Here is a 144,179-nt window from a genome sequence, read left to right as displayed (position 1 = left end):
GCTTGTACCAAAGAAAAAGCCCTATATGTGATATTCCTTCCTCCAAACTCACCAGGCACCAGTCATAACCCACTACTTCTCCATTTAAGTCCCTCCACGGGAATGCATGAAACCTGGGATAAGGAAGTTCCTTCCTCAGTAATCCCTGTGATGCATTGCCCTCATCCTCATACAGAGTCCATAACTCTTGTGGACTCCCACTTTATAAACACTTCTGTAAGAAGATGGAAAAAACATTACTCAGCAGAATTCCTGGAGGACTGGGAAAGGAAATATTGAAACTGCTCTCCATCAGGGAAGCAGCAGGGTATAGGATGCCAGGAAAGTGGGCTTTTAGAAGGTGGTGGACTATCAGAGATAGTTTTCAGAGACAGCTGAAAGTTGCATCTTGTGTGATATCATCCCACCTCCATTTACTCTATGATAATAAGCATAACCGGATTTTTACACATGTGAGAAAATGCTGTTGGGCCAGAGATCCAAGATCAAATTTGATGAGGAGCAGAAGAGAGGCAATGCACCAGTGCTGAGAGAACCACAAATTTAGACATCCAAAGGTTTTTCCAGGGGGCATTGTGGTAACCAGCCTCCAAGGTGGCCTCAAATGATTCTCCTCTCCTGGCATTCACTCCCTTCCACAATGAACAGAGTGGCTTGTGTAACATACAGGATGTTTTGGTAGTGATGAGGGAGTGACTTCCAAGATGAGGTCATAAAAGACAGTGTGACTTCTGCCTTGCTCTTTCTTGGATCACTCACTCTGGGGGAAGCCAGCTGTCATGCTGTGAGGACACTCAAGCAGCACTATGGAGAGGTCCACATGGCAAGAAACTAAAGTCTTCTGAGCAGTTACATGAGTGAGTCCAGCCTCCAGCCTCCAGCCTCCAAGCCAACATCTTGACAGCCAGCTCACAAGAGATTCTTTACCATTGACCTTATCTCATGCTTTGCAAGCTGTCTGGTTACTCAGCTGCCTCCCAGATGGACTCTGAGCTCCTAGAATCCTGAGCCTTTGACTTAGTCATTTTATTAGTCATTTAACTCTGTCCCTAACATAGTAGACAAACTAAAGACTCAAAGAAATTGCATGGAATGCATGATAGCTGTCCTCTAACCAAATGAATAAATGAATGAGTGAGGAAGAGATTCCTAGGGATCTTTAAGTCAAAAGTCACAGACTTCATCTAAGGGTCTTTCTAAAAAAACCAGACCTAGATCTCACAATAGCAACATCCAAGGGAGAGACTACTTTCAGACAGATTGTGAAAGACTGCCAAACCCCCAAAATAATGGGTAGGGGGAGGAGTCTTCAAGTATCCCTGCAAGGAAAGGTATTACCTTGGGTAACTGTGGGTGGCAATGCAGGGTTAGAGCAAGGAGACGGTAATTTCTCTGTGAATTCCTCACTTTATAGCTTATGTTTTCCAACAGTTTTGTGAAGCATTCAGAGATAGACTTATAGCTCCATTTTTTTTTTTTGAAGAGAAAATTGAGAATCAGAGAGGGAAAGCAACTAGCCCAAAGTTACACAGAAAAGAAGTTATCTTTGGATTCCAAACCAGAGAGTTTTTACAAGACTCTCCAATGTTCTTCTCAAAAGACTCTTGTATTCCTCCTGAGATTTGGCCCAAACCTGCACCCACCAAAGACTCCTAGGCAGAGGAAAGGAAGTAAAAAGAATAGTTGCTTTCCTGATGAGAGCACTTTCAGCCTATTTGCAAAGGGATCTCAGCAAACTAGGTATGAAGGGGATGGAGAGGGCAAGGGTGCAGGACTTGTGAAAGGAAAGGGAAAGGATTGAAGCTTCTGGATGGCAGGATTTTGCTGTAGATCATTTGGGCCTCTCCCTCCTCTCAGAAGCCAGCTTGGTATAATGTTCTGAGCCTGAAACTCCTACTCCTTATTGCTCAGCTCAGTATGAATGTTGGGGAGTGATATATTGGGGGAGCAGAGTAGTGGGAGGGAGAAGGGCATTGTCTGGATTTCACCAATTTACATCATTTGTGCCCCCATCTCTACTCTTAATGCGCTCTATACAGGCTTCTATTATGGGTCTTAACAAGCCACCTCTGTCTAAATTTTATGAACTCTTTTCTGGGATATTTGACAAAGAATGAATGATTTCTGCAGTTTCTCAGGAATCACCTGATAAATATTAATAATTGAGATAAGAATAAAAGAGGAGATGTTAAATGTAAGTATTTACAGATACTTCTGCCTTCTCTTTTTACCCTCTCAGCAATAGAATAACAGAAGCTGAGAGTAAATCAGACTCCTTTTCAAGAGGAAGAATGGGAGCAGGGAAGGAGGAGAAGGGGAATCGGTAGAAGTTGGGAATGGGAAGAGATGGAGGCCATCAAATGAGCTGTCACCCTAAAGAGTGGAACTCTGGGGACAGAGTTTCGTAATAATGATTTTCATGAAATAATTTTGTGTTTTGTGATACAATTCCCCTCTTGTTTTCAAGGACATTCAGTAAAGATTTATTCTGTTGTTCAATGCCTTTTTAGAGCCACATTTTTGTTTCTCTTGGATGCATCAGTCCTAATTTTGTCCTCAGAGTGACAAGATACGTACCAGTTAAGTAATAATAATTTTAATATTACCACTACTAATAGCAACTACTTCTTATTGAGTGCTTGTAATATTCCAGGTTCAGATATTTTGTAGTCTCATTCATTGCATTTAAATTTTTTTCTAATTGAAGCAAATAATTTTGTATGATTGTTGATCCATAGACAATTGCAGTTACATTCTATTCCTGGAGGTAAACTCATTGTCTACAGGGATCAGGCTCTAGTGAAGTGGACTGTGACTAACAGTATGTAATTACTATTGACCATGAGGGTCAGGTGATAAAGGGAGGAATAGAGACTGGTCAACTGGAGAGGCCATGCTCCAGGGAGGGAACTGCTAGTTAGTCCCAACCAATTTTTGTCCTAAGGAAATGTAGTCTCATTGTTACTAGATCTTGTGTCATTTTTCCCAGAGAAGCCAGAAATGCCTTTTCATGTATTTCTAATTTTTAAGTTTTGTGTTCTTTTTGAAAAAAATTAAATATAAATCTCTAGGATCACTAGCTTGTGGTTTCTCTCTATTAAAATGGGCAAATGAGGAAAAGATAAAATTAATGTCATTTAGTTAGGAAAGCTTGAGCCACTTGACTCTTGAGGGAAAAAAAAGAGAGAGAGAGATCAGAATGAGGACAAGGTTTGTTGCAAGGTTTCTGTAGATACTTGGTTTCTTCATTACCCAGTTTGTGCACTTTTAGGTCTGTATTTTTCTAACTCAACTGCTAGATTTCCCTAAAGGAAATTGATACTGGATGGGGATGACACAGTGAAATCAATTTCTCAAATTTAAAAGATAGGCTGTGTTCCAGATCTGTCCTGGGCTTCCCCACATTTCCAGCTACAGTAATTCCTGGGACTGGGTCCTACTTGGGGTCCAGAGGAGAAATCCTTTTCTTTAAGTCCTTCCATCTGCATGGTACACTCTTGCTGTTCTGTGTTCTAAGGCCAGAGAGAGAGCAGGGGTGGAGGAAGGGAATGGGAGTAGGGGAAAGGGAGGGAGGTTCTCAGGCTCAAATAATGTCAGAGCAGGGAGGGACCTTAGATAAGATTCTAGCCAAATTTTTTTATTATCTTATTTTTTTCCTTTTTTTTATTGAGTTAATAGTCAGTTTACAATGTTGTGTTAGTCCAATTTTTTTAATCCTTTTTTTTAACATTACAAAATGAAGATATACTTGTGGTAACAGATTGCTATAAACAGAAAGTAGATATTCCTTCCTCTCCTGCCTTCATCTGCAGATGGAGAAACAGGCTCATAGTGTGAAGTGACTATGCAATGTCATTTAGTGAGAGTGCACGGGAAGTTTTCATGGAGACAGACACTGAGGCTGGGCAGGATTGTTTCCCATAGAAAAGGAAGAGGCTGGGATGTTGAAGAGAAGTTTCATTCAATTATCTCTTTTTATATCTGAAACTGAGAAGAAAAACAAGAAGAATAGGGCATTCTTTAAATATATATTATACTATGGTACTGTGCTCAGAATTTTATATGCTTTTTTACTTAAGTAGTTCCGCCCTCCTGGGAGGGAGGTGTAATTATTCCCATATTAGAAATGAGGAAACTGGAGATCAGAGGGCTAATTAATTGCCCAATGTCACACTACTAGAAATGTGGAGTAACTAGAACCTAGGTCCCTCTGACCCTCCAGTTTCAACCCTATGTCACCTGTGTGAATTAAAAACAGGTACCTCTGCCTCGGGAAGAGCTCATGGACATGGGGGAACATCTTCTGAGCACTGGTCGTGCATTCTGCTTTCAAGCTCATGGCCCTTAACCACTATGCAATAATGGTTTATCAAAAGAATGATGATATTTTCATTATGATAAGTCTGTATTAATTCTGCAATTTCTCTCTTTCAATTTTTATTCTGTACTGAGAGAATGGGAAATAGAGATTCAGTATCTGCTGGCATACTATAAGAAGCAGATACAAGAAAAGGGAAGAGAGTCATACTGCTCAGACACAGTGACACCACATCTTGGTCAGCAATGAAGAGAACCCTGGAGATCTGGGTTCTAGGGTTACCTTCCACCACAATCTAGCTATTTGACTTTGGTCTTGGTTTTCTCATCTGCACAGTGGTATAAAAAAGGGATTGAACCAAATGAATTCTGAAGTTCCTTCCAGCTCTAAGATCTATGTTCCCAAGAAAAGATGAAGGTGCCCAGTGGGGAGATGTTTTAAAATCAGCAAGAAACCTAACACAATGAAAGAGAATAGTAGAAGATAGGCAGACTACAGAGATCTGAGACATTGAAAAGTCGTATCTAGTCTCAGCTGAAATGAGCCCTTGCCCCCGTGAGATGGGCCATGGCATTGTTGGCTAGTTCTGATGGTTAGAATTCCTTATAATGAGTCAAGGTTGCTTTCTTGGTCCAAGCTGTGCCATGGGGACACAGAGCCCATTTCAAATACACTTCCCCAAGATAGTTGTATAAATATTGGAAAACAGGAGTATATCTTCCCAGAGTTATCTCTTCTCCAGGCTAAATGTCCTCTGGACTGCCATTCATCCCTCAAAGAACATGGTGTTAAGTCCCTTGACCTAGGTTCATTCATTCAACAAACATTAATTAAGCATATCACATGTGCCAGTTTCTGTGGGAGTAACTTGGAATACAGAAGGGGAATAAGACGCAGTCCCAGCACTCAAAGGGTTTAAGTATGGGCCCAGTTCGTGGCACCCCAAAACAAATACAATACTAATATCAAAGATCACTGATCACAGATCACCATAACAAATAAAATAATGACGAAAAAGTTTGAAGTACTACAAGAATTACCAAAACAGACATGAAGTGAGCTGTTGGAAAAGTGGGGCTTTTAGACTTTTTAAGACTTCCTCAATGCATAGTTGCCACAAACCTTCGATTTGTAAAAAACTCAATGTCTGTGAAGTGCAACAAAACAAGGCATGCCTGTATTATCTAATGGGGATGACAGACAGAGAAGCTCCTAAACTACTGCACCAACCCTAGTAGAAGGTGTGCAAGTATAGTGGGAGTCCAAGAGGAGATAGTCAGTTCCACCCAGGAGGTCAGGACGGCTTCATGGAGGAGGTTAGACTTCTGCCTCCGTAGGTCCATGCATAAGTCACTTTATCTTCCTCTTCATCCAAGGACTTTACCTCCTTCTGCATTCTTTTCTTGGCATTTCTCTAACACATCCTGTTGGAGTGTTATGTTTCAGGAAAATTTTTAAAAATATATTCATCTGCCACCTTAGAAATGTTTTCATAAGAAGAAAATCTAGCAGCTTGTGACAAGAATGACTATTTCAGCACAAAGTCTGAGATAATTTCACCAGCTCCCATTCTTCTGACAGTCCATCCAACCTGGCTTCCTCTCTTTTTTCTTCTCTTTTTTTCCTCTCTCTTACAGTCTTTCTCTCACTCTCCCTTTCAAGGCATTTTTATAGTCTCATGCTTATTCCTTACAACACAGCTTTTTGATAAACTCAAAGGGGTTAAGAGACTTGGCAGAGGGCCCAAGCTGGGAAGTGGCAGAAGCAGGATTTGAACCTAGGTCTTCTGATAAATATTCACATTCAATTACAGGAAAGAGGTCACCGGGTTTCTACCTGACCCTTTGCTAATCTAAGAGTGCATAGTTGAAAATATAATTGTTTCCATGACACACCAAAACTCAGGCCTAAGTCTCCCATCTAATTGTCATCTAACCTTCCTGAATAAAATATCCTCTCCTAAATGCTTTTAACCTTTTTCTGCTAAATGTACATATATTCAACCATTCAATCATCACTTTCACATTAAAAACTTGTCTTCTCACAATTTCCTGAGCAGGTAAACTTGTAAAAGTCCTTTATCTTATCTTGAAGGGATGCAGCATGATATAATAAACACACTGTTTCCTAAACTTCAGTAATTTGCATACTTCTTTCATAATTTTTATCACATTCTTGTACCAGTTGCAGTCCTTTTAAAAATATTTTAATTTTAATTCATTCACCTTTTCTACCTAAATTTTAAAAGAAACTTCAGATCAGTATATAATATCCCTATCCATAAAATCAAAGTTTGATGTGCTTTTTATGTTTCCTAAACATTAAGATAAAGGCATAATTATTCGTATCTTTAAACATTTGCCCTGCACTACTTAAAGTAATCTCAGGAGCACATCAGTGAAGCCAGGGCTGCTGCATTTAAAAGTCTAAGTGTGCCATTTGCATCAGGGTCACATTAGAGCTGTTCAGGGGCACACATGACCTGTGTAACCCAGAGTAAATCTTGGGGACTTTAAAAAAAAAAAAGAAAAATAAAGAGAGCATATAATGGGAGCCTATAAACCTGTGCTGTAGCTGAGGCACTGCCACTGATTTGCTGTGTGTCTACAGGAAAATCCTTCCACCTCTCTGGACTCCAGCTTCCAGATTTGAAAAATGAGAGTGTTGGATTCGAAGAGCTATAAAGTCCCCTTTTAATAGCCATAATCCTTCTTTTGAGTAGCCCTTGTCTTGCATATCGTTTTGAGGCTTTTCCTAACTTTTAATCCCAGAGAAAAGCCTTGTTATTATTATAATTCAGCCAGATACAATGGGTACTTACAGACTAAGGAAGAGAATTTTCTTTGCTCCTGTGTTCAGTTGGGGTTCATGTTGTGCAAGAGGGCAGCTCCAGGCAAAATTGTGGGTTTGATGTTATTGTACAGAATCAGGTGCTATCACTATGGTTAACTATATTGCTATTTATGAACTTTTCCCCCTCTTGACTAGAGAATAAACTCTTTGAAGGCAGAAGATGAAATCCTCATAGTACATTAATGCAGTAGGATCTTAGTAACTGTTCAAAATTGGGAGCAGAGGGAAAAGAGATGAAGGAGAAGGGAGGAAAGGGAGGAAAAGATGGGAAGGGAGGGAGATGGGACTGGAGGGCTTACCCTTTTATTCCTTAGAATGAACTAAATCATTTTGGTTCATCACAGGAATAACACCTAGATCTGAAGGGGGATTTTCTTCACTATTTCTATTCACTGTCTTAATTTTCAACAGTGCATTATTTCATGTAGTAGAAATCTCATGTAGGATGTTTTTCTAATCCTTTCACCACAGTTAAGCCTATTTTGAGATTTCCCTTATGTATCCTCAACTTATTATTCACAAACGCACCTTATTTAAATGACTTAAATGCATTGCTAATTATTATATATTTCCATTCATTCATTCATTTATTCCAGAAATTCTTTTGAGCCCATACTATGTGTCAGGAACCATGTCAGATATTGTCGAAACTATAATGATGATTAAGATATGGCTCATGACTTAAAAGTTTTCATAAGCTATTTTGGGAGACAGGTAATTTAGAAGTGACCCTTGACATTTGTGAATTATTATTCATTGTTTCAGCTATTCAATTTACAGCCTCAGAGACCCATGACATGAATTTAATTGTATTGAGGATAATTGTACTGATACTGTGGGCTGTTGAGAGGATTAACTGAGATAATATATTTTAAAATACTTAGCATGAATATGAATCAAGAACATTGTAAGAATCTTATACAGTTGGGACTCACATGGCTGGCCAAGACAAACACAGAGTAAGCAAATGGGATAGGTTGCAAGAAGAGGGAAATGTGGGCAGAATATCCAATGCTCCAAGTTTGGGGGAGAGATAACATTTCTTATAATCAATAGAAATATGGCAGACCATGAAAAAATATATGAAATCAGTGGTACAAATTATAAAACATAAGTCACAGTCCAGGTTCTTATGTGGCACTATTTTAAAAAATCACAAGCTACTTATCAAGACTGAAAATAAAAAGCATGAGCACACTGGTGTAAGTCCGGTGATCATTCTTCTTGCCATCTCTTCCTGGATGATGTTCTGCATCCCTGTGTACACATAGAGTTATTCATATCAATTCTTACACAGTTTTGCGTCATTTAGGACCAGATTTGTGATTCAGCTGTCAACCTTTGTTGACTCTTATTACATTATTCAAAATTGTCAAAAGAAAGAAATTTTTTCTTTTTTCATTTTTCCTCCCTGGCCTCCTTTCATTGGGAATATTCTGAGCAGCCCCTGTTCCATGTCTGTTTGTCTCTCTTTCAGCTCTTACTGTTTTGTTTTGTTTTGTTTTTCTGGCCATTGCTTCTTCCTTGCCTCATCAGAATTGTTTGGTGAGGTGGTCATATGGAATTAGTGTCTCAGAGACTGGAGAAAACAACTGTGTCCTAGTGTTTGAAGGTTCAGAACCTTGGACAGCAACACAAGTGCCCTCCCCATTTAAACACTCTCATTATCCTATGCCTATGCAGACAATAATGAACCGGAGTCACAAATGTGTGTGTCAGGGACCCGCCATAAGACTCAACTTGGTAAGTGTTATCCTAGCAGAATAAACAAAGTTCTGTAGAAGAACCAAGGAAGGAGAGATTTAAACTTCCTAAAGAACCCAGGAAAGTTTCATAAAGAGGGTGACACCATACTGGGACCCCACAGAATAATAATCATAGTATCCAGCCTTTTGAGCTAAAAGGGATCTCAATTGTCATTTTATACAATTTTAGGTTTAAAAACATTTTGCTTTAGTGTGTCAGGATTAGAATTGGCTGCTTATAACAGAAAGCCTAAATAAATAACTTTAAAAAACAAGACAGAAGTTTGTTTATTTCATATAAATGAAGTCCAGAGATAGTTTATATAGAGCTGATACAGAGACTTCACAGTCATTAAAGACCCAAGATCATTATGTATTTCTCTTCCACTATCCTTAGTGAATTCAGTTCTGTGAAGGGCAACTCATGATGCAAGACAGCAGCTCAAATGTCAGCCCTTACATCTGTATTCCAGGCAGAAATAAGGAGAGGGCAATAATGATACCTCTATTATCTAGGTGAGTCTCTTTTAAGGAGATGTCCTGGAAGTCCCTCCCTACAACTTCCATTCACACCTCTATGGTCATCCCTAGCTGCAAGAGAGGTTGGGCAAAGTAATATTTTAGCTGAACACATTACAGCCCATGACAAAGTCAGAATTTTGTCTGTAAGATAGAAGAGGAGAGTAAATATTAGATAGGCAATCTTCAGTCTCTGCCACAATGAGTAGCCTCTGTAAGGGACCTTGTGGGCCATGTTCTCTGTATTCCAGAGAGTAGCACAGTGAATGAAAATGTGTATGAATAAACTGCATTTTGGGAAAATTGCAAGGTCTCTGATTCCCCATGGAGGGTTCTCCTCACTGCACTCTATTTCCCAGAATTTCCATTCACTGGTCCTTGTTCTCCTCTGAAGTCATCAGGATCAGTTCTGTCTTTTTCTTACATGGCAAACGTTCAGATATCTGGAGACACTTCTCTTGTCCTATCCTTTTCCCCAAACCCTTAATTTCCCAGAACCATGACCTCCACCCTCTTAGCCATTTCTCGTAAGACGTGACCACTCGATACTCCCTTTCAATTTAGTTTAATGGCAGAAGCCAGGAATGAATGAATCTATTTTAACCATGGGCAGGACCTAATTTCAGGTGCTGTCTGGGCTCCAAACTGACTAAAATAAGGCCTTATAAATTATTTTATTAAGTTTCCCTGCAATTAAACCTATTACAAAATGGATGGGGGAAAAAAGACATGTGAAAATTAAAACAACATCCCCAAAGCTGTTACTTGATATTCACAAAATATTACCTCCCTTGTGTTTTATATTAAAGCCCCTGGCATAGTGGAGTTTTGCCTTTTGGTTGCAGTCCCAGGTGCTGCTTCCCTGCTTCCCTTGGGAGTTGAACAACCAGCTCTCATGCCCTTATTTTTCTTCTCTTCAAAGCCTTGGGTCTCTCTTATTGAGACACTATTCACACACTGTAGCGTGGGGCTTGTATGCAGTATCCTGCATGATCAGTGGGAGCTTTTCTAGAAGATGCAGCCTCCAGCCCAAGGCCTCAAATTTGCCTGATCTCCCATTAATCATCCCACGCACCCCTGGGCCCAGCCTACCTTTCTGCTCTGGATTCCCTGATTAACTCTGCCTCCACATATTTTATGAATATATACACCCACTCATGTAACCACAACATAGATTAAGATACAGAATATTTATAGCTCCTAGAAGTCTCTTTTGTACCGCCTTCCAGTCAATACTCACCCCTCAACAATAGCCACTGTTCTGGTTAGTTTTGCCTGCCTTTGGACTTCAAATAAGTGAAATTAGCCTGTACATACTCTTTTGTGTCTGCTTCTCTCCTTCATCATTATGTCAGAGAGGTTCATCCATGTCATATATAGCAGTTTTTTGCCCTTTTCCATTGCTGTGTTCATTGTAGCAAGTGATTCAAATATCATTTCAATTTGAGTCTAGTGTATAGCCAAGATTGAGAAGCATGGCTCTAGAGTCAGAAAAAAACAGGGTTGGAATCCTATCTTCTTAACCTGGATTTGCCCCTGAGATGTCCATCATCAGGTGGTCTTTGGGCTCAGCTACACATTCAGCCTCACTTGGTTACTATAGGCCTCACTTGGTATCAGATTAACTCACAAGGGACCGAGGTAAGAAACAGGATGCCAGCAGGACAGCATCTGGTGCTTCTCTTCAGCAAGAGTTCTTTCCTTTTTAATTTAATTGAAATATAGTCAGTTTACAATGTTGTGCCAATTTCTGGTGTACAGCATAATGATTCAGTCATACATGAACATACATATATTCATTTTTATGTTCTTTTTCACCGTAAGTTACTGCAAGATATTGAATATAGTTCCCTGTGCTAGACACTATGAACTTGTTGTTTTCTTCAGTCGGAGTTCTTGTACTCATCCAGTCTTTGGCCCCACCAAGTACCAAGAGACAAAATCACATCAGCAAGTGTGGTGATAACCTTAGCTTAGAAATGCCCTGTCCCAAATAAGAATCAATACCTTGTGTCCCATAGGCATAGCTTTCAGGTTCTCTGTGGAAGATGAATCTAGTCACAAGAGTCACTGTGCTTAGGGAGGCCCAAAGCCATGGCTTCCCACCAGGTAACTTATACATCCTCGCCCAAGATGCACTTTACTAATCAGGGGTTATTTTTACCATAAGCAATGCTGCCTAATACTATAGCTGACTTCACACCTTTATTAGATTCCAGGGGGACAGAGCTATAAGGTTAGACCAAATCTGTCCTAAGAGAAGGAGAAAGGAAAACACTCTATTCATACCCGCTTCAGCTGATATGCTGACCTTTACAGAGTAGTTAACCAACAAGATTAGGTCTGAAAATGTCCCTGTTCCTTGAGTCAAAAACAGTTTTAGGCACATGAAGATGCTTCATCAATATTTGTTAATAAGCAAATTAATGATAAATAACAACAAAACTACTTGATTTTATGTTACCTTGGGCAAGTGTTAATTTCTCTAAATCCCTGCTACTTCTTTTGTAAAACGAGGATAATAATAGTTCCCTTCTCATTAGGACTGTTGTGAGGGATGTGAGATAATGTATATAAAAGATATTACAAACAGCTACACTGAAATTTTATTATTATAGATGGAGAGAGGAGGTCTAGAGAGAGAGAGGGATGTGCACCAGGTCCTATATGGTGGCAGAACAGTTCAGGTCTCCTGACTCCCCAGTGCCTGTCCGTAATGCCATGTGGGTCCTTACCCAGTTAATGTATCAAAAATCATAAATCTCAAACCAATTAGGATTTTTGTCCAGGAGAGAAAACTTTTGTGAAGATCCATTTTGCATTGTGTTCTCATCACCCATCCTTCACAGAACACAGTCCATTCAGGTACATTTCTCCAAGTGTTCAGGATGAAATCAAGATTTTTCTCAAGGGCATGAGAAAAAGTGAAAATTATGCCCTTAGCAGACAAATGGCAAACAGAACCTCTAAGCATTCATTCTTGAAAGCTCTGGTTCCTTTTTCCTTTCCAACAGCCACTGCAGGGAGGGGGATGTGAAAGTAATATGATCAGAATGTAATGAAGGAACAAATCTCACTGGGAGTCAAATACCATTGTTTAAAAAAAAAAAAAAAAGGCACCATGGGCAGAAGCCCAAAAATCAGAGGCTTCCCCCAGTGTTCTTTGAATCCATTTTTTAAGCTGTTAAAAACACCCTTAAAATAAACCTGCCATCTTGTGAGGACAGGAAGAAGGTTACCCATCTTTCCACCACCATCTGCAGGGCTAGCTCAGCTTTAGGCTTCCTTGAGCCACACTCCCCCGCCTCCAGCCTGTTCTTTACAACATGTCAGGGTGGGGTTGAGTATAGTCTTTTCCCCTAACTTAGCAAAATTCAATTACAGTTAAAATTTGAAGTGAACCAAGAAGAGACCATAGAAAATGTAGTTCATTTCACAATGCATTTTATTCTTGCGGCTTCACATTCTCGAATACAGCTGACCCCTCAACAACGCAAGGGTTATGGTGCCCACCCGCCGCGCAGTGGAAAATCCCTCTGTAACACAGACTCTGCACTGGCGGTTCCTTTATATGCGCGGTTCCACATCTGCAGGGTCAGCCAATCGTGGATTCAACAAACAGTGGATCCTGCAGTACCTGAGGAAAAAATCCTCTGTAAGTAGACCTGAGCGGTCCAAACCCGTGTTGTTCGGGGTTTAACCGTAAGTTCTACTATTGTGCTTGGCCCGCTTGTATTTATTAGTCTGGGTATGGATCGGTTAGTTTGTGAGTAGGTTCAGGGCTCAGGATATATCCAGCATTAGAGATCAGTCTGCTGCTGGGGTCATGGCTCAGACTGTAGTTGGGATCAAGGTTCACCTGGCAGCTGTGATTAGGGCCCAGTCTGTGGTGGGCTATGTGTATAGTCTGAGATTAGAGAAGAGACCTGTCTGTGATCAGCGTTCGGGCCCAGTCTATATTGGAATCAGGTCTCAGCCTGTAGCAGAAATCACATTTGTCTGTGGTGAGTGCTGCGATTCAATCCATAGCTGGGGTTATAGCAGGATAGATAGGGCTCTATTCAAGGAAAGACGGGCAGGAAGCATTGATCAGGAGTGAGTAAAGTCCACTGAAGGGCCTATAGACCAGAGGACTGAACAGATGGGAAACAGAGAACCAAGGTGGGGGTGAGAGGGTCAAAACAGAGTTGGTGACCCCCAACAAAATGGCTTAAATTAAAAGGACTGACAAAGTGTGGATGAGGCTGTGGAGCACCTGAAGCTTTCTTATATTAGTGGTAGGAGTATAAATTATACACCAACTTCGAACAACTGTTTGGCAGTATATATAAAGCTAAGTATATGTGTACTCTGTGGTTCATCACTTCCACTCCTGGGATGAATAAAAACAACTGCTACATACAACATGGATAAGTCTCACAAAATAGTATTAAGCAAAAGAAGTCAGACACCAAAAAGCAGACATCATATGACTCCATTTATGTGAAGTTCAAAAACAGGCAAAATTAACCTCTGGTGGCTAGAAGTCAGAATAGGAATTACATTTAGGGGTGGTATGGACAGGAGGGGCCTAAAGGAGCCTTCTGGAAAGATAGTATGGTCTATATTGTGAAATGGATGGTGGTTACACAGGAGACCATATATAAAAATTCACTGAGATGAACATTTAATAATCGTACACTTTACCATATGTAAGTTAAATTTCAATGTGAAAGAAAAAAGAAACAATATAGAAGTGTGGTTGGCTAAAGACTGGGGAGTTAATTCTACAGTCATGATTTTTCTGCCATGACAATTGTGATATTACTGCCAAGGCTTCTTAAGCCTGGGAGTGGGCCTGAGGGGTTTAGGGGGTGCAAGGGGGCAACCCTTGAAGCAACCACATTAGGCAATGATGTAGTATAAAAAGCTGCAGACTCGGAGTCAGAAGTCCTGAGTTTGGATCTCAGCACTCTGCTTGGTATTTAATCCAGTGGAAAGCACTGGTGTGTTATAATCGGTCATGAAGTGAGTTACAAATTATTCATTGGTAATTATAAATCACTGAAGCTTTTAGTAATTTTCTCTTAATTCATTTGAATTCATAATACATGCATTTGGTTAAAAACAAATTAAATCTTATAAAAGAGTATACAGTGACAGGTCCATTTTCCTCCTGTCCCTGACTCCAAACATCAGTCCCCCAGTCTCCCTCTTGAGAGGCAACCCCTGTCATCAGCTTCTTAAATACCCTTCCAGAGATAGCCTATGCATATTCATGAATGAGTTCCTTGAAGAAAATGAGAGCAGATTCAAGGTATTCCTATAATAATGTTGCTGGCATACTGAATACCTTATTTTCAAAATGGAATTAGATTTTTGTTATAAAAATAATACATGATTATTTAAGAATTGTATGAAATTAAAGCAAAAGCTCCCCCCATACACTCTGCCACCTCTCACTCCTCAATTCCAGAGTTAACGACTGTGAACAGTTTCCTATGTGGCCTGTCTGACAACTTTATGCATGTGTAAACATACATAGGATATTACATAAATAGCAAGTTTGCAATCTTTTTTCATCAACAATATATCAGAGATATAATTCCACATCAATTGCATGTAGCTCTTCTAAACCTTCCGCAAGCCTGTGTAACATTTAATTCTTTCTAGTGGGAGAGAAAGGAATGAAATATGGCAGAAATTACACAGGGGAGTGTGTCCACCTGAAAGCATCATCTCTCAAAATGTCCCAGAAGAAAAATGTTGAAAGCAGCTGATTTACTCCATCTGGGTCTCAGTTTCTTATCTGCAAAATGGAGACAATAATGCAAGCCCTGATTGCCTCACAAGATTGTCATGAGGATTATATAGGAGAATGGATAACAGAGTACTTTGAAAACTGAAAAGTACTGTGCAAATGTGAGACACTATTATTCCTGGAGGGGAGAAGGAAGGTGCAATTGTTGCAGGGTCTAAAGTCTAACAACCAGCACTAATAATAATTGCTTTTCCTGCCTTTCTTAGCCAAATGAATTGTTCATCTTTACATAATAATTATGAACATTTGTTGAGTTCTTACTTTGCCCAGCATTCTTCTAAGATATACATATGTGTGTGTGTGCACATATTATATATTATGAGATAGGTACTCTTACTATCCTCATTCACCTGTGAGCCAACTGAGGCTGACATAGTTAACAAGTGGCAGTCTCATTTCTGAACTGCACCAAATGCTGTGCTATTCATTTTAGAGGCTTTTGCCATACTTCAACTATGTGATTTGCCTGTAACTTAGACAGTTAGAAAGTGCATTGAAGAAAGAAGTGGCTCACTCTACTGGTACTAAAGACTAAAAAGCAACTAAGGAATCAAAACCCTGAGTCTCACAGATAGTCACACAGGTGGTCACACTGTAACCTGCTCCAAGACCCTTCATGACTCCCCTCTTGGCTAAATAAAAGCCAAGCTCCTCAGCCTGGTGTTCCAGATCTTCCTTAGTTCAGTCAAGTGCTCTTTCCAGGCCTTTGTTTTATACTAGGAACTTCTTAAACCATCTTCCCCATTATTTTGTACCTGTCTGGGAACCTGTTAGAGGTTAAATTGTATCCCCTGAGAACACATATGTTCAAGTCCTAGCCCCCAGTACCTCAGAATGTGAACTTGCTTGGAATAGAGTCGTTGCAGATGTAATTTGTTATGATGAAGTCACACTGGAATAGGGTGGACCCCAAATCTGGGATCTTATCTTGTGCTTTTGCCTGGAATATATTCCTCTGCCACCTCATTTTGTCTAAATTTCTATTTGTATTTTTATGTAGGTTAGTTACATTTCTTGACCTTGGAGAGGTGGCCCTCTGTATGAGACATCTTATATGTCTCAGCAGTGCACTCTTCTCTTGCCACCCAAGGGCCAGTGTCCAGCTGGCCCAAGGGTAGATTCTGGCCTGTGTTTGAGGACTCCTTCCACAGGCTGTGGAAGTATTGTTTTCTTACTTCTGGTGTCTGTCCCCTGGTGGGTGAAGCTGAACTAGAAGCTTATGCAGGTTTCCTAGCAGGAGGGTGAGTGCCTGCTCACTGCTGGGTGGAGCTGGGTCCTGGTCGGCAGAGCCATGTCTAGGGATGTGTCTAGAGGTGACTGTGGGCTCAGGAAGTCTGCTGATGGGTAGGGCTGGTTCCTGCCCAGGTTGTTGTTTGGCCTGAGGCGTCGCAACCCTCAAGCCTCTAGGCTGTTGGGTGGGGCCAGGTCTTGGCACTAATGGCCAGCCTCCAGGAAAAGTTCATGCAGATGAACACTCCCCTAATATCCACCACCAGCTTCTATGTCCCCAGGTTGAGCCACAGCCTCACCCCATCTTCCCAGGAGAACCTCCAAAACCAGCAGACAGGTCTGGCCCAGGTTCCTATGAAATCACTGCCTCTGCCTTTCTGGACCCCTAATCCAATATGACTGATGCCCTTACAAGAAGAAGGCCACATGAAGAGACAATCAGGGGGAATGTCATGTGACCACAAAGGCAGAGATTGGAGTTATGGAGCGGCGAGCCAAGAAAGGCCAAAACTTGTTAGTAAACGACCAGGAGCTAGGAAGAGTAAAAGAACGATGATCTTACAGGTTTTGAAGGGAGTGTGGTCCAGCCAATACTTTGATTTGGGACTTCTAGCCTCCAGAACTGTGAGACAATAGATTTCTGTTATTTTAAGCCACCCAGTATGTAATACTTTGTTACCACAGCCCCAGGAAACCAATATAGAGTCTTAGCCATTTAACCCCCTGATACTGCCTTAGGCCTTTTTTCCTCCTGTCCCATTCCTGTTCTCTTAGCCAGCCACAGCATCCTTGGCGGTTTGCTTTTACAACACAATCACACCCATGACATTCCCCAGCTCTTCTGGCAGGCAGCACACCAATGATCTATTTACTTCCCAACACACTCTGCGCAGGGCCAGTCAGGTCCCCTGCCCCCTGCCTCTTTCTGGCTCAGGGCCAGCCCAGCCCCTCTGGGGAGACAGTAGATTGAAGCCCCCTTCTGGGTTGCCTAGGCGACAGTGCCGTCTGAGTGCCCTGGAGCCAGGCAGCTGTGGCTGCAGGGAAGGGAGGGACCAGGAGAAGGGGGAGGGAGGGAGGAGGACTACAGGAAAGACCCAAGGAGAGTCTTTAAAAGTGGCTCTAGTACAAACCCAGAAGGTGAAATTAAAACTGCCTCGCCATAACCAGCATCATAAAGCAACATGCAAGACTTGAGATTGAGAGGAAGTCTCTACTCAGGGGATTTTATACAGAGATCAGCTCTGTGGGTCTTTGAGTCCAAACCCCATTTAAACATATGCTTTGAGGCCTTTTGACAGCATAAGAGATCAAAAGATAACAAAATTCAGGCAAAGAGGGACTGGCATTTTGCATACCAAAGGCAAGTCATCTATAAACTGCTTTATGGTGTACAGTAATGAAGGAAAGGGTGCTTGAGATTTTTAGTTCGAGATAAGCATTGCCTGCCGTGTGCAGGGAAACACACAAGGTGTTCGTTAGTTGGGGAGGGAGTACAAGGAAGAACAAGATGTTATACTTGCCCTCAAGTAGCCCATAATCCTTCCTTCAATCATTATTGCAGGAATGGACTTCTATCATTGCATGCTGGAACACTCCAAGACAGTTTTTCTTAGTCTTAGATCGGGCTTCAGGGGGGCGTGGGACTTAGTCCTAATCAATCAGGTTATTACATTGCCCTGGCTACAGATTGGTATGGAGGTGAGCACATACACAGTCTTAGCCAGTGAAGAGTAGTAAGTCTTTCACTAGGACTGGTGAGAGGAATACATGTTCTCTTTTCTGTGCTAGCAGCTGCCATCACCATCTTGCGACCACATGGATTCTTGCATGAAGCCAGTGTGGTGGCGAGCACAGTTGAGAGATGCAGGAGGGTTGGGGAGCTGATGACATCATTTGAGCCCACTGAATCAAGCCATGCCAGATCCACCCCAGACTTTGGGTTATAGAAGCTAATGAGTTTTATGTTTCTTTAAGTGGTTTGTGTTACTTCCAATTCAAATGGTTCAAAAAATATGTATTAGAAAATCTTTTAACTGATTAACTGGATTAACCAATGCTTTTCATTCCCTATGTAAAATATACTGATTTATGTCTCTGTATACTGAACACTCAGGGCCAAGAGGCTGCTTTCTGGTACTTTGTGCCCCAACCTATCTATGTTAGTTGTATTTATTACTGCAATTATGTTATTTAATTAAATACTAAGTAAACTGAAGAAACACAAGTGCAAAAGGAAAGAGTTCCTGGTTCTATGAAAACTAAATTAAATGCTTTTGAAAGACCTGATAAAAACCGAGGATTTCAAAACTGCCTTTGGGTTAGATATGGATACACACATAGTTAAAAATGAAACAATAAAAATATGAATGGGTTTTCCACTCAGCATTGGAAGAGTCTTTAGATTCTTTTTCTCCTTTAAAGAACCCAGTGCTGGAAATAGTGGATGACGTATATTGGATGAGAAAGTGACCATTAATTGTCTCATAAGAAGACTTTTAGTTTTGACCTGGGATACTTGGAATATTTTCTCTAGGGGAGCCAGGCACTATATAAGAAGTCTATGTAGCCTGGGACCACCATGCTGTTAGGAAGCCCAAACTAGCAACATTGAAAGAAAGAGAGATACCCTGCTAACCTCTAGCTCTTCCAGCCATCTCAGCTTAGGGACCAGACAAGTGAGTGAGGAAGCCATCTGGGATATCTGTCCCAGTCCAGCTTTCGGATGACTTGAGCCTTAGCCAGAATCTGACTGCAGTCTTATAAGAGATTCGGAGAAAGAACCACCCAACTTAGTGTATGTACAGAACCATGAGAAATAATAACAAAAATTATTGTTTTAAGCCACTTGATATTAGGTTAGTTTGTTATACAGAAACAGATAACCAGTCTTTTGTGGATGAAAGAAGAGAGTTACAAGAAAAAGGAGGTGGCCTCTAATGTCAAATATCATAAAGAGATCTTGGAAGATGAGAAAAGCCCATTGTATTTATCAGTTGAGAAGTCACCATTGTCCTTCAAGCACTGCAGTTTCAGTAGAATGAGGTGGGCAGAAGCCAAATTGGAGGTGTTCTAGGGTAAGTGAATGGTAGGAAATAGATATAATGCTAGATTGGTCTTTCTTCCTTCCTTCCTTCCTTCCTTCCTTCCTTCCTTCCTTCCTTCCTTCCTTCCTTCCTTCCTTCCTTTCTTTCTTTCTTTCTTTCTTTCTTTCTTTCTTTCTTTCTTTCTTTCTTTCTTTCTTTCTTTCTCTTTCTTTCCTTCTTTCCTTCTTTTTCTTCCTTTTTTCTTTCTTTCTTTCTTTCACAGTTTAACATTTACGAATGATCCTCACCTGAATCAATTATCTCATTGGAGATTGCAAAATGGTGATTTTTCCGATTCTATCAGTCTTTCTACATTTATTAGCTGACATTCTTCTGTAAAGAAGAGTTCTCCCTCATCAATTGGGAATGAACCTAATTTCTTCCAAAAATGGCAGGTTAAATACTTCATTCTTTCTCTTTAATTACCAATTTCCTGACAAAGGAGCTGGTGTCATAGTATTTCTATTGGTTACAAATGAGTTTTTTTCTCCCTTCTCTCTCTTCTTCTCTCTTTTGAGTATCATTATGGACTCACGTGTGGACCCATGCATCACATTTATTCAATGCGTTACAATCAATTACAGACTAAATTAGTCTTTTAAGAAGCAATGGAGGATAGGGCTAAGGATGTGGTCAGACAATTCCTGGAAGAATATATTGGTTAAAAACATACGCACCCACACATTTATCCTTATTAGTAATCAAAAAATGAAAATCGAAACTATATAAAGGAGAAAAAAGCTATAAAATATTAGTTCTAATTCTACTACTGGATATATAACCCCCCCCCCCAAATTCTCACACAGGTCCCAATAAGGGACATGTATGAAGATATTCACAGCAGTGTTGTTTTGGGTTGTGGGGAGTTGGAGACAATTTGGATGTCCATAACTGAAGAAGTCCTTAGGCAAAATGTAGTGGGTAGAGTACTAAGCAGTAGTTAGAAGCAATGGACTAGATCTTTAAAATATATTATTTTAAATAAACACCTACAAACAAAAGGATATAAGTTAAACACACTGGAATGATTTTCTATGGTGGGAAAGAGGAATGAAGTTGGAGAATATGAATAAAAGAGAATAATAAATAAATAAACCAATGTGAGTGGCTTTGTAAGTGAGGAATAGGATGAAGTCAATTCCCTCTTTTTAAGTATAAATAAATAAAGTGCTACTACAATCATTCTGCAAAGTAAAAAACTTTGACCTAGAATTCTACTTTTAGTACTCTAGCCTAAGGAAATAGAAATTAATGTTTATTAGTGTTATAACAGTGAGAAAAATGGTCAGTATGTGTTCTTTTGCCCCCACTCACACCCTGCAATATGCATCCCCACATACTTTAGGGAAATCTGAGAGATATTTCATAGGTGTTGGTGATGTGCTTGTGAACAAGTGTAGTCACATGGTATTGGTACTTAAATTCATCATTTCCCGCTTCCAGCCTCTTCCATTTGGCATTGCTATTTCCACTGCCTTTACTGGGCACGATTACAGCCGTCAATGAAGTTCCATCTCATCTGAAGTCCTTCAGTTGTTAAGGCTGCGGAGTGTTATTCTACAGCACAGCCAAGACTATCTTGCTTTTATTTTGGTTTCACATACTTTTAGAAGTCTATTGTTGTTCCAATTTTTCAGGATATAACTCTTTCAGTATTGTCTTATAACCTCCTTCCCTTACCAACACCCTGCCTACCCCTTCTTTCACAAAGCAAGCTGGAGGACAAATATAAGTAACAGATATGCTGGACTTGAAAGTGCAATGGGAAATGCAAATCAAAACCACAATGAGATACCACTTCACATCCATTAGGATGGATAATATAAAAAAGAAACAATGGAAAATAACAAGTGTTGATGAGGATGTGGAGAAATTAGAGCCCCTGTGCATTGCTGGTGGGAATGCAAAATGGTGCAGTCACTGTGGAGAACAGTTTGCTGTCTCCTCAAAAAGTAAAGCCTAGAATAAACATATGATGTGGCAACTCCACTCCAAGGTGAAATTTAAAAGCAGGGACTCAAGGAAATATTTGTACACCAATGTTCATAGCAATATTATTCATAACAGCCAAAAGATGAAAGCAACATAAATGTCCATTGATGGATGAATGGATAAACAAAATGTGGTATATACGTACAATGGACTATTATTTAGCTTAAAAAAGGAATGAAATTCTGATACATGCTAGAACATGGTTGCACCTTGAAAACATTATGCTAAGTGAAATAAGCCAGACCCCAAAGAAAAAATATTGTATTAAGTACCGACAATAGCAAATTCATAGAGACAGGAAGTAGAATAGAGGTATCAGGGGCAGCAGGGAGGGGAGAGTGGGTGTTTTTGCTTAATAGATACAGAGATTCTGTTGTGAATGATGAAAAAGTTCTGGCAATGGATGTTGGTGATGGCTAAATAATATTGTGAATGTAGTTGCTATGGACTGAATTATGCCCCCTTCCCTAATTCATATGTTGAAGTCCTAACCTCCCAATGTGATAAAATTTGTAGACAGGGTCTTTGGGAGATTTTACATTTTGAGCTTATAAGGGTGGGGCCCTCAAGATGAGATTAGTGACCTTATAAGAAGGGACACCAGACAGTTTGCTCTCTTTCTCTCCCCACCATGTGAAGATTCAGTGAGAAATTAACCATCTATAAACTAGGAAGGGAGCTCTCACCAGGAATCAACCATGTTCGCATTTTTGATCTTGGACTTCTAGCCTCTAGAACTTTGAGAAAATACATTTCTGTTGTTTAAGCCACCAGCCTATGATATTTTGTTATGGCGGCCTGAACTAAGACAGTAGCTAATGCCACTGAATTGTATACCCAAAATTGGTTAAAATGATAAAGTTATGTTATATATATTTTACCACAATAAAAAAAAGGAAACAAAAAAGCAAAAGGGGCAGTTCTGCTGTCTTGCCTCTCCTTTGCAAATCTCTGGGTCTCAACCTCAGAAGGACATTAGTAATTTTTAGGAATGACTCAAGACAACTCCCTGAGCCCTTCTGCCTTGTATGAATGAGGAGAGTGAGAGTTACAGAAATGAACTGATTGAACTAGGATTGTAGTTCTCTGTTTCTTATCCTGTATTCCCTATTTTCAGAAATGGCTCCACTATCACCTAGTTACCCAAGCCAAAAATCTTTGTCATCTTTGATTCTCTCTCACCTTCCTCAACTACTATGTCTTGGTGATTCTACCACCTTACTATCTCTCTGTTCCTACCAGTGCTGCCTCAGTTTGGGTCACTTTCATCCCTTGCCTGACATGATAGCTTTTTAGCTGATTTTACACATCTCTTCTTGTTCCCTTCCAATCCATTTCCTACATAGCAGCCAAAATCTTTCCAAAATCTAATCTGATCATGTCATTGTCACTAAACCATTCAATAGCTCCCTTTAGTTACTTAGGTTAAGTTCAAACGCCTCAAAGTGGCATTCAAGACTTCTCATGGTCTTCTGGTCTCCTCTTAACTCTTCAGTCTGATCTCTTCTCTCAACTCAACCAGGCTGTGCTCCAGTCCTATTAAACTTGTGGTTTCCTAAACACATCATGCTCAACTCTTCCTGCTTATTGCTGGAGGATGGAAATTTTCAGAGATAAAGTTCACAGCACACAAGGATGTGGTCCATTCTTTCTTTTGCATCCCTTAACTGGCAAGGTGAGGTGGCTTAGGGCCTGGTCTAGCCCTCTCCCTTATTTCTTCTTGTCCTGGAAGGCAGCCTCAATGGGCTCCTTTGGTGACTGGCTTAAACTGCTTGCCTGTCCCTTTTTTTCTAGGCATGGTAGGCAAAACATTTGACTAAATTAAATTTACTATAGCTGAAACTGGAGTTTGGGCTTTGGAGTGGAAATAGGTCTGATTTTATTTAAGACTGTTAGGGCTATCAAAGGGGAGAAAAATGTCATAGTTTATGGGCATTCTACAGTAGGCATTGGGACTAAAGCCCCAGCCAGTAATATGTTACCTGTCTCCTCTGTGACCAGAAATTCAAGGATTCAGGAACTACTAGGTCCCTTGGCCAATTATAATCTTTTTTTTTTAATTGAAGTATAGTCAGTTACAATGTGTCAGGCCAATTATAATCTTAATGTCTTCCCAGTCCACTTTCCCCCAACCTTCTCCACCTGGTGAAATCCTACTCATCCTTGAGTTCTTAACTTCTAAGACTATATCTCATCGGCCTCCAAGGAGATTGTAAACGCTTTGAAGGCCTGGACTGTATCTTTATCATTGTACCCCCAATGGCTAGCATTGCTCACGACTGTATAAATGAAAAGATCACACACCTCGTTAAGTGTCACGGTGGAATTTGAAATGTCTGTTGACAAGGGTTTATCCACGCTTCTCTCTCAAGGGGCCAGCCTATCACTGTAGCACTGTGCCTTGTCAAGTTGTAGCTCTCTCTGCTCAGTCCCCAGTTGGCAGCTGCATGTGGGGAAAGGCTAAGGATAATACTTTATTGAAATGACTTAACTGTACCCTCACAGACATGGCTGTACTTAGAGACACTCCTAGTACATGATTGAGTTTGTTTTGCTCCTCTATGGCTTTGATATGAGAGTTAGAGAAACATGAAAGGAAAATATGTTCAATAACTAACATCAATCCAAGGAGAGGAGGGTGGCCAAGGGGGTCATGAATCTGCAGAATTCTTCTCTCATAGGAAACTGTCAGCATAGCTCAATAGCATTTCCGCACCTCACAGTCTTTCCCTCTGTCGGGACTAGGCCCAGCCGGGTTGGATGGTTTCCTGTAAGTCTTTTAACAACAAGGGCGTTTAAGTAAGAAAGAGGAAGAGAAAGTCAGAGAAAGGGGCGAGGGGCCAAGGCTGAGCCAGGCTGGCTTCTGTTCATAATTCAAGATGGGTCTCTGGACTCAGAGAAGGCAGCACATCTCCATCTCTTTCGTTTCTGCTTCTGCTACCCACTCTGGGTCCGCGGGGACTGATTAACTACTGAGGTACAGCCCAAGAAGGGAAGGGAGTTTCTTTCCTAAGTGTCTGAAAAGGAAAAACTTTGAGGGAGAGGGAGGAGGAGAGGAGACTGTGGCTCCAGTGTGGGAGAGGTGGAGGAAGGAGGCCGAGGCGGCACAACCCATGGAATGGGAGCCCGTGGGCGGGCGCGCTGGCGGGCAGAGGCTACCCTGGCCAAGCCCTCCGTACATTCGCGGGCGCCAACACAGGCGCCAGAGGTAGCCGCGCAGCGGACCCCAGGCGCAGCCGGGCCTGGGTCGCACGAGGCCTCGCCCCGGAGGCCCGGGGCGGCGCCCCAGGGGCGGGCCAGGGGCGGAGCAGCCCCCAGAGCTGGGCTCTCCCGGCGGACGGCCCTCAGCCTCCACGCCTGTGCGAGCGGCAGCAGCAGAGGATGCCCCACCGCGCCGCCCGCCCAGCCCGGGAGCCACGGCTGGCCGAGGAACCCGCCGCCCATTGGCGGCGGCGGCTCAGCGTCCCCGCCCTCTCGGCGTCCCCGCCCCCTCCGCCGCCGCCGCCGCTTCCCGGCTCCGCCTCCTTCCCCTCCGGGAGCCGCCTCCGTCGCCGCCACCGCCACTGCCGCTGCCGGCCGGGGCCCAGCCAGCCCCCGCCGCGCCGGAGTCGAGTCGCAGCCGGAGCCGCTGCCCGCGGCCCCGCCATGAGCGGAAGCGCCGCCGCCGCGGTCGCCGCCGCCGCCGCTTCAGCAGCTGCGGCCGCCGCGCACTTCCAGCCTCAGTCGTCGTCTCCCAGGCCGGGCCCCGCCGAGCTCGGGCCCCCGCGCCGCCCGCGCCCCCCACCGCCGCCGCCCCGGCCCGAGTCCGCTGCCGCCGGTCGCCTCAGCCCTCAGGGCCACGGGCCTCTCCGAGCGGGCGCCCAGGGTGGCGGCGCCTGCAGCCGAACGCCGGGAGCAGGTACGGGGTCCAGGGAGCGGGCCAGGCGGGGAGGGGCGTGGGTTGGTCCCGGGGTGGGGGGGCCCGGAGGCGTGTGGTCCAGCCGCCCGGCCCCGCGGAGGGGATGGAGCGTTGTCCGGGTCAGCTTTGTCCGGCCCCGGAGCCCCTGTGAGCTCTGCGTCCCCGCCGCGCCGAGCGGCTCACAAAGCGTTTTCCCACCGGGTGGGTAACCCCCTCCCCTAGGATGGGCAGGGCAGGACCTCTCTAGGTCTCCGCTGGGCGGAGGCTTATGGGGGGAAGTGACTTGCCCAAGGTCACATAGCCGGCGAGAGTCGTAGCCTGGCTGGGACCCAGGGTCACTCTGGGCGGGCGCGAGCCCCGAGCAGGGGAGTCTGGGAGGAGGAAGCGCCCCCAGCCCGGGAGAACCGAGGGAGATTGATCGCGGAGAAGCGGGCGCTAGGCCCCGGTCCCAGGCACGCCCACCCTGCGCGTTTTGGGCTGGCTTAGGAGAAAGAATCTCCTGCAGGCTGGGACCGAGGAGCGGGGGCTGCTTTGGGGGCGCGGTGGTGTCCTTGGGAGCCGATTTGGGAAACTGCAGGGGGAGAGACTCCTGTGAGGTTGTACTCTCTAGGAAGAGGGCTTTCTTGAGTGAGTGGGTCAGAGCTTTGGAAACTTCTCATCGCGGGGACCATTTCATCTCTGCCAGGCCACCTTCCTCACCACTGCACAGACCAAACCAATCCAGCTGGAATTAGTGTAAAGGAGGCCTGTCTGCTTTTGTGGAGACGCAGCCGTAAGGTGTCTTTTTCACGAAATGGCCCGAGTTTCGTTCACGCCCCAAACAAGTGGCTCTAGTAGAGGCATTTCTGCCACAGAAGACCGAAGGAGGTTTTCCCAGGTAGTCTGGACCTGTCACACTTGAGGACCCTCCAGAGAAAGAACAGTTATCCCAGACGTGAAGGGGGAAGGAAGTAAGAGGATTGGGACCCGCCTGCTTGGCGTGTAATAGGGCCATGTACCGCATGGGGTTCCCGTTTTTCTTTTGGGTGGGTGATTGGGTGGGTTGTTTTCACTGTGGATGCATCTTGGAAAGGGACTTGCGGTTCTAGAGGCCAGGGAGAGAGAGAGCAGTGTTTTAGGCAATGAAGAGGGCCCTGTGGAGCTAGAAAACAGAAGCTGTAGAATTAGGGGAAAGGAGAGGATATTTAGTCATTTTAGGGGAAGGAAGACGAAAGGGTTGCTGAAGGGAGGGGGACAGTGTCTACTGTAGAGGAAAAAATTGGGCTGTTTCAACATGAGGGAGCCAAAGGTAATGAATTTGAAAGGAGTCTGTTAGAGGTAGATGGTATCTTACAAGGTTGAGTAAAAGGTATTTGTCTGCAATCACTTCATATTCTTTGAGTAAAGACAGTTGTAAGCACTTTGAAGATAAATATTTTTGCTCGGTACTCCCCACCCCCATTCTCTCTTCCATTCTAAGGCTGTGGGTTCGTAGTATTGTCTTGGAAGTAAGGCTTGACAAAAGAGGGAAGGGAAAGACTAATTAGCAAATGCATTAATTAGGGCCCTTTGTCCTAGATGGTTCCTTGTTTAAGCCAGCTGTTTTCTTGCTGCCCTCCCATACCTCAGCTTTCCAGCTGTGGCGGCTGTTGGCAGGGTTCTTTGGGAGGAAGTGCCTTGATTCAGACAAGATGGATTAAATTTTATTAAAAAACTGAGAAACATATATTTGAGAGATATATATCTATATATATAAAAGCATGAGAACTTACCTGTCAAAGACTTAAAATCAAGGAAATGCAAACCAAAACATCAATGAGATGCCATTTCACACTCACCAGATTAGCAAAAATTAAATGTTGTGATAACCAAGTGTTAGTAAGGTTTTGGGGAAATCACTTTTTGTATACTGCTAGTGGGAATGCAAATGGATGCCACCACTCTGGAGAGTAGTATAGTGATGTCTAGTTGAAGGAGGGCAAACTAAACCTATGTACCTAAAATGTCCATTTCTGGCCATATACTCTAAGAAATCTTTGCACACTTGTCTAAGAAAATAAGTACAAGAGTTCAAGAATATTCATTGCTGCTTAAATGTCCACCAACAGGGGAATACATAAATTGTTAGTCAGTTCCACACAATTGAATATTACAGCATTGTGAAAAATAAACTATAGCCACATGCATTAAAATGGAATCTTACAAATATAATATGGAGTAGGGGAGAAAGTAACAGAAGAGAATGTTTCTACTTGCATAAAATCATAAAAGGTGCAAAATAATATTGTCTGTATCTGTGTACGTACATAGTAATAGTATAAAAACATGCATGGTAACAACTAACACCAGATTCAGAGTAGTGGTTATCTCTGCCAAGAGTAGGTGAGGAATGGGATTGGTCAGGGGTACACAAAGGGCTTTAATTACATCTAGTATTCTATTATTTAAAAAAAACTGAATCAGATAATTGCAAATGAAGATTTGCTTATTTTGGATGTGGGGTACAGAGATATTGATTATATTATTTTAAATATTTTTCAGGTGTTTGAAATATTTCTCACATGTAAAAAAGTTTCTTGTTTACAAAGCCCAGAGTTTTTAGTCCCATAATAATGAAACTAGCTACAAGCTCCAGCCTAGCACAGCCTGTTAAGCATGCAGGCTGGTGATCCTTTTCTCACCCCTTTCTGACCTGCAAAGCCTAGTTTTGTGATGGATGACTTTTATTTTGGAACAGCTGATAGGCGTGGAGGATTTCCCAGTCTTTCTAAACTTCTAGTGGACCCAGGTCAGCAGTTTAAGCTTTGTCAAAATATAAGTGCTCCAGGACATTCTGATCTATCAGATACAGAGAGGGACCCAGAAATCTGATTCTGAGCAAGTTCCCCAATAGATTATGATGCCCACTAACTGTTTGAGAACTACTGCCTTAGGTTTCTTATAACTCTGGGCTGTATTCCTTTGCCCAGCCTAGCCCCCACGCTGCCTTCTGTTGTCCCTCCTGCATGACTGGGACTAATTTGGACCCATGTGATATTTAGCTCTTTTGTAGGGCATAAAAGAATGGTAGAGTTGGAAGCCATTGAATGTTAAGCCCTTCATAATCCAGTTTGTCTTTTCCTCTTATTTTCATGCAGGTAGCTAAGGGGCCCACCATCGACGAGGGTTGTTTATCAGGGTTTATAAACCTTAACCACTTGTCAGTATATATGGTTTTAATAGTTAGAACAGAAGCAAAGAAATGTCTGACTGAGAAGGAAAACTAGCAAATTGGAGAAAGTAAACCCCCAGAGGTAAATGCATGTGATCATACCTTTCTCTGCAGATGATAGTGATTGTTTTAGTGTTTTAGCTTAGAACATGTATTTGAAGTTCAGCTATTTGAACCTGTAGTCAAAGATTAGGGGCTTTAGAAACTACTGATTATCCCTCTAGGTGGAAGAGTTTTCTTCTCCCAAATTTGCTAGTTTTCCTTCTCTGCTAGACCTTTTTTGCTCTTGTCCTAATTGAATGAATTTATATTAACAAATGTGAGGATTTCTGATAATGAAATTTGTGAAATGCCTGTTTGTCTTTGGTGAGGTTCTTTTGGAAACCTACTTGGAGGTGCAGTGTTGCCCCAGGTACATTTTTGCAGGGCTGCTATATAGCTTGCATCCAGCACAAGGGCACTTGTTTTGGTTAGCAAGTGGGAGTGGAAATCCATTTTGTGCCCCAGTTACCAAGATGAACACCTTGTGTGAAAGAAAATGTGTCCCCTTAGAAGGGGCACCCCTTTTTAATCCTCACAAAGGTGCTCTATGAAATAGCACGGCCCTGCGTCTTTGGAACTGTTGGTCCTGCTGTAACCTGACCATACTCACCATAGGCTCTGCCAAGAGAGATGGTTTGTGCTGGGCTTGGGGCTCCCAAAGAGTTATCTCCATGTGAACTTTTCATGGGAAGGGACCTACCCCTGGCTTTTCATCACCATGCTCAGTTGAACCGAAGAGTTCAGCTCAAAATTGTAAAATTTGTTATCGAGCTAGAGAAATATGTACAGACTAAACAGTTTGAAAAAATACCGTTATTTCTGACAAGAAGAGAAAAATCATTAAAAAGATAAGCATCTGACAAGTGAAGGAGAGAAAGTAGCTGTGCACCACATTTGCTCTTGCATTTGTACAGTACTCACTTTGAGGGGGAATACGATATTATTTTTCTCTCCCTATTTCCCCTACATCAGCATTCCTGAATTTCTTAAGGCCTGAGGCTTTTTAGCCAATTTTGAAAATATTTACCCATTTGTATTTTCCATTAAGTGGTTGTTTATGCTTCCTGCTGTTTCATTTTTTTCTTGGAGGGAGGAAGGGGGAGTGCTGAACCAAGGACAAGGCTGGACTTCCTACTGCTTTTGCAAATAATGGCAGTGTGTTTTACAGAACAGTTGTCATGGAAGAGTGCTGTTCTGCGGGCTCAAGGGAGAGGTACAATTTGAAGTGGTTTCTGTTGGATTTTTTTTATTATTATTTTTAAACATGATTGAGGGTGATGGGTAGAGAGTTCCATTGTGCTATTTTGTGTTTTTGCTATTGTCTTGAAGGAATTTTTTTGAAGAAAACGTATGTAAACAAAAGCTGAGAATGTTTAATGAAAATGGTTGTGCCTACACAAGGAGAGTAAATAGTTCTTACCTATAGGCCTTACCCAAAGCAGTTTCATAGTGGGTTTTTTTTTTCCTGTTCTGTTTAAATGGATATTAGTGCTATTCTACAGACTGCTTAGAACGAACAGTTAACCAGAGTGTTGTTGGGTAAGTGGAGGAGATTGATGGGATTATACTAGGGTTTATCAGTAGCTTCCTCCAGCCGAGATACGTAGAGCTGTCACTGCATTGTCTGCTTTTGTGAGAGAGATTTGTGGAGAGATTGTGAGTTTTAATATAACCTTCTGACCTTGATGAAAGAAGGGAAGAAGTGGTAAGAGAAGAAATACCTAAGTGGAAGAGACAGCAGCAAGCAATGAAGTCCTAGGACATTTTGTAGGGCTTCCAGGATGTTCCTTGAGTTGAGAGTTACCTGTCTGTGTTCTGCTTCAGCACCTTTGATTTCAGTGTTTGTAGATGCTGCTCACTGATCTTCAGTTGAAACTTGTTTTACTGTCACAGAGCTGGAAGGTGAGCAGTTTTGAAGACAAGACTGAAGTAGCAGGGTATGGTAAACATAAAACAAGCATTCATTTCATAATCACTTTTGCAACTAGGAGGTGGGACTCTCATAATTAACAAAAAGTGTTTTTGGTGGGAGGGTATAGCTCAAGTTGTAGAGCACACGCTTAGCATGCATGAGCTCCTGGGTTCAATCCACAGTACCTCCTCTAGGAATAAATAAATAGACCTAATTACCTCCCCCCACATAAACAAACAAACAAACAAAAAGTGCTTTTCAGTTGGCTTTTAAGCTATCCTATTTTTAAAAAAATTTTAATAGATTTGTCTTCCTGTGCAGATTTTTGTTGATGTCTCAATACGTATTTGAGTGAGCACCTATTGCTGGTAATATCAGTACTAACGCTGATTCATTGGGGTGATAGCTTCACTGTCCAAGACTTCATTACCTGCAGTACTGAGCACAGTACAGAGGATGATGCTTCAGCTACTGCTTTCTCTTCTGCCTATTTTAATGCTTCCTTTTGCTCCCTGGCCTTCTGGGCTTGGTGGTGATCTGCCCATCTGTCAGGACAGGCCCTGTCCCTTCCTCTCCTTGTGGGAGGGGTGCAGAGGCTCTGCTGAACCTTTGGCCTGGGCACCCACAAGTAAAACCCCTTGAACAATATTGAGCCAGACCCGAGGGCCACCAGCGTGGCCCCATCTTCTCTTCCTTCGTTGCTGTCTGTGTTGCCACCACCCACCCTTTGCTGTGGAGCCTGGAAGGCACCCCCCTCGCCCCCAATCATACAGAGAGGCTTTGTGCTCTGAGGATGTTCTAAAGGCGAGATCACTATAATTATAATTCCCTAAGCACAACCAAGTAATGGGGGCAGGCAGGGTAAAGATGGTATCCAAGTACTTGTTGGTAGGGAGAAGTCAGGCGGGGATTAGAAATCATCTGGAGACAGTACCAAAATGGATAATGGAGCGTTGTTGGTAATGCTGACTGGAACGTGTTTAAGTGAATACATTTCAGGGTTTTAAATTCTAATACTTGCAAGATACTTGAAGCTTTAAAAAGCACAAGACAGCCGGAACTTTTTTTTCTAGTCTAAAATTGTAACTGCAAAGTACTTTAGAAGAAGGTATGTAGAAATCCAGGCCTACGTTGTTTATGTTTGTTTTGCCAGAATGATTGCCCAAGAAAGCCAAATACATAACTTGCTTACTATCTAGGAGGTATTCTTACTAATCTGTTTCTTTTTTGTTTGTTTTGTTTTGTTTTGTTTTATGTTTCTAAAAGTTAACACTGACTGACATTTTGGGAAGCTGATTTTCCCCTGCCACCACTAGGAAAAAAATCAATTTACCTGAGAATATGTGCTTAATAAACTTATGTCAACCATCCTGTCATGATGTGCTTCTAAGCTCTGTTGGCAATCAATCTTCGAGTGAACACTTTTTTTTTTAACTATGTTAACTGTTAGTATAGTGCTCTTACTAGTGTCTCAAACGAAATTTTTTCCTCTCCTCTTCTCCCCCCTCTCTCCCCTCCCCTCCCCTTCCCTTCTTTCTTTTCTTTTCAGAAATGCACCAAGCAATTGACTGCGAAGGTTATCTTTAGACTTTAGGATAGTGGACTCCAATTGTCCTCACTCAAGGTGAGGGGAAAGGAGTCCTTTTTGTTGCATTTAGCACTGATATCTGTGGTTGATGAAGCAGCCAGGTAGATAGTATATACACCACGGAAACCTACAGCTACTGTGAGCTGACCCTTCCTCTACTTGTCGGAGTCAGGTCAGGAGTTGTACCTTTATTTTTGTTGTCTAGCATGATTTTTTTTCCTGTTTGAAATCAACCTTTTTTACTGACGAGTAAAATTGTGTATATTTATAAAGTGTGCAATGTGATGGTTTGATATTTGTATACCTAGTGAAATGAAGACCACTATCAGGTTAATTAATACATGCATCACCTCACAGTTACTTTTTTTTAATGAGAATGCTTAAGATCTATTCTCAGCAAATTTTGAGAAACAGCAAGTACAATATTATTAGCTATAGTCACCATGCTGTATGTGAGAGCCTCAGAACTTATTTATCTTACAACTGAAAGCTTGTGCCCTTTGACCAACATCTAGTTTCCTCCACTCCCCAGACCCTGGTAACCACAGTTCTACTCTGTTTCTATGAGTTTGACTTTTTAAATTAAAAGAATTGTTTCTTTTTTGAGTCTGCATATAAATGAGATATACACAGTATCTGTCCTTCTCTATTTGGCTTATTTCACTTAACATTATGTTCTCCAGTTTCATCCATGTTGTCACAAATGGCAGGATTTCCTTCTAATGGTTGAATAGTATCACACTGTGTGAATATACGATGACGTCTTCGTCCATTCATTCATCAGACACTGAGGTTCTTTAGCTTAGCTCTTGTGAGTAATGCTGCAGTGAACATCGGAGTGCAGATATCTTGAGGAAATCTACCTTAAATTTATCTTCACATAAGAATACGGGGAAAGAGGGTGGGAAGGGATAAATTTCGGAGTTTGAGATTTACAGATGTTAGCCACTGTATATAAAAACAGATTTTAAAAAGTTTCTTCTGTATAGCACAGGGAACTTGTGTTCAATATCTTATAATAGCCTTTAATGAAAACAATATGAAAATGAATATATGTATGCATATGCATGACTGGGACATTGTGCTGTGCATCAGAAATTAGATACATTGTAATTGACTATAGTTAAACAAAAATAAAATAAAACAAGAGCACACTGGTAAGAATCATTAAGTATTTAAAAAGTTATTAGAACACATAAATTTATTTAACATGTTATGGTTTCACTTATTCTACTACTGTTTTGTCTCATAAACGTGAGTGCAATAAAATTCTAAAATTCAGGGGAAAAAAAATAATACTGGGGAGTCCATTACAAAGATATTGCCCAAGTAATCCTTGAAAAGACTGTACCAATTTGACAGCTAAGTTTTTAGGAGATTTTAAAATATGCAAGGATCCATTTTATCTGCTTTTAATGAAGTCAGGTTGATTCCCGCCCCCCTCCCCCCACACTGTTTTAGGCAAATGTATTGATCAGCAGTGACATACGTTTTAGCTTAATTGTAAACTGTTATTTGGCAACTTTGTTTGCTTCATTTATCATATTTCTTTTCGGGATTAACCTCTGTTTACTTCACAGCTCTCTGGAGGCCACTAAAAGTAATGATAAAACATTTTGAATGCCTACTATGTACCAGACACAGTGAAGGTTTCAGATATGATTCAGATATGCAACAGTTTAGCAGTAGACTCCTACAGTGTGTTAGCTGAATGAGTGAATTTTGGGGTCTGCTAACCCCTAATAGGAAGGCAGAGAACATCAAAATTGCACTAATGGTAGTGATATTGTATAACCATTTATAATTAACATTGCTGAAGCACAGATCTAATCAGATCAAAAGTTTAAGTGGCTGCCTTCTAAGTAAAAGAAATATTTTTTGGTCTGGCATTCAAGGCCAGCATAACTGAATCTTCATTATTCCAGTCTCTACTTTTCTTCATGAATATTCTCCAGGGAATTAGAATGCCCTGTTGTCCTATGTGCATCACTTCTTTCACCTCTGCTCCGTTGACTGTTACTTGAGCTTGGAATACCTGTCTTCCTTCAGTTTTTCCAAATCCTACTAATTTTTTAATGTCTAGATAATAATGGTCACTTATTGTGTGCTGATTATGTGCAAGGCTCTGTTCTAAGTGGATTAATTCATTTACTTTTCACTACAGCCCTCTAAGATTGATGCTATTATTATCCCTTATTGTGCAGATGAAGAAACTGGAGCATAGAGAGGTTAAGTTACTTACAAGAGATGATGCAGCTATTAAGAGTGTTATCTAGGATATGAACCCAAGTAGTCTTATTCCAGAGTCTGTATTTTTAGCCAACGTGTTTTACTGCATCTCACTTTATAGATAGCCTAAGCAAACATAGCAGTTGGTTTTGGTAACATAAGATTGAACTAAAGAGATTTCAGTGTTCAATTTTACCTTGTGTCTTCCTGAGAAATACACTTTTTTTTTTAAGTTCTGAATTTTTGTGTTAGGATTATTTAATTGATTTTCTTTTTAGTCATTCATTACTTCTTCATGTAATAAGAAGTAGGAGTACCTGCATCAGAGTGGGTTCACTTCAGATCAGATATATTTAAATTGCTTCTTGGAAAATCTCCCATGTTCTATGATTCTGAACATTGGTCTTAACTGAGTGCTTATTTGAGCACTTAAGCAGATACAAAACTTCCCCTGGAAAAATTTGGTCCCACTCAGAGGAACTTATGAATCCTACGTTTCTGTGGGTATGAAAATCCCTTTTCCCAAAATTAGCACAGGAATGGATGTTAGACTTCTTTTTAGCCTTCTTAATTTCCATAATAAACTATGATTTGTCACAAGCTAAAGCATAAACATATCCCTTTATTTAGTAGCATAGAATATGGATATTTCAGGCATCACTTTGAGAGTCTCGTGCTGTGTTGATGTTGTCTGACCCAGTAGATCATTTGAGGAAGATAATGTAACACAGAGGTTCCCAAAAGAACTACTTCAAACTTGGTTGGAATGATTGTTAAAAATTCTCTGTCTTTAGGTGGCCTAAAGTTGGAATCTGAGTTTGAGTAGATTTTTCTCAAGCACTTTTAGTATTTCTAATATTATTTTGTCCATGTTGCAGGCTTAATAGGCATTTGTGGGCCATCCATTTAGAAAATGTTCAATGGGAAAATGGGATTCTAAGGTCAAAACCAGGTACAGTAATAGACTTTTGGAACATGGTCTTTTTTTTTCAAGTTGTGCACTGCCAACTCAATCTTTTTCTTCTGCTTTGTTTACGGATACCTGTAAAGGAAAAATGAGTTTTCCGTCTTTCAAATTACTAAGCAAAATGAGAATTAATTCATAGGAGGAAGATGGTCTTTCCATTCAGGCAGGATGAAAGCTGATTAAATCCAGATAACTCAGGAATTTCCACCCATTTGCTGGTTTGCATTTCTTTGAGAACTTTAGCTTCAGAACATGTCTAAGAATTACAGTATTTTGGGGGCTCTAATTGAAGACATTATTATTACTGTCTTTACTGTGTATGAAGAATATGAATCATGAACTTTTCTGATTTAATTATCCAATGTTTCTATTAAAAACTGCATGTATTATTGAAATATATAACAGGAATTACTATTCCATGATAATTTTGAGCTTTAATTTTGAATAAAAGCTACCATTTTGTGCTTAAAAACAACAGTGGAGGGGGAGGGTATAGCTCAAGTGGTAGAGCGCATGCTTAGCACGCACAGGGTCCTGGGTTCAATCCCCAGTCCCTCCTCTAAAAATAGATAAATAAACAAGTTAAACCTAATTACCCCCCCCCGAAAAAAAAACTAAAAAAAAAGTAAAAACAACAATGGCAATAAATCCAAAACCCAACAAAGGCAACAGGTCAAAAGATTTGCTTTCTTAAAGTGAATCTGTGTGCAGTTCATGAAGTTATTTATTTCCCTGTTGAAATCAAAACTAAAGTCACAATTTGACTGTAGAATGTTTAGATAATTCTGTATATATTTTGAGTCTAACTATTGGTAGAATAAAATCTTTTAAAAAATGAACTCTGCCTCAATTGACTTAAGTGGTTTTAACATAAAATATTCTGTGGTGTGGGGGTAGAAATCAAACTAGTTTTACCATACCAAAATCTTTTTATAGCACTTTTGAGATGTAAACATGTTTCCTTTTGAAATCAAATTATTTGATAGAATAGTTATATTATTTTTCCTGATGCTATGTAATTAAAAATCCAAGACCCAAATTTAAGTCTTGATTAAAACTTTCTTTCTATAGAAGAAAAGATAGTAAATTGAAAAGGGGCTTTAGAAATTTTGATTCTGAGATTGCTTTAAGAAGGGAAAGGCAAGTCAGATTGGGTTTGGGCCTCACAGAATTGACCGTGCTAGTTCCTGGGTCAGGAAATCTCAGAATTGAGGGGGCTGTGCCGCACTGGGGCGGGGCATAAGCTTGGTAGGAGCTAGAAGTGAAACTGGAAGTGCCTTAAAAAAGCAGATCTTTGTATTAGCCCGAGTCAGGCTGCAATGAGCAGTTGAGACAGTATGATTCTCAAGCACAAACGTGAATGTAGTTACCCTGGCAGATTTCCTGAGAAAGTCAACATGTTTGCCTGTGACCCAGGACAGACCTGAAACTCAGTGGAGGAACACAGGAGAAGAGCAAAGAAAGAGGCTGAGGTAAGGGCTTTAGGGTACAAATTTTAAAATAAGATTTCTGAGCCTTAGAGGGAGGCAGTGGGAAGTTAAACATGAAATTCCGGGGACATTTTCCCTTCCCCATAAGCTATGTAGAGGTGGAGGCTGCAGCATGGAAGTGGAGGGTTGATACACTTGTAGATGTTGATAAAGGTATCCTTGTTAAAGTGGAAAAGGTGTATCTCAGTGGTTTGTTTTAAAATGGATTCCTGTTACAATATTAGTGTAACAGGTTAGCTAGTCTTATATAATTTTATTATGCCTGGGGTTAAAATTGGAGTTCACTTATTTTAAAAGAAAAATGAGAACTTATGATATAACATTGACACCTAAGAGCAATACGTTTCCAGAGTAGTTTAATGGTAGTTATGAGCTATCTGTCACACACCGAAGATGACACTGCTAACATGCTCTGCCTAACTAGGGCATGCAGTGCTGATGTTTTTCCCACAGGAGTGATAGATTTAAGTGCAGAGAGGATAAAAACCATTGCTCTTTCTGCTCCCATCCCCTCCCCCCTTCCCATCCCCAAAGCCAGTCACAGATACTCTGGGCAGGTAGGTGCAGGTAATATGTATTGGGGTTAGGTTTACAGCTCAGAGCTAGAACGGCATTTCACAGTTTACTTCTGTGTCACCCTGGGATGTAGTTAAAAAGCAGATTTCTAGCTAAGGCACAGGTGATGGAGAAGTGGCTTTCAAACTTTGAGGCTGCATAATAGGGGAGGGCTGGTTAAAAGGAAGATTACTGGGCCCCCACCTCCTGAGCTTTTGATTCACTTCACGGCAGGGGAGGGGATGCTTTTAAACAGATTCCTAGGTGATGCTAATACAGCTGGAGGGGGAGGGGATATTTTGAGAGCCACTGAGATAGAATATAAATAACCGAGAGGCAACTCAAACCATTCATCTTGGTTTCTTGAGTGTTATTTTATAACTGAACTGAAAGTGGTGAAGAAAAAAAAAGGTTACAAGAAGTAATAGAGTAATTAATATTGTTCATGTTAAACAAATAACACCTCACAATTCTATATTGTTTATTGTGGTGAGTGTGTGTCAATGACAAACCCCATCAAATGATGATAGTAAAGGTGATTACTTCTGGAGAAGGATTGAGGATTATGGAGGGTGGGATTTTAGCTTTCTATGTAAGGTTTTAGCTTTTACTGAAGATACTGTACTTCTATTTATATAATTAATTTTATAAAAAGATAGGGGAAATCTGGGCCAGATACCCTCCACTTACTTCTCCAGACCTGTCCTTGACCCCTTTTTCACCTGGCTCTTTACCCCAAAGAAAGAGTTCTCAGGTCTTCTGGCTTCTGGTTGGTTCAGCCTTAAGAGGAGAGAGAAGGGAAGGAGGAGGGTGAGTTCAGCATGTTTATCCCCTCTTCTCTCAGGGTAGCATGTGTTATCTTACCTGGATTCTGGTGCTCTCTTGTCCTGTCTTTTTTGGGGGCCAGAGCAGTAATTGTTCTGCTATTGCTAGTCCTGGTTCCCGTTCATCCCTGTGGTTTCTGTAGGCCTCACCTCCCAATTTTGTAATTATTCCTTTCCTAAATAAAGCCCCTTCAGATTATTCTGAGTTTCCCATCTCTTCACTGTGAGGACAATGACTGATGGACTCTCCATTCTTGTTCCTCTCTTTACTGTAATCCCAGAGGTAGTGACAGTACTATTTTGGTATGTGTATCTTTCCAGACATTTTCTATACATACGTGGCTCTTTAATTAATCAATCACAAGGGATCACATTGTACTTCCTATTCTCTATGATGGTGGGTTTTTTTTTTTTTAAACATACTATACTGTGACCATCTTTCTACGTTGGTATACTCTATCTCATTCTTAAAAACTGTGCAATATTCCATTTTATTTGATAATGGATTACCTCAATTTAACCAGTTCCTTATTTATTTAACATGACATTTTAAATCATACTGAATTTCCATTAATGCTTAGATCTGTTTCTGCACTCTGTTCTATTGATCTGTCTCAGAATTCTGGCACCAGTATTGCACATTTCACTTGTTGTAGTTTTGTATGGATAAATGCATGGTAGGGCAGCTCTTTGTAGTTATTTTGGAAAAAGACTTGGCTTTCATAACATGCTTTTTTTCCATTTCCAGATATATTTTTTAAAAAGTTTTTGTCAGGATTATTACAAAAATCCCAGTGATATACAGATTGGAAAAGCATTATATTTATTAAGTTGGAAATAATCAATCTTTTCACACTATTGAGTCTTTTCATCTATTAACATGATTTCTTTCCACTTGCTCTTTTTATGCGCTGTAGTATGTACCTTAGCAGAATTTTGTAATTTAATTCACCTGATGTCAGTTCCATAGTATTTTACATTTTTCTTGCTTTTGACACTGGGATGTTTTTCATCATACTTTTTGAGCTTTGCTGATGTTAGGAAAAAACTGTTGATTTTTATGTATTTAAAAACCTGCCTGTTTGCTGAGTTCTTTTAGTTATTTTAATAATTTTTTTTATAGATTTTTCCTGGGTATTTCAGTTGGACAGCTTTATTATTGGCAAATGTTGCTAATTTAGACTCCTTTTCAATATTTTCCTCTGTTATTTTTTTCTTGTTTTATCGGCTAGACTACAACATCCAGAAAAATGTCATATACTTGACTATAGTCAAATGAGGCTGCCTCAGGTGTGCATCACTGTTTTTCTTCACTGAAGTGTGCTTCATTGTGAGGTTGGCTGTGTGGGTCTGAAACGTCACAAATTAAAGAAGCAGTATTTTTATTTATAAAGTGCTTTTCTTAGAAAGGATGTTTGTCAAAAGCCTTCCAACCCAGTTATCTACCCTTAGAGATTATGTCTCTTTGACCTATTTATGTGCTGAGGTATATTAATCAATTTTTAGTACGGAATTATCCCTGAATTTTTGTAATGAATCTTACAGTACTAGATTGATTTGTTAGTATATAGGGCTTTGGTATGTCCCAAATTACAAAATTGTAGGAGAAAAGGCCTGTAATTTTCCTTCCTTGTGCCGTCCTTGATACCAGGATTTTGGTAGCATGAAAAAATAGTCTTTTTGGGAGGATGAGGCAGTAACCATTTCTGTTTTGTTTTTTAGCTTACTGCATTCAGTTTTCAGTTGGGGAGTGTGTGGGGGAAGTAGTTAATTTTGGTGAATTTTTTTTTTTAAGAAAAGTAAATCATTTTCTGGCTTTAAAAAAGTATAAGTGAGTTCATTGTGTTATGTTTAAAAATTTTCTTTGAAAATATGATTTTATGAACTTTCTTATTCTTAATAAACTGTATTTTATTCTGTTCTGATTGGATTAAAATCTCTTTTGTCCTATTATCTGTAAAATCTATAAAATAGGTATAATGAAAGTTAGCTAATGTATATGCCTATGACATAGTAAGCAATCAAATGATAGTTGCTATTATTTAAAAAGAAGATTGTCTTTTATTCTTGGATTTATTATTTCTATATTTTTGTAAAATGATTCAGGAATTTCTTTTCTTACCTAAAAGTTTTTTAATGTATGCATTTATTATCTTCTGATTACAAAAATGCACATAGCAAAAAATTCAAACATTACAGAAATATGTGTAAGAGAAAATAAAAGTCCCTTTACTTGAATTCTTCGGAGATCACTGAGAACAGGTTGGTGTGTATACTCGTGTGTGTGTGTGTGTGTTACTGTGCACACACATATATGTATATGTGTGTAAATTTATAAAAAATGGATCATACTGTATATATTGTTTTGAAACTTGCTTTATTTCCATTTTATATCTTGGATCTCTCCAAGTCAGTACTTAATAGATCTAGTTATTCTTTGCTGGAACCTTTATTGGATATATGATATACATATAAAACATGCACGTCTTGTAAGTTTTCAGCTTTAAATCATCACAGTGTGAATACACTTTTGTCAATTCGTAGGTCAAGAAGTACGATATTACAGGTACCCCAAACACCTCCCATTGTGCCCCTCACCTCATTCTTTTATAAAATTCAACAGCTTTATTGAGATATAACTCATATCAGATAGTTCACCCATACAAAGTGTACATTTCAATGGCTTTTGTTATTTTTGTATATTCACAGTTGTGCAACTCTCACCACTGTCTAATTTCAGAATCTTTTCATTGCCTGGAAAAGAAACCCTGTACCCACTGGCAGTTACTCTCCATTCCTCCCACCTTAAGCCTAGGGAATGACTATCTACTTTCTTTTTCTATAGATTTGCCTATTCTGGACCTTTTATACAAGTGGAATTATACAATATATAGTCTTTTATGATTGGTTTCTTCCACTTGGCATAGTATTTTCAGGTTCATCCATGTTGTAACATATATCAACACTTTGTTCCTTTTCATAAACAAATAATATTCAGTTTGTATATACTGCATTTTATTTATCCCTCTAGCAGTTGATGGACATTTGGGTTGCATCCTCTTTTGGACCTTTATGAATAATGCTGTGATAAACATTTGTGTACTAGATTTTGCATGGACCTATGTTTACATTTCTTTTAAATATGCACACACACACCTAAGAGTGGAATTACTAGGTTGAATTATAACTATGCCTACCCTTTTGATGAACTGCTAAACTTTCCCAAACTGTTTGCACCATTTCATTTTACGTTTCCACCAGCAATGTATCAGAGTCCTAATTTCTGCACATTCTCATCAGTACCTGTTTTTATCTGTCTTTTTGATTCTAGCCATCCTCCAGGGGGTACATCGGTAGTTCGTTGCAGTTTTGATTTGTATTTCCCTAGTGGTTAACAATATTGAGCATCTTTTCATATATTATTGGTCCATGTAGATTTTAAAAAGGCCTTTAAATTTTCTCTAATTGTCAGAGGCAGAGCTAAATAGTATCTTTTGTATCCTTGTAATTTTTAGATAAGCATTTCAGTACATCTGTACTTCTCCATTCTCTTTTTTCTTTGTAAATATTATCTATAGTTTTATTTATTTGTCATTTTTATATGTTACATATTTTCTTTTTAGAATGATTTTTTTTTTAGTGGAGGTACTGGAAATTGAACCCAGGACCCAGCACACGCTCTACCATTGAGCTATACCCATCTTCTTAGATTGATTTTTTAAAAATGTTTTCTTGCAATTATGTAGCCAAATTTACAGTAGTTATTTAGATTTATCTGTATTTTAAATTGTTTTGCCGTTGCCTTCCATTCTTAGCTATACAATAAATGTACATCAGTTCATTGGGTGAGTACTGTGAACTAATTTGTTGGATGAGTACTGTGGTTTCCAGGATCCATGTTTTCACAGATTCTGTATAGGATTACATGAGTTGATGATCTATATGACTGATAAACCTGTTTTAAACATTTAAAAGATATGATTAAGGTTTGCATTTCATTGACATAATCCAGAGCTTTGCTTGCTCTTAATTCATCTAGAGTTTCAGGGTAGTGTTTTTCACCCTTCCTGGGAGAGCAGCCTGAGTTAGGGATTTTGCAGAGAAAAATGATACAGTCTGTTTCTTCACGATCAGGGAGATGAATAGGGAAACCAGATGGACAGACTGGAGAGCGTAGTTCCATTATTTGGAAGAATAAGCTAATCTCAGAGCATCATATCTACTTGTCTTTGTTCAAGTATAATACGTACATATCTTCATATACGTGTGAGTCAGTACCATCATTCCTCCATTACCCCTTCTCTGAGTTGTTTCAAATAATTTTTGCCCAGTATAATTTGCCTTACCCCAAAGTTCATATTGAAAATAATTGATAATGAAATCTAAATGGAAATACTTCTTGAAGAGCCTCTGGGGGATGGCCCCCAGGATGTTACTGTTGTGAGTTTTCCAGGGCCTAGGGGCTAGTATTCAATTTCATGGGTCCAGAAACTGGACTTTTTTTTTCTGCATGTCTATAGGTGATCAGATTCACACTGTCTAGATAACAGGAGACTTGTATCCAAATTGAAAGTACAAGTTTATTAATTTGTAATGTGGAAAGTCTTTTCTAATCACTTAAATGCAACAAGTAAATATGTCTGCTGTGTACCAGGTCACTTACTGGATATACGGTAGTGAACAAGAACAGGTTAAAACCTCTGCTCTTATGATGAAGCTTACATTCCAGTGATGTAAGACCGACAATGACTGATAAATATATAAGATGTCATAAATATGGTAAGTACTAAGAAGAAAAATACAGCAGGGTAGGGAAAGATGAGCAAAGAATGAAAGGAGTGGGTGCTATTTAAACCCATCAGCCAAAGAATGCCTCTTTGGTGTGGTGACATGTGAGCTGAGACCTGAAGGAAGTGAGGATCAAACTGTAGGTGCAGAAGCCCTGAGGCAGAGGGGTGCTTGCTGTCTTCAAGAGGCAGGAGGGAATTCTGAGTGGCTCAAGGAGGAGAGTAGCAGGAAGTATGGTGATGACCTTCTTGGCCATTATAAAGATTTTGTTTATGACTTTTGTTCTGAATGAGATGTGATCACTGAGCAGAAGAATGATGATAGGATGTGACTTACCTTACAGTTCTCTGGCTTCCCTTTCATTTTTTCTGCACAGCAGCCAGAGAGCTTTTAAAAGAATGGATCATACGGCTCCTTAAAACCATTCATTGGCTTCCTGTTGCACTTGAACTTACCCAGTTTTTCCTTTCCCTCTCATAAGCTGTTTTTCCTGCATAGACTGTTCACTGTGCCCTTTGAGTGCTCTGTTCCTACTCCTCCATTAGCATTCAGCTTTCCTTGGCCTCCCTGTCTAGGGAGGTTCTGCTTCTCTGCTGTCTCATTACACTGTTTTTTCCTTCATAACCCTTAACTAAATTTACAATTACTCATTTATGGGTTTCCATATGTGGCCCAATACTTGTCCCACTGTGTCTGGCAGGACAGATGAGTCTGTCCTTTAGCAGAAGAGTTTGGTCTTGATTGTAACTGATCACAAAGAAAGTGAATCAGAAGAGGCTGCAGATAATTTTTCACTTTGTCTTGAGTGAGTTCCCAGAAGCCCATTCTCCTTTGACTTCCCTTCCTTTTCTATAACTTTTTTTTTTTTTTTTTGGCCAGGAGTAGGGCAGTCTTTGACAGCTTGTGTTCAAGCCTGGATTAGCTACTTCCTGGCTTCATCTAGTAAGATGGCTTTGATCATCATATTCTTCAAAACTGAACATTTATAGGACAGACCAAGACCTCTCTCTTATTTAGCCATCTCTCCTAATATAACTTTGGTATGTTATCCCAGTGAACGTTCTTCTAACCAGGAGTTTGGCATGGGAAGAATGACTCTTGTGTTCACCATCATGATGTACCCAGTGCTTATATAATGCCTGGCACTTAGTAGCTGTTCCGTATGAAATATGCACAGAATGGAATTAGAGCAAAAGCAGGTAGCTCATCTTGTGAGAATTTCATGTGGGTGATGGGGGATTTCATGAAAAAAAATCTCTTCCTCTTAGTGGTATATGCCTCTAGTATCCAGAATATTTGTGCCTGTTCCCCTCTTCTCCCATCTCTCCTCTGGGAAAGCTGGACATAACGAGTGGTCTCAGAACCTGTTTCTCATTGCTGATGGCGACCTTCTGGTGGCCCTTTGTTTCTTTATACTTGTTTATGCCTCTGATTACACTAGTTGCTTCTCCCAGTCCATTACATGTTCCTGGGCCTAGGAAAAGCCTGTTTTCTACCACTGTGTTTTGATTTCTTCACTCTCTGAATCAACCCTGTTCTTGTGGTGGGGGTGGTGTGGGGAAGGCACTTGCACCCATGTATTTTGTTGTCACTCCATTTGCATTTACTCCAGTATGTATATGTGTATGTGATAGCTTGACTAAACCAATAGAGATAAAAGTTCTTTTTTTTTCTGCCTCTAAATTTACTATTTGGTTGCTTAAATTTTGGGCTAGGTTAGTTTCTTCCTTCTTATGGTCACTTACGCTAGAGAAGTAAACCATCAGTTTTGCAAAAAGCAAAACCTATTCCTTCTCCTTCCTTCCTTCCTTCCGATATATATAATTATTTATTTTGAGGTAGCATTGGTTTATAACATTATATGTTTCATGTGTGCAACATTGTATGTCTAATAATGTATGCACTGCAGCATGCTTACCACCAAAAATTGTTTGTATCCATCATATAGTTGATCCTCTTTACCCATTCCACCCTCCACCCGCGCCTTCACCTCTGCTAATCAGTAAGAACACCCTATTTTTAATACTCTCCACTACCTTCTTTGTTTGTCAGACACCTGTATGGAGTTGTGGAGAAGGTGTACTTATATCAAATAATTGTGCTGTGCCTATAAATGGGAGAATTGGAATTTCTAATGTGTTTATTGGTCATTACTGTCTTTAATCCTCAATATTGTTTTGTAGGCAGTTTATCAGGAACTTAATAAACCACAAGAAAAGTGTTTTTTTTTTAAATACATTTGTGATCTTTAATTAGAAGCACTGATATTGGCCCTGAGTATAGTTTTCAGATATTAAGAGGTATGATTTTGGTGAATGAATTGAATTTCTCTGCCTTTTAAGTTAAAAAAAATTTTTTTTGCATCAAGATAAGAATTTTTCCTCTAAAGTATTACACAGCAATAGTCTAAAAATACATAGGTGTAAAACAGCATTTGTGCTGTGTTACCACTGTGAAGAATCTTGTGTTCACAGATTTCCTGAATAAATAATTCTTTCTCTGTTTTTCTTTTGGAAGAACACCGATACCAGTTGAAACTCATTCTTAGCATTTTACGTGGTAGTAGAAGATGAATAGGAAAATAAAAATTTCAACGATCTACATGCCTTTAAAGTGAAAAATTAATAATCATTAGTGGTGGTGGAGGGAAAGGATTTCTGTATAAGCAACATACAGTATTTAGGGTTAATGTCTTATGCATTCTGTATGTAATGGAATGTGGAGTATGTACACATACTCTCTAATACACACATATACACACTTTCTTTTTCTCTCTTTCTCTTGCATCCAAGGTGTTAAACATTAAATAATTCTTTAGTGTTGAAAACTCTAAGGGGATTGATAATCACAGCTTATAAAATCATGATAATGGATTTATTCTCAAAATATTAAATATTCAAAGTACAGATGAGGACAATATTACATCCCTGAAGTTTGACAAAAAGGTTTTATTTTTGAATGAATAAAAGGGATTAATATCTTAATACAATTAGTGAATTTAACCCTAAGAGGAGATAGTACTAACTGAGATAAAGTAATTTCAGGGTAGGTTTTTGCAAGTTTGTGGTTGCTAGAAGGTTCTTTACCTTAGGGACTCCCCCATCACGTCTCCACCCCTTCCTCCATCTTTTCAGTGTATGGCCATGGAGGGCAATCTTGCTTTCTTAAAAAATATCTTGGAGGGGAGGGTATAGCTCAGTGGTAGAGTGCATGCCTAACATGCATAAGGTCCTGGTTTCAATCCCCAGTACCTCCATTAAAAATAAATAAATAAATAAACCTAATTACCCCTCCCCCCCCCCAAAAAAACCCCAAAATATCTTGATGCTCTATGATTAAGAGACAGAATTGGTGATATGTTGGTGGGAAGATATAGTAGACTTAGTATATATAATGGACTTATCTTCCAATCTTGTGACTGGGGAACTCTAGTTTCTCAAGATTACCACTGTTTTGAAGTTCTGCATACCAGAAAAGTTGGTGTGTGAAGAGAGCAAACTTTTGTGTGTGTGTGTGTGTGTGTAGGTAATTAGGTTTATTTATTTATTTATTTGAAAGGAGATACTAGGAGTTGAACCCAGGACCTTGTGCATGGTAAGTGTGCAGTCTGCCACTGAGCTATACCACCCCACCCCTCTCTCTAATCCCCCAGAGCAAACTTGTTGTTGGGCATTCTGCAGCCAGCAGTGAGCTAGCTGTCTTGCCTCCACAGCCTGAAAATTTTGTATTACTGAAAGTAGTGATTCTAATCCTTTTGATACAGCTGTAGATCTTCTCTCTTAACACATACATGTGTTATTTTGAACAAAGACTTTTAAACTATTTAAATATTACTGTCTATGCCCATTTGCAGGCTATCAAAATTTCATGGTGTGAGCGTAATTCTGTTGAAAGGATAGATGCATGCCATTCTCTTATAACTCAGTAGAAAAAGGTTAAAAACTAAAAGATGAATTGCCAAATGAATGATTTAAATTCAGAGTCTGTTAAAGCATGTCCTACTCTAAACTGTTACCTGAATGCAGAATGTGTGGTTCTGTGAGAGAGTTATAGCTTATGTTTGGTTTAAATAGGACTGAGTCCTGAGTCAGGTGCCTCCATGTTCTGGAAGAAAGCGAGCACCTGTGATAAAGCTAGTCCTACCTTAACACAAGTTCATCTAGCAGAAATCAGATTTTTGGGTTCTGTTGTCTTATTCCTAGAAGCACTAGTGTGCTTGAACTTAAAGAATTTTGGTAAAGTTTGGTTCCCTTAGTGGTTTTGTCATCTTGTACCTTATTGTATGATAATCTTGGAGGCTGTGAGTGTTAATGTAAGTAGTGCAAAAAGCACTTGGACTAGAAACCAGCAGTTCTGAGATATTAGTATTTTTTCTGCCACTAAATAACCCTGTGACTGCAGATGAATCACTTCATCTTCCTGGAGTTTACTCATCTATAAAACAGGGAGATTGAATTCTTATCACTAAGGTTCTTATGTCGTATAATTCTAAAATACATTTGTCATTAAAGAAGTCAACACGATGATCAAAACAAGCCAGTCTGCTGGTCTTCATATCTGGTAAAACATGAATGTAGCAATTCTGGACCCACCCAGGTGTGGGGCTTTTGAGCTAGCCAGGAACAGAGGCAATGGGCACTCATAAAGAGTCTAGTGTGCTAAGAGCTGAATTGCAGGAAGAGGCCAAGAGAAACCCTCAGCCCAGGAGGGACAAGTCAGAGCTTAGATCATTGGAAAAAAAAGCCCCAAGAGCCTGGCATTCAGGAAAGCAAATGTCTGGTTCTCCTTTGAATCTACAGTAGCATATATTAGAGTTTGATAATTGATGTTAATGATGATTATGTATCTTGAAAATTTTTTAAATACTTTGGATTTAATGTTTTATAAAGCAGAGGAATGTATGTTATATTTTGGAATAGTACCAGTAAAGATGGCTGAAGTAAAAATTATTTATTAGATTAACTGATATAAAGAAAATTAATCAGGTGTAGCTTCTACTCCCTACTGATGCTAGAAAAATTAAGAATTACTGGACTGATTTTTCTGTGATCTGGTCAAATGGTGATCTATGTAAGAAAAAAAGAATCAGGGAAAAAGTGCAATTTTAGATTTGTTGGCCTCCTAGCTTCCTTCCACTGGAGATGGTTGAGAGTTGGCTCCTCTGTATATTTGTGCTTAAGAAACAAAACCTTCTTAATTGAGATAAAGTTCAGTACTGCATTTGCAGTTCCTCCTGAATTTATTTCTGTGTACATTTGAGAGTTGAATACTGGTAAGTTTTGATTTTTCACATTTGTAGCTAATGAAGTTTAGTAGGATATAACACAAAGTTTTTGTTAACTAGTATAAATATGTAACCTTGAATATCTACTGTCTAGTTACAAGATTTAAAATTAATGTGGCAAATGTTTCCCCAGGTTTTAAAAATACCTGAAGAAAACAGTATTTATGCAATATTGATGTATGAAATGCAACAGGTACATTTTTTTCTAGAGTTTAAAAATTGAAATCTGTATATTTCTCTATTAGTAATATTGTAGGCATACTTCTAACGTTTGTAATAGAAAATTTTAAACATGTGCAGTTGTAGAGAGACTAGTATAATAAACCTCTGTGTACCTATCATCCAGGCTCAGCAGTTACCAGACTATGACAGTTTTATTTCATCTACGCTTTCACTTACTTCCCTGTACCTACCTTGGATTTTTTTTCTTTTAATGAATCTTTATTATTTGCTACAGAACAGTGTCTTGAAAGGATAGAAAATTTGTTCAGAGATAAACTCCATTTACAGCTTGTCTAATTTTTTTTTATTGAAGTATAGTTGATTTATAATGTTGTGATGTTGTGTTTCTGGTGTACAGCATAGTGATTCAGTTATACGTATGTATTCTTTTTCATATTTTAAATTATAGGTTATTACAAGTTATTGAATATAGTTTCCTGGATTATTTTGAAACAGTTCCCAATCATGGACAGCCATGACACTCTCTTGCCACCTGGTGGCAGCATACCATAGTTTGAAAATTAGTAAAACCTTTGAGAATGTAATTATAAACAATAAAGGACAGGGGAAGGAGGAGTTATTGCTAAATGGTTACAGGGTTTCTGTTTAAGGTAGTGAAAAAGTTTTGAAAACAGTGGTGGTTGCACAACATTGTGAATATAATTAATGCCACTGAATTATACACTTAAAAATGGTTAAAATGGTAAATTTTATGTCTTGTATATTTTATCACAATTAAAAAATACCGGGAAAGGTGGGGATAACCTCATGACAGTGTATGATAGCATACAAATACATGAGGAGATTCAGTAGTATGGTTCTTGTGAAAAGAACTATGTTTGTCATGCTGTCTTCTTTTTGGGGAGAAAGACCTAGACTAGCTTTTTAAATCAGTGAGCTTCTAGAATTTGAACAGCAAATCCACGGTAAATTGTTAAGAGAAGTATTTGTAGAGGTGATCCAGGTATCAGATGGGTGTTTTAACTACTTTATCTTGTTTAAGTCTATTTCAACCTAAGATAATCGTATAGTCAAAACTTTTTGGTGGCGGAGGGCGTGGGTGTAGGTACTTTCTGGAGAACGTTGCAGATTACAAGAAAACATGTTTAGTGTTTTAGATGCTCTGAGTTTCAGAGCTGTGTAAGAGGTCTTAACGTTATTTAGTTCAACCTCTTTTTAAAAAAAATGTGAAACTGAATTCCAGAGAGATTGGCTTGAACAAGTACCACACAGGTAGGCAGTCAGTGGTAGGGCTGGGCTCTGTACTGTACCATCACTGCTTTATAGCATGTCTAGAGACAGGACTAGTTTACTCATTCTGCTTTATCCCTTTTCTCATGTTCTTTTTCCTGATAAATGTGAGGTTCAGTTATCAAAACTAAACTGGTAACCAGAAAACTAAATCAACTAGAATATATGGTTCCTCTGAGGAGTCTGCTTGGGAAGGTTTTGCTATATTTGATCATTTCAGCTTGCATTTTGCATAATACTTTGAAATAGTTTATCACAATAAACACAGATCTAGTAACTGCAGGGAGGTGGTTTGGATTATTAGATCACTGGCCTTGGCTTTTAAGATTTCTTCTGCCCTGGCTCTGCGATAAACTTTCTGTATGTCCTGAGACAATTATCTTCTCCTCAGTGGACCACAGTTTTATGCTAAGTGGAAGAGTAGAGGTTGATTAGATGAGCTTTAAAGGTAACTTTCAGCACTGCCATCCAGAGCTGTTAAGCTGAATGTAGGCTTCAATACCGAAGTGAAGAATCACCTTCTTCCATGCTTTTAGCTAAAAAGAATCCACAGGGTAGAAGCTGCCTCTTGGTTGCCCATGACAGTAATTATGCATGTAGTGAAAACAAACCAGTTACGAAGTTTACATGAGTGAATTTTTATTTAGGTCTCAGTACAGTTAATAAATTTTTTGAATGTTGAAATCTCAAGCTTCTTCTTGGCCTATGTCCTAAGGTTATTGGATTTGAAAAAAAAAAAAAGTAAATGGTAGTTGCAAGACCACTTCCTTTCTGTGTTTGCATTTCTGTTACTTATTCAGTAGTTATTTTGAATCCCAAGTACACTAAGAGGGCTCAAGAATTCAGTCTGTAGAATACTAGTATTTTCTTTGCTTCTCTAGGGACTTACTCCTTTCCTTGGCTATTTATTTTAGCAGGTCATTTGTTACTTAACATTTTTTAGCATCACATATTTCCAAATGCCCGCACATCTAGGGCTTGAAGTATGTAGCTATTTATTGCTAATTTGAAATCCTTCAGAGACAGCAGAATTTTGGTTAGAAATTTGTCTTCTGAGTTCATAATGAGTTTCATGTCTTTTCATTCAGAAGTGTTTATTTACCTGTTATGTGCCCAGTGCTGTGCTGGGCTTGGTATAGCAAAACAGTAAGTCTTGGCTGCTGCTCTCAAGCAGCTTTTGGTCTGGAAGGAGAAGCAAAGCGTTGTGGTGTGTTTTGACGTGTTCTGCAGAGGTCTGTGGCAGCACAGAGGAAAATCTAGATCATGCTATTTAGTCTCAGTGGTAAGACTCTGGAGTCAAAATTTCTAGCCACACTTAGTCACAAGAGCTTAATCAGTCTAACTTGATGTGTACGTATTTAAACTTAATAATTAACAATTTTTAGATTTCATTTTTATTTTAATGCAAAGAAATAAACAGTTGTTTCCAAACCATTATTCCAGATTTTCTTTCTAAGAAGCACAGCAGGAGGCAGCGGGGTGGAGCATTTCATATAAAATGTTTTACTGAATTCATATTGTCCTCAACTCTTAAGAGATTGTCAGGAAAATCCTCACTATGTATATGAGCCGTTTATATTAACTCCTTGCCCTAAACTCCAGGAATGGAAAATAACCTTCATGTGATAAAAATCAGTCTAACGTTGCCAGAGCCTACTCTTGAAGGGCAGAAGTCCTGCCTAGAGGCTGTTGACATGTTAGGACTTTGCAGGGCTAGCTCACAGAGCAGCTCTCAAAGATGAGTGAGGTCCTGTTGTGCATGTGGACCATACAGAGCAGCATGTGAGTTTCTAGTGCATCACAAAGCTTGGTAGACTTTTCTGGGCAAGGACCAAAAGTTTAGGGGAAGGGGAAGGAGGAAGACAAGGAATGGATTAGAGCAGAATGAGCCTGGGAAACTTGATAATTCAAGTCCTAAATGTACTTTGTGGGACTGGCTCATGTTATACTTCAAGGTGAAGTGTTTCAAGCTTGGATGAGAGCTGAAAGGGAAAAGAATTTCAATACATCTTTTCCTAGGCTGTCATTTCAGGTGACATGTTGAAGCTGTGAGTTGTTTTTGTAAAGAAACATGTTCGCTGCTGGTGTTTGTTATTTTGTGACACTTCTTGAGATCAGCTGACACTCAAAAGTACCGAATTGAAAACTTGGTTCAAGTAGTTGTGGCCTGGTTTTCAGAGAGCCACATGCCTCTTTGCTTAAGGAGAGTCTTTCAGTAGTTGGTTCTCTCTCTCTCTGTCTCACCTTCCTCAGGTCTTCCTGGTTTATGGTTTGACTCCCTTGTCTTAGCATGGATTGTTTTACTTACCCTGCCTCTCATCCCAACTCCATAATTTATTTGTAAGCATCTCTGTACCAATGTAGTAGGCTCCATTGCTTTGATACATATGGCAACCATTTATCCAGTCTCAAATTGTGTATGCATTTGACAGAGTATTTCTTGATTTATGAAACTATTAGTATGAAAAAGAATGGAGTAAATGATAATTAAGTCCCTTTAACTATGCAGTTAACAAATAACCATTATGGAAAAGAAAAAAATTACATGAAATCATATTCTCTCAAAATTGGGGATTCATGGCCATGATACCTACTTTGTATGTCTATTGTCTGTTTCTCTAACCATGTTCAGTTTCTCTGCCATGTTCAGATTTTCTCAGCAAGCATCTCATGTTTAATTTCTAACCACCTGGAATTTTTTTGGTTGTTGTTCTTTGTTTCTACTTGATGTTTCTTGTTGATAAGGTGCCTTTAGGTGTTCCTAAGTCACGTCATTTGTGTGTACCCTCTCTGTCATTGTAGGATGGAAGCATCTTGTCATAACATGCTGTCACATGGTAAGAAAGAGTGAGGTGGTCCACCCTTATGGATGCCAAACCTTGGTAAGGCACCATGTGTCCTGGGTCAGCTAGTGTAGTCAAAGATTGGTCTTTGAAGAATTTACTGGGGCCTGAGGAATAATGGATTAACCAGAGTATATCATAAGTGATCTCCAGAGATGGCTATGAAGAGAAAGAAGAATGATTCTTAAAGCTGCAGTATGAAGTCAGCATTTAACATTAATAGCATTTGGTGGGGGTGGGGGAAGGGAGAGCATTCCTTTATTTAAATTTTACTCTAAACTTTTTTCTTCTGAAAAACTAAACTATATAATTGTATTATTTGTAAAGCTGTTGATTTTAGTCAAGGATATGTAGAACATTTTATTAGATTAGCAAGATTTTCTGAACTACACATTCCCTGAGTTCTCAAAAATGGCAGTTTACTGAAGTATTTTGCTGCAAAGTAGCTTCCGGCTTACTGTCTCTTCCAGGCCTTTATTCCGTCAGTGAATTTCTAGTGAACTGAATTCTTTGGACACTTTTCAGTCTTGATTTTAAGTTGAACTTCCTTTTTATCACTATTTTTGAAATCCTGCTCCTTTGTTCAGTGAACTGTTCTGTCCTGATCATTCACTGTCTCTGTTTAGTATTCCTATTTAGGTGCTTTGGCTGCTTTTTCTTTGTTTGTGCCTCAAATCAGCAACGGCAAACTGGCAATCTATGGTTCAAATTTGTTTTGCTAACATGTTTATCTGGCCCTCAAAGTGTTTTGAAAATGTTTATAGTAGTTGCCAGTAATAAAAATACAGTATTTTACATTAAGAATCTGAATGTAGCCTTTGGGGGGAAGTGCCCTGGCTGCACTGGGTGGCCGTGATCCTCAGAGCTGCTTCTCTGAGAGGGGCACGTGTTTGCTCCGGTGGCCTTGGCTCCTTCCAACGATGTATGTTAATTAAGACTTTTTATCTGTAGTGATTCCTAACTCATTTGAGTCTTCTGTGTCCCAGCAGCTGAGTGGTTGTCATTATGTGCATATAAATGATATAAAGATTGAATTGCTTTGTTTTTACTTTTCAATAAAAGTGTATAGCTGCACTGTCAGTTTTCTCACTCTGGCAACTTTCATAACTTTGCTTTAACGCCTTATGTAAAACCCTGTCTTTGAGTTTTATACCATATTGCCCTTTACCCCTCTTTCTTTCATCCTGCTCCCCTCAAGTCATGAGAGATTTTGTCATCTGGTTCATAGTGTTGTTGTCCTCACTCTTAAGTATTGCCGTCTCTATGTCTGTGGACAATCCATTTAATATGCCACCCTGCCCTCTAGGAGTGTAAAATCTACTTGGAGATAATACACATAGTAAGTACGTAAAAAAGACTTAAGTAAAAATAACATTTTAAGGCATCTATAAAAGAAGTGGCCTAGGTCTACGGTTGATAAATTCCTAATCAAATTACATAAGTAGTTTTCTGAAGGGCAAAAATCTCTTTTAGCCTAGATTCATGTTTCCAGTTGAGGGACATCACTGCTTGTATTCCCTTGGCCTATCTTTGTCCCAGGGAGGAGTGGCTGATCTTACTGGAGAATTTAGGCAAAGAACTAGTCGGGGCCTAACTCTCAGTCCTTTTTCTTTTCCCTTTCCTGGGGAGCCAGCCACTGGTGTCTGTTTTTCCAGGTTCTCCAGAAACAGCTCCATGTGGGGAAACCTGTGATATTGTGACTTTGACTGTGATTAGATGGGTGAGTTGGCTCAATTCTGGGGTGAAGTTTTAGGAAGTTTTAGGAAGACATTGTTGCTATGCCTTTAAGTTACATTTTAAAAATATGGGCTTTATCTACAATAAAGTCAACAGTTCGATCTCCATCTCTTTGACTTTTCTGTCTTATTTCTCAATTATTCCAGAAGTAGGTGGGTAGATAGATGGAAGGAAGGGATTTTAGTTAATGATCCCCTAAACCCCAATAGTAATCTGCTAAAAAGTTCATAGGGAAATTATTCTTTCTAGCTTTTTTGAGGTTTGAGCTGGGTGTTGAGAGATGGCAGAATTCAGATAGGATTTTAAAAGTGTGTTGACTTGAGAAAATTCAGGCAGATAAAGGTGAGTTCAAAGAACAGGAAATTGATAGCCGGCCTAAGTAAAGGGCTTTGGTAAGATGTTGACAGTGATGAGACTAGGAAGGTTGGCCAGGGCAGATTACATAGGACTTTGAATGCCTAATTAGAGGAATGTGACTTTTTTATCTTTAAGTAGCAGCAAGCAGTTGGTGGTTTCTGTGTAGGAGGATGATAATGTTAAAGAGATGTGTTAGGAAAGAGTTTTATGAATTGATGTTTTAATATAGTATAATACATAAAAGAACATATTATCATTAGTGGCTAAGAGCAGGCTAACATTCAGTGGTAACAGATAATAGGGGACAATCTAATGTTTGCTGTAAATCATTTTGGAAGTAAAAATGATTTAATATGCCAGGAAATAATTTTCTTGAAGGTAGTCATTCCTTAAGTAGCTATGATTTCTTTGAACAGAAGGCCGCTTCACAGGTGAATTTAGATGAATTTGAAGTCATCCTTCAGCGTTAGTATTAACTTCCCAAAACAAGCCTTTTTGAAGGTGGTATACAAGTTTTTTATTGAGGAGTGTGTTTATGAATATATGTTGGACCGTTTGTAGTGTCTGGCAAAATAAAATGAGGTGAGAAAAATAGTTTTGGAATCCATCCAAGGTGATATAATTCAATATTAAGAAAGATTTGGCAAAGTAATTTAGTAACCCTGAACAAGTAAGAATCCTGCTAAATGAAATTACATAAATTACATCTTTACTTATCCGCTGACATTCGTGGAGAGGTTGGCTGTATGGCATATAAATAGCTGAATTCACAGTAGGTACCTACCAGTATGGGCAAAGACCATTTGTTGTAACCTCAGTAGTACAGAATGAAGTAGAGGAGGGTACTCCTTCCCCTGAGCTTTTTCCTTCTCATTACTCTCACTTTTTCCTCTACCCATACCAACACCCCATTCCCCACCCACTAGCCCCTATTGTGGTTAAAGAAGCCATGCCCAGCTTTGCCTTGGCTGTGTTAGGTTGGCTGGCAGATGGAGCCAAAAATAAATCTGCTTGTGGGGTTTTCAGGACTGGCAGACCATGAGCTACTTTAGGAAAAAAATGTTTTGGGTAGAAAGGTTAAATTGGTATCTGAGATTATATAAGTGTTTTGTATAAGTAGTTTTTATTTTAACTATACAAGTAATACTTTTTCTCTCTTGTTACTAGTTTTCAAGTTTGCAAGTAGTGCTTGTAATTGAAGATGGAAACAATACAAAATATGTAAATACCCCCAGTCCCATTATCCTTTTCAAGGATAATTACTGTTAATAGTTTGTGTATAACCCCAGATACACTGGACCTTTTTATATTATTGTTCTGCAGCTTGCTTTTTTTCACTTAACAATGTATCTTGGTGGCCCTTCTGTGTCAGTAACTTTCAGGAGGGCTGTATAGTAAGTATATCATAGGAAGGAACAGCAATGATTTATTTAACCTATGATGGATACGGATAAGATCTTCCCCATTGCAGACTATGCCAGACAGTTTCTGGAGGTCTAGAGAAAGGAGGTCGTTACTTTAACTTTTCCCGTATAAGATTAACCACTTGTTAACCTTTTTAAAAATGCCAGACACAGTGCTAAATTCTTTACGTACATCATATAAACTTTGCAACAACCTGTGTTGTAGGTGTTACACCCCTTCCCAAAGCAGGGAAAAAAAATTGAAGCTCACTTTTCCAAGGTCTCACAGCTTATGAATGGAAGAACAAGGATTAAAAACCAAAGCCTGTCTTATCACAAAACCTTGCTTCTTTTCCACTTCTCATTTCTTGTTTTAAATATATTATTAGCAAGTAAAATGTTTTGTTTTGTTTTGTTTTGTTTTCTGCCAGTGATGTTAGAATTAGTTTGAATATAATTTTTGTGTTCTATTTAAAATTCATTTCTTGTTTATTTGTAGTTCTGTAGTTTTACTTTCTATTGCTTTTCATGCATAGCTCTATTCTGCATAGATTTGAAATACAGCAATGTGAAGTGGCCCCTATGACTCATTTTACCTCCTATTCTAGTTTGTGGGCTAGAGAGTAGTTGATATAAATGTCCATGTAGCAGTATTCAAAACTGAGAGAAATGTCTAGTAATATTTCTTAAGCTTCTGACATCTGTGCTGTAAAACTTACCTCGTGTGTTGCTTCGCCCTCCCCCGGGCCATGGCACTCTAAGGTAGTGAGAGCAAGAGGAAGTCTCTCCCCAGGCAGGCCTCTTACCTAGCCAGCTGGGTGAGCGGGAGGTTTTCCCTCTCAGTGAGGAATGGCGTTGACACTTCCCCCGCCCCCTACCTCTTTGGCTTCTGGAAGGTAAAGAGGTAAATGCATGGGAGAATGAGTGTTGCTTTCCTACCTCCGGGCCTTCTGCTCAGGGCAGTGAAAGCGCTGCTCTGTACTGTACTCAATGTCCTGAAACTGTTCTGCTTGTAACTGTATTGGAGTGACGTGGGGAGGAAGGAATCTTGAACATTTGGTTATAGAGTAGTGAATCTTAACTTTTTGACAATCCTGGACTGCTATGAGGATTTGTTAAAAACTACTCACTGTATTGCCTTTGCACTTACAATCTGAAGTAAACCATCTTGACACGCTATTTTAGGGTCTTTCTCTGATATTTAGGCTTTCTTCCTCTTCCTCAGTTGAAAGCTGCCTGAAGGTGGGACCATCTTTTTGCTGCTTTTACCCTCCTTCCAGCACCAAACTCAGTCTGACAGGGAGTAGCACTGATTGGCTTATCACTCATCAGGTGATAAGTGAACACTTTATGTTAGAGTGTTGACTGTAGAAAGCTTTGAACTCAGGTGGAAAGGATTAGTTACACAGATCGAAGACAGACATTTTACAACCAAGGATGTGTGAATAATTTTCGGTGAGATACAACAGTAACTGACCAAGCTTAGGCAGATTTTCCTCTGAGTTGATTTTACTTATTGGTATTTGTACTTGGGTTCACTTGCATCATCACAGATAACCAAGCTTTGATATAAGAAGATATTTTAATTGTAAGATTTGTTAGGAAAAAAAAAGCAGATAGTATACATATGACCCATCTGATGCTGTGTGAAGAGTGGCATCTATGATAATAAGATTGACACATGAATTCTTACTCTTTCTGCCCTGCTCAGCTGAAATGCCAGGAGAAGGAGAGAAAGCCTGGCTTCCTGCCAGTGCAGCCTCAGTGACCTTGTTAAGTAGCCATTCCTATCCTATTTGCTTCCTCAGTGTTTCTCTGTAGGGGCAGCAAAGGGAAAAAGGAAGGGCCTGACTTTTTGCTTCTCTGGTGGTAAAAAACTGCTTTCTCTCAGAATTAGCAAGTCAAGAAACAAATGTCAAAGATTACTGGCCCAAGTTGCCATGACAAAGCTAGAAGATGGATAATTATTCATTTTTATATTATTTATTCTCATGTTCCGATTCTTTAGTGCTGATCTTATTGTGACTGTTTCCTGCTATTGATTATGCTTCTGTAAATTAGTGTATTTCCCAAACATATAGGAAGAAAAAAAATGGATGAATCTAAGATGATAATTTAGAATATGCTGTGTAAGTCTGATTACTATTTTAATATTGGGCAGTCATCTCTCAGAAAAGAAGTTGAGTGGGTTTAGCTCTTTCCCAACTGAACTGAGCTCTCTTTTCATTTAGGTTATGAGTTTAATATCAGCTTTCGCATGGAGATCATTTGTCATCCCCACATACTTTACAGGGAACTTTTCCAGTTTTTTACTCTTCTACTCACTCCTCATGTTTTTGTTACCTTCCTCATAAAAACAAAACAACATCCTGCTACTACTTAGGAATGATACAAGCCTAATTTCAGTGGAAGATTCATCTGCAAAATGTTATCACACAATTGGGAATATACATGCAGAGAGTACCCTTAGCATGAGGAGCTGACAGCTTCGAATGGAAAGCTTTATATTTAAATGAATTGCTTTGTGATTTTGATGTTTTTTAGGAAATAAAAATCTGCAAGTCCTAGTTGATAAGAAAACAGAATTGCAAAGAAATAGATTATATTTGTTGCCTAGAAAACTACTATCCTTAGAGCTTGTCTATTTCTGAAATTTTGATGACTATCATTTTGATACAAACACAGACTGTGACATAATTATGTTGGAGTACTGGACGAGATAGGAGGTGGAACGAGAGGGATGGAAGAGTTTAGTTCTCTGATAGCATGACAGAAGCTCAATAAACAGCTCATAAAATTTGATGACCAAGAAATAATCATATAAGCACATTATGCAGGAAAATTGAGGTCAGTACTGGAGAAAATATCTGTAAGATTTGAGGATACTTGCCTCTGGGAAGGGAGACTAGAGACCAGGGAAAGGGGGTTAGTGGAGTTCTTTTTTTTTTTTTTTATCATAAACCACTTCATTCTTCAGTTTATTTTATAAACTTAGGTACATGTATTACTGTTACATGCTGGTATTTCACAGAATTGACTGGGAAATGCATCTTTATGGAATTGGTTAAAATAATAAGGTAAATGAAAGGCAGAGACCTTGTCTTATATATTTATCCCCTGTCCCTAGTGTCCAGGATAGACCTGACACAGAGTGGGAGTTGGATAAATATTTATTGAATGAATGAAACAGTTGCAGAGATGAAATTTCTGGAGAATGAATGAGATTAGAATCTTCAGGATAGAAGGCAAATGGTCTTTACTGAGCTGTAAGCTCTATAGAGCAGAGTCTTGCTTGCTTTTTGCTGTGTCTTGTACATAGGTGTCTGCTACAGAGCACATACTCAATAAATGCTTTAAAATAAGCCATTCAAGCATTACAGCTCTGAGAGTGAGAAGGAAGGGGACTTCCCCCAGCTGTGTCTTGTTGCATCTATCCAGTTGTAGTGTGCTGCTTGCCTCACTTGATTGATTCCTTTACTAGGCATAAAATCAGTTATTCAGTTGCACAAAGTCTTTATATATTCGGTAAATTTTTTAGTGAGGCTTTGTATGAACAAAACTTGGCATTAGCATATTTATAACTGCTCAGGTTATAAATATGAATAAGTCTCAGTCTCTAACTCCAAAGAAAATGTAGTCCAGAGGGGAATATCAAATTTATCTATATTTAACTATTATATACAAAACATTATGAGGCCTAAGCAGCTTGTGTGGGAGAAAGGAAGGTGTAATTAAATCTCACAGGGGCAGCGGGGTTGGGGTAGTGGGAGGGTAGAGAGACTGATAGAAGTGTAGACTAGAGAAGGGAGAGGATGAATCAGGAAGGCTTCCTTTCCTTCCTTCCCCGCATCCCTTCCTTTATTGTCCATAACTCTTATTTCCTTTCTGCCTTCCTTTGTTTCTGCATTTACTTACTGCCTGCTATGAGCCAGGAAACTCCGTGCTAGAAAAGATAAATTAAGGAACTTATGGTCTGATGGTTGGAGAGACAGACATGTAACCAAAAAATTACAGTATGATGAGTGCAAGGAAAGAGTTCTGGCAAAAAATTAAGGAGTTAGGCAATGTCTCACAGGCAAATCAGCAGCCTTGGTTTGAACAGAAGTGTTAATTATAACACCATTTCTTGAATTGCTTTGTCCCAGGCAGTGTGCTGTGAGCATTTTCATACATTTAATCTCTTTTTTCCCTTTTTAAAAATTTTATTTTTATTTTATTGAAGTATAGTCAGTTTACAATGTTGTGTTAATTTCTGGTGTACCGCATAGTAATTCATTCATATATATATTCCTTTTCATATTCTTTTTCATTATAAGCCATTATAAGGTATTGAATATAGTTCCCCATGCTATACAGTATGACGTTGTGTATCTGTTTTATATATAGTAGTTAGTATCTACAAACCCCAAACTCCAGGTTTATCTCTTCTCACTCCTTTTCCCCTCTGTTAACCATAGTTTGTTTTTTAAGTCTGTGAGTCTGACTCCGTTTTGTAAGTAAGTTCCTTTGTGTCCTCTCACTTTTTTTTTTTTTAAGATTTCACATGTAAGTGATATCAAATGGTATTTTTCTTTCTCTTTCTGGCTTTCTTTACTTTTTATGACTATGTCAGATCTATTCATGTTGCTGCATGGCATTATTTTATTCTTTTTTATGGCTGAGTAATCTTCCATTGTATAAATATACCACAACTTCTTTATCCAGTCATCTGTTGATGGACGTTTAAGTTGTTTCCATGTCTTGGCTGTTATAAATAGTACTGCTATGAACATTGGGGTGCATGTGTCTTTTTGAGTTAGAATTTCCTCTGGATATATGCCCAGGAGTGGGATTGCTGGGTCATATGGTAAATCTAGTTTTGATTTTTTAAAGAATCTCCATAGTGTTTTCCAGAATGTCTGCACCAATTACATTCCCACCAACAGTGTAGGAGGCTTCCCTATTCTCCATAGCCTGTCCAGCATTTATCATTTGTGGACTTTTAAAAGATGGCCATTCTGACTGGTGTGCAGTACTCCCTCAATGTAGTTTTGATTTACATTTCTCTGATAATTAGCAATATTGAGCATTTTTTTCATGTGCCTATTGGCTATTTGTGTGTCTTCATTGGAGAAATGTTTGTCTAGGTTTTCTGCCCATTTTTTGATTGGGTTCTTTGATTTTTTTTTGTTGTATTATGTGAGCTGATTGTATATTCTGGAGATTAAGCCTTTGTCAGTCGCATCATTTGCAAATATTTTCTCCCACTCCATAGGTTGTCTTTTTGTTTTACTTATGGTTACCTTTGCTGTGCAAAAGCTTATAAGTTTAACTGGGTTCCTTTTGTTCATTTTTGCTTTTATTTCTATTACCTTGGTAGACTGCCCAAGGAGAACATTGCTAAGATTTATGTCAGAGAATGTTTTGCCTATGTTCTCTTTTTGGAAGTTTATGGTATCTTGTCTTATGTTTAAGTCTTTAAGCCATTTTGAGTTTAATTTTGTGTATGATGTGAGGTAGTGTTCTAATTTAATTGATTTACATGCGGCTGTCCAGCTTTCCCAACACCACTTGTCAAATAGACTGTCTGTTCTCCATTGTATATTCTTGCCTCTTTTGTCAAAGATTAATTGACCATAGGTGTGTGGGTTTATTTCTGGGCTCTCTATTCTGTTCCTTGATCCATATGTTTGTTTTTGTGCCAGTATCACACTGTTTTGATTACTCTAGTTCTGTGGTATTGTCTGAAGTCTGGGAGGGTTATTCCTCCAGCTTCATTCTTTTTCTTCAGTATTTGGTGATTCTGAGTCTTTTGTGATTCCATATGAATTTTAGGATTATTTGTTCTAGTTCTTTGAAAAATGTCCTGAGCATACATTTAATTTTAATAATAATCCTCAGAACAGCTCTGTGAAGTAGATGTAAGTAGATATTACTGTTCCCACTTTAGAGATGAGGAGCACATGTGATTTGTTAAATGACTTGACAAAGATCACATATTAGTAAATGACTGAACTGTATGTCTGACTCCAGGGTTCATTCTACTCAAGAAACAACCAGAGGAATCTTTATATACTGCTGGCAGAATTGTAAAATGATGCAGCCACTTTGGAAAATATTTTGGCAATTTCTTAAAAGGTTGACTAGAGGTACATATGACCCAACAGTTCTACTAAAGAAATGAAAACAAATATCTACACAAAAACGAATGCCATAACAGCATTATTCATAATAAGACTGAAATGTCCATCAGTTGATGGATAAACAAAATGTGGTTATTTATACACTGGAATATTATTTAGTCATAAAAAGGAAATGATGTATGCTATAACATGGATGAACTTGGCAAAAATAAAGCTAGGTGAAAAGAAGCAGTTACAAAGACCACATACATTATGATTCCACTTATATGAAATGTCCAGAATAGGCATATATATAAGTTAGATAAGTGGTTGTCAGGGGCTCATGGAAGGGGAAAATGAAGTAATGGCCTTTGGGTTTCTCTTTAGGGTAATAAAAATGTTCTAAAATTGATTGTGGACCCCCCCCCCCAAATTTAAAAAAAATTCCTTAATGGGGAGGTTATAGCTCAAGTGGTAGAGGGCATGCTTAGCATACAAAAGGTTCTGGGTTCAATCCCCAGTACCCTCTCTAAAAATAAATAAATAAGTAAACCTAATCCCTCCCATTTTTTTAAATTAAAAAAATTAAAAATTTATTGTGATAATGGTCACACAACTTTGTGAATGTACTTAAAAATTAATTTTACATTTTAAATTGATGAATTATATGGTGAATGAATTGTATCTCAACAAAGTTGTTTAAAACAAAACATCCCAAGACTCTGAAATTGAATTTTCTGAGTTAGAAGTATCAAAAAGACCTTACTGTAACAGTAAATAATTGGGTGGTCATCACTTACAGAGCAGGAGTGACTTTTTTCTCACATGTTTTTTTATCAACATTTATTTCAACATTAATAATGTCTTCAAGTGTGTTAGCTAATAGTGTTGTGTAAATTTTAAGTAGGATTTCTAAAAATGGTGCCATCTGTTTTTATTTTTGGTTTTTTTCTTTTTTTGAGGGGGGGAGATTTATTTATTTGTTTGTTTCTCAAGAGGATGTACTGGAGATTGAACCCAGGACCTCCTGCATGCTAAGCACGCACACTAAGTACCATTTGAGCTATATCCTCCCCTGTGCCATCTGTTTTATAAGTTCATTTGGAGAAAGCTTGAAACATTGAGGATAGATAAGTAAATAAGGTTGGATTTTTATCAGTTGGATGATACTTGAATCTTTGGAGCAGATATATGGAAATTGTTAGTTGGTTTTGAAGACTCATAACCTTCTTGGCACATTTCTTTGCAGCTGTGCCATAGACTCTGCTATCCTGGCAGCAGTTGTGAAGGCTACTTCAAGTGATGTGATTAAAACCCAGAGAGATCATGTTCCAGAATTTAGTAACCTTCAGGCCAACTATTGGATAAGGCTCAATATGTTTTTGTGTTCTGCTATAAAATCAGGCACTTAAAAAATTCTTTCTGCTGGAGTGAAAGGAAAAGAGGCCTGAAAAAACAGTAAATGGGAACAGAACCAAAAAATTAGACTTAAGTGCTGTGTCTCTTTTAGACAGTAATTACAGTGCCAGTTGCTTTAAAAGTACAGGCAAATTTCCTGGGTTTGGATTTTAAAAATGTCTGTTGTCTTCGTGTAGAATGAACAAAAATGTAAATGTTTAGTTTTCTTTTTTTAAATAGTATTGAGTTCAAATGTTTTTTAGTATCTATATCAACTATTTGGATCAAGGTGGCTGGCAGGCTAATTAAGTTTTTGAAAGACTGATTTGGAAGGGTTGTTAATACCTTAGAAATTGGAACCAGATTTCAGAACAATGAATTAAATTGTATAGAATACCCACTGTGTGCAAGGGCCTATCCCATTGTCCGAAAGGATCTAAACAGCAGTGTAAGACCTAGTATCTTTTATCTAAATTGTACAGTTTCTTTGTAAGAACTTGTACATCTATCTGCCACAATGTATGACTGAATTCTGCTTTGCTAGCCTGTCTTTGAATTATCAAGGAGATCCTGTCTGAGACATGACTTCCATTTTGATCCACATGTGACCCCAAGTTAACCACTTGGCCTCCTTGGGATGTATGAACAATAGTTGTTCCAAGCCTTGATCATCATCTTGTATATTTAATTGGTGTATAAGAAGTTCTAGTTAAATCACTGAGGCATGAGGTTCTGTCCTACTTGCCCAGGGTTGTCCTTGAGCCAGCCCAGGTCAGTGATTCTATATTTCTACTCCCAATTCTCTGTATGTGTTTGAGGGAGGATGGGGTGGAGAGGAGAGAGACGTCGCCTTTGAGGAATTTCATGCACAAGCCAGGCAAGTGCTCATAGGTTGGTCTCAACTGCCTTCTCCAAGGTACTTTTTTCAGAAGCCATTACATATTTGGATTGGAGCTTAATAACAACATGAATGGAGTAAAAATATCCCTGCCTAAACTTGGGCTAACAATTGAACTTAGCAGAGTAGAGCATCTTCTTAATAGGTTGCCACCAAAATCATTTTGCGGATAGAAGCTCAATGGAGAGAGAAGGTAATAGATAGTTCACCTCAAGAATCCTGGAGTCATGGGGTAATGTTGGAATCCTCTGCCTTTTTTTCTTAAGTCTGTTTGTCCCATTTGGTCTAGTATTCCTAGAGATACTGGGAGCTCACTTGGAACTAGGCTCTTTTTTTAATGGGCATCATAGAAAATCAGAAAATAAAGATGAGCAAAAATAATTTAAAAAATTTCCTCCTATCACCCAGGGATTACCATTGTTAGTATCATAGTGTATATTCTTCTGAATGTTTCCTTCACATATCTATGTACATGTATGTGTACTTACTTAAGTATCATGAAATCATACTATTCATATTCCTCCTTACCCTTTTTAAACATTTTATTTCAGTAAGTTTTTATCTCTTCTAATTTTACCATATTCATATTTCTCCAGTTCTCTCCCCAAAATCCTTTTAAACTTGTTTATTTAAACTAATATACAGTCTGGCATGCACATGTTATTTGATTATTTCCTTTAATCTCTTTTAATCTAGCACAGTTTCTGTCTTTTTCCTTTTAGAATAATAATTACACTGACTTACTGAGAACTTCTGCAGAACCAACTTTTGGATGATCTGATTGCTTCCTTGTGATGTCATTTGTTCTTCTATCCCTGTATTTCCTGTAAACTAGAAATTATATCCAATAGTTTTATGGAGCAACGTATTCTTTGCTTGAATGCCAAACAGAGGTTAAGTCTGAATTTCACAGTGTGTCATATTAGATGTCATATCTGGTTGCCCCACTGTTAATAATGCTAAGATTGGCTGTTGGATTAAGATGATGGGAGTTTGGTCTCTTAACAGTGTGGTTAGGTTCTCCTTGCAACTGCAAATAACCTGTTACACACCCCCATCAGCCATTCATCTAATGATTTTAGCCTGTTTGATAACCGTTGCCTGAATCAGCAGTTTTCTGGGGTTGGCAAAATGGTTTTCTAATTCTGAAATTTCTATATGTATTAGCTGGCATTCTTCTACAATGTAGAATTAGGTAGAACTAGGGCTTTCAGTTACCTTAAAAGGTAGGATAAATGCATGATTTTTTTGGTTTTAATGACCAAGTTTTGAAATGAGAAGTTGTTTTAATAGACACCTTAAGAAGTGATAGTTGAGATTTTACTTTTCCCTTTTTAAAAAGTTACCGTTAAGGGGCTCCCAGATTTTCATTGATACGATGTGTTTTGGTCAGCTACAGTCTTACCTTTCTTTTCTTGCTTAAACTGGTAGAACTTTGGCCAGTGGGAGCTGTTGCTCTTGGTCCTGTAGAACAGGTATCAGAAAGGATTAGGTTGGTGCTGTTGTTCTCCCCACTGTCCCATTTTGTAGCTTAAAACTTTCACTTTTAAACCCTCAAATCTTTGTTTCTGAGGTGACAGGCTGCTAACTGTTGAGTCCAGGAAATGCTTCACTTTTCCACTTCATACTTCACTTTACAATGCAAACCCCCATCTCAGATATGCACATTGAGAAATAATTCTAACAGTGCTCAAGAAGCCACACTTCCATGACAGCTTTAAGAGCCTCACCACTTTTAAAGAGATGTGCGCATTTTGCCCAAGTATCTGTAATTCGGTTTTGTGGTTTGATGCCTCTTGTTTTTTATACCTAGATTTCAAGGAATATGCATATATCTCAAAGTGTTTTTCTTCTGATGTTTATATAAAAAGATTGTATGTTTATGTTTCACAAACTCAATACAACTGTTTTTTTTTTTTTTAACAAAGCAATATGCCAAAGTCCAGTTACATTCCAGCTATCCTTGAGAGAGCTTGTCATTTGGAAAACCATGCTGCCTGTCAACAAAGGGGATGTGAGTTCTGGATGAGCCTGACACTAAGAGGCCATCTCGCTGCATGTAAAGAACTGTTAATGGTATTGTCTGACAGTGTTTTAAGTATATTGCATACTAGCATGATAATTTGCTATGGAGTTTGTTTACTGTGTTTTAGTTTCCTTTTAGGAAAGAAGTGGTAGGAGATACAATCAGAAAGGTGTAGGATAGCCAGGTCATGTGATACCTTGTAGACCAAGGAGTTAAGGACGTTGGATTTTATTTTGAGTGAGAGAAGGAACCAAAGTTTTAAGAGGAAGAGTGTCATAATCCATCTGAACCTTTAAAAGGGTCATTCATGCTACTACGTGGAGAACAGACTGGGGAGGAGGTAGGGAAAGTTCACGGGGAAGAGTGGAGCTAAGGACACTAGTTAGGAAACTATTGCATCAGTCCAGGCTTTGGCTTGGGTAGCAGCAGTGGAGATGATGCTATGTAGTTAAATTTCAGGCATATTTTAAAAGTAGAGCCAGCAGGATTTGCCAACTCATCAGCTGTGGGATGTGAGTGAAAGGGAGAAGTTGAGGAAGATGCAAAAGGTTTTGGCTGGAGTAGCTGGTAAATAGTTCTGCCATTTACTGAAACTGGAGGTAGGTTTAGAGGAGAAGATCAGGAGCTCAGTTTTGGATGTGCTCTGTTTGAGATGCTGCTTAGATATCTAAACAATATTGAATAGGTAGCAGAATATACAAATCTGGGTTTCTTTGGGGTGGGAGGTGGGGGAGTCAGGGCTTGGAGATAAAAATTTTGGAGTCATCAGCCATGGGACTTGTTGGAATCCCTAAAGGAGTGAATATAGATAGAAAAGAGAAGTCTGAGGTCTAATCCTTGGGATGTTCCAACCTTTGGAAATTGGGGAGATGAGAATCCAGCAAATAGACTGAGAAATTGCAGTCAGGGATATAGGAAGTTTTCCTGAGGCCAACTGAAGAAAAGCATTTCCACAAGAGTGGGGTCAGCTGGGCCAAATGCTCCCAGTAGGTCAAGAAAGACAAGGATTCAGAATCGACTGTTGGATTTTGCAGTGTAGTGGTCTCTGGAAACGTGACAGTGTCTCTGCTTTACCTCTCTACCTTCCCCTGAGGACTAAAGGCAGTTGCTCTGAAACTTCTCCACTTCCCCCACTGTTTCAAACTCAACCTCTTTGTGTTCCCTAATTCTAAACTTTGGGCTTCACACCCTGACTTGAGTCCTCACTTCTGTTCTCTTCCCTTGATTTCACATATTTGCCTGACTCTTCCTAGGATGTTATTCGTCTCTTTCCCCCTATAATGCTTCTTATCTAGTTTGTTACTCTGCACCCAGTGTCTTCTGCTAGCCAAAGTAGGGTTTGTAATCATTTAGATGTGTGTCATGGACTCCTTTGGTAATCACGTTTTGCTTTTTTTCCCCTTCTGTTTTATGAGGGGGAGGTAATTGGGTTTATTTACTTATTTATATTTGGAGGAGGTACTGGGGATTGAACCCAGGATCTCGTGCATGCTAAGCATGCACCCTACTGCTTGAGCTATACCCTCCCGCCTCCTTTGGTAATCGGATGAAGTTTATAGGACCCTTTCTAGGAGAATATTTTTAATTGGATAAAATAAAATACATGAGATTATAAAGGAAAACACTGTAGTTATCAAAATATTAAAAACTAATTTGTGATAAAAATATATTTGAATCCTTATTAACGCATTAAATAACACATTCTAGCAGTGGGCCTAATGCTGTTGTAAATTCAAAGTAGTGATAAGTATAAATGATATTTCAGTATATCTGCAGCAACTGTATTATACGAAAATATATGTGGTTTTTGGATAGAGTCACAGGTACTGTCAGTCCTAATGTGATTTGTTCCTATATTCAAAATAGAGTGGAGTTTTACATTTCAGTTTCAAGTGAAGGAAAATAAAGTTAAAATTTTATTGTCATGTAAGTCTTGGGTCCCAGGTTAAGAAGCTAAATAGGTGAGAGCTGTCGTGCTGATGTGAGCAGAGCACTGAGCGCTCCCTTGCTAGGTGGAAGAACAAGCTTTGTCTGCAGGGAAGCGTACTGCCACCTTCTTCACAGAGGAGGAGTCAGACATGGACTTTACGGCATGAGTTAGAGCGCCCAGGGTAGGTTCTCGAGCAGGAATAATAACTTTATAAAGTGTATTTTGAAAAAAATCAGAAAACTCGTGGTAAACACTGTCATTTAATGTAGAATGTTTGGCTGGATTCTTTTAAGTTTCAAAAATTGCCCCCCTTATTTTAGTATGAAAAGTTTCTTCTTTTGCAGCTGTGTACTCCTTTCTCTGATTACCGTATTCAGAGCTGCCTTGAGACCTGTATTTTATTCTTTAGGAGTTCAGTTTGGGTGATCTTGTCTATATCCTTTGTCTTGTGGGTTGGCGACAGCTTGAGAGGGAAGTAGTGCTTGTGTCCATTCATTCACCTCTAGGATGGTTCTGCATTGTTTTCCAGCAAAGGGCTTGTCCCTTAGTGCCAAAGGAGTGAATTTTGATATTCAGGGGAAAAGGTAAAAGAGAAGCCCAGCCCATTGAAAAATTGGGTGGTATGTTTTCTTACTGTTGAGTTTTAAGAGTTCTATGAATACTTTTGGATGCCAGTCCTTTATCAGATATACATTTTGCAAATATTTCCTACTAGTCTTTGGCTTTGTCTTCATTTTTTTAACAGTGTCTTTCATGGGGCAGTTTTAAATTTTAATGAAGTCCATCTTACCAATTTTTTTTCTCTCATGGATTGTGCTTTGGTTTTAGATCTAAAACTCATTGTCAAAACAGTCACTTAGATTTTTTTTTCCTTTTATCTTTTAAAAGTTTTATAGTTTTGCATCTTACATTTAGTTCTATGATGTGTTTTGAGTTCATTTTCGTGAAAGTTGTATGGTCAGTGTCTAGGTCCTTTTTTTTTTTTTGTATGTGGCTATCTGTTCATTTATTTTTAATGCTCTCTTTTGGAAGAGATTTTTAAGTTGCTGAATAATGTCTTTCAACCTTCATTTTTCCAGCCCTCATGGAATCTAAGTTTTTGACAATGGTCCCAAATGGTGGTCCCCCCATAGTCACTAGATGGTAGTATGTGAACTGTTGGAAGCACAGTTTTCATTTTTCTTCAGTTGTATCCAGTAGAAACACGTATAACATGATATGTTAAATAAAAGGGTTTTGTATAAGAGTAAGATAAATGTCAGTTTTGGTACCTCTTTGGAAACCTATCTAATGTATGCTTAAAATCATCAGCTCTTAGGGTTCTTTTCACCAGTCTAACTTTATTATTATATGATATTAGATTAATAGGAGGCTGAAAGTATAATTTTTACTAACTCCTTGAAAATCATCTTCAATATTTTTGACACAGCAGTTTACGTTGTGATTTGATTTGCCATTCTACTATCCTAGGAGATTTTAGTATTTAAGGACATTGTTGTATATATATTCTTTCTTCCAAATCATGGTTGTTGAATATGTTAAATGCTGTTAACTGATATCAGTATCAGCAAGAACTCTATGGTTTATATTATGATTATCCATAATTACACCTTTTTGACAACTATACCTTCCCCCTCCTCATCCTTCCTAGAATTGTCATCCAGCAAGTTTTTCACTCGCTAAGCTTATTAGTAAGTTTATTTCTGAAACATAGAAATTGATAATAAATATTAGCAAATGATTTTTCATCATTTTGATGTGATCAAACTTTTAAAAATTGGTTTTTTTGATCTAATACTTTGTTGATAATTTTTCTTTGATTGAGTTAGTTTAGGAATCAGGCTTTCCTTAGGCAAACATGAATGGTTTATGGTGACACATTATGTTACATGTGTTGTCACTATACTCTGTGTGTGTGTGTATATATTGTATGCTGCAATTTTATTTAGTATTTTTATTCTTGTTTGAGATTAATGTTTTCTCATTTTAATGCTTTTTATATTTTATAATCAATATTATATAAAATGAATTGTAGACAGTTTACACTGGGAAATTAGGAATAGTCACTGTCACTGGGATTATTTCTGTACATTTGAAGAAAATAACTGGTAATAAATGTATCTAGTAAGGAATTTTTAATCCTTTGTAGTTTTTAATAAATTTCTCTGCTATTGCCAATTTCATTATTTCTCATTTTCTTTTTATGAATGCACACGAGTAAAAACCTATCTTTAAACAAATCTAAAACAGTTATTTCAATAAGTGTAAAATAAAAATTTTTAGTATTAAAATGTGTCAAAGTTTGGTTGGCTGCATTCTTTCTGAATGGCGCATGGAATGATTGGACATCTGAATTGATAGCATTATAGATTTTACCAAATGTGGTGTTTGTCAGTATAATGTCCACAGGAGTGGTGGTGGAATGTCTTCTTAGGTTCAACTAAACATTTGTACATTTAGACTGGTAAAATCATCGTAGGACTTCCTGGGCAACACTTTGTTAGAAGGATATAGGACAGAGACTATAATTTGTCAGTACGACAGTGGGAGTCCTTGCAGCAGTTCATTCTTTCTGAAGTGCTGCCCTCACAGCTTCAGAGAGAAGCTCATAGGTTCAGAGAGAGGAAATCCACACCGAGTGGTGTGGAGAACTCCATGGGCATAGTTTCCAGGGTCCTCTGCAGAGGACTTGCCCAAATAATTACATGTCACCATGCTCTGAGAAGCTCAAAAACATGGCTTCCTACTAAGTGTTTATTGTACTTCCAGTCTAGATGCAGTTTACTGATTTGGTCATTTCTTTTGTAAGCAACATTACCAGGTAACATAGGTGGCATGCTGTCTTAATCAGGTTAACAGGGATTAACCTAAGGTCAAGTTCTCAGCTAAGGAGAACGGGTTTTGTTCATCTTTGGTCCACACTCATGCGTGCTCATTTTTCATTTATGGCCTCTTGTTTTAGTACCATCTTTTAGAAGGTTTTTCTTACTCCAAGTTTAGTTTTTAAATCTACATTTTCTTTTAAAATCAGTTTTATTTTTTACATTCACACAGATCTTTGAGCTGCCATCTTCTGTATGGTGAGGTAGGAGCTAAAGCTTTTTTTCAAATGACTAATCAGTTGTTCTAATCATTTATTGAATAGTTATTTATTTTCCTGTTGTTTAGAAATGTCATTATTAGAGGAGTTATTAGGAGATCTTCAAATCAACAAATGGTTGGTATATTAAAAATGTGCACTTTCTAAAGTAATAAAAACCTATTTATAATCTTGTGAATGTGTATTAGATTTGTTATTTGTATACTGAGAATCTATAAGGTCAGTTATTTTCTCAAGGAAAGTATGTGTAGTCTGAAAAGTAGTATAATTTTTTTCTTAAAAGGAGTTTGCCTTAATGAAGGCTGTTGTGCTTATTTAGGTGGCCTTACTCTGAAAACTACTCCATGTACTGGAAAGTAGTGAATCAGGAGTTTGAATAATGGGGTTGTGGTTTCAGACCTGCCACTTCACTGACTGCTGTTTTGTGCAAGTCAGCCTCTCCTGTGTTTTGTTTTGCTCAGTTAAACTGCACCAATAACAATCCCCATCCTTCCTACTTCCGAGAATTGTTGAGGATTCGATGAGATAATGGATATAAAGGCACTTTTAATTGGTAAAACAGTTTAAATGTAAGGAATTATTGCATCTTAATTTTTCCTCCCTTTTTCTTGTAGGTAGCGTTGGTGCTTCTTTTCAGTGCCAGTCCATCCATCACGACCACATTTGTCATGATGACAGTGACAAGGTGAGGTCCGTGTTGATGTCTACAATGGTGAAAATGCATGCTGCCCTTATGTTGCTGAATTCACTTGCCTAACTCTGGACGGAGGGCGAGGAGTGTGTGACTTGGGGAGCACAATGTTGTGATGCAGAGGGCCTTGCTGGTTTGTGTGCCAGATTATTAGACTGCTCCAGAAAACTTGAGGATAATTTCCCAGGATGTGGGCTGGACTCCTAATAAACCTTCCATTTCCTTGCCCCCATCCCTTTCTCTGTCACCATGCTTCCTCTTTTCCTGCACAGCCTGGATGGATTATCTTAATATATGAACAGGCACTCCCAAAGCTGATAAGTATCTCAGCAATTTCTGTTTCTAATTTGAAATATCTTAAACATTCTGATTTGGTTTGTTTCTGTAGTAGATTGTATTGTAGTTTCTTATACTTATTTTTTTGGCTCTGTTTCCAAAGCTTGATCTAAATGTTGAGGATTGAGCATGGAACCTGTCTGATTCATGCAAAAGAAACGTGCATTGGGCCTGTTTTGTTTTTAAAATCAGGTCCCAACTTTTGGTAGTTTTGTTTCATTTTGGTATTTTGTTTCTGTTCTTTTTATCTCTGAAGAAACTGATCTTTGAGGGGCTTTCCAGTACACATCAGTACCCTTGATGGCCCAACCCTTGCAGTAGTTACTAATGTGGGCTTGGTGTTTGGAACATCTGGCAGCTAATATTGGATGGGCTTAAATTTATTCTTTTCCATCATCAGTTTCCAGTGGTTTCCCTCCCATTTCCTGTGTCTCCTATGCAGGAATCTATCACTCCCTTGGTAGTTTCCCCAGGCAGACCAATTCAAGCGATCTTTTTCTCTGCTGTTTTAATCAAGATCCTCCTCCCTCATCCTTTTGGAGCTCAATCAAGAAGTTGGTTCATCATTGGGATTTTCCAAATGGCCTTCTTTGTTTGGTGTGTTGTTTTGTCTCTGAGCTTTGCTCAGTCAGATTTCAGTCTATTTACAGAGAAAGTGGTATGATTTTAGCATTCCAGATTCTCTTTTATTATTAGAGTGATCCAGAGGGTTTAATTTTTAACTTCTTTTAGAAGCAAGCCACTGAAGGAGACTTCTAGACTATATAGTTAGCTCCATGAAAGTCAGTGTACCAGATTTTAGAAATGAACATTTGAAAATAAGACTAGTGATAGAAGGAAAAGGTAAAATCACTTTAGGTCAGTAATATTATAAACAATTGCATTTCATAATTGTAAAGATGTTTGAAAGTTAAATTTTCTTTTCCCTGCTAAGTATAATATGCCTCTATTCATGTTTGTTTATGGTGGAGAAACCAGACTATGCTCTGTTCTGTCTCTAGGTTTAGCATCTAGAGATGAGATTTCTGTCCACCTCTGCCAGATATTTTTCATCTATTTTAAAATGGTTTTCCTCTTAATTTCTGAATCTTTGTATGACTGAATTTATGCTTTTAGGAGATGGGATCTTTCCTGAAATATATCGGGAGGGGGAAGAGAAATTTTAAGGGATTTTGTCACTTGATCAGCAGATGAGAGAACTCAGAAATTGCTTTCCTGTCTCTCCTGCTTACGAAGGATATACATATGATTGTTTCCCAGAGGGAAATGGAGAGAATGGATTAGGGTCTCTTGACTCTGTTTATGATTCAACTGATTCAGTCAGCAAATAATATTTGTTGATTGGCAGCTATGTTTCTTGGCACTTCGGGAATACATCAGGATACAAAACAAAGATTACTGTTTTTTTATGACTATGTAGTCTAACTGGGAGAGGCAGACAATAAAAATAAACATAATACATAAATTTTATAGTATGTTACAGTAAGCACAGTAGGTTAAAGAAAATGTACAGCAGAGTAAGTGGGATGAGGACCACTAAGAGTTGGATGGTACAGATTACAGCTTTGAATAGGATCATTAGACATCATTCTGGGAGGCGAGTGGTGTATAGAATAAGATAAGAATCAGACCTCTGTGTTTGCAGCAGTTTCTGACTTCTTTCTATAATAAATGGGTGTTGGTTTTGCAAAGCGTTAACAACCTGGGTGTGTGTGTTCTCTCTCTCTCCATCCCTCCCTCCCTCCCCTTCTCTCTGAGAAGTGAAGGGATTCTAGAGCACAGCTAATTCAACCTTCTTATTAAAAATAAACTTGGAACCTGTAACCCTAGTGGGAGAAAAGACTTGTTCAGGAGTCACCCTGCAGGGCTGGAGCTAGATCAGATCTTCTATCTCTGATGCAAGCCGTGTAAAATAATTGTCTAGCTATTCTGAACACACTGTCATAACACATGTTGATGCTTTGCTTATTATCCACACTTTCAGGCATGGTCCATTTCTCAGATTTGGGAACAAAAGGTGATTTTTCTTAAAAGTTGTCTTAATTTTAACTAATCTTTGTGTGATGGTGGTGGAACTAGGGTTCAGGCAAGGAGAAAGAGGGTGAGTCCATTTGTCAGACCTCCCTTCTACAATCTTGGAAATGGTGGCAAGTCCCCAAATTCCATGGTTTGGCCTGTTTTCCAACTTAAGTTTCTCTGCTGATGTTCATTGGCTTGTACACCTTACAGTGCTGGAAGGAGCTGATTCCAGCTGTGAGGTTTACTATTAAATACTGTGAGTTACAAACTTTCATATTATCAGTTTATATTGGGCTTAGCAATTCACACAAGCCCTCCAGCAATATTTTTATATTCATTCATAATGTCATAGCCCATAATTTCCAGGTAGCAAACATTTATTTGTTATATATTTGAGTATCTACTATATACTGAACATTGTTCTAGGCATTGGGGACAATGCATTGACCAAAACAGACAGGAATCCTTACTCTTACGAAGCTTGCTTTATGTTAAGTGGGTTAGGGAGGTGGCAAGACGGTAAGTAAAGAAATTGTTAGTTCATTTGTGTTATGAAGAATAATAGATCAGGGAAGGGATATAGGAGTATTGGACTAAAACAGGGTAGTCACAACAGGGATTTAAAATAGGGGTGGTTTTATCCTCATTTGTGGATAAAGACTGTGAGACGAAGATTAAGTAATTTGCCCAATTAGTAAGTAGTAAAACTGGGATTCACTCCCAGGCTAACCTAACTCCAGAGTCTGTGCTTGACCATCTGAAGAAATCCATTCTTAGTTTAGCTTCACCCACTCAACTGTGACATGCTCAGAGCAAAGTTTGTCTTCAAGCAGAGAAGGTCCTAGGGAATCACAGTGAAACCAAGTCAGTTGTCAGGCAGTCTTTGCGGGTCAGTTTTTTCTTGCCCAGCCTCTTTTGGCCTCCATTGTGATTCATGACTGTTTACTACTATTACTCCAGGCTTCTGTAACCCAACACCCCTGCCCTGCTTCATACTCAAAATTCTATGTGTCTTTATAAGAAGCCTCGCATTGTGTGTTACTGTATTGCGCTGATCAAATGTGATGGTTATGTAGAAGTATACTTTAAAAATAGAAAGTATAACACAAAATGTGATTGATTGTGAGAGTGTATTTGTTTCACTTAGATACTGAAATTAACCTAACTCAGCTAATGTCACCTTAGGATTAAATAGTCATATCTTCAGAGTGAGAACAAGCTTGGCATGGGGCAATAGGTCACCTGTCCTGAGGATGAGATGAAACATTGAACAGTTTGATAAAAGGAGACTATTCCTTAAAGTGAGATGAATTAATTTGTAGCCTCAATGGTATACTTTTCCAGAGTGGCTTGGTATACTTACAGGAAGGCTGGCCATTTGAGAGAAGGAAATGAGAGAATTCTTTCTGAACTGCCGGTATGTGAGTGACTACTCAGAGCAGAAGTCTTTTCTGGACAAAACTTCCCTTGTGCTAGCCTTAAGTCCATTTGTCATGGAAGAAGGCACCAATCCAGTTTGCGTACAGGTAATCCCACAGAGACTGCTTTCAGAAAGGTGGGAAACATGCTACTGGTTTTTCTTCTATGACTGTATACTTCCTTTTATCTTAATCTTTTAAGTTTTTAGTTTTTTTAAAACTACATGTTGATTGTAAAAAGATACGCAGCACTATCTTCAATCCCTCTCCCCAGAAGTAACAGCAATTGGAATTTTAGTATTAACGGGACTTTTAAAAATTATATTTATATAAAAATGTCTCATCAAAAAAAAAAGTCTCATCTTTGCAAACAGTGGTTTTTAGTATATTCAAAGAATTGTATAACTATTCCCACCATCTAATTTTAGAACATTTTAATCACCCCCCCCAAAAAAAATCCCATACCCTTTAGCAATTACTCCCCTTTATTACTTCTCTCCCAGCTCCTGGCAACCTCTAATCTCTCTATGGATCTGCCTATACTGCACATTTCATATAAATGGAATCATGCAATATGTGGCCTTTTGTGTCTGACTTCTCTCAGTTAACATGATAATTTCATGGTTTGTCTATGTTGTAGCATCAATCAGTACTTCATTCATTTTTATGGGTGAGTAATATTCCATTGTATGGATCTAGCACATTTTATTTATCCATTCATCAGTTAGTGGATATTTATTTCCATGTTTTAGCTATTGTAAATAACACTGCTGTGAACGTTTGCCTGTAAGGATGTTTATTGGTCACATGATAGATTTTTAACATTTTGAGGAACTGCCAGGCTTTTCCAAAGTGGCTGCACCATTTTGCATTCTAGCAAATAAATGCTTGAGGGTTCCAGTTTCTTCACATCTTTGCCAACACTTATTTTCCAGTTATCTTTATAGCCATTGTAGTGTGAAGTAGCATCTCATTTTGGTTTTAATTTGCATTTCTCTAATAACTAAGTAAGCTGAGCGTCTTTTTATGTTTATTAGCCATTCCTAAATATTGTATGATCAGTTAAAAAAAAAGTCAAAGATCCTTTTGTTTGACCCTTGTGCATTATATAGTTAGGGAAATGTGGGGAAATAGAAATAGACCCATGTCATAAGTAAACTCGCCATCTTTCAATAGATAACACCCCCCTCTTCTTTTTTTTGGACAGTGATAAGATCTATTTTTATTAATTTGTTGTTTTTATTATTATTATTGAGGCATAGTCAGTTTACAATGTTATGATAAAACTCTTAGTATGCATTTTTTTCCTTCAAATTTTTCTTTGCATTCTCTGCTTGGATAAAATAAAACTAAACTGTTCTGATTATCTGTGGCTATGTAATGAATTATCCTAAAACTCAGTGATGCAAAGCCTGTTTTTTGTATCTTTCATGGTTCTTGGGTTTCCCGTGCTCAGCTAGGTGGCATGGGCTTCCTCACAGTGTGGCAGCTTGATTCTAAGAGTGACTGTCCCAAGAGGACCATGCAGATGCTGTATGGCCTTTTATGACCTAACTTCAGAAGTCACAAAGCCTCACTTCCACCATAGTCATGGGCCTGCTCAAATTCAAGAGGAGAGAGTATCAATCCCACCACTAGGTAGGAATGTGTACATAGTAAGAAGAGAATAAAGGATGAGGGAACTTATTATGGCCGTCCTTGAAAATATAATCTGCACATTAGATATACATGAAACATCAGTTAAGATGGCTGCATGATGTTCCACCACAAGGATACATGGTAATTTATTTTACTTGTCTTTACTTGTGGAGCTTTAAGTCATTTAAAAAAATTATGCATTTATTCATTCAGCAGATATTTATAAATGTCTACTATGTGCCAGGCATTGTTGAATCACCAGGATACCATGGTGAAAAGACTGACCAGGAAGTTCTTTTCATGCTTATTTTTTGTGGAAGGGGCAGAAAATGAACTGTATATGTAAACCAGTAAATAATCAGTTACTTTTAAGTACTATGCAAGTACTTGGGCAGTTGACTACTCTAGATTAGGTGTTAGGGAAGGCCTTTAAGAAGGTGACAGTCTGAATGATGAGAAAGAACAAATCAAGAAAACTTGGGTCATAGGAGAACATTCCAGGGAGAGGAAACAGCTAGTGCAAAGGCCCCAAGGCTAGAAATATCATGCAAACCGAAAGAAAGCTGATGTGCATAAGGTGGATGAAGGTGGAAGTGGTATGAGATGAGGTTGAAGAGGTCAGTACAGATCAGTGCAAGAGAATCTTGGTAAGCCAGGGAAAGTAGTTTAGATTTTATTCTGTCTCTTATGAGAAGCCTTTGGAAGGTTTTAAGAAAAGGAGTGACATCTGGTTTATATATTTTAAAACTCCTTTTGTTGCTGTAATGAGAATTTTAAAAAATTGTGGTAAAATATGCCCAACTTAAAATTTACCGTAACTATTTTTAGGTGTACAGATCAGTAGTGTTACATTGTGCAGCCAGTCTCTAGAGTTCTTGTCTTGCAAAACAAAAACTATACCCACTAAATAATAACTCATTCTCTTCTCCCAGTCCCTGGCAATCACCCTTCTACTTTTTGTTTCTATGAATTTGAGTGCTCTGTGTACCTCATATATGTGGAGTCATACAATATTTGTCTTTGTGACTGGCTTATTTCATTTAGCGTAGTATGGTCGAAGTTCATCCATGTCTCAGAATTTCCTTCCTTTTAAAGGCTGAATAATATCCCATTGTTTGTATATAACACATTTTGTTTATTCATTCAACCATGGATGGCCACTTGGGTTTGCTTCCACATTTTGCCTGTTGTGAATAGTACTCCCAGGAATATAGGTGCATAAATACCTCTTTTTAGACCCTTCTCTCAATTCTTTTGGGTATATGCTGTGGAATTGCTGGATCATTTCTATTTTAATGTTTTTAGGAACCGCTATTCTGTTTTTCAAAGTGGCTGCACCATTTTACCTTCCTACCAACAGTGCACAAGGATTCTAGTCTTCTATATCCTTGCTGACACTGGATGTTTTTTGTTTTTGTTTGCTTAATAATAGCCATCCCTATGAGTGTGAGGTAGGTAGTATTTTATTGTGGTTTTGATTTGCATTTCTCTCCTGACTAGTAATGTTGAGCATCTTTTCATGTGCTTATTGGACATTAGTACATCTTTGGAGAAATGTCTATGTAAGTCCTTTGCCCATTTTATAATCGGGTTTTTGTTTTTGTTTGGTTGTAGTTCTTTGTATATTCTGGATATTAACCTCTTATCAGACATGATTTGCAAATATCTTCTCCTGTTCCATAGGTTACCTTTTCATTCTGTTGCACTGCTGTTTTTATTTTGAAGTAATCCAATTCGTCTCTTTTTTTCTTTTGTTGCCTATGAGTTTCAGAATGAGATCGTCCTTATATATGTTCTAAGATTCTTCTGTTAGAAATAAGGAAAAGACAGAATATCTGACAAATCCATAACTACTCAAGAAATCTAATTCCAAGTTTAGTTGGCTAACTAGCAAATTCTAGCAAACATTTAAAGAAGGCGTCTAACACCAATCTTACAGAAACTCCTGTAGAGAACAGAAAAAGAGCAGTCCCTGATTCATTTTCTGAGGCTAGCACAATCTCTAACAAAACTTGATAGGGACATTATAAAAATGGAAAATACAGTTAATTGCACTTGAGAACACAGATATAAAAATTCTAAGCAAAATATTAGCAAACCAAATCCAACAATACATAGAATAATGCAGTATGACATGATTCTATTAGGAATGTAAAATTGGTTTAAAACCTCCAAAAAACAATTATTGTAATTCACACAGTAACAGAAAAGTCATGATCTCATAGATGCAGAAAATTTTGATAAAATTAAACATCCATTTATGATAAACTTTTTATGAGTTACCAAAAAAAGAGAGAGAACTCATTTGATTTCCTAAAGGGATCTACAAAAAACCTATTGCCAACATCATACTTAACGGTGAAATGCTGGAAGTTTTCCAGTTTTGGAATAAGACAAAACTGCCTCTCTCACCGTATCTAATAGCACTGTGCTGGAGGTCCTGGCCAGTGCAGTAAGATAAGACAGGTTGGAAAGGAAATTGAACAGTCATTATTGGATTGTATGTGTAGAAAACACAGAAGAATAGAGATAAACTGTTAGAATAAATAATTATATATAAAACCTAGAGTAAACTCAAGAACAAATGTACATGACCTCTGCAGAAAACTGTGAAGCGCTATTTAAAAAAATTAATAACTCAGGTAAATAAAAGAATGCATCTTATTTATAGACTGAAGACTCAACATACCAGTACCCCCTAATTCATCTCTAGATCCAATGCAGCCCAATAAAAAATCTAAACTGTTATTCTCATGTATTAGAATGGTAGGGTACCAGGGTAGACAGTCCCAATCACCAGATACATTTGAAGGAACTGCAATATTTTCATGTTTGGTAAGCAGCATATTGGTATATTTTTATTTTTGAAGTTGAGGGGACTTATATGACTTGGGTGCCTCAGGAAGAAGTTTTTAGTAGTCATTCACAGTTTTCACTTCTGTCATGAAAACTAATTTTAAAGGGCAGTCTTGGAGTCAGAATTCTTTAAAAGCTCTTGGTACAAGCAACTACTTTTTCTAAAAGTGCTGTGCTGTCCCCTAGCCACATGTGGCTATTTAAACAATCCTGTTAGTTAATTAGTTGTACTAATCCCATTTCATGTGCTCAGTGGCTACCTTTTGGGTAATGGAGATGTTGAACATTTCCATCATTGCACAAAGAGTCATCGAACACCTCTCCAACAAGACTTCCCACCTTTTTGGATAAACGTTAAATAAAATTTTAGGTTTCATTCTGAAAATCACAGGCAACAAAAGAAAAAACAGATGAATTGGATTACTTCAAAACCGAGCGACTGCTCTGTTATAATTTACTCCCTACCACATTTGGTAGTCAGTGGCTCACCTTAAAATTTAAGCCACTCATTGGGTGTTTATTAGCAGGGTACCAGATTTTCTGATCAAGAAAATCAATTAGAGAAGAAATTGCAGTACAGATTTCAAACTATTCAGCATTGAATTTTGGACGCATTGTTTACATGCAGACAGACTTTGGGTGAAGGCTTCAGATGCCAGTTAGCTAAGATCTCAGTCATTTGAGAGGAGTTCTCAGAGAGTTTGCCTCACAAAGGATTGGCTGAACCCAGGAAGAATTCACTGTAAACCTAAGGGCGAGGAACCCTAGAGGGACTGTAATAGATTTTTGCTGCTGAGATTCAGCATTTGAGGAATCTGACTCTTATGATTGGACAGCTTCCAAATGGTAATTTCCCTCCCTGTTTCCAATTTTTTCCCTTCATTGCCCTCTCTCATCACATACTTCATATCCAAGTAAACAAGAAAAGCTGTTTCATGGTGATTTGCATTATGAAAGGAAGCTTGTATAGCTAAGATTCTGTTGGGAGATCTGTAATGCTAGGTGAATCCACAGCAGTAAAGGAGGAATTATGAGAGATTCAGAGATTAGAAATGGATTACATTGGATGCCTAAAGGTGATTGGGATTCATGACTCTGTACTATGAAATGAAAAAACAAAGTTTGGATATAATCATCTCCAAATAGACTACTTTGGAAGACTGGCAGAGGGCTTTGGGGGAAGAGTTAGATAACTGGGCTACATAATGGGGGTGTGTCGGGGGCTCGGGGGAGGAGATGTATTCATGGGAGCCTGTTATTTCATTCTAGCTTCTCTTTGCCCAGGAGTTGCAAAAGCCTGTGACGTTATTGCTGGAACTTTGAACTTAGCAGTTGCTAAGCACCTGCTGTTGTGTTTTAGGCTGTAGGTTTGGATCTTGGGGTTACAGAGTCAAAACGGCTCCAGCGCTCAATCTAATATGGGAGAGAAATGTACACAAATAATTACCATTTCGTGTTATTCTACGTAGAAGTGCAGCGGGTCCTGGAACATCATTTTCGTCTTATTCCCTAATTTTCTACCGGAGGCAGCTGAGGCCCAGGGCAGGAAGGAGACTGGCTTGAGTAATGCCAAAACAACTAGAACCTGAGTTTTTTGCTGATGGGACTAAAATATGACCACCATCCTTGAAGACATCATCGAATTCCTATCTGCTTAAAGATAACTTCTCCGATAATGTCCCCTTGACTGCCCTCCTGTCCTCCCATACCACTTACCTTGTCCTTATATTCATTGTGCTTTTTATGGAAGATCTTGCTTCCTCTTTTAGATCTTAAACGTGATTAGGAGAGGCAGCATGCTAGCTTCGGCCTTCATACCTATCTCATTTCCCATCCTCAGAACAATCTGAATAACTGTTAGGTTAATTGAGCCTGACAGTGGGACAAGTTGGGTTCAAACCTACTTGCTGTATTGTGAGAGTCCTTGTACTACTCATCTCCCTCTACATCAATAAAAATTCCTCACATTCGAGCCACATGGATACATATATTGGGAACTTGCGTGAGGTCAGTTACTGTCTGATGGCTGAGGTTTGGAGAAGGGAGACACGGACGAGCAGCAACAATTAGGCAGAGATGTATACGAATTGGGGACCCGCCCCTCCGCGGTACTGTGTGGCAGCGGCCTTGCCAGGCGCGGAGTGGGCGGGGGAGCGGCCGGGGCGGGGCTGCGCAGGGGCGCTGCGCGACAGCTCTGTTGCCGGAACTAGTCGGAGTCGCGCGCCGGATAGCGCTCAGCCCGCCCCGCCCCCCCCCCCGTGGGTGGAAACAAAGCGGGCTTGGCGCGAAGAGACTAGCCCAGGGGGGAAGGGGCGGAGCGTCTGGCAGTCTCCGGCCTTCCGCTCGCTAGGTTTGTTCCAGCAAGAGGCCGGGGCGGGGCGACCCAGACCCGAGAAGTGGGAGGGCCGCGTGCTCGCGCATCTTGCGGCCTAGCGGCGGGGGGGCGGGGGGCGGTGCCTGCGCGCGCAGCAGAGGGTAGTGCGCCGGCGCGTGGCGAGCCCCGTCCGCGAGCACCGGGGCGGGGTGCAGCGGGGCGGGGCCCCCCTCGTGCAGTGGTGCGGGGCCGTTCGGCGGCCGGGGCGGTTAGGGCGCGGGGGCGGAGAGGATGGGGCCCCCGAGGCGTTAGCTGATTCTGTCAGCTCTGGGCGTGCAGCCGTCGTTTCCTGGTGCGCCCCGTGTGATGGTGCCGGGAGGAAGGAAGCGCCGTGACAGCGCCTCGGTCGAAGCCCGGGTTCCGGGGTTGAGGAGGCCCGGGAACGGAGAATCTGGCGAGCTGGCCGCTGGCTGGGCGAGCAGTCACAATAGGAGGCGGCGGCCCAGCGAGGAGCCGCGGGAGTAGCCCCGCAGGGCGGAGCCTCCCCTCGCAGGTACTGGCTGCTGCGGCCGTTGGTTCCCGCGCGAGGGCGGGACGGGCCGAGCTTGAGGCAGTTGGGAGCCTGCGGGGACACGCTGGCTGGAGATGTGGTTGTTCCATGCTTGGCGGGGCGCGGCGCGGCCGCCTGGCGCTCTTTGTTCCCAGGGCAGCGGAAAGGAGGTGCGGGCACAGCCCGCAGGAGCGCCGGCCTGCAGCCGCCTGGCAGATGGCCTTGCTCTCTGGATCCCTCCCTTTTTGCCAAGGCGCAGGTGAAATGATGTCACCCAGGAGAACGCGGAACCCGGTCGGAAGGGTCTTCTCTCGCGTCCTTCTGCCGCCGCGAGTTTCCGAACAGGCTGCGTTTTGTTCTCGGGATGGAAATTCTTCCTTTCAGGGCTGAAGAATGAGAGAGGTTGGTTTTAAACCCAGAGTTTTCAAATTATTGAAGGCAAAAGAGAATAAAGTTTTCGTTTCCGTATGTAGGACTTGTAAGGGACCTTACTTTTTTTTCTGCTGTAAAAATGATGTATCCTATTATTCAGTAAAAGTTGGGTATGTTCATTCTTCCACCGTAAATAGAAATGAATACTGTAAAAATGAATTGCCTTTTCTTCTTTCTTAGGCGCACTTAAAACAGGAAAATTTAAGTGTATGACACTCATGCACAGTCGTTTTGTACCTCAGAATTGCAAGCGTTATAGGATTCTGTTTGGCCTTGATTGAAAATTCCATTAAATAGCTAGCAACCAAGGTAATTAGGCTTAAATTTAAAAAAAAAGGAAGAAAGGAAAAAAAAACACCTTCCCTCAGTTTTTAAGAAATCAGCTTAATAAAAATCTGGGGACAGTTGGAAGACAGTTTCTGTCTTCCATTAGGAAGAAATTGGACTTTTGTAGAAGTACCAGTACAAGACCAAGTGTTGATGTGAGATCAGTTGCAGTGCATCTGGCATGAACTTGTGATAAGTAGATGAAATTACTTAGTGGATTTTTAAGTGGTTGTTGTGTCACTTCATGCAATCCTTTCTCCAGGTCTTGCTGGCTCATAAATTCATTAGCATAATATATTTCACTTTTCGAATACTCATTATTAAATGTATTCATTATAGGGGTTCAATTTTAAGTTGATATATGTAATTTTCTGTAAGGCTTGTTTCTAAGGGGCTTGGTGGCCTTTTGAGGCTATAGTTACATAAGTTTTGCCACAAACTAGCCATGTCGGCCTCAGGTTCTCATCTATAAAGTATGAGAGTTAGATTTAAATGAACTCTGTGGTCCCTCCACTTCTAATATCTTCTGTGACTCTGGCAGGTAGTTTGTTTCTGTGCTTGAGATTTATATTCCCATCTTGTTATTATAGTGAGACTGAGTTGGAAGTTAATTTTGAGAATTTTTTGTACCAGAGCAACCTGATTTTTGAGGAGGGGTGGACAGGGGATGGCATAGTTAGACATAACTGAATATATTAGCATGATAATGTGCAGTGTAGGTCTATTGTGTCTCTACCAACTGCTTTGGATGAGGCTTTTAGTTACTTTCCCAGACTCTTTTTATTTGTGCTTTTTCACTTTTTCCCCCTCTGAGCCTGGGGGTTAGGAAGTATGAGTGAGAAATCCTTAGATAAAAATCTCTGAAATGATTGATCAGTATAGAAAGATTATTGGTCAAGATTATCTTTGCCCTCTACTTCCAGTCTATTCCATCTGTTTCTCTGTGCTGCCCCACTTTTGTTTAGGCCTCCACCATTTTGTAATTCATTTTGCTGGAGTGGTAGTTCTTGGTTAGTCTTGTGATTGTTGTGTAATGTCTGGGTCTACTTACTAGTTTTTTGATTGTACTTAGCACATATGTCAGACATCCATTTTCATATCGGTTCTACTTTGGTTAAATCATAGTTTGCTGTATTTTTCTCTGGGCAGAGCATACAGATCGTAAAAACACATTTGAGTTTTTAATTCTAATCTAGTTCATTTTTTCAGCAAGCGTTAAATTCTTAATAGGACATAGTTTATGTGGAGATCAAGCAAATACTTGAACTCTGTATAGTAAATTAACAAGTGAGAAATTTGAGCCGTTAGAGAAGGGCCATGTACATAGTCTTATTTTTTCCCCAACTCTTCTATCATCTTGTGTTCCTTTTTTAAGGATCTGAACACCTTACCTTCTCCCCTCTGGCTATGTTAGGGGGCCCTATTGTCTTCATTTAGTTCTTATTGAATTGCCCCTCACTAGGCTGAATCTCTTTGAGGGCAAGAAATATTTCTTTTTGTGTTTACAGTATCTAGCACATGATAGACATGCAATAAATAGGAATTAATTATAACCTATTTAATACGAATCGTAAAGAGCTCAGTCACACTTCGTCTTATCCAATGTATGTGTTTGTGTAGAAGTTGTTTTTTATTGATTTGGACTGTTCATGGGCTAGATATTTGCCAAATCCATGTAATTCTTAGAGATAATTCTTGAAGAGATACATTAGAGCAGTCTACTGAGAGGCTACCAGCCTAAGTAAAATGATTTTAGACACAATTCCTTGAGAGGAGAATAATCTTTGTGCAGGGAAATCTGTATTGTGGAAGTGAAGGAAAGAAAACTTTGTTAAAAGGATGTGTAACCCTTATTTTTCCTAACCCTTATGGTACCCTGCTCAATATATGTAATGGTTAGACCTTCGTTGCATGTACCTCCCTTGCCCCTCGTTCCCTTTAATTTGTGGTACTGTGGTGTGCGGTAGGCAGAGAGTGGAGCCTTTCAGCTATTTTCACCAACCCTGGTTCTGCTCTGCTCCCAGAAAGACATGGGCTCAGTTTCTTGTTTGCTTTAACTCAAGAGTGGGAATAGTATTTTGTTTTTAAAAATGCTTGTCTCAGTGCTGGGCAGTAATGATCCTCCCTAGGTAAGTAGTACTCATTCTTGAATGGTTTAATGACTGCATAATAGTCCGCTGAGCACACATACCGTAATCTTGCTTACCAAATAATTACTTGTTCAATGTTTAGGTTACTTCTAGTTCCCTTTTAAATTGTGGTTCTGATGTGATGACCACACGTGTTTGTGTATGTGGCTTTTCTCATATTTTGGAATATAGTCTGAGAATTTATCAGATAAAAGATCACTGATTCAAACTGTTAAGTTGTTAATAAAATCTGCCTGATTACTTTCCAGGAGATTAACATTTGCCATCATGGAAGCAGTGAGAATATTTGGATTTTTAGATAATTTGAATTTGACCGCTTGATTTTGTAGGCACCCAGACTTGGACCTAGAGGAGAAAGGGATTTATTGGACTCAACACCAAGCCCCTGACCAATCATCTTTTGTTTTTTTTTTTTTTTCTTCTAATAGGTTATGATTTGAGTACCTATGAGCAGTTGGTATGCAACTAATAACAGTGAACAGTTTTTTTTCCTAGAGAGTAGTGTGTCCATTTTGGGGAAGGCTGTTCCACCTTCTGAGCAATTTGTTTTGTAGAAAGTACATTATTTAATACTAGCCAGAGGTCATTTACCTGCACGTTCTGTACTTCACTTTTATGAGAAAAATGCAAATGATTGAGGAAGGCAGTGGTCATCAGAAGCAATTTTGGAGGAAGCAAGTTCTGGGACAGTATCTGGACCTAAGTCCCATGTTATTTTTAGCACAATAACTGATAATACTGCATTCTCCAAGACAGAGGTTAAATTGTTGATTACATTATGGTTGCCAAGACTGGGAAAGGGCACATTAACCAAAAGATGTCCTTAAAATAGAAATGTGTTGGTACTTAAAAGGTTAAACTGTTTTCTATAATTTTAGTCTTGTGAAACGGGGAACAGTTTTGCTGGGTGAATTAGTCATAGTTATATGTAAATAAACATTAAAAATGGGAAGTGTGGGGAGTTGCAGATTTAATTCCATCTCAGGGGTGTTTTCATGGCAGGGCTTTTGAAACATAGGTTGCATCTTGAGAGACTGCTGAAGTTACCATGTCTTTGTAATGCTCACCAGTTGGTAGGTTAGGGGAAAATAGAATTATGTATCGATTTTCAGATATAGTATAACCTCAGTAATTTTAACGAAGGAGCAGTTAGGGAAGTTTATGTCAGAAACAACTTAGAAAGAAACAAATTTATTTTCAAATACTTAAAATAGCTTTAAATAGGCCTTGAGGAATAGAAATTACTAATACAACTAAATTATAAAGAAGGATGTTACTTTAAAGTTTTTTTAACTACATGGTGTTTGAGTTGAGTCTGAAGCTTAGAGCCAGATAGACTTGGCTTCATATTATGGCTCTGGTATTTATGAGATAATTCACTTTAAACAAGTCACTTAACCCTAACTTACAATATGTGAAGATCAGAAAACTTAGTTCTGTTCCTGGCATGAAATTAACTATTACCAGACTGAGGTTTTTAAAATGCTGTATTGAATGGGGAGGGCATAGCTTAGTGGAAGAGTGCGTGCCTAGCATACACAAGGTCCTGGGTTCAATCCCCAGAACCTCCATTTAAAAATAAATAAAAATAAATAAACCTAATTACCTCCCTCCCAAAACAAAACACAAAAATTTTTTAAATGCTGTATTACTTAGATTAAAATGTCTTAATTTATATCTTCATAATCAAATTAATACAGCTAAAATTCTGGAGAAGAAACTGTTGAGTATGGTACAACAGTTTTTATTTTATCATATATGTTTATGTTGTGTTAGTTTTCTGTCGTGTGTAACAAATTACCACAAATATAGTAGCTTAAAATACAAACCTACTATCTTACAGTTTCCATGGATTGAAGTCCCGGTATAGGTTAGGGCCTTGTTTGGCTGGAGCTGTGATTTCATCAGAGGCTTGATGTCCTCTTCCAAGCTTACTGGTGGTTGTTACAATGTGGTTGTGATTGTAGGACTGAGGTCCCCCATTTTCTTGATACCACTCTCAACTCCTAGAGGGTGCCTTCAGATCTCTATCACATGGCCCCCTTCATACGCCTTCTCACAGCGTAGCAGCTTAGTCTGCGGGGTTGACAGGAGAATCTCTTTAAGAAGGGCTCAGCTTGTCTTTTGAGAGCTTTCTCTGATTATGTCAAGACATAATCTCCCCCTTTGATTAACTGAAAATTAACTGACTTAGAATCTTAATTATAGCTGAAAATCCCTTCACCTCTGTGAAGGGGTTTATAAATTTAGGTCATATAATTTAACCTAATCATGGGAATGAAATTCACCATATTTACATTCCTACCCACACACCAGGGAGGGATGGATTATACAGGAGATGTACACCAGAGGTGGGAATTCCTTCTTCCCTTCTCTCCTTCTCTCGCCCCCCCCCCACTCCCACTCAGTGTATTTTATTTTATCCAGTGGGGGCACTTGGTTTTGATCAAACTCATCTATCATTTTGTCCCGAATCTATAGTAACTACAGAATTTGAATATAGCTTTTCTCCATTGTATTGTTTGTCCTCCCTTTTTATGAACAAAGTGGAGGTCTGACCGATGGAAATTGATGTGGGTAGGAGAGGAATATGCCTGAAAATTATTAACTTGTGATCACAGGGGTCAGATTTTGCCAGTTTTTCACTTGTGTATTTCTGAAATCTGTTTTCTCAGCCAGCTACTTGTACTAGCAGTTTGTAAGAGGGCTTCTCACAGACTGCTTTAGTTTGGTAGTTGGAAGGTAGATGGCCTAATTAAAACACTCTTTAGAGATACTGTGCAAATTTAAGCATAAGAAAATTGCAGAATATGAAACCTACATAAAGGAATAGACTATTTTGAGAAAGGAGGGAATTGCTTTAAAGTGGTAAAAGTACTCCTTAGATCTGAGTAAGGAGTCAGGAATGTGAAATATACTTGCTCCTATGAAATATTTTCTTACTCTTGCCATCAGGTAAACCCAAGGCTCCTACCTCTATTCCAATTTTTGTCTGTATTATGATGTTTATTCATTTAATATTTTTATTGAAGTATTTTTTTATTTAATAATTTTATTGAAGTCAGTTTACAATGTTGTGTCAATTTCTGATGTACAGCACAATACTTCAGTCATATAGGAACATACATATATTCATTTTCATATTCTCTTTCACCATAAGTTACTACAAGATACTGAATATAGTTCCCTATGCTATAGAGTATAAACTTGTCGTTTCTCTATTTTTTTAATATATTAGTTAATATCTACAAATCTCGAACTCCCAATTTATCCCTTCCCCTTCTTCCCCCGCTGGTAACCATGTTTGTTTTCTGTGTCTGTGAGTCTGTTTCTTTTTTTTTTTTAATAAATTTGTTTGTCTTTTTTTTTTTTTAAGATTCCACATGTAAGTGATATCATACGGTTTTTTTTTTCTCTTTTTTGCTTACTTCACTTAGAATGACATTCTCTAGGTTGTATTATGGCATTTAAGACATTATTCTATAGTTGGCTGCTTGTATCTGTTTTTTTTTTTAAACTAGAATAAGCTCCTTGAGGGCAAGATCCATGTTTTATTTTCTTTTCTAACATAACTGTTTGCTTACAGGAGGCAGTCAGTAAATATCCCTTGATTCAGCCATTCATACCTCATAGTGGTAAAGGAATGACCGCATTCCTGTTTGTTGTACAGAGATAAGCTTTAGTTCCTGTCCAAAACATTTTGTGGAGCAGTGCTAATGAATTCTAAAGTTACTGCCCTCAGGTGTTTTGCTTTTAATCTTCAGAAGGTCTCTGGAAGTAATTTTACTCTTAGCAACAGGCCTGGTTATCTCCTTACCAGGTTCATAGCAAAACCAGAAGCAAAAATTTGTAAGAGGGCTAAGGAAGATTGTTATAGTAGGATTATTCATAAAATTAGCATGCCACTTGTTGATCTGTCTTTGCCTTCCTCTCTGGCAACTTCCTTACTGCCAGCTATGCTGAACATTTTGCAGTTTCTTGACTATACTGCTGTTTATTACCAGTTACCTCTCCATAGCACCAGTGTGGACCATTATCACAGAAAGATGATAGATTTTATATTGTATGGTGATTTGCTCTTGTTTCATTTTTTATAGCATATACTTCTTGAAGGTAGGAGACCATGACTATATTTTTGGCTTAGTGCTTGGCACAGAATAGACGCTTATGTGTAAAGAAATGAATGAGGCCATGAAAGTAAAAACAAGACTTCCTTAAAGCATATAGTCTTTAGTGTAGGGACAAGCAGGTCCACAGACCTTATCCTCAAGGGCAGTTCACTCCACAGCACAGTAGAATAGGTGATATTCTTGATATCCGAGATTTAAAATGTTACAGATTAAGTATACATATAAGTTTAAGGAGATGAACTCAAAATCTAGTCACACATTTAAAACATGCCGTTGTTTACTTTGGAGCTTATGATCTTTTTTTATTCCTTAGGAAAGTTGCTAGGTTTGTATTGACTATAGCTGAGATCTCCAGAGTCAAATTCTTGTTTTTTATGCCTATGATCACTGTGGAAATTTTGCCACAGATGTTCTGAAATCTCTTCCTCTTCCCTTCCATGGTCGTTGAAAGGTTGATTAAAAAACAGAATGAGGAAAAATTAATCATAGTCCAGGTTGACACAGTCTTTCCCTACTTAAGTGATTTTACCTCAGGTTTTCTTAACATGAAGTCTTATCTGTCGTTTAGGATTTCCAAATAATGCCAGCAGAAAAGATAGTAATAGATACTGTATGGGAAATATAGGAAGGACTTTGCATTCTTGAGCAATGCTGTTTTGTCTTTAAAATTTTTTTTTTGTCAGATCCATTGCCAGAGGCAACCTTTGTCATCCTTATATTTGTTTTGATGTTTAAGATTAATATTTTCTTTCCAGTCTCTGCTAACAAAATCATCAAATACCTAGAAAATCCTGACTGTCCTTCATAGGCATGATTCTCCACATTGGTGCAGCTAGCCATGAACTATCCTTTTCTTCTCCCTCTTTTTCCCAGATATCTCCCGGGGCCAATTCAGCACCTCTACCTGGCCATCCTAACAAGGTGATTTGTGAAAGGGTGAGACTTCAGAGCCTGTTCCCTCTCCTCCCAAGTGATCAGAACACTACCGTTCAAGAGGATGCTCACTTCAAAGCTTTCTTCCAGGTTCTTATATGTTTACCCTTTCCCTTCATAGGGCTGAAAGTCACGAGATACATTCTAGGTTGTTTCTAGGAAGACAAAACATTCTCAGTATCTTCTTCTTGCTTTTTATTGTATGTGGGAATGAGTATTCTTCTTAGAGGACTTCTTTAACATAGCTTTTTCAGCTAGCTTTTCTGAACAATGTTTATCTTCCCTTGAGATGCTGTTATTATTTGACCACTTAATGTTCCTTGTTTTTGATCTTTTGGTCTTAATCGCTTGTCTTAATAGGTCAAATTCTGTAGAAAAGCAGCTGATATTACAAAATATATGAAACTGTGTAGGGAAGGAAAAATGGAAGCATGTAAGATACTTTCAAAAGCCATTACTACTTATTTGCTTAGCATCCAGAGTTTAATAGTAATGCATATTTCAAAGAGAAAACATGGTTACTTGCCTTCTGTAACTTTTAATACCTGTGGGTAACGTGTGTTTAAAAATTTTGTTACATATGAAATGAAAACAGTGAGGTATGAATGGACAGAAGCTGTCATTAGGTTATTAAAAGATTACTAGGATGTATTCACATAAACATTGGCTGCTATATTTATAATCCATTACTCCTAGAGAAGCGTGTTTTGGTAATGGAAATCATTATTACCACAAAGGAAACAGTTCCCAAATTGCTTATGGATGCTAGGGTTGGGGGCCAAGTTATGTATTGTATATGTGTGTATAAACCTGAGGTAGTTGAGAGTTGCTAATCAAAGCTAGGACTTTTGGATAGAGCCAGCTCATTTTTTGTTTGTGTGAGAGTGACAGGCTGGGGCCTGGGACTAGCTCTGAAAGAGAAATGCTTAATGACACATTAAATTGGAGATGTAGAATTTCTGAGGATAGCTATGCAGGTGATCCAGGGCTCTTCAATCTGATATTCCTCGTAGGAATTTGTTCCAGGTTCTCTGCTTTGCATGTATTCTCTCCTTCTGGTTTTAACCCTTGTAATAAACTAGTCATGGATGGTTTTCTAGATAAAGAAAGGCTCAGAGAGTCTCACTGAGATGCCCAATTACATATCTAGTTTAAATTAGCAGAACAGACTCAGATCCAACTTTTGCTGTTTCTTCTCTACTGTATCATACCACCTTTGGATATCAATAGGTATTTCCGTAAACACAATTCAGTGTGTGTTAAGAGACATCATTGTCTGTACTGAATGGAATGGCATATTGACTGCCATTTTGGATACAGCATTAGCTTGTAATTGCTTGATCTTTAGTAGTAGACCAATATAGCTAAGGAAGAAATTGACTTGGTACCTTCACTACTGCCACCAACAAACAGTTATTTGACACTTTCTATGTTCTCCAACCTTCCTTTGAGTCTTCAGGCATTAGTTTAACATTAACTTTAGACTCAGAGAGTAGCTGCCAATGCAATAGATTTAAACTCATGTTTTGAAAATAAAACCAAAAAGTTAGAGCCAGTTCCATTTGGGTGTTGCAGAAAGGTGAGAGGTATTATTGTTAAGGTTTTTTTTGTGTGTGGGGGGGTAGTTAGGGGATTGAACCCAGGACCTCCTGCTTGCTAAGCATGTGCTCTCCCACTTGAGCTATACCCTCCCCCTGTTAAGTTTTTATTTATAGTCCTTATTTAACTTAAATCTTACTTTTCTGTAACTATAGAACAAGGCCCACAGTGTACTTTGCTCCTAAGAGAGACTGGAAATTTTCTCTGTCCACTTACTGCCCTACCATTGTTCTGCATGAAGCAAAGTACAACCTTCTCACATCCCTTTTGAGTTACTAGGATACCTTCAACTAATTCTTACATGAAAATGGGTGTGATTTCTCAGTTTCAGTTATGCTTCACTTCCTTAAAAAACTTAGTTGCCATGTGAAAAGCAGAACCTTACTCAGCCATCTCCTATCCTCAGAAAGTTATTCCCTTAATGCTTTGTGTTTTCTTAACTCTTGGCTTTCCCCCACGTTCCTTCCTTCCCAGCGCTTTCTACTTTTCTTTCCCTTTGAAGCCCTCCATCTATTCTAAATAGGCTCACCTACTTCCATTTTTTTCTTAAAGCACCCTCTTTACTTCATATTTTAGCTGAAACTAGTCTCTTTTCTGAGAACATTTTCCCTGCAAGCAACCTTCTTTAGGGATAAAGAAATTACTGAGTTTTTCCTGCTTTGAGCATGCAATTGGGTATGTGGCTAGTAAGTAGGATGGTCATAGAGGAGAAGGAAAGTGTTGAAACTTCCTTGGATCCTTGTTTCTAACCACCAGTCTTCTCTGAACAAAAAACTTGTATTTGTTTTTTTTTGTTGTTGTTGTTCATTTTTGTCATTCATTTCTACTACTTAACAATTTTGTATCACTATCCTTGTTTATTAAAGTCTTTTACACTTTGCTCCTTTTTACTTGCTTGTTTTTCTAGTCAAAATCTTTCAAATTTTGCATGCTTTTTTACTTTTTAAAATTATGAAATATTTCATATATTCAAGTTATAAAATATAAAGAAAACACATGTATAATTTTTAAAAACCCACCATCCAGTTTAAAAAATAGCTGTCACCAATGTTTTTGAAGCTTCTGTATTACTTCCAGGTACTGTCCCATACCTGTACCTTGGGAAGACCTCTGCTGAATTTTGTGTTTAGCATCCCTTTGCTTTTCTGTATGGTTTTTCCACAGAGTATCCCTCAGTACTGTACTGTTTAGTTTCTGAACTTAATGTAAATTGTATCATACCTTGTATATTTTTGTCATTTTGAGATTCATATTGATGCATGTGGCTGTTTACTGTAGGTTGATTTTCCTGCTTTTAGTATTCCATCTATGTAGATGTACTACTGTAGTTTATCCCTTCTCTTTTTGATGGACATTTGAGAATTTTCTAGTTTTATATTAGTATTACAGACAGTGCTGCCATGAATATTCTTGTATGTTTCTTGGTGTACATTTGGTTGGTATTTTAATGTTTCTGTAAAAATGATGGCTTTGTGTACTTACTGCTCTGGATTTTTTGTTTCTTGTTTTTTGTTTTTTTCTGGAAGAGGTACAGGTATAGGCATATTTGCATCTCTAAAAATAAGCCTATATTTAAAATTAGGATCGAAGTGCCTCCTATAATTTTTTTAAATTAAAATTAACGTCTAGTTAACGTACAGTCAAATTCACCGTTTCTGTGTACCTGTCTGTGTTTTTGACAATACAGACACAGTGGAACCACTGCAATCAAGATTCAGGACAGTTTCATCAGCATCCCCAAATTCCCTCACGTCTCCTTGCTATCAGTTTTAAAATTAGCAGTTTCTGTACTACCAGCCAATTCAGTGATTGTGATTAAAGATAGTATGGTTTCATGAAAACCTCAGGTACATTGTAGGGAACTTAAATTTCATATGTGGCACAACCCTTGATTTGTGGGGTGGGGGGTGTGTGTGCGCACGCATCTTAATGACAACTGTGATGCTTTATTTTGTACACTTATTAAAATTAATTAGGTGATTGAATTTTTCATGACTTAAACATGTAAAGAAATATACTAGATTTCTGAAAGAGAATACTAATTACTGTAAAAGTATCTTCTCCAGCAAATTTATAGACTTAATAAAAATTTTAGCCAAAAATATTGGAAATTTTTTACTTCAGAACTTTACTTTTACCCTTAAATTCATACGGAAGGTTATCAAAGGAAAGACAGGGACAAAAGCTTTTCCAAAAATTGTCATAAAGGGAAATAATGCCGTAATGATACTAAATTATATTATAAGGAAATAGTTCCATGTCAGTGAATTCCATCGTGTTAAATACAGTGGATGTTTTTCAGCTCTCATTCTACATGACCTCTTGGTTGAATCCTTGAAACTCCATTACACTGGCTTTCACTACCATACTCCATTCTCCTCTTATCAGATACTCAGCATAAACTGTTGGAGCTTCTCAGGATTCAAAAGGACCTCCTTTGCACTGTATAAACTATTGTGAACAATTTTGTCCATGCCTGCAACTTCATTTACCTACCATCTATCTGTATACCAAAACTAAATTTGTATTTCTAGACTGAGCTTCAGCTGTCTGCAGAACAATTCCTGATTTCAAGTTGGTTCTCATTGGTTTTTATTTTTTTTTTATTTTCATTGGTTTCATGTTTATGCTTCAGATTATTTTATTGATATATGTTTACTGCTGCTGTGGAACTAAATACAATATGTAAAAACATTACAATTACAGCATCAAGATACATCTTTTTTGCAAACCAATGTTTTCTGTAATTAAAAATTAAGAAAAATCTTGGACTTAAGGTTGCTAGTGTTATTCAGAAATTAGCCATACAGGCCTACCTAAATTCAGCAAGTTATGGCCAAGGATATAGTAACATAATATTTTCATATAATATTTCATCCTATTCATTATAATGGGATTGCAGTGTATTATACCACTAGAGTCCCTGTCCAAGCACTCACTGTACATAAAACTGTTCTTTGGCTTTTTTGAAAAGACAATCTTGGACCATATCAGAAAGAAAAGTTCTAATTTTTTTTTTAATGCATGCTATGGTGATTCTTTAAAATAGAACATTCAAAGCCTCTTTTCCCTCCCATATCTACAAGTGAAAAACGTCCCAGGAGGATATACTGTTAGTCTGGTTATGAGGTTGGATTTTATTCTGAAATCTTTTGAGCTGAGGACTATCAGCTGTCTGCACATCAGAAAATTAAACTCTTGTGTGAATTACATAAAACAGGACTATATATGTTGTGTAGTTCAAAGGCAGTACAGTCACTGAATTGTCTTTGGTACATCTTCACTAGTAGGGACACATCTTACATAAATCTGAATATAGTTTAGTGGGTGGGGGTATAGCTCAGTGGTACAGCACATGTTTAGCATGCACGAGGTCCTGGGTTCAATCCCCAGCACCTCCCCCCATTTAAAAAAAAAACAACTGAATACAGTTTAAACGAAGACCAGTTTCTGGAGAATTAAATGAGAAAATGTATAGAGACCATTTTGTAAATTGTGTAATTTAAATATAAAATTGTTAATTTCCTGCTTTCCCCTGCTTATATCCTTCGTTTGGAAACAAAAAAGGACTTATCTTGTTGGTAATTCTTTTTTTTACTAAATTAAAAAAATTTTTTATTGAAGTACAGTTGTTATACAATATTATATAACTTACACATGTACAACGTAGTGATTCCGTTTTTAAAGGTTATACTCCATTTATAGTTATTATAAAATACTGGCTATAGTCCTCATGTTGTACAATCTATCCTTGTAGCTTATACCTAATAATGGTTTGTACCTCATAATCCCCAACCCCTATGCTGCCCCTCCCCCTTCCCTCTCCCCGCTGGTAACCACTAGTTTGTTCTCTATATCTGTGAGTCTCCTCCTTTTTTGTTATGTTAGCTAGTTTGCTGTACTTTTTAGATTCCACATTTAAGTGGTATAATACAGAATTTGTCTTTCTCTTTGACTTACTGCATTAGCATAATACCTTCCATGTCCATCCATGTTGCCTCAAATGGCAAAATTTTGTTCTTTTTTACGCCCGAGTAGTATTTCTTGGTGTGTGTGTGTGTGTGTGTCTCTCTCTCTCTCTATATATACACATGCACACACATCATCTTTATCCATTCATCTGTTGATGGACACTTAGGTTACTTTCATATCTTGGCAGTTGTAGATGGTAATTCTTCATTAGCAAGTTGCTTTATGTAGAATGTCTTAATTTTCTAAGTGCTTTCACATCTATTATTTTAAATGAATTGAATTCAGTGAGTTTTCTCTCCTGGGCCATTTAAATTTAAAGGTTGTGGAATGAGAAGTTTCATCTTTTGTCAAAGATAGTTCAGGCAAGTAGAGAGAGTCTGGGCGTTTTTAAAGAGGATAGGGGACTCTTAAATCAAGCTATGCTTATTTATTTGTAAATCTGAGATGAATGGTAGTGCTGAATAAGTGGAGGAAAGACCTGGTTTTTGGAGATTTTACCTCCCCCTACTCTAGTTGCCCCCTTGCTCCTTTGAGATTGAAGTCCTTGGGGGCTTACTTAGTGGTTGCTGAAGTCAGAGGCACATTTCAGTTACCAATTTTTATCTAGACCTTGGAACCTATTTCAGTTTGGGGGAAAGTTTGCTTGGCACAGCATGTCCCATTATCTTCAAGACTGCTGACTGAGGTATCTTTATCTATCTACCTATCCACACACAGACAGAGATATATATTATTTGTGTGTATGTATATGTGTATATATATGCACATATGTGCATTTTTTTTCTTTAGCATTTAATGATATCTGTTTTTTGTTTGTTTGTTTGGAACCATGAAATGTTTTCTCACGTGTTCACTTCTAATAATGATGTTTGGTTGTTAAGATTTGGTGTTAATAGAAGTGTAGTCCTGTACTTATTTTATCAGATGCTAAATGTTAAGTATAAATGCTAGCTTGCTAGTTTTCTTTTGTCCTTCCTCCCTTCCTTCCTTTATCCCTCTCTTCTCTCCCTTGATCCCTAAATCTGCACCTGTATTCTGTACTGTGCTATCTCTACAGTATTCTGTACAGCTAGAGACAATATGTGAACCTGATTTGAATCAACATCTTATGAATTTAGGTTGTCAACATCTGGTGCTTTGTAAAGTCAGCCTACTGGCACAGGGTCAACAAGGAGGGACAGAATCTTCTCTCCCTGAGATTTCAAAATGTGAAATTTTCTGTTGTGGTAGTTTATCCTAGGGACTTTTCCTAAGAGGATCTCAGTATCTTCAGTGGTTCAGTTTTTCTCAAAGTGTAGTCTCAGACCAGCAGCAGCAGGTGTCATGGGGGGTCATGTTAGAAAGCAAAATTCTTAGGTCCCAATCCAAACTGTCTGAATTAGAGACTGGAAAGTGGACCCAACAATCTGGTATTTCTGACACAGGCAAAAGTTTGAGAACTACTGGCCTAGGTATTGGAAGTATCCTTCCAAATTCTGCTTTGCATTTATTTCTGTCAAGAGTCCATGTGGTAACATAGTTCTGGATTAGTTTTTATATTAACTTCTAAGTTTAGAGGTTCATAGACAACATGAGTAGTGAAAAATTTAAACTCCTGTCTTGGTGTGAGGAGCTGACCTGTGGTTTGAAATCTCGGAAATGATCCCTCCTCCAGTTCTCAGTCCATACAGAGTAGACTCTCTGTGCCAGTGGATGCCTTTTTCTAGTCCTCCCTTTTATTGAAAGCATAGTACTTGGAAATTTTAGCTTAATGCAGGGGTCTCAGTGTTAAGACCTTATCTTCTTTCCCTTCTGGGAGCATCAAAAACCAAATCTATCTGTTTTTTAGTTTTCCTCTTTGTTTCTTGTCCTTGGTAATTTCTCTTTTTTTTTCTGAATCCAGCAGTGCATTTAAAAATTATTTTTATTGTATGTAAGCCATTATTTCTAGATATTTTATATTAGGGTTTTCACATTTAGTCCATGATTTTGTCACAGAAGTCTTCATAGTTACTTTATATTAAAGTTTGCAATACTTATGTTCTATTCTGTAACTATAACAGTGATCTTTCATGCCTTGTCCTATGTTGGTTATAATAATTGAAAACCAATAAACATTCTTTTCTTCGTAGTGTTAGGAATATCTGTAAAGTCATTGCAGAACCAAGTAGCATGTTTGGTCCATGGAGGAGGAGATATAATCTTCTCACTACTTGTAGAATGCTTTAGGTGACAAAATGATATGGATTTGCTTTTGTCTTTGTCCTCCACTCTGATTGCCTTGTATATTCCTTCCTTCCTCCTTCCCTTTTTCTTTTTCTATTTTTTAATTGAAGTATAGTTGATTAACAATGTTGTGTTAGTTTCTGGTTTACACAGTGATCTCGTTTTATTTTTTTTTTTTCATATTCTTTTCAATATAGGTTATAAGATACTGAATATAGCTCCCTGTGCTATAGAGTATGACTTTGTTGTTTACTTGTTTTATATATAGTAGTTAGTATCTGCAAATCCTGAACTCCCAACTTATCCCTCTCCACCCCCTTTCCCCCCTGGTAACCGTAAGTTTGTTTTCTATGTGAGTCTGTTTCTGTTTTGTAATTATTAATTAATTTATATCTCTCTGGTTTTTGTTTGTTTGTTTTAGATTCCATATATAAGTGATATCATACGGAATTTTGCTTTCTCCCCCTGGCTTACTTCACTTGATATGATAATCTCTGGGTCCATCCATGTTGCTGCAAATGGCAGTATTTCATTCTTTTTCATGGCTGAGCAGTATTCTATTGTATATGTATACTACATCTTATTTATCCCCTCTCTGCTGATGGACGTTTATGTTGCTTCCATGTCTTGGCTACTGTAAATAGTGCTGCTGTGAACATTGGGGTGCATATAACTTTTTGAGTTTCCTCCGGATATGTGCTCAGGAGTGGGGTTATTGGATCAGAGAGTAAGTCTATATTTAGTTGTTTTTTTTTTTAACATTTTTTATTGATTTATAATCATTTTACAATGTTGTGTCAAATTCCAGTGTTCAGCACAATTTTTCAGTCATTCATGGACATATACACACTCATTGTCACATTTTTATATTTAGTTGTTAAAGGAATCTCCATAGTGTTTTCCATAATGGCTGCACCAAACTACATTCCCACCAACAGTTTAGAAGGGTTCCCTTTCTCCACACCCTCTCCAGCATTTATCATTTGTGGACTTTTTGATGATGGCTATTCTGACCAGTGTGAGGTGCTACCTCATTGTAGTTTTGATTTGCATTTCTCTGCTACTTAGCGATATTGAGCATCTTTTCATGTGTCTGTTGGCCATCTGAATGTCTTCATTGGAGAAATGTTTGTTTAGGTCTTCTGCCCATTTTTGGTTTGCGTTGTTTGTTTTGTTACTGAGTTGTATAAGCTGTTTGTATATTTTGGAAATTAATCCCTTATTAGTTGCATTACTTGCAAATATTTTAACCCATTCCATAATTTGGGAGGAAATTTTCGTTTAGTTTAGAGTTTCCTTGCTGTGCAAAAGGTTATAAATTTAATTAGGTTGCATTTGTTTATTTTTGCTTTTATTTTGCTTTTTATTTTTATTTTGCATTTTGTTTCTATTGTCTTGGTAGACTGACCTAGAAGAACATTGCTATGCTTTGTATCAGAGAATGTTTTGCCTGTGTTCTCTTCTAGGTGGTTTATGGTGTCTTGTCTTATATGTTTAAGTCTTTAAGCCATTTTGAGTTTATTTTTGTTTATGATGTGAGGGAGTGTTCTAACTTCATTGATTTACATGCAGCTGTCCAGCTAATATTTCTCACAATAAAAGAGCCATGTACTTAAATTTTAATCATACTGTTCTCAATTATACTATTTGAATCTACATTGTTTATATTGTTTGTATGTCTCTCAGTGTCCTCTGACTTCTAGTTCTAATTTGGAATGATTGCTTTTCAGACCTGCAGTGCTGCCATCATCCTGGGATTTCTTTTCATTGCGCTTCTGGGTTACTTCTGTTTATTACATCATATGTATATCTCCTCAAGTGAAAGAGAGAACATGCACATGCAGTCAATCAACTAAATTTTTTTGAATGGATATGTGAGAAGCAACTTTGAATCTGTATACATCTGGCAAGTTCTTTGTTTTTGCCCCTATACTAGATTAATAGTTTGGCTGGAATATAAAACTAGGTTCAACATTGTTTTCCCTCAGAGCACTTGAGCATCTTTTGTTTTCTCTGGGAAGTCTAATTCTAATCTAATTCCTATTTCTTTGTAGGTTACTCTCTGTTTCTTTTTCTGGAGACTATGAGGATTTTTTTTTGAGTTCCTTAAAGTATAAAATTGATAAGGAATATGATGAAACCATGTAGTAAACTAACTTTTTTAAATGTTTCCCTGTCTTTATCAAGTATGGTTTCCTACTACTTTGAGTGAAAAAGTACGACTTATTACCGTAGTACTGATGAATAGCTCACTTCCACTTAATTCCCTTCACTTCCTAGTCTTTGTCTCCTCTTATACACTGAGAACCTTTTTCCAACAACTCAGAGATGGGGAACTTTCTCAGTTTTCTTTATCTCCACTCTTAAAAGCAACACATTTGTTGTAAAATAAGAATATGCTAACCTGCGACTTGAAAATCAGTGAAAATATGTAAAGGTTGGTAGGCTAAGTTTTTTCTGGTCTTTTTTATGGATCTGTGGCAGTCTCCTCCATTTTGGGCAGTGAATTTGTAGAATTCAAGTTCCATATCTTAGCTTGCTTTAAGCTTTGCAGTATAGGATTATATGTATGAAAGCTAGTGATTATGATTTGTCACTAACATTTTGTACTTAAAGAAAGTCAATGTTAGATAAATCTGTTTTACCAGATATGGAGATCACTTATTTCTAATGCTTGTGTTCAGTTGATGTATGAGTTTGTCAAGTGTTAGTTGTTCTGTCATTTTGTTTTATTCAGAATATCTAAATTTCAGTGACTGTTTTTTTAAGTTTGAGGATTATCAGAACATAACTGATTTTTTTAATTAAAATCAAGGGGTTAAAAACAAGTATACTTTTAATAGCACCTAGATAAATCTAGGGAGAAAATAAGATTAGTGTGGTGAGGAAAGTAACAAGAGCATTTGTATATGGTTCTGAAAACTATTTTCTATTTTAGTTGCAGTGACAAATTTGGATCATAATCTTAAATATAGAAGGAAAAGGATATGGTGTTTTGAATATGTCTGCTAAATAATCTAGAGTGATCAGAAGTAAACATTTAGTAATTTAATTTATTCCTATCAGTTTAGTCAGTTTTGTTTTATATGCTTACATCTTAAAATCTAACACTGTATTATGTTGCCCCATATGTTCTTTAACTAATATTAACATGTTTTTTTTGCTAGCAGCAGGTGCCAATCAAAAGTGCTCAAATAATTAGAATTTGCAGGAGTAGATTGGAGATGGGAGAGGTTCTGTTAGAAAACACACAGCCCTCTAATTTATAATTTTGGCAGTTTAGTGAGACTCGATTGGAAAATTGAGTTGTGTGGGGAATCCTGGAGAGTTAATAATTTAGTTAAGCTATCCTCACCAATTTTACAGCTAGTAAGCAATGCTGGGACCCTTGAAAACTTGAGACTGTGCCTCTGTATTAACAGGTGTAGGTTTTGAGTTATCCACTACTTACCTGATCAACCTGAAACTCTCTAAAATGGCTTTGCCAAAATGCTGTGATATTCTAATTAAGAACTGATGTACTAGGTCAGCTGACTTTTTTTCTGTTTTATGTAATTCTTAGTTTGTTCACGTAACCTTAATTAATAAATGTGATGTCCTTAAACAACAGGAATACGTAGGCAGACAGGTGTGATTTAGAATCAAATCAAAGGCTTATTTAAATTATACCCTCATGAATAGATCTCTCAGCTGAGACCTGATGCTTAAAAGAGTAACTATTAACTGATGGGAGAGCGTAGTAGAATTTCTCAGTCGAATTGAAGTTTTAGAGAGATGGTCAAATACCATACAATTGCTTATTGCCTTATTGTGTACCTTGTATTTGTTACCTGATGAATTTTATGATGAGTTTTAAGAAACAGTTAACTTTTCATTTGATACTGTTTGCTGTACATCTCCCTTTCACACTCCACCCCATTCTTCACATTTTTTAAAGGTAATTTAATTTGAATTGATAGTGTATATTTTACCTCCTTTAGGGTAAACATAGACACTCATGCATTTAAACAGTAATGCAAAATTCTTAAAAGGTCTTATTCAGTTGACTGATTTTGTTGCATTGGCAGAGTGAAGATAGTCCAAGTCCCAAGAGACAGCGCCTCTCTCATTCAGTCTTTGATTATACATCAGCATCACCAGCTCCCTCACCACCAATGCGACCATGGGAGATGACATCAAATAGGCAGCCCCCTTCAGTTCGACCAAGCCAACATCACTTCTCAGGGGAACGATGCAACACACCTGCACGCAACAGAAGAAGGTTAGTTGGTTACAGTTACTTACTAAATTTTTGTTTATTGGTAGATATGTGAGGCTTTTTTTTGTTAACATCAGAAAGCATTCTTTCTTTAGGTGTTTTATAAACATACCAACACCTTTGTACTTGTACACACACGCACAAGCAACAACATCATAAGTTGTAGGCTTCTACACTAGATCATGAGAGTTTATTCAGCTTGTCAATGACAGATGAAGAAATTGAAAGAGACTAAAGTGATTTACCTAAAATCAATCCATGCCATTATATATGAATTTATGGTTTAAGACTTTGTGGGTAGCTTTCAATCCTGATTAGAAAAATGCATTTTATAGTTTACAACTGTAAGGAAATATGGAAGTCTTAGAAACAAGCAGCCTCTTCTCCTCCCTTGTTAGAAATGAATACCATCTTCTCCACCCCATTCCTATTCCTTCTGTGGTCTCTAAGGCAACTGGGAGGTTTCTTATAAAATTGTGGAGCCTGTAATATGAAGAGAGAAGTTTAGTTTAACTTTCAGTCCTCTCTTCCTTATGAGACTTGGCCATTGCCTTTCTTTCCCAAGGGAATACATTTCCTGAAACTGCTTCCTCCTTAGTTGTTCCCTCAGATCATACCTTTCTTCTTCCAAGGAAATAGTGCCTCTGTGGAGTGAGGACATACTTACTTGTTCAGGATGTTGATAATCTAAGAAATACTGATAATGTTGAGCTAGGAAGATGTTATGGACTGAATATTTGTGTCTCCTGGAAATCCATATATTGATGCCCTAACCCCAAGTCTGGATGTATTTGGAGATGGAGCCTCTAAGGAAGCAACTAGGATTGAATGAAATCCTAAGGATGAGGCCTTGATCCAAAAGGATTAGTGTCCTTGTAAGAGGAAACACCAGGAAGAGAGCTCTCATCAGAAACCAGCCTTGATTTTGGACATTGAGTCTCCAGATATATGAGAAAATAAATTTTTATCATTTAAGCCACCCAGTCTGTGGTATTTTGTTAGGGCAGCCTTAGTAAACTTACACTGAACAGATCTTAAAACTCATCATTCATTGTTCCAGATGAAACAAGATAAACCTATTCCTGAGCTATATTCTGTTGAGATGCCAAGACTTTTAAATTTCTGGTACATTATTACCTAATTATATGGGAATGTTTAATGTTATGCCAACTAGGTAAACTATTTAATAGCATTGAGGAAATATGGTTGATTGTTTCAAGGTGATAGCTGGAACACCTGCTGTAATCTTTCCTATTATTTTATGATGAAATGTTCCATACATTTCAGGAGAACATGTACAACAAAAGGAGTGTACGCAACACCTAGGTTACAATAGAACATCAAAAGTTTTCCTTCTCCTTTATAGAGGATAAACCCTATTTATCATTTCCTTGATATGTATGTATTCTAAAACTATGAATGTATTCTAAAACAATATAATTCTAGTTTTTTGCCTATTTTAGTTCATTTAAGTGTATTCTTTGACTTTGTTTTTCTAAACAGTTCAATGTGGGTAAATCATTTATTTTTACTGTGTTATCTTTCATTATATTAATGTACCATAATTTATCCACCTACTGTTAGGTAATGGTTATGCCCAGTTTCTTACTATTATGAAAAGAGTGCTATTAGGAACCTTTATATACACACCTCTTGGTGAACATGTACAACGTTTATTAGGATATAAGCCTAGGAGTACAACTGCTAGGTCATAGGAAATGCTCTGGACCAGAAAGAGAATGTCAGGGGGTCTGTTCTAGATGATAATGGTAACTAGCTATGGGTTCCCAAATTGAAGAGAAGCATCATGCCCTGCCCTGTATTCATGGGAACACAAAGGAGAGATAGGGAGCACTTACCTAGAAAACTAGCTGCAGGTTTACTGTGCCCAGCACTGTATGTTATTCCTTGCTCCATTCTTACTTTATTATATACTAGATAAAAGCTGCCAGATTTTCTACCAGAAGCAAGCTTTATAAGCAGATGCAGTATTCAGCAATAGTCTTGCATAATTTCAAATACAAAGATGAGTACACCAGGAAATTACCAAACATTTGAGGAAAGGTAAAAACATTTGAAGGGCACTAAAACTCAAGAAAACAAAGAATTTGAAGAAACAGTTAATAGGATAAACAAAATAGAATTTTAGAATAAGTGTAACATGAGAGAGATGCAAGAGGGGATTATTATATCCATAAAGTCAACTGAAAATCTTACTTGGTAAAATTAATAAATGGGCAGAAAAAGTATCTTGGTCTCTGAAAAATCAAGTGGAGGAATTTCCCTAGAACATAGTATAAAAAGGCAAAATGGAAGATGTAGAAAAGAAGTTTAAATATAGACATACATCAGTTCTAAGTATGTGTAATCATATTTCCAGACAGGGACAATAAAAGGGAATAGTTTTTACAGAAGTAGTACAAAATCACTTTTAAGAATTAAAGAAAGACTGTTAGAAAGTAAGATTGTGGTGGGATTTCAGACAATATACAAAGAATAAATAAAAAATTCACAGATATCTCAAGATAGAAAGCTGACTTATCATTTAAGTGTAAAGCCAAAATATAAAAGCATTTCAAACATTTAAAGTTGATCAATAAGAGAGTTTCTCTGAAAGAATTATTAAATATTGTACTCTATCTAGGAAGTAGAAGAATAAATAGGATTCAAGGCCATTTGGTTAGCAAAGGAAGCAAAAAAGACAGACTGCCAAGTCTGAATGAAGGTCTATTTAAAAAGGAAAAAACAGAGAATACCTGAACATAAAATGGAAACACAGCAGAGAGAAGTTAAGGAAAAGTACAATCTAGATGTTTTTAGAAAAATTGAAGTTTTTGATTAAAAATTTAAGTAGTCACTAGAAAAATTGAACTGGAATGTATGGCTTCTACACAGTGAAACAGATAGACAACTTACATAGAAAACTCAGTTCAACAAATGGCAGGTAAGTGAGGCCAGGGGGAAATAGCTTTGTGCTTTTTACAAATGATACACCTGGTGGGTGGGTATTGCTCAGTGGCAGGGTGCATGCTTAGCATGCGTGAGGTTCTGGGTTCAATCCCCAATACCTCTGTTAAAAATAAAATAACTTTCTTTTAAAAAGTGATACACCTAAAACAAAGTGACAAAATAATATCAACTGAAGTCAAGTGAAAGTCATCTGAAAGAAAGATTTGTTCATCTTTTGTTACTATTTCTTATTTCTAGATTTTCCAGTAATTCTGCTTTCTAAATGTTATACTTCAATGACACACATACCAGGTTTAATGAGAGGAAGTACAGGAAAGACCGGGACCGAAAGTGTCAAGAAATTTAACATGTCAGCATGAGGACTTGGATCTCAATTTGTGTTAAGTTTGAGTTACTGAAATTGTGTTTGAGTAAGGAAGTAAGAGCAAGAGACACCAATAGAATAAAACAGTATTAGAAAGGGCCTTTAATGCTTGTGGACAGATTGAGTGTTTTTCAGGAGATTTGTGATCTGGGCATATTTTCTATTTTGATTTTAAGGTGCACATTTTTCCATATCTTAACATCTAATAGACTAAATTGATGGTATATTATAGTCTATAATTGGCAGCTTTTCCCTTTTTAGTGGTATATAAAACAGTCTAAAATATTTGTACAGATATAAAGATATGTTACCTGCATATACATGAGCTAGTACACATAGCTAAATTTTCTTGTTCTGTTCTCTTAGACTAGAAGTAGTGAGCACACTTAACTTCTAAACACCATTCTGCAGTTAAAGGAACCAGGACTTTTTAGAGAACTAGTTAATTCCAGAATTGGTTAGGGAAAATACAGGATGAGCCTAGAGCATATTGTGGTGCCATATATTAAGGAAGTGCGTGAAAGGGCCAAACTAAAAGGGCTCCCATTGTACAAAGTTGAAACAGTTTGAACAACAAAATAAAACAATAGTGTGGATTATAACTTAAAAGAATAAAATAAATCCATGAGCCCATTCTCATTATAAATAACTGAATAAACAAATAAATAGGAGAGAAGGGACAACTGTCCTTATAGAATTCCAATTAATACATGTGGAAGAAATGAGGGGAGTAGAAAATCACCATTAGAATATCATAATAGTGATTGCTGAAGATCCATTAATGCATACTAATGTTACTCTCAAAACTTTCAGCAGAAGCAGAGTATTTGCATGATCTCAAAGTATCTCCCCCCAGATATTTGGTAATTACATAGGGAAGAATGGTGGTTTTTTTAGTAGAGGGTCTTGGCAGAAACTAGTTTAGCCAAGTGATCAGTCATATACATATGCACCAGTGATGCATATTGATGTCATATGCCTTTTGATACAGTGCACTGAAAGGGGCATAGCGCCTCTGTAATATCCTTTCCAGTAATATATAGCCTCATGCAGATCATGAGAAAACATCAGACAAACCCAGGTTAAAGGACATTTTGCAGAGTAAATAATGTCTTAAGAGATATCAATGTCATGAAAGACAGGGAAGGACTGAAGAACTGTCAGGCTGGAGAAGATGAAGGAACCATGACAACTGTCCTCCACTGGATTCTGAGACGGTGAGGAAATGGCATTGGTGGAAAAACCAGTGAAGTCAGAATACATTCTGTTGTTTAATTAAGTATGATACCAAGATTTATTTCTTAATTTTGATAATTTTTCTATTCTTATGGAAGAGATCAACATGAAGGAAAGCTGGATGAGGGGTATAGAAAAACCATATGAAAATCATCTCAAAACATTAAAAAAGTGAGTTCTAAGGTGGATGGCATCTGAAATTCAATGAAATACAACATGTAGGTTTCGAAGGAGAAATGCAAAAAAGAGATGCTTGAAGTAAAGATAGATAAAGCAATGAATGGAGCTGAAACCTGGGGGATGGTATTAAGAGCACTATTGAGGAATTAATGTCACAGAGGGGATGTCCCTTGTTCTCTTTAAGACTGGGCAGTTGGGGGTGAGAAGAAACAGATTTGGAGGTACAGAGTGCAACAATTAAGGGAGAGGTGACCTGTCCTCAGTAAGGACTGCTGAGTTGGCTGTTTGCAGCTGTGTCTAGAAGGGTACATGCAACTTGGCTTCTTTAGCCCAATGTGGAGTACATTTTTAATGATACCTGCTGCTTTTTCCGGTTGTTATTGGCGCTGAGCCATTGTAGAAAGCAGTGGAGCTGAATTGTGGGTTAAGTGGAAAATGGAAGTCTACTCACAATAACAACTGGTTAAAATTTGTGTTAAACTGTGCAGATGATGAATATATGGGGAATAAAAGTGGTTTCCTTAAATAAATAGATTCTACCTAAAAATTCTGTGTATTAGAATATTAATGCTGATGCTATCTTGTAATCTTGTAATCATTTCCATTCTCAGCATTTATCAATTACTGATTATTTACAGTTGTCAGCGGATTAAATGTTCTTCAGTTATTTCATGCATTTTTACTCTTTTTTTTTTTTTTGTCATTTTGGGCATATAGAAGCTGTGCCTTTCTGTATGTCTTAGCCAAATAGACAAACATAAAGTGCCCATTAGGCATATGTGGATTACTGGCAAGATACATGCAGATGAAAATCTGTCATATAATACTTATAAAGGAAGCAAAATAATAGGTTAAGTCATACGAAGTTATTGATATTTGACCATGTTTTGCCTGTAAAAAGGCAGTTTCATGCAATTAAACCCCCTCCCAAAAAATGACAGTTGTTCGCTGTTGATTTCTAAATACTCTCAGAGTTGAATACCAGTTTTGTTTTCTTCTGCTGTTGTTTTTTTAAAAAACATATACATTCTATTTAAATTTGTAAGTGGTTAGAGCTAATGATGGTGAACCATGGCAATTATTTAGTACTCAAGCTTACCTTAGCATTTACTATTGATGGACTGCAAAGAGAAACAATACAAAATCCTAATGGATCACAATAGTAAACATTATAAAACTTTTTTGACTTTTTTGCTATATTACAGTCCTCCTGTCAGGCGCCAGAGAGGAAGAAGGGATCGTCTGTCTCGACATAATTCCATAAGTCAAGATGAAAACTATCACCATCTCCCTTATGCACAGCAACAAGCAATAGAGGAACCTCGAGCCTTCCACCCTCCGAATGTATCTCCCCGTCTGTTACACCCTGCTGCTCATCCACCCCAGCAGAATGCAGTGATGGTTGACATACACGATCAGGTATAGTAACAGAATGTCCAGGAAATACAGATACTAAATGTTGGTAGCAGTTTATTGAGGTTGATGGGGTTTTTTGTAAATTTCTTTTCATCTTACCTAAAAGGAGACAGTTTTACCAAAAATGAAGCTATTTTAGAAAAGTTCATCATTCTTCATTGAGGATTGAAATTGGAATTCTACACAGCTTCCTTAAAAGAAAGTTGAACTTCAAAAAATGAGAACCAGTGTTATGAAAGTGACTTCTTTGTAATAGTTGGTTTGAAATGATTGATATAGGATTAATGGATATCAGACAGCTGGTGGTTTGAATATATATTCCTGTCTCCCTCTCCCTTCCAGTTTCTTCTGGAATAATTCAGTAGGCAAGACAGTTTGGTGCATCTTTGCTTACATGTTTCCCTAGGTCTCCAAGGAGATGACAGGTACAGAGCTTCATTTTTCTCTGTTCTTGACAGGAACTGAGGGACTAGGTAAGAGGAGGGCTTGCCAGTCTTCAGAGCGTGAGACTAAAATTCTGTTATTTGAGGTCAAAAGAGACACAAATTTAGACATATTCTTATAAAGTTGCTGGGTTTAGGGATGAGGAAAGAATCTTCCAAGTTTATAGATAGAAGAAATTACAAAGGGTAAGAGGCTCAGACTAGCATTCAGTTTTTCATCTACTGCATTGGATGATAGAAAACAGCGAAAGTACCGTATACTGACAGTTGAAAGAAAATAAGATCTTGCCCAGACACCATTGTTTTGTCAGCCATGTTCTCTTTATGGTAATGAAACACTTTTTAAAAATTTGATCACATAATTTATAAAAAGAAAAGTTTTTCCAGACCACATTCTTTGTGGTTACAATCTGCTAAAACTAAAAATTCTAAGTAAAAAAAAAATTTTTTTTAAATTGACACTGAAATATTTGAGGCAAGATTATAAAGGAAAAATCATATCATGGTCTGTAGGACATGCCAAAGCTATTTGCCAAGAAAATTTTATAAACCTTCAATATCTATTTTAAACTTTGAAAATAAATGAACTAATTATTTGAGTGATTAGGAGGGGAAATTGCAGAGTCAACCAAAGGGAATTGAGGTGAGTAAATTAGCAGGAAAAACAACTAAAATTAATTATACAAAAATCTATTTTTTTAAGAAAGAAGTAGCACAAAGAAAACCTAATCTTGATGCTTTGAAAAGTTGGTAAGTATGGCACACCTCTTGTGAACTTGGTTAAGGAAAAAAGAACAAATGTAAAGAAGAGTAGGAATGATTTAAAAAAAAAATCCACATGTGGGAACCATTCAAAGAATTTGTTATTGTAAAACAAAAATAACACCTATTTCATAATGGATGTTGAAAGAATTAAGAGTTAATCCCTTTTGAGCACTTAAACTAGTACAAGTAGTAACTGCTTAAATACTGCTTCATTATTAACTAGTATAATGAAATTCTGTATATAACCCTGGGAGGGGGACAAAAGAAAACTTAAAATTGACCCAAGAATATAGGGAAGTTTGAATTAGCACAGTAGTGTAGAAAGCTAATCAGATACTTTCCATTGAAAAGGCACAGTGATCAGATGACTTCACAGCTGTTTTTTCTAACCTTCAGGGAACATTCGTTTTAACCATACACAAAGAATTCTAGTTTTTTAAAAAGCCAACTCTCTATTTTGTGAAATCAGCATAATTGTAATACCAGAAGCAAACAAGAATTCCCCAAAAACCTCCATAATACGTAGGAAGAATTTCTAAATAGATGTTTAGAAAATACAAATATAGCACCATATCAAGAGTAAAACTATGACCAAATAAGATCTATTCCAAGTAAGAGAGGATAGTTTAATATGAAAATTATACCACATCAGCAAATAATAGAAGGTAAACCATCTGATTATAATTAAAAGATGTTGAAAGTCAGTTAAAATTTAATAAAAATGCTAATAAAATAGCGGAAGAAGGAAATTGTTTAATTATAATAAATAAAGCTAACAGCAAGTACTCTAATCTGTGAGTGACAAAATCAACAACTAGAGAGACGCTTGCTCTGTCCATTTTTGTTTAATGTTGTAAGTACTACTAAATGCATTAAGGTATTGTGATGGATATAAAACAGAAGAAATTATTGTATCTTTCTCTTCATTGTTTAATTGTAGTAGAAGAAAACACAAGAGATTCTAGTTTGAAAGAATTTGATAACAGTGCCTAAATGCACATTAAATGTACTGAAAGCAATAACTTAATGTCAGTCAGCTGATGAATAGATGCAATATGGTATATCTATACAATGGAGTATTATTCACTCAAAAGTAGCGAAGTACTAACTCATGGTACACCATGGACTAACCTTGAAAATATGCTAAGTAAAAGAAGGCAGTCACAAAAGGCCACAGATTGATTGTATACCATTTATATGAAATGTCTAGAAGAGGCAAATCCACAGACACAAAGTAGGAGTAAAATGATTGCTTATCATTAGCACAGTAGTAGAATAAATTATGATACCTTCATACCATGGAATGTAACTATTACAAAGAATTAGAATTATGTCAGGAATGTGAGCAATACCTGCAAGATACTGTTGAGCAGGAAAAGAATGAGAGAAGTGTTAATGTCTCATTTTGTAAAAACATGATTAAATATATGTGTATACATTGGACACTGAACACAAAGGAGAATATGGAGAAATGTGTACTAAGCTGGATGGGGTGGGTGCTAAAGTGAAGGGAAAGGGAAGGTAGGTAGAGATGGAACCAAAGAAAGAAAAGGTGAAAAGACTTTATTTCAGAAAAGGTGATGTCTTATTTCTGTAGAATTACTTACTGGCTCTATGTATTGAGAAATGAAGCAATTGCATATGTAAATACTAGAAGAATGTAATTGATAGAAAACCTGAACAGGCAAATAGCTGTGGCAGAAATTGAAGGCAAAATAAAAAACCTTTCTTTAGAAATTATATCTGATTTCTGTCTAACCTTTAAAGAACTAAATAAGAAAATGAATATATGTATGTATATGCATGACTGGGATATTGTGCTGTACACCAGAGATTAACACATTATAATTGACTGTACTTCAATTTTAAAAAATTAAAAATCAACTGAAATTTACAATTTAAGCTATTCCAGATCATAGACAAAGATAGAAATTCTCCAAGTATATTTTATGAAGCTTATATAATCGTAATAATGAAACCTCATAGACAATACAAAAAATGAAAACACTGAACTCATTTGCCTCTTGAATACAAATGCAGGTGCTTTAAATAATAAACCATAGCTAGTGTTAGAGTAAAGTAATCTATTAGGATTATTGAAATGTGATTGTTGGAGTTTATTTTCTGGCAATACAGGATAAGTTCAACATAAGGAAATCTTTCAAATTTTTAATTTCATCAGAAATTGAAAGGGAAAGTTTTATTTTGCTAATAGGTGCAAAAATAGAAAATTTAGTTATATCTAATAAAAGATCTTAAATAAAATAGAAAAGGGACTTTTATTTTCTAGAGCTGGTAGGCAAGATTATTCAGAGCATTCCCTTTGATTGAGGACAACTGACTATGCTAGATAAAATATTAACAATATCCTGAAAGCATCAGAAGAGCTTAAAGATCAGAAGGAATTGCCAGGTCAAAGACTTGTTCATTTATGCAAACTTGAACTTCAATTTTAAGTCTCATCATGAGGCAAAAGAGACAGAAATCAAAGACCACTTAAGGAGTCCCTCCCTACATAGGTGACTCTTCCTACACATAGTAGGGTGTATCCTCAGGATAAGAGTTACCAGAAGCAAATGTAATTTGCAGCCAAATTCACATCAGTCTGTGAAATTAAAGTATTTGGGACTGCAGGGGCTTAGAAAACATAGGTTCTCTTTGGAGGAAGAAATCTTCATTCCAGTTCTCAAAGAATTCCCTCAGGTAATTTTTCAAGGACAGTGAGCAGTAAACAAAGTTAAACAAGTATGTGAAGAAAGAAGGACTATAAATGAAAGCCAATAGAAATAGATCTACAATGAGTTTAGATAGCCCATTCAAAAAACATAATTAAAGATAAAACTTGGAGTGCTTTCCTGCTGATACCTGAAATAAGCCAGGATGATCACTGTCACCATATCTATTCAGTATCCTGGAGGCTAAGACAACTGAAAGCAAGAAAAAGAAAGGGTATGAAGAATAAGAAAAGAGCAAGTAACACCATCAATAATTGCAGATGAAATGATCTTATGGGTAGAAAATCCCAAATTTATTGAGAATTGAACAGATAGGTTACAGGAACAGCTATGCAACAAATCAGTTGTATTTCTTTATACCAGAATCAAACATAATAAAAATACTTTAAAATATATATATATACACACACTAAACCATCCAGTTTTTCAGAAAAGCTGTGGCATGAGGGGGAGGAGGAGAAATGCAAATGGCAACTATAAATTTAAAGAGACATTCTATACTCCCTCACACCCTACACAAAAAAACCTCAAAATGACTTACAGACAAATATAAGACATAATACCATAAACTTCCAAAAGAGAACACTGGCAAACCATTCTCTGACATAAGTCATAGCAGCGTTTTCTTGGGTCAGTCTCCCAGCATGATAGAAATAAAAGCAAAAATAAACAAATGAGATCTAATCAAATTTGTAAGCCTTTGCATAGCAAAGGAAACTATCAAAATGAAAAGACAACCTTCAACTGGGAGAAAATATTTACAAGCGATATGACTGACAAGGGTTTAATTTCTAAAATATGCAGATAGCTCATACACTGCAACAACAACAAAAAACAATCCAGTTAGAAAATGGGCAGAAGACCTGAATAGACTTATCCAAAGAAGACATACAGATGGCCAATAGGCACGTGAAAAAATGCTCAATATCACTGATTATTGGAGAAATGCAAATCAAAACTACAATGAGGTATCATCTCACACTGGTCAGAATGGCCATCATCAAAAAGTCCACAGATAATAAATGCTGGAGAGGGTGTGGAGAAAGGAGAACCCTCCTACACTGTTGATGAGAATGTAGTTTGATGCAGCAACTATGGGAAACAGTATGGAGCTTCCTTAAAAAATTAAAAATAGACTTGCCCTATGATTCAGCAGTCCTACTTGGGGGCATATATCTGGAGGAAACTCTTAATTTGAAAAGATACATGTACCCCAGTGTTCATAGCAGCACTGTTTACAATAGCCGAGACGCGGGAACAGCCTAAATTGTCCATTGACAGATGGCTGTATAAAGGAAGTGTGGTATAAGTGGGGGAAGAATATAGCTCAAGTGGTAGAGCACATACTTAGTATGCACAAGGTCCTGGGTTCAATCCCTGGTACCTTCCTAAAAACAAATAAACCTAATTATCCCTCCACCCCACTACAAAAATAATTAGGTAACACAATAATAAAATTTAAAAAGAAGATGTGTTTGTGTATATACACACACATATACACAGTGGAATACTACTCAGCCATAAAAAATGAAATAATGCCATTTGCAGCAACATGGATGGACCTAGAGATTATCATACTAAGTGAAGTAAAAGTCAGGAAGAGAAAGATATCATATCCCTTATATGTGGAATCTAAAATATGATACAAATGAACTTATTTCCAAACCAGAAGGAGACTCACAGACATAGGAATAAACTTAGGGTTACCAAAGAGGAAAGGAGGGGGAGGAATAAATTAGGAGCTTGAGAAGAGATACAAACTACTATATATGAAATAAACAACAAGATCCTGTATAGCATTTGGAACCATATTCAATGTCCTGTAATAAACCATAATAGAAAAGAATATAAAAAAGAATGTGTGTATATGTATGTATGTATATATATATCTGAATCACTTCGCTGTACACCAGAAACTAATATAATTGTAAATCAACTATATTTCAATTAAAAAACATTCTAATTGCAGTATGTAAGCCATTCTTGGATCCTGATTGATAAAAAGAAAAAAAACTGTTAAATCATTTATGACACAATTGGAATTTTGAACACTCACTTAATATTTTATTTCAAAGAACTTTTTCTTAAGGTGTATTGATAATGCCATGGTGGTTATTTTAGGTGTTGTCTTTTAGAAACAGTACTGAAATACTTATTAAGTAATAGGTTCCTGGGATTTGCTTCAGCAAAGTACAGGAAAGGGAGAAGTTGATGGGAGTAGATTGGCTATATGGTTTAGTGGTTTTGGAGTCTGGATAATGGATATGGGGGTTCATTATACTTAGTGCTGAGCATGTTTGAAATTCTCCAAAATGAATGTGTAAATAAAGTACTACTGAAAAATCAAAATAATATGAAGAAAGTTAAGAATCTTAACAAAAGATGTTCAAGTCATCTATGTAGTCGATTACAAAACTAAAATAAATACTGATAGATTTGGCTTGAAAGATCCAATTTTGTAAAAACTCATCAACTGGCATACAGGATATATAAAATTAGTGCATTCCCAAGTAAATTTCCAGTAGGTTTTTGGTGTAGCTTGAGAAGCTGACTTTGCAATTCCTGTAGCATTTTAAAGGACCTGGAATTATCCAGAGCAGGGAAAAGCAAACTATTATTGGCTGTTTTTGTGGAGTTTTATTGAAATACACCTTTGCTTATTTATCTGTAATCTGTGGCTGCTTTGTGCAGGGATCAGGATGGCCCACAAGCTTAAAATAATTACTTTTTTGGTCCTTTACGATACAGTTGGCTGACTAATACTCTGGTCTAAAGTCTCTTAAGACCAAGTGGTTGGTTCTCAAAGTTATGTCCTGTATCAACTGGTCAACAGCAGCAGTATCACCTAGACATTTACTAAAAATGTACTTTCTCAGACTGTTTACTAGACTGACTGAATCAGAAACTAGGTGCACTACCCAGCAACCTGTTTTAACCCAGGTGATTCTAATGCACACCACAATTAAAAGAACCACTCATGTATAAGCCTAAAGTAGAAAAAGTGGGCAGAGTAGCTCTTCCAATAATTAAGGACTTCGTATAAAGCTTATATGAAGGCATTTATGCCAGAGTAATTAAATAGTCTAATGAAACAATATAAAGCCCAGCGATAAACTAACATATTTATGAATACTTCATATGTGTTGTATAACTGCTGATGAGTTGGGACAAGACAGAATTTTTAATAAATGATGCTGGGACAGTTGGGTATCCAAATGAAAACATGAAACTGGATCCTTTATCTCATACCATTCACGAAAGTCAATTCCAGGTAGATTAAAGACATAAATGTTAATGACAATAGAAGCTTTTAAGAAAGTAACATGGGAATGACATCATGACCTTAAGTAGGGAGTGCTTTCTTAAATAAGACATAGGAAAAGCACTTAACTATACCGAGAAATGTTGATAAATTAAACTTAAAACTGTAGGACTCATGTTTACTGTGAGAAATAGACTTAAACATATATTTTGGTCACTTAATTTTTGGAAAAGGTGCAAAGGAATTCCAGGAGGGAAAGGAGGGTCTTTTTCATTAATGGTGTGAAAACAACTGGATATTTATGTAGGTAAATTTGAACCTTGGCTCCTACTTCATATGTCACACAAAAATAAAGTTAGGTTCTGTGTTCTAAATGTGAAAGGTAAAGAAAATAAAGGAGCTGTCTTCACAAGGTAGACAAAGATTTCTTAAAGTATTGGCAACTTAATAAACCCACATACTGAATTTCATTAAATAAAAAATTTCTGCTCATCCAAAAGACATTATTTAAAAAGCGAAAAAGCAAGTCACTGTCTGGAAGAAAATACTTACAATACTATTTCTGAGAAAGGACTAGAATCCAGAACATTAAAAAAAAAATCAGTTTATATTTCCATTGAAGTCAGATATAAGATAGGTGCCTATGAGCATCAGTTTTTGAAGCTTCTTTATAACTAACTCAAAAAGACAAATAATTGTGTTTAATCTTAGCAGATGTAGTTGTATACATAGAAAAAGGTTCTAATTTTTTAAATTACTAGAATTAATAAGCTGAATGAGGTTGTTAGGTTTGAAATACATACATGAAAAACAGTAACTTTTCATTACCAGGATTTAACCAATTTGACATGGAAATAGAGAACAGTAATGTATCAGCAATATAACAAAACTTACATGTAGTGTCTTTATGAAGAAAACTAATTTCTTGCAGTTACAGTACTATAGTATTGAATATGTGGTAGCATAATATTCCAATGAAAAGCCTTAATATAAAATTATGTTCTTTCTAAAATAACACTTAATACAATTAAATTAATACAGATTAGTTTACCAGTGGGTTTTGAAACTGGGTAAAATTATTTGAGTTTATTTACATAAGAATAAATATGTGAAAATGGCCCAAAATAAAGTGAAAAGAAAGTATGATAACAAGAATTTGATATTATTATAGTAAGATACTATAATTGAAACTGCATGAATTTAGCACAAAATAGATCCAGGTATGTTTGGGAAATTATTGAATGGAAATAAGAGGTATTTCAGTTTAGAGGTGTAGAGATGTTTAATAAATGAAACAAGTATGATGGAAAAAAAAATTAGAGCCCCACTTCACACTATAAACAGAAACATTTTAGTTGGAGTATAAATTAAATGAAAAAAATAAATGTATTAGAAAGTTTAGCAGCATATTTGTATAACCTTATCAATAAAAGAAACCCAGAAGCTACATACACTCTGATTACATTCAAACAACATAAGGGGGAGGGTATAGCTCAAGTGGTAGAGTGCATGCTTAGTATGCCCAAGGTCCCAGGTTCAATCCCCAGTATCACCTCTAAAAGTAAATAAATAAGTAAACCTAATTACCTCCCCCTCCAATAAATAAACAAACAAATTAATTAAAAGTTTATTTTAAAAAGATCATGAAAGATAAAATGTACCATTAAATAAAGGATTTATCAAAAGATAAAACACGAAAAATATTTTTGTTACACATATCTCTAAAAAGCCAAACGATAACGTGAATGGAGAACCTAATAGAACATGGGCAGTGAGCAAAAGATATAGATTATTTATAGAAAAGGAAAATTAGATGGTTAAAAAACATATTAAAAGAGAAATGCAAATTTAAAGCAAACATATTGATAATTTTTTTTTTGGTTTTTTTGTTTTTTCATCCTTCTAGCAGGTAGTTATATCTACCTTGAGCAGAGATGCTGGGAGTCCTGTTGTTGCTGTTGGGGTGTGATTTAATCCATCCATACTTGCTAGTTTAAAATACATTCACCCTTTACCCATGAATCCTTATGAAATAAATGAAACTAATATGTAAAGATATTGTTCAGTGCTGTTTTTTACTGTTGTATTTGTATTGGTGAAAGAGTGAATGTAACTTGAGTGTCCATTAGGATATGAATAATAGGACTGTGTTAAAGCGATGAGTGTAGTTGAAATATCTGGTTAGTGTCGAAAAGCATGAATTCCCTTTAATTCCCTTGAAGAGATAGTACAATATTAATGGAAAAGAGTAAGTTGCAGGGTAATATCTCACTTCTATTAAGAACAAAACCAAACATGACAACAGTTCATGGGTATCATGCTTGTATATGTTTATATGCTCATGAAGGAAGATGTGGAAAGACATGTTTTGCCTCAGAATTGGTAGGATGGAAAGAGATCTGGCCAAGAGAAAAGGAAATTATTTAACTTTTAGAAAATACTAATTACTTTACATTGTTGCACTAGTTGCAATTAAACAAAATTTTTCCCCCTATTGAATGTGACCAGATTATTAAAAGATAATGTTTCATTTTCCAAATTTCCTCTTTAGAGAAGCTTTCTGCTCTATGGAGCAGGCTAGAAAAGTTAATATGGCAATTCATTATTCTCCTGGACTTTTTGAGGGAAGAGTTTAGACCCAACTCAGTAGATATCATATACTACTACTCTTTAAACAGTCGGCTTTCTTATACAAGGACAATATTCTGGTTGAAACTGTTGCAGAAGTACATTGTGAAAATCTGTGCAACTAAGGGGACTCAATAAATGCCTAGATTTAAATTTTTAATAGTTGATGTTTTATCCAAACAGCTGAAGTTCCAATGTTTTGTTTTTCTCTCCTAATAGCTCCATCAGGGCACTGTCCCTGTTTCCTACACAGTAACTACAGTGGCACCACATGGGATTCCACTCTGCACAGGCCAGCACATCCCTGCTTGCAGTACACAACAGGTCCCAGGATGCTCTGTGGTTTTCAGTGGACAGCATCTCCCTGTCTGTAGTGTGCCTCCTCCAGTAAGTCTGTGCAGTCCTTGTTTAGAGTGGGGAAACGTGTTATGTAAGCAAACAAAATTTAAGAGACTTGTAGTTTTTCACTTTCAACTAAAGCAGTTTTATTGCAATAAAAATCTTAGTAGCATTTGTACAGTAACAGTTTAATAAAATTGGCTTTAAAACCTGATGTGTTTTTACATTAATTAAACATTTTTTAATATCCTGAAGGTCAAAACATGTTCCTTCACATATCAGCACTGTTTATAATTAAACTTTGATAAAGGTTGGCCTTGGAGTGTTAATAGGATATTGAACCGGTTAGTAATACAGTCTCAGAAGCTTTAGTGTCAGCAGTAATAGTCTGAGCACTTACTGGGTTTAACAGGCACTCTGAGCACTTGGTCTTACTTACTCCTCACTGCAGGAAGCCTGTGATGAAAGTGATGTCCCCGTTTTCTGAATGATGAAATTGAAAGTGACTTAATGCCATAGAGACAATTAGCATAAGAAAGCAGAGATTCACACCCATTTCTTTATGCCTCTTAAGCTTATGCTTTATTCTTTACCACCCCACCCAGTCCAGCCTCCTTATTTCAAAAAACAGATTGCTGAGATCCAAAGGATTTAAACTTGTTGAAGGTCAATAATGTCTTCAAATTAATACACTTTGTTAAATCTAAATATAACTCTAATACCCCTGTCTGAATTTGAGATTAAAATGAGCACATACATACAAATACCAACACCAATGTAACAGATTAATTTACCCAAGTTTGGCTTCTCAGTAATAAATTATAGAACCAGTGTGCTAAATTGGCAAACTAAAATGCTGTGAGCCATAGGCATTTAGTTGTGATTTGCTCTTTTAAAATTCCTAGAAGTAAAACCTAGAAGTAAAAAGACGTTCAAGATTGAAAAGGAGAGCTTCTTGGAAAGTAGTAATATCTGCTGTATTTTAAACCACGTGAGATTCCTCTTTTACGCAGTACTTTCCTCCCGCTTCATAGGTGTTACAAAGGCTAAAGTAAAAGTTAGGTGTTTAGACTCATTTGTAAGAACTATATAAAAACACAGAAAAATTACTAGTTACCATTATTTTACTAGCAAAAACACACTAGTATTTCATTGTTAGTATAGGCTTTATAATATTTTGGTATGATTTTGGGAGGGGTATACAATAACATTTCAATCTCACTGTATAGTTTTAAAATTAATTATATATTTGGAGACTTCTAACAAAAAAATGATTTCTCTTTCAGATGCTTCAGGCATGTTCAGTTCAGCATTTACCAGTACCATATGCTGCATTCCCACCCCTTATTTCTAGCGATCCATTTCTTTTACATCCTCCTCACCTTTCTCCCCATCATCCTCCTCATTTGCCACCTCCGGGCCAGTTTGTCCCTTTCCAGACACAGCAGTCACGATCGGTAGGTATCTCTGCTCTTATGACTTTAATTTTCACAGAATTTTTAGACCCAAAAGGCAGATTAATTTAGTGGATTAAGTTGTTACCATTTAAAAGCTATAACTTAGCCATTCTTCTGGTTCTTAAATGAATTAGAGTCCCCACACATACAAATTAATACAGACATTCTCTACCTAGAATTATCTTGGCTTCTTAAGTTTTTCTAGTTATTTTGTATGTTACTTAAATTAAATTTTTTTTTCATTTACTGTGCTGAACATCCTTCTATTTGATCTAGTTTAAATTTTATTCCTTTGTATCTGCAATCCTTTGAGAAGTAAATCTGAAGAAAAATAAAGTTCTTGTTTTTCCTTTTGCATGTTTCTAAAATGGAAAATGAAAATATTATAAAATTGTTTCTACATGTTAGAATAATATTTTTATTCATATAGGCAAGTAAAGTGAACCTCTGAACCTCAGTTGTTTTTTTCAATATGTCCTGATGAAAAGTAGATGAGATAGTCTACTAACATAGTTAACTCTGTCCTAGGGCTGGAATATAGCTGAGAGGCATATTATTTCAGGGGGCTGGAGGGGGTAAGCAGTGTCTAAGGAAGGGCACAGTCCAAGTTGAACATCTGAACCATCAGGCATTAAGGGAGAATAGCAGCACTATATACAATAGCCAAAACATGGACGCAGCCTAAATGTCCATCGACAGATGACTGAATAGAGAAGTTGTGGTATAGTTATACAATGGAATATTATTCAGCCGTAAAAAATAATAAAATAATGCCATTTGCAGCAGCATCAATGGACCTGGAGATCATCATTCTAAATGAAGTAAACCAGAAAGAGAAAGAAAAATACCATATGATATCACTCATGTGGAATCCAAAAAAAAAAAAATAAGAGGACATTAATGAACTCATCTACAAAATAGAAATAGACTCACAGACATAGTAAACAATCTTATAGTTACCAGGGAAAGGGGATGGGAAGAGATAAATTTGGGAGTTAGAGATTTGCAGATGTTGACCACTAGATATAAAAATAGACAAAGAACAAATTTCTTCTGTGTAGCTCAGGGAACTACTCAATATCTTGTAGCAATCTTTAATAAAAAAGAATATGAAAATGAAATGTGTGTGTGTATGCATGACTGGGACATTGTGCTATACACCAGAAATTGATACATTATAACTGAGTGTACTTCAGTTTAAAAAAGGGAGAATAGGACAAAGAACATATGGAAATGGTTAGAGTGGGGGTGGAGGGGAAATGGTTGGCCCTGTGAAAGGAACTCTTACTGTTCCTTTCTTACTGAACTAGACTGTTACTCTAACAGAGCCTAACTATCCTTTCCTTAGGATTTATGCACCACGCTTAGTCTCAAGCAGAGGTGAGAGGTGAGCTTACCTGGCTGCTCTCCTGAAAATTACAGAAGCCAGTTACATGACAAGTTTGGCTATCTGAAAAGTTAAAGCTACTTCTACAAGAAAATCTTCTATTAGACTCAGGACAGGATTCATGCCAGGATGTTCCTTAGCTTCCAGTACCTGGGAATTCCAAGGGTAAAACTGAATGTAGCCATCACTTATCTCTAAATTTGGAATTCTTTAAAAGGTCCAGTCACATAGCCAGATCAGAACTTAGGCTCACTTGTGTTGTCATAGTGTCAGCAGGTGTGATTTCTCTCAAGTGTACATAAGTTTCCAAATTAAAGTGTTAGCAGTTACTTGAATTTGAATAATGTGTTGCTGTTCTCTAACTGGGAAGAAGTTAGACTAACATTTAAGAATACATGTTCCCAAGAGAATCAAATTGAATACATCAGCACAAAAATGTGTACACAGATGTTCATAGCAGCATTATTCCTAATAGCCAAAAAGTGGAAACGGTCACGATGTCCATTAACTGGTGAATGGATAAATAAAGCATGGTATGTCTGTATAATTGATTAACTATAAAAAGGAATGCAGTACTGATACACAGACTTACAAGATGGATGAACCTTGGAAACATGCTAAATAAAAAAAAGTCAGATATAAGGACCACGTATTACATGATTCCATATACATGAAATGTTCAGAATAAGAAAATCTATAGAAATGGAAGCTAGATTAGTGGTTGTCCAGGGCTTGGGGAAAACAAGGGGATATTATTAGATAGTGATGGTTGCCCAACTCTTGTGAATGTACTAAAGTGAAAATCCCATTGAATTGTATCACTTAACAAGGTGGATTTTATAGTAAGTGAATTATATCTCAAGATACTTTTTAAACTACAAAAGACAGCATGTGCTAGGTGCTTTGCATAGCATTGTGTGCTTTTTGTATATCGTCTCAGTGTTCACAACACACTTTTGAAGTAGTCTATGACCATGTCAGTTCTATAGATGACAAAATTGAAGTTCAGATTAAGTAGTTTGTATAAAAGCCACATGGCTCATGAGTGGCAACACCAAGCACCTGTCTAGTGCCAAAACCCACAAGGTTCTCCTACAGCATACTGCCTGCTGTGTCCTATCCCCTTTAGCCCTAGTTCTGATTTGTAATACATACCATGTTTTATTTCATCTGTTAAAGTGTCTGAAAATCCTGTCAGTGCCATGACTAACAAAAGTTTTTACTTTCATGTAATTGGCTTATTACTACATGATTTTTTTTGTCTTTCCTCCTCTCATTTTAAGAGAAGTTCAAATAGTAAAAGAAATGTATCCTTTAGTGGATAGTGGAAATGTTTAATAACATGTTTCAGAGACTTTCTTATTGAAGTTCAATTAAAGGCAGTAAGATTTTACTATAGGGTGTATGTCCATGTGTGTGAATTTAGATTGATGTGAACATCAAGAAGTACATGACCTTAAAGACTTCTTTGTGGTTTTTTAAATTTTTATTGTTATAAAACACAGTTTGTCTAAACACTGGAAGTATATTAGTTTGCTTTTTCTCCCCCTCAGCCTCTGCAAAGGATAGAAAATGAAGTGGAACTCTTAGGAGAACATCTTCCAGTGGGAGGTTTTACTTACCCTCCATCAGCCCATCCTCCAACATTACCTCCATCAGCTCCTTTGCAGTTCTTAACACATGATCCTTTGCATCAGGAAGTTTCCTTCGGAGTAGTAAGTTTTCATTCATTGTTACTAGTTTATTACTTGCCTCGATAACTTACTATTTTGAGTCCTGTTTCAATATAACTCTACGTGTTTAGAATTTTAAATGTATTCTTGGGGGGGTAATGTATAGCTCAGTGGTAAAGTGCATGCCTAACATGCACAAGGTCCTGGGTTCAATCCCCAGTACCTCCATTAAAAATAAATAAATAATACCTCCTCCCCCAAAATAAAAAAAATAATAATTAAATGTATTCTTGCAGTCAGTTGGAAAACTGTATTTAGAAATCTAAGTGTTTTAAACTGTTGTGTTTAACATTTAAGAAATATTAAATACTACTTGAATAGTAAGTATCTAGGTTTTTAAAAAAAGAAGAGACTTTTTTCAACAACTTAAATGTTGTGAAGGTAAAATAATCTTAAATTGTTTGAACATTTTTCCTCTACAGCCTTATCCTCCATTTATGCCTCGGAGGCTCACAGGACGTAGTAGATATCGATCCCAGCAGCCAATACCACCTCCCCCTTACCATCCCAGCTTACTACCATATGTGTTGTAAGTTCTGTCTTTCATATTTTAATGAGTTCTGAATTTTGGCTCCCTTGAGATTCTCTTTCCTTTATGAACATTTCTATGTGATATATAATTTAGAGTGTGTTAGATGTTTGTTTGTATTTTATGTTAAAGGTTTGGGGTGGGGGACTGTTTAAGGGTGAAAGAAAGAGAAGAACGAGAACAAAGGAGACATGTGGGGAGACAAAATTGTGAGCTGGAAGATAGGTTTAACAAATCAAAAGGTAGAAAAGTTTAAAATTTTGCCTCTTTTACAGCTGACATTACTTGCCACCCTCTGATTATCTAGCATTTGATGCTGCTGCTTCTCAAAAGAAGAGAGAAAGAAAAGTTATTTCTGTGCCTTAGAAATACTGTTAGGATTAAGTTTGTAACAAAAACACCCATGGGTTAAATATGATAGTTCTTTATTTCTTTCTCATGTGATAGAGTCTAGAAGTAAGCAATTCAAGGATGGTTTGTTACCTCTGTAACTGAGGAATGGTTCTACCATCCTCATAATTTTATAACTTCCTCCTCATGATCTAAGATGGCTCCTTGGGTGCTAGCCATCACGTCCACATTCCAGCTAACAAAAATGAAAATGGATCTCTCTGCCTACCTGCTTCCTCTCAAGGATACTTCCTAGAATTTGCATGTATTACTCCTGCCTACATTCCACTGACCAGAATTTAGTCTCATGTCTATAAAATAACTACCTTTTAGGAAGGCTAGGGAACATTGTCTTTATTCCAGAGGGCCATGTGCCTATATCACACTGTTTTGATAATTATAGCTATATTAGAAACCTTAAAATTAGATGGTATAAGTTTCCCAACTTTGTTCTTAAAATGATTTTATTTCCATATAAATTTCAAAATCAGCGAGTCACTTTCTACTAAAAAAATAGCTTGCTGGGATTTTGGTAAGGATTATATGAAATCTGTAGATGAGTTTTGGAAGAGAGTTGACATTTTTAACAATATTGAATCTTCTAGTCTACTTACACAGTGTATTTTTCTATTTATTCATCTTTTAAAATTTATCCTGGCAGTATTTTTACAGTTTTCATTATACAAGTCTTGCACCTGTTCTGTTAAACTCATCCCTGATGTTTCATGGTTTTTTATACTGTTGTCAGGTTTTTACTAGTGAAGTCAGTTTCTTTAGAGGGTTGTCACTGATCAGCATTGACCATTCTTTATCATGGTAGCACTGGCCTTGTTCTTCTCCTGTTCATTGAAGTAATGTATTAACACTTGTGTTGGTTATTTTCACTGCAGATCAATGCTTCCAGTGCCACCTGCAGTGGGCCCAACTTTCAGCTTTGAATTGGATGTGGAAGATGGAGAAGTAGAAAATTACGAGGTTAGTAGGTGAACCTGTGGATTAATTTGGGGAGTTTCATAAGCATAAAAATATTGTGCTACTCAACTCATTCATTTAATGAAACATTTGCTAGGTAAATCCATTGTACATTTCAAGATATAAAAATGTCCAAAAAAAGTGTTGAGCATCCTTAAAGCTGTTTCGGGGTGTACCACAGTTACAATCATGAGATGGACTTCGGTGCTCTATTAGAATTACATACTGTTCCTATGAAAGGATGTCAGTGAGAAAATGGTGAATTATGATTGGATATTCTGAAAAGATTTTGTGGCAGTAGAAGTGTTACAGCCAGTTCTTGAAGAATAGAAAGGCTTTTTCATGCCTAAGGCTGAAGTAGGGAAATGGTGGATATTGATGAGGAACAACATACAGTCTGGCTAAAGTGAGCGGGAGAAAATGGAGATTTGATTGAAAGATTCAGCTGATTGTCTTTGAGTGACCTGTTTTTGCCCTGCTAGAGAATGGACATAATTTTGAATATTGTTGGAGGAAGGAGCCACGAAATGTTTTGGTGCTTATGGTATCAGATTGCTACCTTAAAGAGCCAGAACTCTGCTAGTAAGTGGCATGAAGGAATAAATGGGAGTGGTTGGAAGGTGGTGACAGGGTAATCTATCAGCCAATAAATTATAAAATTATGTAAGTTCTGTTCTATGGGAACTGCAAATAGAACAGAGTACATCTTGAAAGACATTTCAACACTATAGTCAACAGGATTTGACCACTGAATGGTTTATGGTAGTGTCAGGGGTGTGACTAGAAGAGTTGTAAGAGAAGATGCTCTGTAAATAAGGACTGCAATAGCCTGTGAAGAAGGCAGAATCAAAGGTGACAGTGCAAGTAGATGACATCTAATGTAGGTGGTGGTGACATTGTTACATTATTTGAGGTTAGGAATAGGGGCGGTTTTAAGGGTTGGATTTGGATATGTTGAATGTGGATGCCTATGTGACTTTGTTTTGGTGCTGTCTGGTGTCTCCTGCTTACCCCAGCCTCACTCAGTCTATTTATACAACATGAATACTGAAACAGGTTTTCTGTTTGTTTTTTAAGGTGAATTGAACCTGGGAACAGGGAGGAGAAACTAACATACAAACACAATCTTACAGCGCTTTTCTCCTTTTTTTTAAAATGCATATGGAAGAGACCAGACAGAGACCAGACCAAATGCTATATTCTTTTGTAGTTTTCAAAATGCTATTATGTTGCTTTCTTTCTGCATATACCATCACACTGCAGTGTACTTTGGATTCCATTCCCACATTTATTAAGAAAGGGGTGAAATTAAGTTTTTGATTTTGTTTCTACACTGTCTTAGTTTTGTACAGAGCAGTAAGAAAAGGAACTGGTTATCCTTTAGGCATTTTTGGTACTGAAAATTAAGTCATAAGTCATGTAGCTGAAAAAGACAGCTCTTTTTTAAACAGATTATATACATACCAGTGGAAAAAACTGATACAATTCCAATATACAAAATATTTTGTGTTTGCCATTGGAATCCCTTTCTAAATTGTATTTGGGGATGACTCTGTTTGATCTTCTGCAAAGTTGCACTTTAATCCAATCAGGAAAGTCTTACTTGCTTTTCTGATTTTATTTCGTAGTGTACACTCCCTAGTCCAGAGTACTTACCATTTTTTGAGTATACCCTATACATTCTTGCCTAAGTGCCTTTACCCCTCTTGACCCTTCTGCCTAAGAACTTTCCCCCTTCCTGCACATGGCCATCTTTCAAGACCCAGCTGAAAAACTGCTACCTCTGTGAAAATTCAAATGAAATCCTTCATTCCCAGGTCTAAATGAGTCTTTCCCTCTTAAGTGCTCTTAAGTGTCTTACAAAACCTGACATACTAATCATGTCCTGCCTTCAGTTGTGTTGCTGCTAGATCATGTAGATTTGTTGAGGGTTCAATTATCATTACCTTTTCCATCCAGTAAGAGCTTAGTGAACATGTTTTATTCAATATAATTGTCATAAATTCTATTAGTTGACCTGAGTGTCCTATAGAATATAAAACAGAAGTATAAAAGGTATATATCAGCTATATCACAAATTTTATCTGAATTTTATAGCTAATTGTAATCATCAACTAAATTTAATAATTTACCATCTATTCTAGCATTTAGAAAGACTTAAGGGCATGCATGATGAAGAGGGGAGCAGTTTATTTTAAATAACCCAGTTCTCCAAATAAAGCTGTACCAACAGCATTATTGCAACAGCATCATATTAAAACACACAGCTCTGATTTTTGAGATTATGGGAAATTAAATTTGTTCCTCTCGTCCATCATCATTTGTCACCTGTTCTCTTAAACTTGTGGCAGCCTTTAAAAGCGGGGGCAGAGGGGAAAGCAGCATGCAGATGGCTATCTGGTTGTAGAATAAAGCAAATGAGTAATTAGAGCCATTGAAAACTGGGAGAAAGGAGGTATTTATATAAAATCAGATAAGAGATAGCTGTAATATGTTGAAACATATCAACTATGTTAAAACACATAAGGTTCATAGTGATACTTCAAAAAATAAAAGAAAAAAATGAACTCATTGATCTTGCCTATTTTATATAAATTATACTTCTGAGTACAGTTTTATAAGTCAGTTGACCAATATAGAAGTATCTATGTCTAATAACAATGAATATATGTTCATGTATAACTGAAAAATTGTGCTCTACACTGGATTTTGACACAACATTGTAAAATGACTAAACTCAATAAAAAATGTTAAAAAAGAAAAAGTATGTCTAATAAATGAAGAAAGAATGATAGGATATTACCATTTTGCCATCTTTAATAAATTAATGGATCTAAGCAGTGTTCCATCAGTGCTCACATAACAACTAGCCATGCTGAGCCTTATGATGGAAATAGTAAAATCTGTCAGTTTATAGGAAGTGCAGGGGACAAGGAATAGATAAAATTAGTCATGAATTATTGAGCCTGGGTAATGGGCATATGGAAGTTCTTTATACTGTTTCTCTATTTTGTATATATTTAAATTTTTTCCATAATAAAGCTAATTTTAAAAATATATATATTGGAATAGAAAATTTAAAGAAAGATGCAGATATGTCTCCCATTCCCTTTATAGGCCCTGTTAAACCTAGCAGAACGACTGGGAGAGGCCAAGCCTCGAGGACTGACTAAAGCAGATATCGAGCAACTTCCGTCTTACCGGTTCAATCCTAACAATCACCAGTCAGAACAGACTTTGTAAGTACATTTTTCTGACATCATTCTGTGTTAAATTTCCTCTTCCACCTTTATGAAATAAAAACTTAAGAGTCAAAAATAACTTGATAAAGATAAATGATGACTGTTTCATATTCTAGGTCTATGCTGTCCAGTAAGGTGACTGCTAGTCACATGGGGCTAGTTAAAGTTAAAATTTTTGGTTGCACTACCTAGTGATGCTACATCGGAGAAAGAGATGTAGAACATTTCTTGTCACCTCAGAAAGTTTATTGGACAGTGCTGTTCTGGATTTTTAGGTTGCCTAGAAATTTTATGGTGTTTAATTCAAACTGTAGAATGTTTTGTATTAGATTGAAAAGTCTGATGATACCTGTAAAATTTGAGGGTTATACCTAAAGATTCTGCTTATTATGGTACCTTTTTTTATAGCAACTCTAAGATACAATTCACATTTAAAGTGTACAATCCAGTGGTTTTTAGTATATTTTTAGGGTTTTGCAACCGTCATCACAGCCAAATTTACACCATTTTTATCACTCTCAAAATCAACCCCTTATCTGTTAGCAGCCACTCCCCATTTCTCCCTAACCCTCTCCACCCCAGCACAGCCCCTATACCCTCCCTAATTTACTTTTACCTCTATAGATTTGCCTGTGCTAGACATTTCACATAAATGGGACTATACAATATATGGTCTTTTGGGCCTGGCATGTTTCTCTTAGCATATTGTTTTTAAGGTCCATCATATTGTAGCTTGTATCATTTCATTCCTAAGTGGCCACACCATTTTACATTCCCACCAGCAATGTGTAGAAGTTCCCGTTTCTCCACATCCTTACCAATGCTTGTTACTGTCTGTCTTTTGACTCTAGCCATCCTAGTGGGAGTGCAGTGATACAACATTGAGGTTTTGATTTCCATTTCCCAAGTGGCTAATGATGCTGAGCTCTTTTACTGTGCTTATTGCATATATATATGTATCTTTGGAGAAATATCTATTCACATTCTTTGCCCATCTTTAAATTGGGTTGTTTATTGAGTTGTAGAAGTTATTTATGTATTATATACAGGTCCTTTATGAGATATATGATTTTCAAAAATGTCTCCATTGTGTGAGTTAGTTGTCTTTCCACCTTCTAAAATGGTGTCTTTTGAAGCATCTTTTTGTTTCTTTGTTTTTATGAAGTTCAGTTTATCTACTTTATGTTGTTGTTTCTTGTATTTTTGGTATCACCTCTAAGAAGCCATTGCCTGTTTCAAAGTCATGAAGATTTACTCCTGCTTTTCTTGTAAGAGTTTAATAGTTTTCAGGTCTCATCTTTAGGCTTTTGATTCATTTTTTAGTTAATTTTCATATATTTTGTGAGGTAGGGGCCCAACTTCATTCTTTTGCATATAGGTACCCAGTTGTTCTAATACCATTTGTTTAATATAATAGTATCTTCAGTATTAAGACTGGTGTGGGTTTTAAACCAGAAATTTTCTTGATCTCTCATTCAGTAAAGCAGAACACTCTTACTAAATGTCTTAACATCATGCTTTTTTTTCATGGTATTAATAGATTGTTTTACCTTAAAATTTAAATGATACTCTGATAAGTGAGATGGTAACTGGTTTTGTAGGCTTAGATGGTTGTAAGAAAATAGAAACCACTTGGCTTTATGGTTAAACGATCTTTTTGCCTTTTTTAGGTGCGTAGTATGCATGTGTGATTTTGAGTCAAGGCAGCTACTTAGAGTTTTACCCTGTAACCACGAGTTCCATGCCAAGTGTGTCGACAAATGGCTTAAGGTAAAGTGATGGTATCTGAAGAGAATAACCTTCAGTTATCTTTTTTATTGACCATAGTTTCACATAGAGTAAGTTCATAGTTTAGTGGAGGGTGATTAGGGAGACATAATTGAAACACAGCTTTCAGTATGATATCTGCAAATAAAGATAAAAGACCAGTAGAAATTAGTATATTTTTAAAGTTTTTCAACTGTCAGTAGACATTAACTACAGTCATCAATGTGGGATTGATTGTGCAAAATCTGAAAATGAGTTTTCTGTCCTTGATAATCAGTATGTCCTAATTTTCTCATGGTAGATAAGGATCAGATCTGAACTTACAAGGCCAGTTTCCTCTAAGAGTTGAAAAGAGGACTTCACTGGAGCTTCTTTGTGAGATATTTACTGGGAAATAAACCTCTAGTGCTTTTATGTAATTCTGACCATATTCTCGTTTGTAGATTGGGGGGTGGGCAAAGCACATGAATTCTAACAGTTGTCATGCCAGAGTGGAATTATTTCAGGGTCTTCTTATTTTAATAGTAGAATAAAAATATGATGCAGTAAAATAATTTAGTCAACTTTATGGTTTGATTATTCGGAGTAGGAGATGATAATACTGAGTTAGATAACTTCACGGTTTAGTGAGGAAGACAGATGAGTTAAAATCAAATCAGTCCTCTGTATGAGCACAGATTAAGGATACCCAGTTTAGCCCAAATGGGATCCTAAAGGCAAAGCATCTGAAGTTTTTAGAAAAAAAAAAGTTATTATATATGCATAGCCCTGATGTGTGAGAACAGAGAATGATCAGAAAACCACAGGTTCCATGTGGCTGGTGGCTAGAGCATGAGGAGTGGCAAGAGAAGAGGGTTCAGAGAGAAAACCAGGGCCAGCTTGTTGCGAAGTCAATGTGAAGTATGTGGGAGTTTGAACTTGGTTCTGGAAGCAGTGTGGGAGATGTTTTACAAGACCAAGGCCACTGTTTGGAGAATGGAATAGAGATGATTTCTGAGAGACAGGGAGATGGAATAAGGATGTCTGGGCCAGATGGGGAACAATTAGTGGAAATGGGATGAGACGAGGACTTGATTTGAGAGCTCTCATCATGTAGAAATGAGAGTATTTGATGAAAAATGGGTTATAGAAAGTAAGAGAGCACATGATGCCTGTGTTTCTGGTTTTAGCAACACCGTAAATGGCAGTGCTGTTTGTTGAGATGGAGTTTTAAGCCAGTTATTATATTTGCCTGAACTGGTGATGGGTAATCTTGTCAATATGTTAAAACAGACCTATTAAAAATTATTCTTAGGTTATTAATAAGTCTTTGAGGTTTGTGGAGTATTTTTTAAAAGATAGATTAAATGATTGCCTTATAACTTAAAGGAACAAAGAATATTAAAACTAATATGGAAAGTAAAAATAGTTCTGTTGCTTTTAATATGTTTCATTGTATAAGTAAAAATTCAGACAAGTTTTTTCTTTTATGTTTTAGGCAAATCGTACTTGCCCAATTTGCCGAGCTGATGCTTCAGAAGTGCATCGGGATTCAGAATGACCAACCTAAGAGCACAAATTTAGTTTGGGTGTTCCTCATCACATGTATATACGGACTATCCATTGAACTTAATCTGTGTGGCTTCCAGCCCTCCCTTTACCAAAAGGGTCAATGGACCTTTCTTTGCACTGTGTGACTTAATCAACTATAAAAGCTTACAATTAGTCTTCACAATTATGGGATTGTTATACTAACTGTGTGATTGGAACTCCAAAGACTTTTTCTTTAGCTTAATTTTGTGTGTGCACTAACATTCCCTGGTTTTTGTGTGATCATTCCGAGTGTTGCTGCAAGATTACAGTGGACGTGATCTTTTAGCATGTGCTTTTATAAAAAGTGGTAGCTCCAGATGATATAGCAATCTACCTTATATAGAGCCTTCAGAAACTGTGAGTGGAAGTGAGTGCAGCGTATGATTGTTGGTGATAAATGTATCTGTGTGTATGAGAGAGTGTGTGCAACTACTTGTGTGAGGGCATGGTAGCTAATGTGTGTATGAGATCCTATATACCAGCATGTACCAAGAATGTGTGTGTAGTTTTAATTATGCTGCAATGTATAATCTGGTGTGTTATTTAAACAGCACTAGTACTGTACACTGGTTTTTTCCCTTGTGTTTGCTGTTGCACACTGATTGCTAAGGGTGCATCAATTATAAGCATTGAATACTCATCCCTTTCCCTCCCAATGAATGGAATGAGAAAAGCCTTCTTCCTTTGCTTCAGGCAGCTGTCACCTTCCCTTCGTTGGTGATCCCAGGTGGGTCACTTAAGGAAAACAGTGTAACAGATTCTAACTCCATAAACCTGATTTTTTGATTCTGTTTTGAAAAAAATTTTTAAATCTCCCAACTTGCTGTTTCCAAAAAGAAGGTGCAATATCATTCATCATCAGTTAGCAATATTAGCATTTCAATCAAAGATTTGAATGTTGATACTCTGTTTTTTTTCCTTTACATTTCCTTTACTTCTTACAGGAAGTACTTGTGTTTTTTTGTTTTTTTTTTTTAATGTTTAGATTTGTAGTCTATTCTGAAGATATTTGAGTAATATATTTCTAAGAATACCACTGGTCCCATGAAGTCTCACCTCCTCTACTTCCACCAGAACAAAATCTGTTAACTCAGCTTGACTTCTGATACATGTTCTTTGTTCAGGCTCCTCCCATAGGCAACTAAATTGCTTTAAGAAAACTATATTTCTGTTTCTATTAACTCACCTGCCTAGCTCCAACCCTGAAAGTTGTCTAGTCCTTCTTCCCTCAGTAAATGTGCTTCTCATCGAAACCCTCATTTCCAGGATGGATCAAGTGCTGTGACAGCTCGAGTTCCTTAGACCCGATGTGCTTTGATGTTTTCTTGCTTTTTACTTTTTGTTTGAATGAGAAAAAGTTTAATATAACAGGTGTCCAGAATACTTGCAGTATAAATGCAGATTTGATTTTGTATAAAAATAATGCTGTAAAACAGGAATTGACCTTCATTTAGTTGATCTGAAAATAATACATAGCTGTGTGGGGTTTTTATAGGTTCATTGAGCGTAATTCAGATTGTTCAGTCATCTTTGCAGCCACGTTTGGTTCCTCTCTCCTTCTTCTCATGTGTTCAGCATTGTCTGCCTCTTCCTGCAGTTGATGTCATTGCTGTTTGCAGTAGCACAAGCTGCATAATTCCAGTCAGGACTGTGATGACTTGCTGCCAGCCTCACTCAACTTTCAGTTGGCTCTGTGTCAGTTTTCTACTCGGACAGTATTAACTACTTGTTACTGCCATGCTACTTGCCTTCCCTTGAAGACTCTATAAGCTCTCACAGCTTAGAGTTCAGTAAAGTCAATTCACACAGAAGCACAATTTTGCCCTTTTCCAGACACTGTTGCCTCTGTCTAGTCATACAGGAAGGATTTTGCATCCTTTCTCTTTGCCCCTGTATTTGTCAGTGCATCAGAAATACATCTAACAGTGGTAAAATGTACATGTTACTTTTAAATCATTAGGATATCCCCCACCGATTCCTGATGAATAAAGTGTGTTAACGACCAAAATTGTTGGCATAATAATCAGCTACATTACAAATCACGTATAGTTTAATCTTTATTTTTTTTAATTAAAAAATCATGTTTAAAATGGCAAAAGCCCATCTTATACATAGACTCTTTTATATAGCTGCAAAAAATTTATATCTGTACAGATCTAACATAACACTACTACACTCAGTATTCATTTTATTGAAGCATGCAAATAAAGCACTTTTTCTAATTTATATAGATACCTAATTAACAAGGCACATTGTACTAATGACTAGGAAAAGTAGCTCTTTCTTCCTTCCCTCTGACGATGAATTCTTGTCATAATACTCCTTTTCCAATAAATTTTGAGAGGCAGTTGGCAATGTAGGAGGCAGCAGGGTCTATTTTGGTAAAATCCTGAATTGATTGTTGCACTCTTGTGACTGATCTCTCTTTGGGAATGTCTTTTCTTTGCATGGGGCTCTTAGAGATGTGTGCAGACTTGCTTATTAAGTGGTTTTATTGCGTATTAGGAGCATACATGCATGTGTTCTGAACCAGCTCAGACTAGCCACAGTGAGCAACTTCGTGACTAGCAGAAGAGAAAGAACAGTTGATTGGTACCCAGCTGTTGTGACCGTGGGTGATGCACCAGATAGCAGGCAGATGTTGGTTTGTTGCCTTCTTCCTCTTTCTTCCTAAAACAATACTGGCTTTACCATCTTGACTCTGCTGTGTTTTTTGTTTTCCTTTGCATGAGATACCATCTTTGATTTTTTTGTGTGTGACCCCCCCCCAACAGAACAAAACAGAAAAAAAGGCCTCCAGGTATTGAGATCTCGTTAGGATTTTCTGTCCTGAATTTTTTTGCAAAATCTGGAAAATGTGAAAGCATATTTAGATTTTATATACTCTGAAATGTGATTTGTTAAGATTCTTAAATTGGGGCCTCTTACAATATTTTGAATGAGATCTACTAACTCAATTTATGAGAATATTTTTCACAGATATCTTTAGGCCTTCATTAGAAAGCTATTCTCCCCCTGTTGGTACATTTGGTTACCTCATTTTGCTGTTTGTTTCAGATTATGAAAGCTTACAGGGGTGTATTTTGGAATCATTTGCTGAGTCATTTTCTCAAATCATATTCCATTGTATCAGTTAACATAGTTTTAAATGTACGTATTATAAATATCTGTAACCAAATCATTTGAAGGCTTGATAAATTTTTAACAAAGTTTGTACATTTTTTATGAAAGTTACTAGTAATGCTTTACTAAGTAGTGCAATGAATTTTTATTTTTAATCCCTGTGCCCAATTTTGGAGTTGAGAGGGTTGTTGGTAATAAATGTATGATGTACACTTAAAACATTTTGTTGTGTTTCATGTTACTGTGTTAGGGAAAGGTAGGGTTGTGTGTGTTTGGAGGAGGGGTGTTAGGGGGATTCTAGCAGGAAGACAGAGCTGTTGCTTAACTAATAAGCAGCCTGATTTAATTTCTAGACTATAGTCCAGATTTCATTTCTGCAGTGGTGTAAACAATTTAGAAACGTAAAAGCAATTTACATTATAACATATGGTACATACTTTCATCTTTAAAAAGGCCAAGAAAGCTGAGAGTAGGCACACGTGTGGTGTAAGCTTATTGAACAGTAGACATAAATGGGTAACCAGATTTCTTTCTCTGTATGGCAACCATAAGATACAGGAAATAAGAGAACAATAGATAATAGGGCAGATTTGTTCACATTAGTTACAGTAGCTTATGTCCAACTTGTCAACATAATATGGAAAGAGGAGCCTCTACTTGTCATTTTCCATACATGTTTGTATAATTGCTTTCTTTTGACTAAAAAAGGAAGAAAGTAAAGCAATCTGTTTACCTATATGCTGAAAGTAGAAACAAAATTCAAAAAAAATTGAGGCTAAATAGTAGATCCCAATTCTTTCTCTTTCAGGAAGCAGTTCTTTGGCTTAAGGGAAGGTGATGCCTTCTGACTGGCTCCAGTACTTAACTGACAGGAGCATTCAGAAAAGTGACCAGGTCCTCCTTGTTTCCCTCACTTTCCAGCATAATTGAAAGAGTGTGTTGGATTTGGAATGTCTCAAAACTTGCATTGTCTTATTGCAGAGGCATTTAGTGCTCAGTAAATACCTATGCGCTCTCTCCCTTCTCTGTACCTACAGGAAGGCAGTGAGGCCCATGCCGCTGGTTCTGACCGAAGGACTGTGAGCTTAGGCCATGTGGGAGCATTTCAAGGCAACTCTCTCTACCTCTCCTGTGGTGATGGCAGCCCTGTGTCCTGAGTCACTACCTGTTAAGAGAGCTGTCCTAGAAAGACACTGGACCATGCAAGTTTTCTGTTAACAATAAATATAGGTCCTTAAACTACTCTTTATCAGGGCTTCATCTTTGCCAATTTATTTCCCCCTTTTATAAGTTTTTTTAATCTTATTCTAACTATGCTTTGATAATACTAATCCTCGGATGTACCGAATGTGCCAATTAAATATCACTTGGCCACAATTAAGTTTGCAGTAGATCACAAGACCCGATATTTGCACCAGAGGATATAATTCTTGTGAATGTGGTCAGATCACTACCAAGTTTTTCAGGTCTCTTGTGTGCTTTAGAGTAATGAACCTGTATGGACAAGGCTGTCCAATAGAAGTATAATTAGCCACTTAAGTAATTTTTTAAATTTTAGTGACCACATTAAAAAGTAAAAAGAAACAGTTAAAAATTTAAAATGTATTCAACCTAACATGCCCCAAATATTTCAATCTGTAATCAGCATAAAAGATCTATTGTCACATACCAAGTCTTTGTAGTCCAGTGTACATTTACAATACATCTCAATTTGGACTAGCTACATTTCAGATGCTCAAACAGCCACATGCAGATGTTGGAATGTTGGCCACCATGTTGGAACAGGAAGGTTTAGATCAAGACTGTCAGGTTACCTGGTTTCCAAATAGGAACATTGCCCTTGATACCCCAAGGCTTCTTAATTTTTTCATTGCATGCCTTAATAAACCACAATATGATTAGAAGTAATTTACTCTTTGTGTAGTTGAACGTAACTTGTTGCTATATCCAACATATGAATATGTAAAAAGCAGACTTACATTGCTGTGAACATCATGTGTAACTTCCCTGGCTAACATTCAACAACAAAGTTCCTTGTTTGTCAGTAAATTCCCAAGTCAGACCTTTGCTTTTAGCACCTTCAGGATTCATACCTATTTAAAAGATTAACTTGCCAATCAGAAAATAGGACATTCTGAAGAAGTGAGAGTAAGACTAGCAGCCCACATTGAAATGGTGGTAGAGAATTATTCGAGAAGAAGGAACTCACATTCCCTTCAAACCTCTGGTTCTTGGTCTACACATGGAAACAGTATAGTGGCTGGTTAGTAAAAGGACCTATACCCAGCACTCTGCCAGTCCCCAGCAAACGTTCACCAGCTGCCTTCTTAGCCTCCCTTTCCTTGTTAGAACCCTTCCCCACAGCCCCCCCTTAATAGCAAACTTTAAAGATTGGAAAGCAGCCTCCCTCTTCCCACTACCCCAGTACTTGCAGGTTTAGACGAGAACACATTTTATATTATCCAACTTTCTTGGTAGTTACTATCTTTTAGCAAAGAAGAGTTCTCCAAACATGTGCCAAGGTACATTTCCGACAGTGCTTATTAATCTTGGTAATAATAGACATTTCTGTAGTCAGTGCAAGCAATATGGTATCCACATGTTTTAGCTGGTTCTTTTTTCCCCTTCTTGTGGATATGTTAATACTGGACTTCAGCTAAGTCAGAGGAGAGTAACCTTGACTCCATTACAAAACAAGGCTAGCTTTGCCAAGAAAAAAAAAATGTATCCCTATCCATGACAATTCAGGCCCCAGTTTTGTTCTCAGTAAGGAGGAAAATAAGCTGCATTTACTCTAGCTCCAGAGTATCTAGCGGAAACTTGGATCCTGTAATCCAAGCTACTAAATTTTAGTTGGGGAAACAAGTCAGAGAGGAAAATGTGAGTTCAAGGTCAGTTAATGTCTGTGCCCCATGAAATAAGGAGAGACTTGAGTCCTTCCTAAGGAGTGTTCACAGCTTGACAGTGCTTTTTATAAAGCACCAGCCTATGCCTGGAAATGGGAGTTTGAGTCCTTAGTTTATTAGTTTCCTAGGGCTGCCGTAACAAATTACCACAAATTTGGTGGCTTACAACCAATTTAATCTCTCAGTTTTTGGAAGCCACAAGTCCAAAATCAAGGCGTTGGCAGCGCTGGGCTTCCCTGAAGACTGAGGGAGAATCTTCCATGTTTCTCTGACCTGGGAGTCCTTTGGTTTGTAGACATTGAACTCTAATCTCTGCCTGTCTACTCATGGGTCTTCACAGGTTCCCTGCGTCTGTGTGCCTTCACCTGAATGGAAATCCCCACACCTTCACTAGAAGTCAGCAGCAGGGGACTTAGAAGCCAAATTTGTTTCATCTTAGTAAATTATTTGAATCTGTTTCAACAAATTCCTAATTCAGAATTCCTTATAAAGCATGACCAAAATAATTTTGACTGGGAAACTGTTAAAGAGGCTCATTCCTTTACCTTCAGCTCATTCCTGCAGCCAAAGATAGACCTCAGTCATGGTCTCACAGATTGACTCAGAGCAGCATGGCTTCCTAGTATATCCATGAAATTCAGTTAGCTGTGAAAGTTAACTACAAAATGTACATCAAGTAAGTGAGCAATTAGCAAATTTTTTAAAAGATGAATAAATAGGAACAAGCCTGCAACTTAAGTCCCAGGTGTTTGATTTGATCCATGATAGTTCCTTTGTTGAATCAAAATCTGAAAAGAATTATGAAAACATTATGTAAGTGAAAGAAGTCAGACAAAAGGCCACATCTTGTATGATTCCATTTATGTGAAATGTCAAAGGCAAATCTGAAGATGCAGAAAATAGATTAGTGGTTAATTAGGCTGACTTAGGAGGGTTGGAAGTGACAGCTAAGGAGTTTCTTCTAGGGGTAATGAAAATATTCTGGAGTTGTGTGATGGATACACAATTTGGTGAATCTATTGAAAGCCGTTGAATTGTACCCTTTAAATGGGTGAATTGCGTGGTATGTGAATTATATGTCAATAAAGCCGTTTTAAAAGACCACAATACCCATCAGAATGTCTTTAATTCAAAAGATTAAGAATACCATGTGTTGAGGATATGAAGCAAATGGAATTCTCATACACTCTTGATGGGAATATAAATTGAAACAACCAAGTTAGAAAACTGCTTGACAGTATCACCTAAGTTTAAGCATACCCTATAACCCAGTAATTTCTCTCCTAGGTATATATACCCAACAGAAGTGCACCCACTAAAAGGCATATGTACGAATGTTCATAGTGGACCCTAACAGCCCTAAACTAGAAACAACCCAAATTTTTTTCAACTGCTGAATTGATAGATTATAGTTGAGTCTTACAATGGTGTTTTAGACAGCAGAGAGCATGAACTACAACTCCACAAAACATCGTGGGTGAATCTCAACAAATAGACTGAATAAGACACAAAAGAATACATACTGGTTATTCCAATTATCGAAAGTTCAAAAACAAGCAAAATTGATCTGTGCTATGAGAAGGCGTGATAGCGGTTACCCTTGGGGTGGTGGTGACTGAAGGAAGCAGAGGGCATGGGGGCATCTGGGCTGTCAGTAATTTTCTGTTTGTTAGTACACATGCTTGATTACACAAGCTTCAATTTGAGAGGTTCACTGTAATCTATGCTTATGATTTGTTCAATTTGCTGTATATATAATTTTATAAACTATTTTTAAAAATAAATGGTGGGTCCTACTCTGACCTTTGGTAGAAGCACAATGCATGTGGGCAAATGAATCTTTATCACCTTAAATGAGTCATACCCGGTACATTAATATCCCCAATGTTGCATCACATAAAACTTTAAAAACCTCCCCAAATCAAACACTTCCCCCGTCCCCAAATATCTGTGTTTTGAACTTGCTTTTTAAGTTAAGTGGGAGAGCAGCAACTATTTCCAGAATATTGTCTCCGTGCTAATAAAGAGTATTTAAGCATGGCATCCACACCAGGGGGCACCACTGTACAAAACCAGTTCCAAATAAAAGCCTTTCAACGTACAGGTCAGGATTGATGTGGTTATGAATGTCCAAAATGTGCTTTAAAGTTGCTTTTATTTACAGAAAGTATCCATTAAAAAATATGTTTCCCAGAATAGTACAGGATCACTACAGCTCAGAGACTCCTTCCTTCCAAGAAATGTGTTTATTCCATACCAAGTAGGGCTTCTAAAATTAAATGGTTTTTGAATGTTTAATGTAAAACCGTTTTCTTTTTTTTTTTTCTTGTTTTTAGTTGTGTTCTAAAGCGTAACTTTGTTTAGCTTTCAAATCAAGCTCTGTGTTGATCAAGACCGATTCCTGCGTATGAGCTTGACTCCCATGCTCCTTCCACATACACACAAGTGCAGTGAGATCCGGGCTACAGTATCTGCCAAGATAACCAATCACAAGTTTACCAGTGGCTTCCTAAATGTCAAGCCGAATGAACATTTCCAATCTTGCTGGACTTCACTGTGGTTTGTGATGCTACTCATTTCTCCTCATTTCTGCAAGCTCTCTGCCTTTAGGCTTTTACGGTCCTGTTCTCACTCCATCCTCCCTGTTTATCTCCGCGTTCCTTCTCTCTCCCGTCTCTCTGGGTTTCTTTGGCCTGCCGTGTTAATACCAGGGCTCCCAAGGACACGTTCCTCACGCTCTGGTTTTCTCACTCAGTCCTCTCTCTGGAGTGACCACATCCTCTTCTACTGATTCAGTTGTTTTATCGGTTCTCATGACCCTCAGATTTACATTTCCAGCCTCATCTTCTCCCCAGAGCTTCTGCCTGTGTTTCTAGCTTCCTGATGAACACTTCCTCCTGAACAGCCCCCAACCCCGAGCAGCCCAGAGGCACTCACAGTCAGTATCCCCCAAGGCTGGTTTCTCCTCCTGTGTTCTCTATTTCCATTGCTTACCCCACCACCCCACAAACACCCCAGCAAGAATCAGGGAAGTCATCCTTGACTCATCCATCTAATCAGTCGCCCTGCTGTCCTCCCTTCCTCCACAGCCCCCTGGTTCAGGTTCCATCATCTCCTGCCTTTTCAAGATCTTGCTTCCAGCTTTGCACCCCACCGCTCTCATAGTCAAAACTCTCCAGAGCCTCCAAAGTGAGTCATTCAAAATGTGAATCTGACTGGCTCCCTTCACCTCTGCTCCCACCCATAGCCTCCAACCCTTAGATGGTTCTCATTGCCTGCAGGACACAGTCCAGGCTTGCAGGACGTCCTCCTCTCCAACAAAAGCCCACCTTGTTTTGCTCCTAACTGTGGTTCCAGCCTCAAGACTCAAGATGCTTTTGCCTTGTATTTTACCCTCTTAGAGCATCAGTCTGCTTACAGTTTCCCAGACACACTGTGCTCTTTCTTTATCTATTTTCTCAGGCAGACCCTTCTGCCTGGAAGGCCTCTTCCTTTCTCCTCTCCCCTCTCATGACTCAATGCAGATATCACCAGCAAACCTTTCCTGATCCTGGGGGTTGGGTCAGACTGTCACCCCTCCTGCAGCGGCCTGGAATTAGTCATTTCCCTTCCTCAGGGTGTGTCAGCCCTTGGTCTTGTGAGGTTTCCACTCCCCTGTGAGCATCTTGAGTCTGCACTGGGGCATGTCTTTACCTCCAGAGCCCAGCACAGAATCTGGCACATGGTAGAGGTCCAAGAAATGTTTCTGGACTGAAGGATTGGAGAATGACTCCCTGGCTTGGTGGCAGGTGGAAACATTCCCCAAGAAATGAATCTGCAGGGGGAGGGGGTTCTGATAAAAGTGAGGATGGGACAGGAGAGTGTGTGTGAAGGATGTGGACTGGCCTTTAGACTCCCTATGACGTGCACACACAGGGGCAGACGTCCAATAAGCAGTTGGATGAGCAGGTCTGGAGCTCCAGAGAGAAGGTGGGGCCCTCGGGTGTTGGAAGGATTTCACTGTGTCAGCTAAGAAGACAAGGCTCAGGGGCCCTCAGAAAAGGAGTCTCGTCGGGGCTGTCTAGGGGCCCAGCTCCACCTTCCTCCAGGAACTGGAGCATGCTGATCCCGGCCAGGCTAGCGTGGCTCTGGCGGAGGATAAACAGACACTCTCTTGGTGAAACATGCCAGGGAGAAGCTGCCATGGCTGCCTGTGGCTCTCCTGATTCTGAGTGAACCACCCTTCCTGGATTTGCATGTGGGGTGAATTAGGTTCAGGTCACTATCAACCTAGGCAGGTGAAAGCTGCGCCCCCCACGCTCAGCACACAGACTAGGAGCCGGGAGCAAGCCCGGGCCCGTGCACAGAGCACAAACGCCGTCAGCCCCTTGACCACCCAAGGTCCAGCAAGGCCGAGTGTCCAGAGAGGGCCTCGCTTGTCCCCCGGGGGCTGGCACGTTATGATTACTCCCAGGAATCCACCGCCCAAACCCAACCTGCAACCAAAGGCATGCTGGAGGAGATGCCCCAGAATTTCCTCACCCGGCGCTGTGAAAGGGAACTGTGAGGTCCCAAGCGACTACTTCATCCCCGGCTCTCGGTCCACCTTGTGAAGCAATCGCACAGTAAACAGTCGCGGGGGCTGCCTGGACGAGACGCCCACGGACAGAGGAAAAGTGGGCAACCGGCCGAAGTGGTGGGCTCCCAGCTCCTTTCCCAGAAACACAGCGGCCAGAAGTCCCTGCCTGACCGCGCGGAGGCGGGCTCCCAGCTGGTTTGCAGAGAAGGCACGGCCTCTGGGTCACCCGCTCGGCTCACCTCACCGCGGCCTCCCTGAGGCGACCCCCACGCAGAGCGGCGCCGACGGCCGCCATGTTGTGTGAAGTCGCCCCCGCGGCGGGCGGGCGCCTCCTCCAGGGGCTGGGGAGCCGGCGAGAAAGCGAAGGACCGCGAATTTAGCGGCCCCGTCTTCTGCCTTCAGGCCTGGAAGAGCAGAGAACATGTCACAGGAGGAGAGAAGAATGAAGCAGAAGCAGAGGTGAGTGGAGACGAAAACAAGTGACTTCTTTTTTCTAAGTGAGGTATAGTTGAGTCACAGCGTTGTGATAGTTTTCGGGTGCACAGCAAAGTGATTCAGCTATACGTATATATATTCTTTTTCATATTCTTTTCCATTATAGCTGATTACAAGATATTGAATATAGTTCCCTGTGCTATATAGTAGACCCTTGTTGTTTATTTTATGTAACAGTCTATTTTATATAACAGTTTGCTATATAATTTGCTAAACCCAAATTCCTAATTTCTCTCTCCGAAGCTCACCACTTTCCCCTTTGGTAACTGTAAGTTTGGTTTCTATGTCTGTGAGTCTGTTTCTGTTTTG

The 144,179-nt window shown here is 37.9% G+C and overlaps 1 protein-coding gene and 2 long non-coding RNA genes across 12 annotated transcripts; 2 read left to right on the top strand and 1 right to left on the bottom strand.

Moving 5' to 3' along the window:
- Positions 1–65,221: 65,221 nt before the first annotated feature.
- On the bottom strand, positions 65,222–79,466 carry LOC140696083 (uncharacterized). The gene is made up of 3 exons (XR_012072086.1): positions 79,364–79,466; positions 65,923–65,981; positions 65,222–65,348 (listed from the first exon to the last, which is right to left on the bottom strand). It is a non-coding gene; the product is annotated as an uncharacterized lncRNA (long non-coding RNA).
- Positions 72,238–132,930, top strand: RNF38 (ring finger protein 38). Of its 10 annotated transcripts, none has more exons than XM_072959731.1 (12): positions 77,669–77,816; positions 91,308–91,457; positions 103,211–103,404; positions 109,357–109,570; positions 119,620–119,787; positions 121,026–121,196; positions 124,137–124,298; positions 124,739–124,845; positions 126,126–126,210; positions 129,325–129,446; positions 131,120–131,219; positions 132,694–132,930. In XM_072959731.1, exons 1-12 carry the CDS (start codon positions 77,766–77,768, stop codon positions 132,754–132,756), a joined length of 1,587 nt encoding a protein of 528 aa, XP_072815832.1. In that variant the 5' UTR covers positions 77,669–77,765; the 3' UTR covers positions 132,757–132,930. The 10 variants fall into 10 exon arrangements, with proteins under 10 accessions (XP_031533167.1, XP_072815834.1, XP_072815832.1 ...); XM_072959732.1 differs by having other exon boundaries at positions 77,682–77,816; positions 91,308–91,355; XM_072959735.1 differs by lacking the exon at positions 77,669–77,816 and adding an exon at positions 83,261–83,398.
- Positions 110,712–118,826, top strand: LOC140695863 (uncharacterized). The gene is made up of 2 exons (XR_012071693.1): positions 110,712–110,760; positions 118,679–118,826. It is a non-coding gene; the product is annotated as an uncharacterized lncRNA (long non-coding RNA).
- Positions 132,931–144,179: the final 11,249 nt, after the last annotated feature.

The sequence above is a fragment of the Vicugna pacos genome, chromosome 4, assembly GCF_048564905.1.
Source record: "Vicugna pacos chromosome 4, VicPac4, whole genome shotgun sequence".
Taxonomy (NCBI): Eukaryota; Metazoa; Chordata; class Mammalia; order Artiodactyla; family Camelidae; genus Vicugna; species Vicugna pacos.
Note: the sequence above shows the minus strand (reverse complement) of the source record. Positions and strands in the feature narration are given on the sequence as shown.

Bases quoted from the DNA above. Each gene is read 5' to 3' on its own strand.
- RNF38 (XM_072959731.1), top strand. From the start codon at position 77,766: ATGAAACATCAGTTAAGATGGCTGCATGATGTTCCACCACAAGGATAC. The intron at 119,788-121,025 runs GTAAGTCTGTGC...TTTCTCTTTCAG, and splicing joins TCTGTAGTGTGCCTCCTCCA to ATGCTTCAGGCATGTTCAGT. The intron at 131,220-132,693 runs GTAAAGTGATGG...TTTATGTTTTAG, and splicing joins GTGTCGACAAATGGCTTAAG to GCAAATCGTACTTGCCCAAT.